The 143,259-nt window shown below is 30.3% G+C and overlaps 1 protein-coding gene across 2 annotated transcripts; it reads left to right on the top strand.

Moving 5' to 3' along the window:
- The first annotated feature begins 38,694 nt into the window (after nucleotides 1-38,694).
- Nucleotides 38,695-142,140, top strand: LOC129988676 (nose resistant to fluoxetine protein 6-like). 2 transcript variants are annotated; one of them, XM_056096947.1, is made up of 15 exons: nucleotides 38,695-39,265; nucleotides 104,979-105,202; nucleotides 114,154-114,268; nucleotides 117,822-117,915; nucleotides 121,476-121,570; nucleotides 122,483-122,653; nucleotides 125,708-125,801; nucleotides 129,143-129,226; nucleotides 129,311-129,476; nucleotides 131,430-131,509; nucleotides 133,257-133,379; nucleotides 133,488-133,608; nucleotides 135,128-135,314; nucleotides 137,292-137,434; nucleotides 140,691-142,140. In XM_056096947.1, exons 1-15 carry the CDS (start codon nucleotides 38,989-38,991, stop codon nucleotides 140,898-140,900), a joined length of 2,184 nt encoding a protein of 727 aa, XP_055952922.1. In that variant the 5' UTR covers nucleotides 38,695-38,988; the 3' UTR covers nucleotides 140,901-142,140. The 2 variants fall into 2 exon arrangements, with proteins under 2 accessions (XP_055952922.1, XP_055952923.1); XM_056096948.1 differs by lacking the exon at nucleotides 38,695-39,265 and adding an exon at nucleotides 44,319-44,433.
- Nucleotides 142,141-143,259: the final 1,119 nt, after the last annotated feature.

Raw genomic sequence — 143,259 nt, 5'->3', positions numbered from 1 at the left:
AATTTGGTTGAAAAATCATGTATTTTCCATTAGCTCAAAATTTCTTTTGAGCTATTGAATTTCTACATAAGCAGAGCCTCTGTCATTCATATTCCAAAAATGCGTTATTCGGATTCAGGAAGAACTGAATCGTAAAGATTCTTCAAAATCTCGATTCAAATTTTTTGACAATTACAATACATCTTTTTTGAATCTAAGAAAATGAAAATAAATAATCAAACTTATCTACTGAATATAGTTGAATTGTTTTATGATAAATAAATATATAAACTGTTCGGTGGTTAATATGCGTTTGTTATTTGTTTCTTCTGATGTCCGATTCGGATGTGCTCAATTTTGAAATGAATCGCATCAACATAGCATCGTTAATTTACAAGTTTTAGGAATAGTAGAACCTTAAAAACAAGAAGCAATTCATGCAATCCGATATTAGCCACTTTCAGACACAAATAATAATAATAACAAAAGATGTTAAACGATAAATTACTTTTCTTTTTCTGTACTTTCTCCTGTTGTATCCAAAAAACATTTTTAGTATCTCATATCCGAAGTATACTGAAAAAAGTATTATAATACTTCTTTCAATATATATATATATATATATATATATATATATATATATCCCATAACTAAACTAAAAATATTTATAATATATGAAATAATTCATCAATATTCTATAAATATATTTGATGGTTTATTTTTATTTTCTTGGTTACGAAAATATATATATATATATATATATATAAATGTCAAAAAATTAGAATTCCAAGATTCTGACGAATCTCTAAATTTCAAACCTTTCTGAGTTCGAAAAAATACATTTTTGGAATGTTATTTGTTAACACTTTAACTCAAAAATGCTTTGAGTTAGAAGAATGAAATTTGAAAATGGTCTTAAAATCAAATTTGTAGATATTTATCAAATTTTGAGCGAAATACATTCAGAAGAAGTGTTTGTGTGAACATGATAGCTATAAAATATAAAGTACTCCGGATAGCATCTAAAATGTAAATCTGAATCAAATTTTGAACTAATCTGTCAAAGGGTTGATCATCTGTCGATCCGTCTTTCACATGCTTTTAAATGCGTCAGCTCAAAAATGCAATGATTTAAATAAATGAAATTCGGCATGTGATCTAATTAATGTATTAAATTTTGGTTTTAACTGGTCCTAAAAAGACGGCCAAAATATATTTTTGATCTTTTGGTATTTATATATTAACCATATACCAGCGATTATTCGCCAAAGATAGCACGCCAGCTTCTATATCAACGGAAGTAGTCTCTTCAAAACTTTCTTGCATATTCTTTAATAAATATTTCCCCACATAAAATTGTGGACCATAAGTAAGGCTGCAAATGCTTTGAATGGATTGGCGAACAATAGTTAAGAAATATTGGTCTTTCATTGAATTTAGCATTTTTTTAATGATTCTATCGGGTGATCCTTAGATCCTTCTCATGTATATGGTTGGAAATATTCAAAAATCGAATTTGTTAAGGCGGTTTTTTTTTAACCTATTTAAATCAAAGTTTTACACGGAATACACTTGTTACAAAATCACTTACCAAATTTCATATATTTTAGTTATTACCTTTTTGAGTTATCACGTTTATATGCTTGTGAAAGCCAGAGACGACCTTCTGCGGAGAGCTGCACTGTGCACTGGGGCTCAATTTTGAGCGGGTCTCAACACGATCAAGAACTAAAATAATGTTCTAAACAATAATGGTGCTGAATAGCAATCTGAACAATAATAGCGTTCACCATACTGAAGAGATACATACCAGTTGGTTTCCCCGTGGTTGGCTAAACGTCATCTGACGCCGTTATTAAGCAACGGTAACATTGCAATGATAGCAGTGGCCCTTACAAAAAGGAAAGGAAAGAAAAAAGAAACAAAAGTTCATTTATGAGCAGGGAAATCCCCGTCAGACAAGATAAGATAGAGCTGCTCAAGATAGAAGTCGCGTATGGCTCTGTGTCCAAATGAACTTGTAATTGTCAGCTACGTTCCCTTTTCCACGTCTAACGTAATATTTTTTTATGTGTGCGTCTGTGTATGTTTGTTTATATGGAGTTGTTCAAACAAAAAGTAAAACGAAGATGAGTAAAACGAGTAACTTCTAACAAAGCATATTGAGCCACTTCTTAACCGGTCATAACCGGAACTGAAAGAAGAGAGGAAGAGGCAACTAGAGTAAGAAACCAATAATAGCAGTCGACGAGTTTGGAAATATACAAAGTTTATAGTATATATTATAATCTAATGCAAGTGTGCAACATATTATAAACGTAAGGTAAGTAGATTTAAGGTAATTTACTTCACCTACTAGGTTAGATTGGTTGCATGTAGTATTTTGGTAATTTATACAACAAAATATTTAATACTATTAGATTTAATCATGTCCATGCCAATAAAATATCTCTCTGGATGTCAAAAAAGAAAATTAGTGGAGAAGAAAAAAGAAGAAAAGCTAAATTTCAAGAAGTCACAAGTAGATCTGTTGTCTCGGCTGCGAAGTAATTCTGGCAATGAAATTGCTTCAATTTCAAAACTTACAATTCAGACATCAACTGGAGAAGGAAGTTCGTGTGAAATTCGTTGAAGAACCGTATGTTTATACAAATATCATAGAATCTTAAAAAAATCGACGAAAATTACCATAACAAAAATGATGAAGTAAATATAAGTGACCAAGGTTTATGGCCAAGTATTATAATTGATAAGTTTAGAATGTTTTGTTTTAAAACCGAACCTATACAACAAAAAAGAATTTTTCTTAAGAATGTTTAAGTTAGATAATTTTTCACTACGTACTACTTCAAAAAGTGCCAACTGATGAAACCCTGCTTCGCAACTGGATACTCTATTCAAAAACGCAAGTTTCGGTATTTTGTTTTTGTTGTATACTCTTTTTCAAAAGAAGAGGAAATGAAAAATCCACATGATTTATAGGTGGCTATAATAATCAGAGAAAGCTGCAAACTGTAATTTAAAATCACTATCGTTTTATTTATCACTTTAATTCGCTTATTGCTTGGTAAGAATTACTAAAGCAATTAAATTTATGTTCGATTATTGATAAAACAAATTGAGTTAATATAAATTAGGAAACTGAAGGCCTTAAATTATTATTTCAAATAATTATAGACGTGATTTTATTTTTAGCCCTCTATTTCGTGGAACCTATGAAATAATAGGAACGCCTGATAACAATTCAATTAAACTTAAAAAATTTCTTTTAATAAATACGACTCTGTGCTAATGTATCATATAAGCAGATTAAAAAATTCGAAAAACAGAATTGTGCATCATTTAGCACATAGATCACATGAACAAATTATTTCTGCGGTTTTAGACAATATAAAAACAGCATTTATTATAATATCCAAATAGATTGTGATTTCCCATAAAGAACAAAGTTCAATCAGTATTCAGTATACATATATTGATACAAACCTGTGATGCGGCTTTCCAGCATAGTGGGTTCCATAGGAGATCCCAGAGCTTGGCGACTTTGGCGCCAAAATAGATTATACCCGAAACATCGAGAATTTTCCCGATCCGTCTAGTAGGAACCGAGTTACGCCTCGAACGTTCCTGATTGGTTGAGAGGCTTCTAGCCCCGCCTCCTGAGACCTATAAAAGGAAGCACCCGCAGCTGCCGGGCTGTGGTGAATTGAGTTGCGAACCAGTGGAGTCGAAGAGTAGTCGGAACCGACGGTAAAGAACTGGCCTTCCAGAGCTAAGCGGAGCAGCGACGGAGTGAAGCTAGTGCTGAACTAAACTGTGTTCTACTGTCTGCAGTAGAATCTGTTGTATGCTGCTGTGTATGCTGCACGTCTCGGCTGAAGATAATCTTCTTCTGTGCTGTATATAGTTGTCGTCTTTGTGCTGTCCTGTGTGTTTTCGTGTAAATAAACGTCGTTGTTTTATTTACTACTGCCACCTGGTGATTGAGCGATCTTCACACCATATAACTTCCACTATCCAAACGAACCCCGGAAATTTCGTAACTATATATATATATATTGAGGAGAAAGGATTAACTATAAATGAATCATTTACAGGGTTTATTAAAACCTTATAAATGATTCATTTATAAGGCTTATAGAAAACCCTATAAATGACTAAATTATAGTTAATGGTGCGACTTGTAATGATGACTGGGGAAGGACTAGCAAAAACTCTAATGAAAAGATTAAGTAAACTTGATTTAGATGATCTGATGTAAGTAACGATAATACAATGGTATCCGAAGCTAAAAGTCTATCATATTCAATACCAGAAATGCCATTTATTTTATGTTCAGTAGTATTGTTCGTAATATTGTCCAATACTATCAATAAACTATTTCAAGCAAAAGCAATTGTTCTTGACTGGGCTTTTAATTTAGTCAGTAAAATTAAAACTGAAATCCAAAATTTAAGAATAAAATTTAACGTATTTTTAGACGAAGTAGAAGTATTAGTGCATGATCTGAATATTTCAGAACCTTTTCCTGATAAACCAATTAGAAAAAAAGAAAAAAAGATTATATTCCGAAATAGCAGAAGATGGAATTATAGAAATCCCGATAGAGGAAATTAGATATTATTTTTAACGATGTAATTTATACTGTTATTGTGCAAATAGAAGATAGATTTAAAATAATTTGATGTTAGAAATAATATTTTCTAATCACAGATATAAAATTTTTAGAAAAACATAAATTAGAAAAAAATGATTAAAAAGCTTTGTAAAGTTTTATAAGAAAGATGTATATGAAAACCTAATCCAGGAAATTAATTTGTTACTGGATTTGATTTTGAATGAAAGGGATGTAAATAACTCTCAAGACATATTGCAACTCATATTAAATAATAATTATAATGAATTGTTTGAAATGTATCAACTATGTTAAAACTTTTCTTTACGTTGCCACTTACTATAGCAAGTGCTGAAAATACTTTCAGCAAATTAAAATTAATAAAGAATAATTTTTTGTGAAACATGTGTGCAGAACACTTAAATGCACTTATTATATTAAACATAAAAAAAAAAAAAATAGAAATTACAAAAAAATTTCTAATTTTTCTGAAGTATTTAATATATAAGAAAAAGCAAAATCACATATTAAAAGAACGTACATTAATAATATGGTTCGTGTTTTTTTTAAGCCACAAAAAATTTATGGCCCTATATGGTTTTTTTGCATCACGCCCCTTTACAGAGAAGGCCGGCTCTGGTGAAAGTGCCGACCGACATATGGTTAACTCTTTGACGGATTTTATTCCAAATTTAGTAGGTAATCCACTTTACATATTAAATCCGTGTAGCAAATCTTATCCATCTAGTTCTCTTCACTTTCTTGTTATAGTGTTAATTTATATTCGGACAGTCGAACGGACAGACTCCTTCTGAATGGATTTCGCTCAAAAATTGATAAAAATCTACAAGTTTGGATTTAAGACCATATATCAAATTTCATTCATCCAGTTAAAAGCACTAATTATTGCATTCACAGACAGATAGACAGACATAATCACAAAAATGTATTTTTCTATCTCTCGGAGATCTGCAATTTGAAGATTCATCAAAATTGCCAAATACGAGAAATAAAAAAAAAACGGTAGAATCACAGAAATATCGATATTTCTTAACTGTTATTGTTCTCCAGTGTTAACCAATCAATACACAAATACCAGTTTCATTTTTCTGAACTATTCTACGAAGCACATAACTCTCATGTGCGGTATTCTGAAAATAAAAACCTGAGTACTCGTGACATTGTCGTGTGTCCCAATACACTTAAGTCCTAGAGCTGCAATTATATATACAGGAATACGAGGAAAACATCTTAGAGAATATGCAAGAAAGTTTCGAAGAAATTACGCTCGCTGGTTTAGAAAGTAAGAATTAAATAATAAAATTTAATTACAGCTAGTTTTTTTTTTTGGGGGGGGGGGAGCTATCCTAGTATGTACTGCAAAGATCAGAATGTCATCTGACGATTAAAAGTTTGAAAACAATCTTAAAATAAATATCTTTCCAAGCTAGGCAATGGTTCTTAGCCCTAGGATGATAACACATGGGGACTGGTTTCGGTTGCCGACCTTATGTTTTGCTTTTTCTCTTTTAATTTTTTTTTTTCTTAATTCTGACGAAGCCTTCATTTAACTGACGTTAAAAAAAATATTTAAACAAACATGACATTTGATTCATGTAAAAGAAGGCATTGATTCCATCCCTTTGTGATTCTGCTCACGCACTGAAAATGTTTAGAAGGTCCATTATCTCCTAAGATAAAATTTCTGCATGATTCACCTTTTAGAACTCAATAAAAAAATTTAATTTATTTTGTTATTGATTGCTAAATGTCACGTTTAAAACTCAAAACATATGAACTTTTGAAAGTTCATTACAAATTTTTCATTGTTTTTAAAAAATTTTGAGCATATTGAATATAAATTATATAATTTGTTTATAAATTATAAAATATACAATTATGGTTCGTTGTACTATTTATTGTACAACTAGCCATCTTCGGCGATCAGCTGGCTTGCTAGGAATATTGATTGTTTTCAAGCATCCGACTTGGTTCTAAAGATGCTTTTTTCTGAAAAAATTGATTAATTTTTTTTTGTGATTTGAAAATAAAGTCCAAGTTTCGTAGATTCTAAATCAGATTTTTTTTTAAATATATGCAAAATAGAACTACGAATACAATAGTTTCATTAATACACTACAAAAATAAAATTGGAAACAGTGGTATTTTTAACCGAAAATGAGTGATTTCATTTATTTTTACCGTAAATTTCTTCAAAATAATATTTGATATGTTTATATTAATTCTCTACTGACTCAGCTGTAGTTTGCTTATTATTGACATTTCTGTTAAAAACGCGAGAAAACTTCATTTGTTTCCAGCGCATTTGGATGAACTAATTTACAAGTACAATATCTAAACGCATTTTTTAAAGAATGAATATTTGACTGTGATTGATTCACTGAAAACATGATATCTCAAGATCAATTGAATAAATTTTCATGAAATTTGGTATGCATGAATCCAAAACCTTTGAGAGTGTGATAGACCGTGGATTTTAAGATATCTTTATTTAGACATGTTTCATCGACATACCCCGGCCATAGATCAAATGGCTATAGAGCGTCAATACACGCACCCACATTTTCCTTTAGTATTGTTACAAATCTGTAATTTTGCTACCCGGCGCGAATAGTGTCATCGTGAGAAAGACCGTTGTAAGATCTGTGCTGAGCGACTACCGCGTCAATGACCTGAGAGCTTGGCGACGAATTTGGCGAGTTTGCCGACTACATGGATCACACTGGAAAGTTCGAGAAGTTTCACGATCCATCCAGTAGGAACCAAGATGCACTCAGATGCGCCCTGATTGGTCTGAAGATTCTAGCTCCGCCTCCCGGAACTATAAAAGACGGGCACTCTGAAGCTGCAGTGAAGTCGTGGAAGTCGGAAGACGTGGAGAGTAGTAGTGAGTCGTGAAGAAGTCGTGGTGGGAACGCTATGGACCTCGACAACATGGATCCAATTGCCAAAAGCGACGAAATAAAGAGATGCAAAGGTGCTATATTTTATGGGAAGAAGAAAGTAACAGAAGTCCGCTACATGATAAGAAAGGACCCCAACAGCCGGGAACTGGCCGCCCTAGAGAAAAACGCCCAACAAGAGCTTAATAAACTCTACGAAAAGCTCCGAATCTTGACAGTAAATCAACATCAAGGACCAAGGAATGACCCGGACCAGCCTGCTCCTAGACCAACCACCAAATCCGTTGTTTCCGCGGACTCATCACCCGAAAAAACTCCACAGAAGAACACAGATGCCACACAACCCGATAAAGATATGAATGTCGACGACTTCATACCAGTTTCCCCAAGGAAAACAGCGAAGAGAACTCTCTCTACAACTAATGAACCTGACATTGAGACTGCGAATAAATACGCCCTCTTGGAAGACGATAAAAAGCAAGAAATCACACACTCTGAAGATCCCAAAAAGTCAAAAATCCCAGCCATCAATCTGAAAATATCCGAAAACTACAGCATTATACTGCAAGAAATCTGCCGACAATTCCCAAGAACCGTCAACACCTTCAGAAATAACTATATCCAAATCTCGCCATATGCCAAAGATGAAAGAGATAAGATTCTCACCCTCCTAGATGAAAAGAATCAAGAATATGTTCTCTGTGAATCTTTTGAAGACCGCCCATTTAAAATCATCATCAAGGGTCTCCCAGTCAACATGGAAAGTAGTGTAATCAATGAAGAACTTAGAGAAAGGAACTTCCACCCATTAAGAATCTCCCAGCTGAGAAATTATCGTGAGAAAACCCTCTACCCAATTTTCATGGTTGAACTAAAAAGGACTGAATCTGTTCAAGATATCTACAACCTGAAATCAATAGCTTTTCTAAAGATCAGAGTTGAAACATACAGAAAAAGAAACAAAGCCACGATGTGCTACAACTGTGCTGGTTTTTATCGTAGTGCAAGAAACTGTAAATGCACCCCCAGATGCATCAAATGCAACGGCAAGCACCCTACAAATAGATGTGACATAAATGAAAAGATAGAAGAACCTGTCTGTATCAACTGCCACCAAGCTGGACACCTCGCCTCTTGGCGTGGATGCAAATCCTACCCAGTGATCAAAATTAATCCGGAGATAAGAAAATCCTACGCAGATGCTGCAAAAAACAAGTTCAGTAATCATCAATCGATCACTCCTGACCCACCCAAACAAGGAAACCCAACCACCCCTGAAAACATGCCTATTCAAGATCTCTTGGATTCACTAAGAGAAATCAAGTCTATGCTGGCGGAATTTCCTGGCCTTCTCAATGCACCGAAAAAGATCAAAGTGGCTAAGACAAAAGAAGAAAAGAAACTCATCTTAATTAATGCTCTGTTAGAATAATCACCCAGCTCTTCTCTCTTGCAGCGTTGTTACTCCTCTCTTAACCTCGCCGTCTGCTGATTGGTCCTGGCAAGTTTCTCCCAGTATCCTGCACCTCATTGGCTCCTGGCTACTAATCTGAACCCCGAAAACCAGTGCTCCCTTCTCCTGGCCTCACTCCTGTGGTGTCATCTTAATAATCTCTCATCATCTACTAGTACCTTGAACTAATAAGAACATTTTTTTTCACTCCAAAGTTTTATTTCTTGTTAGATTTACGGATGGTGGGGCCTGCGGCCCCAATGAGCCGTAATCCCTCTCAACAAGGAGGCAGTGAAGTCGTGTGTAAGACGTGGTGTGTGAGAGTAGTCGGAGTCGCCGACAAGTAAAAGTCTTGGATAGGATTAGACAGCAAGCAAGCTGCTGAACTAGCAATTAAATGTGCAGCGTCATTACGATGTATTGGCGGTATTTGTAGAGAAAATTTTCTTAACAGTATTATTAGGAATTGTTTGATCTGCAGTAGAATAGTGGAATAATAAACAATTCCGCCAATATCATTTTCCTATTTTACTTCCAAATGTTATGATAAATTTGAAATTTCAAAGTTATTTTTTTAATGAATACATACGAATTTAAATAAATAAAAAAATTAAGTAAAATAGCCTCGCAAAATTCCTATTTTAAATCCTTTCCATTCAAAATTCATAATTAAAAAAAAAGTCCTTGATATAATTCGAAGAGAATTATTCATTGGGAAATTTATATAAGCCCAGAAAGTACAGACATTTTATTTCAACTGTTTCTCTGAATTTATGTTTTTTCATATTAAAGAATATATTCCTTTTAGAATGATGATATTATGGTTAATTCGGAGTCATTGCGCAGGACAAAGTCACAAGACAAACTTCAGCCGGCATGTCATCTATCATTTAAAGCCACCTTATGTTATTATGTGGGATAATGCGTGTATTTCTTCATCAAAATGGCATTCCATTGGAGTATATTTGATTTATGTGAGCATGAATAAAAGAGAGTTTATTTTTCACTAGCCGCTTTTGGGGACCAACTGATTCGTTAGGGATATTGGTTGTATTTCATATGAATCTCTTATAGATACTTTCATACTCATGATTCCTTCAAGAGGCATTTTTTCATACAAGCAAGCAGTTTTTCAAGATACAAGCATCAAATTGTCTCAGATATTAAATAGTCTTGCATGCGCTATGTTCATTATGCACATGAATTTCTGCAATGAAAACCAGTTGCTTGACATCATAGCGCTATTAAAAACGTAACTATCTAACTTACACGGCATTATAACTTCACTTATTTATTCATTATGTAAAGTACACATATATCAGAATGGATTCCTTCTTCCTTAAATTTAAACAATGAAATAAAATGATGCGTTTCAATATATGATGAAATAATGGAAACAATTTGAATTTCAGTGACGCAATGTAATCAATTGTTTAAAATGTTTCAGAAAATACTTTTTAAAATTGTCAAAATTCAGACAACATTTGCACGACAACTAAATTAGTATCATTGAAAAGATAGTTAAAAAGATAAAAATTTTCAATTTTAAGATGATGTAAAAATTGTGTACTATTTATTGTAGTAAAAAAGTCTCATAATCCAAATAGTTTCATATTCTTTCCAAAGTATATGTGTGCCAGATTCAGTAGCTGTAGTTCTAGCGGTCTGTCCCGCAGGGTGCCGAAACTAATACACATATTCATCCCTATTATGAGTAGAAAATCTGCCTTCTTTATTAATCTCTGCTAATAATAAAGATGAATATGTGTGTGTTGGTGTTCTACAGTCCAGACTTATTGACCAAGAGCTACCAAATTGTGCGCATATATATTTTGGAGGAGAATGTGCACAATGGAGCAATTTTTTTAAAATTTTAATTAATAAAAATTTTGGTGTTTTCCCTCGATAATTTCTGGAAGTATTATGACCAAAAAATATTTCTTACATTATCTTAAAATTAAAAAAAAAAATGTATTTTCAATCATACGAATTTTTTCGCCTTATATTTTTTTCTACTTTTAATCGATTTTGAAATAATATTTTAAATTTATTTTACAACAATATATTTTATTATTAACAGAAAGCTTCAACAGTTTCTTTCTGCCCTTTAATCTATTTTTGATAATCAAAATATCACACATCAACTACTCCGACCCGCCATAAGCATGAGAAAAATTCTGAATGGCCGGACCGCTGCGACAAGATTGGCAGGAACTGAGATTGAGTTCTAAGGGTCATTAACAGCCATAGTCTTATTAATCCTTCCCGTGTGAGGTAAGTTCCATCATTGTTAGGAGGTAGCTGACCCAACACCATTTCTAAATGCACCACGGTGGCGAGAACCAATCACCAGACCAGAAGCTTCTCATCCTGATATATGAGAAGCCTCCCGATGAATTGATATGAAAATTTGAACTGATTCTTCCTTGTTGAGTAGGCTTTATTAAAAGGGAATCTTTTAATAAAATTTTTGAAATTCTGTTGTATTAACAACTAATATTTGACTTCAGAATTAAGCAACAGAGAAAATATTTTTTAAATGCACTGCTTGTAAGTACTTCTGCTCTCTTCTGTGATATAATTAAGTGTATAAAGATATAGGTAGAAAATAAGGGAAATGCTTAACTTAATAAAGAGAACCGATTAAGATTTCTAAAATAGTATGAAATATACATTTATGAAATCAAGTTAATAATATTTTGTTGAGAGAACCATTAAAATCGAATTACATAAAATATTTAAATAAACTTTTTAGCAACTTTTAATCCTGGGGAACCAATTACCTGGTCATAGAAAAGCAATTAATATTTGATAATTGTGTAAATTTACCTGCATAATCTATAGAACTGTAATCAATGCATCTAAGTTTACGTCAATTTGTAATCCATATTTTGGTGGTTATATAAAATATCTTTCGAAATTTTTAAAAAATTTTTTATTGTAAAGGAAAAATTGTATATTTATATATTGTAAATATATTTTTTGTTATTGTGCAACCCTTAAAATGCAAATTTTTCGCTTTTAAGATAAAAATATACCTTAACTCGCTGGGATATGACGTAAAAAATCTGTGATTTACGTGTGTGCCGAGAAGGATAAAAAAAAAAACAGTTTTTAGGGGAAAATCTTTTGACATTAGTATTGATAGAACATTCTTGAAAATATTTGACCTCCAAAAGTTGATAATGATTTTACGCATCTAAGCAGTTGTTGACAGTTCAGTAAGCATTGACTGTGAATCAAAATTTGACTTAATTCTGTCTGTGACAGAAAATTGATCCGCAGATTGATTTTCCTTTTCACCAGGAATAATCTAAATTGCTATCATGAAAATCCCTGTCATGCCGGATAATCTGAAGTGAATTATAATACAATAAGATTGATTTTGACTGCGCCGCGATCTTGTTTTCGAAAAAGAGCTCCATGCATATTTCACCGACTTGCACGGAACAATATAAAAAAATGATGATATTTTTTTTGCTTTGTTCATTTTTGTTATATAAATGAAGGAAATAATATTTGTATTTAATAATTTCTAGGATACGTACACGTTTTAAGATATGAAGATGACAGACTTATTTAAGTCAGATAGATCATAACATTTCTAACGATTTTCGAATGTATATCTATATACAGGGTGTCCCCAAAAAATGTATACACACTTTAAATAATTGTAAATTTGGGGTTTATTATAATTCAAATAATTTTCAACATGTAAAAGATTCTACAAATATCATTCTATTGTCTTGTTATCGCATGTTTTCAAACTGATGTCCGTTCTGCTCCAGACACTGCTGACAACGCGAAGCGATGGAATAGCACACATGATGGAACCATTCCCTTGGGATATTCGTACATTCATATTCAATGGAGCCCTCAATTGAACAACTGTTGCAGGTTTATGGACGTTCTGAACAGTTCCATCAGCTTCAAACTTATCTCTAATTCGTGTGATGGTAACTCGTGTAGGTGGTTCTTTGTTAAACTCCCTCTTAAATTGTCTTTGCACTTCTACTGCATTTTCATACTTCCAGTAGCATTTTAGAATAAATTTCCTTTCTTCAAATTCAAGTCTGTCTGCCATCACTCGGTTCAATGGGTTCAGTTCGTAAAGAAAGAAGAAATAATTTAGTTATCAGCTGCTAAAATGTGTATACATTTTTTTGGGACACTCTATATATAAGCTAATGAAAGTAGCACAGAAATATTCTTACAACTTATTATCGGGTGGCAACAATAAATTTAAACAAACCACTATAAGAGCGTTTTCGACTACTTTATTGAACGTTTTTACAGCTGCACTACACTGCAACTTAAAATTTTTTATTATCTAATTAACAAAACTGCAAAATATCACTACAAATGCGCGGAAAAGTGTGCGCCATATCACCGAAACATTCGTTATGCCAGGATAAAAAATACTGAAAAAATCAACATGATAAAAATTTGGTATCAAACAGAAAGTTTAACCGAAAGCGAAAAATAAGCTTAACCGTCGTCAACCGCATCCCCAAATTTACTTCGTTATTGATATACTAAATATACTTAACTATATCTTCAAGAGCTACTTGTGCATTGCTCAAGAGATTTGTACATTTGAAAATTGTTAAATATATCATATAAAAACCAGCAATATTATATTTATGGATGTTTTATAGTAAGTATAACACATGTGTTAAGCAAAAGAAGATTTAAACTGAACGGACAATGAATATACGAAGTATAAATTCAACGCACTTTCGTCCGTCTTAAAAGAATTCTGCAGTTTCCTTGTTTCGTCTTAGAGAAACAAATGACTTGAAAACGCACTTTTTGTTTACTTCCTTATGTCATACATCGTTTGCAATGCTCTCTAATTTTATTGCTAACACGGAGTTAATTTATAGGAGTGACGTTTGATCCTATAGATAAATATCACCTAATTTCTTACCTTTTTTTTATCGGGAAAAGTGTCAAAGAATTAATCGGAAACCGTAAACGAGTAACAAAGAAATAATATAATCCTATTGCAGAAAAGAGTTGAAACTTCATTATAAAAGCTAATTTTTTCTATACATTATATTTATGAAATTGAGGAATCTTATTAAAAACTTATCACGTACGATTTCTTAAATTCAACAAAGATTATTCCATTCCTGTATATTTGGAAATTCTATAATACTTTGGGTATTTGGATGTCAGCATTCTTATTTGCTGAATGTCTTGAAGATTGTGCAACACTTTAAAACCAGGAAAAATAACAGTTCAACATTATTGTTTTTCGTACGTCATATTATTTTACTATCTAACATTAAGAAATAAAATTATCACACATCATTTTAATTTTTCTTTTAATTAAGTTTAATTTCGTTTAGTTATATTAACGTCCCCTTTTAAAGCAACAATAGGGCTTTCGTAGTTTTAAACTGCGGTCAGATGGCGAGAGTGACACCTGAGCCCTTCTCCAAACTTCCACACCAGACCAAAGGGAGAACGTTTGACCTGACAGATTTAACGTGCACCAGATCCACTTACACGACGGTTTTTCTTTTAATTGAAATATTTTCTTGAGAAATTCGTAGTTTTATTTGATTTATCTTCATTTATCATCAAACATGTTTTGTAGTTATCAAAAATATGTTTAGACACTTGGGCAAGTGTAAATTCAAGGCAGTGAGAATTAAATTGACTAAGAAGGCAGAATTTTATTTAAAGTGCTTTTCGGCAAAATCATGACTTTGAACCGATTTTGCTGATAGGCGCCTTATGTAAAATTTTGCATTTGATTTTATTTTGATTTTCACTCTCTCTCACGAAATTTTATTAATATTTATTTTACTGCTCATTGTAACTTCTGGTCACCTTCATAATGCTGAACCACTTGCTAAGTAATCAGTGTCATATTATTATTCACGTCATTTATTAAGTCCGGAAGTTAAGAACTTCGAGTTCAAGAACTCCGTGATCCATTCCACAATTCGGCAACGAAAGTTTTCGGTAAATTTTTTCTAAATTTAACGAATGAAATATTTGGTCGTACATCAAGCCAAGCAAAAATTTGATTCGCAAATTCGTATGAAATCTTTAAAAATAAATTCACGTAGAATTTATATAAAATTTGAGCATATTGCACAAACATATATCCATTTGCCTGAAGAAGCAAAGTATAGGTTGTTCTGTTCAGCAAACTGAAATTGTGACATAATAATTCGAAGAAATATATGTGATATGTCTTCCTAACAAGAAAAAGTGCATCGTGTTGCACTTTTCCCAAGTGAAAGTTTTTTTTTTTTTTTTGATGAACTATAAATAAAAAGAATTCAAAAAATATATTTTGAACGAAGATATATTTACAGATATTTTTAAAAATTTCCATTTGATTGCTTCTTACGAATTACTACCGTTCATGCTGAAACCATTTGTCATGAATACATTTCTGTTTCGTACATTTTTTAAGTAAAAGAAGTCGTGTACTTATATCGATTAATTTCTCCTTTCAGTTGAACAAGTCAGACCGTTATGTATTTATAATTTACAAATTGTATGTAAGGTCAAATACTTAATTTTCATTCATTTCTCTCTTTGCATCTACGAGGTTTTCCTTTGCCATATTGCGTATTGAGATAACTGTATATCATGTCCATTGGTCCGCGTGTATGTATGTGATTATATTTACAACCACCTCTGAGTGAATCTTTTTAAATTTTAGTTAGAATTTTAATACATTAAAAATTAAGCTGAAATTTGGTAATTTTCCGCGATATATTTGGAAAATTCCTCTGCTTAAAAAAGGATTTTTGCACCGATTCAAAATTTTAAACGTTTTCTTTTTAATGATATCAATTTAATAATCGTGTGGATTTTACCGGAATATTGGCAGGTTTTTCGCTTAATTTTGAACAATAGATTGCATTGTTGCCTGACTTTTTCATTATTTCATGAAATGTTTAATCACGTGATATTCTCCCAATGTTGACAGCTAAGGAAGATGGATTCTGTTCAATACGTTTTCTGTTCCATACAAAAAATAAAATAGTGAAGTTACAATACCAGGAAATTTGGAAGATAAATGAACCACACATTGGTGTTTTTATAGCATTAAGATGTCACGGGATTTAATTATGAGAAATGTTTATATCACAATAATCAGAACATATGTAAGACTAATAAAATAACTTGGTTTTAATGCCAGACTTTTTAACAGAACCATGAAATTAATGGAACCACGAAATAACGTCCAAGCAATGTAATTGCAATTAATTATAAAAAGTACTCCCAACGAACAGCTGGTCGCCAAAGACGGCTAGTAAAGAATAAAATTACATTTGCTTTAGATTAAAAACAACGAATATGACAATTTGCTACTACATTTGGTTAGAAAAGAAAGTAAAAAAATATATTTACTGTTTGCAGGGTATTGCAGTTTTTTGTAATCCATTAAATTAAGTACTTAATGTTTATTTTTTTCACTGTGTAATTCATTTTGATGATAGTTAACTAAGCACTCATTCTTTTTTACTTTACCGACATTCGGCAACGTCTTTTATTTGGTGTATTAGAAGTCATGAAAAGGTGGAAATTTAATTCTAGAAGTTGATATCTACTAGGAAAGCATGTCGTGCTAGTACCCGGCAAAAACGGCAAAAAATAAACCTAAATAAATTGAAGTAATCTGATATTTATTGATTTATTGAAGTGTAGATAAATAAGCGATGAGAAAGTGACGATAATTACAGATCCATTGCATCAATATTTGACACAAAGAAGCTTTGAAGGAGGAAATGCATCCATTTTCCATTCGAAACAAACCTTATCTGATTTGCAATTTCTTTGTCGGCATTTGAATGCTCATTTTGGAGATTTCAATGCCAGGCACTCACAGTGTCAGAACTTCTTTCCTCGTTGGAATAAAAAAATGCGACGTTTTTTCAGCAGAACCTTCCAAATCTTCTTTTGCGAAGTAAGATTTAATGAAGTACTCAATGAATCGGTTCATTTAAAAAAAACAGCAAAAGAATGGAAAGAAATTGCATCGACTGAAAGACAACCTGGATGAAAAAATTAAGTTTATGTGAGCGTAATTTAAGTTTATGTTATATCTTAGCGTAGTGATCAAGTCTGCGTTTCGGAACCGAAGAGGTGCAAGTCTGAATACCGATTTTACCAGAAATGAGGACCCATTTCATCAGAATCTCTCTAATGGGAATCAGCCCCATTAAAAAGCCCATGACATCGTAGTGTTATTAGAAATGTAATTGTCCACTTCATCTATCGTTTAACTGTCGAAGTACTGCCATTTCACGTTTTTATTCGTCATGTAAACTACACGGATATTAAACAGAATCCTTCTTTCTTACCTTTGAACAATGGAAGAAAGTCACGCGAAAGAATATTTCATGAAACAATGAAAGTGGTTTGAATTTGAGATGCAACAATGAAATCTATTGTGAAAATTAAGCGAGGAATATTTTAAAAAAAAGCGTTTAAAGGTAGAAATGTTTTTTCCAAGTCTTTTAAATTTACGCCATTCTAAAGATTATATATGTTACGGTCAATGTCAATAATCGGTAATTATGAATACTAACCGGTCATTATTAATAATAACCGCTTCTTTTGGTCAAAGTGAGAAATATCGCCAATTATTCACTTTAACCGGTTATTATTAAAATTTTCCGATGAAATTTGGTCAATGTGATTAATCGCTTTCATGGAACAATCCCAATATCTATCTGTTGAAGGAAAAAAAAAGATATTTTGAAGCGTATAAAAAAGAAAACGAAAACGGATAGATTTAATGGTGGATATAGCGGATTATAATTTTTTTTTTTTGGTGGGTGGGGGATCAATTATTGTTATTATTAATAATAACCGATTACTGTGATAAATTCTCATAATTTATTCACTTTAACCGGCTTATTTGGATATTATTAATAATGACCCGTTAGTATTAATAATAACCCATTGACCACTATATATATATAGAAAATTTTCTTTGAAATAGAAGAAAAATTTCGAAATTCCAGTTAATGAAAATTCTTATAAAATTTTTCGAATAATCCCGAGGAGATGCACATTCCCACTCTCCAAATTATATACGCGGCATTTTTATTTGCTGTGGATCAAACAGTCTGGCCTTTTCAGTACCAACATATAAATGTATATTCATCTTTGTTAAGAGTAGAAATATATATGTATTCATGCCGTTCAATGCTCACGATTTTATGCTTCATGCAATAAAATTAGACGTCGTAATCTTAAAAGTAACTGTAAAGACATAGCAAGTAATCTAAAAATATTTCTAATATTCTTTGACTTTTTAAAAATGAATTTTTAAAACATTTAGTAACAAGCATTTATAATATTGCTAAGTATAAAGAAATCAGAAAATATGAAAGAGAGACAGAGAAAGAGAGATGATATAAATCAAGTGTTTCTATGATGTAGATGAAGAAAGAACAAAAAAATGTATAAAATTCCGGACTATTTGATTTTTTTCTTATTAGATCTTTCCTATCACCACCTATATTGTAAATACTCCATTGTATTTTCGAAGATCGGAGAAAAAATATGTATTGTACACATACAAGAGGTATTCAAATGAAAAGATACGAAACGACACTGTGGGTATAAATGAAGACTTTATTCAAAGTATACACCATATATCCCATTGATTAACGAGCCGAAGGATTCTTTGTTCCCAGAATTCCTGTGGCCGTGACGAGACCCAGTCCCTCACAGCGTCCTTGAGTTTGCCACCCAAGTTGAAGCGCTTTCCTTTCAGATGCTTTTTCAGAGGACCAAACACATGAAAATCGCAGGATGACATGCCCGGGCCGTAGGGCGGATGGGCGAGCTGCTTCCACTTGAACTTTGTTAGTTCCGCGCGTGTGACCCTGGAGACGTGTGGACGCTCATTATCATGGAGAAAAACAACACCCTCCATGAGTAGCCCCGGTCTTTTGTCCTTGATGGACCTGCGTATTCTTCGGAATGTCTCCACAACCGTCGAATTTTGCTATGTGAACGCTATATTGTCATCACATGCACTGCCACGTCAATTGGAGACTCTCTCCTGAGACTGCATCCCTAGATGTGTGTGTAGATACGTTCTCCCATAGCGGCATAGGCAAATATGTTAACTGTTACGTTGTTAAGACGTTTCGTACTTTTTATTTTTCGGAACAATAAGCAAGCCCTTGTAATAATAAAGATGCATACAAAGAAGATTTCTTTGGGTTTCACTTAAAAAAAAAAGAATTTACTAACATTAGAAAAAAGTTTTGTTACATCTAACCAGCTGATATCATTCGACCATCAGCAAGCGAATATTAATTAAATTATATCGAAAATCAAAATTCTATAGATTTTAATCATTGGCAAATTTTGGCATTTTACAGTGCTAGACTATACTCAGTCCCTTCCTTTTTGAACCATGTCCACCTCTCGAGTTGGCCATGAGTTTTATTTATTGACGTTTTATTTATTTATTTTAGATTTGATTGTTAAAAACGGCTACAGAATGGTAAAAAGATGTAAATTAACTTTTTGGGGAAATTCAACTTGAAAAAATTATTCATATTTATTTTTCGGAACAATAAACAAGCCCTTGTATTAAGTGAATGATTTTGCATCGAATTACTTTTCATAGTGCAAAGGGTTAATTTAATAATCATGTTAATTTATTTTAGTTAAAATTTTTTAGTAAATTTATGAAGACGTATTAGCTTTTATTTATTTATTATCCATATTTGTACACAGTTTTCTTATGTATATTATTTAAGTAGACATTTAGCTTTTACTTATTCTGTAGAAAATATGTGATTGTAATGATGAGATGGGAACTTGACCAATTATACTTGACAAAGTGTTAATTAATACTATAATATTTTTTAATTCATATAATTTGAATGAAATAAAAATTTCTTTCATATCGCAACTAGGTTCATAAAATGTTCTGAATCTACTTTCTGCAGTCCCACTCAGTCCAGAGATTCTAGACAGAAGTCTAGTCTGCCTAGTCAAGAATCCGCTTCTTGCTTCAGTTCTCTTCTTTAAAAGATTTTGTTTAAACTTATGATTAGCATTTCAAGAAATTGTTTGTTTAATAATTGTTTTATATAATGTCTATAAAGCCTCCATGCTAAACATTATAATATAGCATGCACATTATAAAATGTCAACATTTGTCAGTTAATTTGAAAACTCCGCCATTGATTAAAATATTATTTTAAATGACCTTAAAGAATATCAATCATGTTGCCATAAAAATGAAAATAGCAGCAAAAATTTTAAAAGCGCTTGATATGATATTCTTTGTAAGCAATGAAGTTATTTTCTTTTGTAGTCAGTCTTTTCCGTGTTATGAAATTTTGCGTAATTCAGTACGCTTTGATCTTTCAACAATATCATGAAACAAGGAAGAAAGAATGTATCTACTTTTAAAACTCGTTTCTTAATTAAAGTATCTCGAATCTAATAAATAATCCTAATATATTAAGAATAAAATTTCCGTATTCAATTCTTATACATTAATCATACATTTCGCATAAATTGATTTTTATCAAAAATGATTTATTCTCATTTCTCTAATGATAAAAATTAATATTTTTTAAAGAACTACAAAGAAATTTAATTTACATATCTTCCCCCAATTTTACGATTCTCAAAGCAAACAACATATACAGCGATCGAAAATATTTTCAATTTTGGCTTTTAAAAGAGTTTCATGATCTTTCAGTCCTTTAATCCATTAATGCTTCACATTTTTGTTTTAATAAATATTTTGTACACTGATTTCAAATGGCATCTGATCAACTAGAAAAATATTTTAAAAACTATATAACTCAAAATTTCTTTAATTAAAAAAATTTTAACGTCCCCCCAAAGAAACAATTTTAAAATGCTAAAAAAATTATGAAAATTTAAAAATTGTCGGAATTGCAAGAATACGTAAACTAGAAAATTATTCGCAGCAGATTCGTATAAATTAGTCAATAAATTTATTTATAAATAATTTTCAAAATTTTGATTTTTCTTTTTCACATCTCTTAAATCTTCAAGAATAAAAATACAAGAAGCAAAAGCATAGGAATAGATTAATACAATTCTAAAGTTGAAATGTTTATTTATGTAAAATTAATTGGCATTTTCCGAACGGTCCCTAAAAAAAGACGTCAGGCATTAATGGGTTATGATTAGAACCATGAATATGAATAAGTTAAATAAATATAATCATTAAATTATTATATTGACTTTTTTTAAAGGAATTTTGGAATTGATTTCGCTATGATATGGATTTTGAATACTTTTTATACCTATATCCGATTTAAATAAAATCTATTTTTTAAAAACGTGCTTTTATTGATGTGCTAAAAAGAAACTTTTTTTACTTTAATTATTTTGTACTTTTTGTTTTTAATTTATAATTAAAAACTCATATGAAATCAGGAACAGATTTCTACTCAAATGCATAACAAATGTATAGGTTGAAATTTGACTAAATCAGTCAATCAACAAACAATTTTTGATAATTTTAAAATGGTACTCACTATCAAGAACACTCAATTGTTTAAAGTTTCAGAATTCTAATACACTACAAAAGGAGTGAATAGGTTGTTATAATATAGCTTCTTTATAAACACGAAATAATTTACCTAAAAAAGCGTTGAATCAAATTGTTTTCTTCTTTTTTTCCCCTGAAATATATTGTCAAATTACGAATTGCAGAAAATTACAGTACCTAGAAAAATCTTATTAAATTATTTCTCCCCCCCCCCAAACTACTAATTTCTTTTTAAAGATTAGGCTTTGACTGATTCTCAGTTTTGTTATATATGGTGCAGGTTGATACTGATACTCGATTGTATCTGATCCTTTGGTACCTGATACAGCGGGTAAGCGAGTACTCAGTAAGTATCGGTTCTCGAAATTGCGCCGATACTGGTGGCTGACATATGATTTCAAATTATTTCGCTTCTTCGGAAAATTTATTAATTCGGTGGAATGGAGTTTGATAGTGATTGACGGGAGGTTGAAAAGAGGAAAAGAAAGGCTTTACTAATATAAAAGAAGCCTGGTATACTTTGACGGTATGTACACCATTATATGGGATAAAGAGTTAGGAATGAAATATATATAAGTTTGAAAAATATGTGCATTCCGTTGCCGTGGCAAAACCAATCGGTATCAATGGTATCAAAAATTGGTAACGAATATTTGATACTCTTATTTTGTATCAGTTTTGTGTACCTGATGTAATGTATCAGAGTGATATTGCATGACCCATGCTTACTCAAGCATGGTCATGCAGTAGGAGGAGAACATGAACAGGAGAAGCATCTGTCGCTGATGATAATTTAGAAAATCATATCAGCAAGGAATATATGCTCATTAAACCTCATGAGTGTTTCTTAGATTGTATCCATTAATAATTTTATTATTTTATGATTTAAAGATGGAATTTTTTCACTCACTTCTAGATGGTCAAAAATTTTGAAATTCTTCTGTGCTTGAATATTCCCGATGATATATAGTAATTTAATATTTTCAAAACTTAATTATCAGTCAATTGATTAATATAATAATTTTTAGATTCCATACGCGTTGTGACTCCTCATATAGAATCTCAGAAAAACATTTAGTTCTAGCTTACATAATAATCATAATGATGAACTTTAAATTAAACGTTTTACATTTTACAAATGTTACATAAATATTTTCAAAATCCCGGGTTCGTGTCCCGGTTCGAGTATGGTTGTTTTTCTTCTGTGTTCTATCTATGAGGTGTGAGAATGTGCCCCCCTGTAAACAGGGGTTGTGCAAGCGAATGTGACGCATGAAGTAGCTAAGTCATATTCTTGACCCAAGTTGGCGTTACTTAAAAAACAAGAGATGCTCACTCGGCTTAAATCGCTGATAGATAACTGTCAGCAGGCTTGCAAAATGCCATAAGTCACAACATGTTTTCAAAAATTAAGAAAAGAATCAAGACTAAATGTTAGTTTTTTTTAAAGTTCTACTTTCTATTTATTTATATTTCCATAAATGAAAACAAATAAAATCTCTATCTGTATAACTTTTGTTTTTTTTATTAAATTTAGTCTAAAATTTATATTTTAAATCCGATTTCTCATTTAATTTTGTAGACTCATTTGCAATTATTCTTCATTTTTTTTCAAGAAATCTCTTTTCACAACTCTTTACAAAAATAAATAAATAAATATTTTCTGGCATACGAAATATACATATAGAAATTTCTGTAACTGTAAGGAAATTTGAACTTGAAATTTTCATGACTTACACCTCTTTGTTGTAAATGCATATCAAAATTATAGATTTCTGAGAAAGTTTGGAATAAAATCGCAACTGGGATGTCAATGACTGCAAATGAACACAACTCAAAGATACACTTAGCTAAAAGGAATTAAACTACAGAATGTGCTTTTATCTCCAAAATTAAAAATTTGAGTTAAATTTTAAATCACATCTATCAAATGATAGACTGTCTCTCAGTCTCTTCTTGGGATAAGCTGAGCTCATCAAAAAAAAAAAAAAAAAAAAAAAGCTCATCAAAATTGCAATAAACTAGAAAAATGAAGGAATAAGATCCAAAATATATATTCTCTTTACTTCTTTACCAGAATACATACGTTAGATTGTGCAGAAGTTTGGAGAAAAGGGTGCTAACTCGGGTGTCACTCTCGTCTTTTGACCGCGGCTTGAAATTTACGAGATCTGTCCCAAGAAAGCCTTAATGTTGCTTTAAAACGAAACATTAATGTAACAAAATCAAACTTAAATCCCTCTGGTTTCAATATTAAGTTGAAATAATTTGGTATGGGGCTTCAGGCTGCTAGTGGAAATATTTTTTTTGTGAAAGAGCGTTTAAAAATAGCTTTAAAAATTTGATTTTAATAGATCCAAGCTTGCAAAATCGGTTTAAACGAAAATAATGGTTTTTGAGTTTGTTTGTGTTTTATGGCATAAGCTACTACACACTCATTGCTATTAAAATATTTATATTAATTTATAATAAAATCAAAACATAGAATGTCAACAAAATCTAAATCTTTAAAAATGTAAAAATCTACAGTCATGAAAAAACAAAACAATGACGGCGTAGTATTATATATATTATGGCATAGTATTATATATATTATATATAAAATGTTACGGTAAATGTAATGAACTGGGGATTATGAACAATCTCCGGTAATTATACATAATCATGGGATTATTGACATTTATCGTAACACACATATATTTATTTAAATGATACTATTATTAATATATATCGATATAGCGTACAGTTGAAAAATATTGTTAGGTTAGTTGCTCACGAAATGTGTTGACAGTTTTGAGAAAATAATATTATTTAAAACTAAAAATATACCATACAGAATTTCTGATTTAATCATATTCAGGGAAATAAAAACATAAATTTAAATTTTTTTTTGTTTTTAAATGTAGCTCATTAATAGGCTATTAGAAAAATTCAAACATGTGATCAGGAAGAATGGCGGTTGGATTCGAATCAAAAGTCGCGATTTTGTTATTTATCGCCGCGTGCATCAAGGACACGTGGTCGCGTTCACCCTGCGATGTCATAACATCGACTGGCTGAAGGTAATTTTTCGAATTACCATACACAATTCGATTGCTTACGTAAGTTATATCTATCTATAACTCAGTAATGGCTGGAATTCATTCATACTTTGCATTTTATCGGATCATGTTTAGGGTAAAGATTCAATCTGGGGTAATCATCAATCATCATCCATGATCATTAATCCTTCACTAAGTAAAATAGTGTCTCGAATTTTCTCCACTAGAGTTGAAGGTTTGCGATATATCTTGTTTGAGGCATAATTCAACAGAAATGAGCCAAATAAACGTTGAATGACAAAAACCAACCGAAATGGTCTTCCTAAAACGTTCTCGCATACTCTCTAATAAAGATGTTATCCACCACCCCCTCAAAAATTGGGGACCTTGGGTAAGGCAGCGATTGGCGTATAGCAATTATAAAATATTAATCTTTTGGGATATTTTTTTAATTTATCATTTTTACTGAATCTGTCGTGTGATCCTTGGCGAGTTTTTCGGCGATTAATCCACGGCATATGGTTAATAGTATCGGTAAATCAAATTTTCGTTTTAGATGTATTTTCCCCAACCAAATGAAACAAAAATTTGACACAGAATTACAATTATAATCACAAAATCACACACCAAATTTAATACATTTAAGCTACTGCGTTTTTGAGATATTGCATTTACAAGCTCCTGAAAGTACAGATCGACGGACGTTCAACACCTCGTTGGATCTGGCTCGAAATTGGATACGTGTCTATATTATAGTTGTTAAATCTGTTTACCGAATTTCATCCGTCTAGCTATCTTTGTTTTGTAGTTATCGTGAGACAGATTTTCTCTGAACAGAATTTGCACAAAATTCGATAGAAATCTACGAGTTTATTGTGAAGACTATACCAAATTTCATCAGTCTAGCTCAAAGCGTCTTTGACTTATCTTTATCACAGAGAAAAAGATAGACATATTCAAATAAGGTGTTTTTTGAATCCAGGGAGGTCTAAAACGCGGAGATTCCTCAAAATCTCGAGTTCGACTTTTTTTTGAGAGTTTTAGAAAATATTTAAAATAAATAACAAAATAATGCGTTTGAACACATATAATCCCACGTAGAAAGTTTCATCCCAATTGTAAACTTCAGTGCAGTTAATTATTTTTAACCGAAATTAAAATTTTTTATTATTAATCCTCTTATTTATATTAGCTTTATTGCGTGAATTTATTCAAAATAATATTTTAAAACGCATGAAAGGAAACAAGAATGATTTACAAAAAAGTGCAATAAAAACGGAAAAGTATGAACTGGAGTTCATAATAAAACATCATAAACAAAACAGAAGTAATAGCAATTAAGGGTTAACCTTGTGGTTATGTCACTTCCTATATCACCTAGAAAAAATCGCAGCCTAAGTCAACTTCCAGAATCTGCCGTTTTTTTTGTCTTGCATTTTTTTTTAAATTTCACATCATTTTCTAGGTCTTAATCACGACACTTATTCTTTAAAAGGATGAAAAACCAGTTATTTCTATTATCTATGCAGCATTAAAAATCGAGTGTCTTCATTCAAAAAATTAGTAGTCGACGTACCACATAAAATACCGCATAAACAAGCATATAAAACAGATGAAATTATCGCTATTTTCTTTTTTTTTCTTTAATTTCTAAGGTCACCAATTTGCTCTCTAATGATGAAGTTGATGGGTGTTGGGCTTCTACAAACCAGACCATTTGACTGCGAATCATCAAACTTGTATATATATATATATTTTGGAAGATGGAAGTATGCACCTCGGAATGATTTTAAATTTTTTTATTTGAGTTTGATTAATTAAAATTTAAGCAAGATTTTGACGTTTTTTTCCCAAGTCAACTTTTGTAAATATTATTGCACAAAAATTATTTTCTCGACGTCTTAAAATTTAAAAGCATAGCTTTTTAATAATACTAATGCGCTTTTTTCTTGAATTCTAACAGTTTTTAAAATACATTTTTTTTTGTGTAATTTTTCATATAATATATTTCTTTGTTGCAGAGAAATTCAAACTATTTTCATTGTTTCGTCAGATATCAAATCCCGTCATCTTCTTCCATTGTTAAAAGCAATGGTAGAAAGATCGTTTTTAAAATCTGTGTAGTTTACGTCAGGAAGAAGAAAGTGAAGGTACAGTACTTCGAAAGTTAGAAAATAAATGAATTGGGTAGATACTGGATAGATAGAAGATAAATACTGGACTTGACTCCATTGGAAAGGTTCATTTATGCAATTAATATAACAAATGTAAGGCTAGTCAAATAACTATGTAGCTCTAATGTATATCGCAGTTTGATGCTTAAAAATATATCTTTGAGGAATTGTGAATATTGAAGTTAAAGAAAAAAAAATTGACGAAAATTAAATAAAATCAATATTCCCGACAAACCAGCTTGTAACTAAAAGCGGCTAGTGGATAAATAAGAATTGTAGCCTTATTAACTTTTTAAATAAATTACAACCGAACGTGATCAAGGCAGCAGTTCAAATTATTTTAAAAATAAATAACGAAATTATGGAGTTGATAGCGCATTCTCTAGGAAGATTTCTTTTCTTTTCTTTCTTTTTTTTAATGATTCATGTTCCCAAAAAGATGCGGTATTCGACTGCCAATTAGATAATCTTTCGGAATTACTTACGAATTCATCGCATCTTCCATGATTATTGTAATGACTATTGCAGTCACAGTTAAATACTTGTAACAGTTTGAAATTATTTAATATAATAAGTATGAAAACGTTACCAATTAATTAATGATAAATAATAATTAAAAGTAAACAAAGTCAATAGATTTGAGTTACAAGTATTTCACAAATTCAAAAATACATAAAACAAAATAAAATAAATATAATAAAATAATTGCAGATCTTCAAACCTTTCAACATCTTTTATTAATGTAAAATCGATTGTCGACTCCAGTGACAAATGCTTATCACATGAATCTAATATCTCTCTCTTTAATAACTGTGAAAAAAAATAGACAATAAATTAAACAAAAGGAATAAATAAACTTTAATTTTTAATACCAAAGGATTTTCTTAGTTTTAAAAGAAGAGGGAAAGAACAAGTGATTTCTTGCAATTTTTCGTCTGAGGGCAATCTGCAATATAATGGAGCATAGTTTATGACAGTAGATTATAAGTGAATTTGAACTTTTAATTTTCTTTTGAGAAATGATGACATAAACTTGAAACACATTTTAGCTTGTTTTCTTCAAGAAAATGATTCTACTTTATGATCATGTTTTAAATGAAGTCTTTGACAATGGAGGATTTTTTTTTTCATTCGTTCGATAAAATTATTTGAGCAACAACGGTCATATGTCAAGTATAGAAGGAAATTGAATTATTAGGCAATAAATATATAATGTGATACAGCACGCTTCGAGAATTCTCCTCTGGTATAAAATTTTTTTAACATTTATGAACATTTTTACTGCCTCGTATATGTAGTGTAGAGAAAGTATTAAAAAAGTTGAAAATTTTTAACTCGAGATTTTGACGAATCTCCACATTTCAGTCCTCCCTGATTTCGAAAAACTCATTTTAGGAAAATGTCCGTCTGTCTGTTCGTCAGTAACAAAGACAACTCAAAAACACTTTGAACTACGTGCTTGAAATTTGGTATACGGTCTTTACACCAAATTTATAGACTTAAGTCGATTTGAAGTAAAATCTGTTCAAAGGAAATCTGTCTTTTCAATCAATTTTAAGTAAAATCTGTTCAAAGGAAATCTGTCTTTTCAATCAATTTTAAATAAAATCTGTTCAAAGGAAATCTGTCTTTTCAATCAATTTTAAATAAAATCTGTTCAAAGGAAATCTGTCTTTTCAATCAATTTTAAATAAAATCTGTTCAAAGGAAATCTGTCTTTTCAACTGTTCGAATATAACGCGATAATTACGAAATGAAAGTTATATACGTAAAATTCGGTGCAGAGATTTCATATCTATAGTGTAGACACCTGTCCAATTTTAAGCCAAATTCAACAACGGTTAACTGTATGTCTGTGTGTACTTCAGAAACATGTGAAAGCCATAATTCAAAACGCAGTGACTCAAATATATCAAATTTGGTATGGACTACAAGTGCAATTTTGAGTCAAATTTTTGCTTTCAATTGGTTGAGAACTAAATCGTCTAAAACACGAATTCGATTTTTGGAGAGCATAAACGACATGCCAGGGATTAATCGCCAAATAACTCGCCAAAAATAATTCGATATATTCGGTAAAAATGTTAAATTCACCTCAAAAGTTAACCATTCGTAACAGTTGTAAGCCAATGCCGTGTAAAGCGTTCTCTGGCGTGACAAGTTTATTAGAGTGTATGCGAGAAAGTTTTGGGGAGACAACACCAGCTGGTTTTCTTCTGTTACCTTTACCTCTTCTAAACATAATCTTCATCGAAAGGTATTCAATAGTAGTTGAACAAACGTATAAGCAGCCAGCCTTGCAAAAACTAATTTAACATTTAATCCAACTTGTTACCTAACACAACCAGCAAGATTGTTTTCTCCTTCCATTCTCATCCTTTCCATAATATAACATTTTGTGTACAATTTGTATCAAAAATGAAGAAAAAATGAAATATGCATTGTGTGCAAGTTCATTTCATCAATTTTACATTGAACTGCAATTTGATGGTTAAGATTGCGTATCCAGTTTCACTTATGAAGTTTGTTGCATTTGTGATTTTTCGCATTTATTTATATAAAGACTAACAAAGCAGCAAAAAAATCAATTCTTTGACAGATTTCTTGGAAATTTGACATCTTTTTACATATCTAGAGATAAAATATATCAAATGTCATCTGTTACGCTATAGAAATTTTGAGTCGTCATGTTCATAAATTTGCATTAAAAACAAACTTCTTCATGAAAGATTTCTCCCAAAATTTGGGAAAAAAATTTTCAGATATGATTTTAAGATCACATAATATATTTCTTCAGTTTAACTTGTTATGTTTTTTTATAGTAATCGCATTCATAAACAGATGTACATAAATCCAAAAGTGAATTTTTTTCCACCACTGAAAGGTTTAGATTCATCAGCATATCGATGCCGAATTGTTTGGTGATTACAGTACTTTGTCGTACCTTTGCAATTGAGAAAGCAAAAATGTATGACGCACCTGAAGAAAAAATTGTCTTATAGTAATGGGATTTTGCATCTAGAATTTTCTTTCTCATTTCCATAATGTACAAATTTCACAACCTATGTATAAATAAGGAAAACTAGACATCCGGGCCTATAAGGATGCTGCAAACACAAAGACAGAATGAATTTTTCAAGAATTAAAATCCATTAAGGATTATAGTTTTTGAAATTCTGATTTTTGTTACGAAAATTACAGGTAATAGGAGGAAAAATAAGAAAAAAAAAAGGGGGGGGGGAGGGGGATTTTGACGGCAATCTTCTTATCTTCTGCCTTTTTTGTAGAAATTTTAATGACTGCATTTTCCCTGATCGTTTTGCTTTAACCCTTTAGCTGGAGTTTTAAAATATTCTTTTGCCTTAACCCTTGCAAGTTCACATAATTCTTCCATGATCGAATTCTATTTAAATATATAACGCTGTAATAGTATTGCATGATTCTGCATTGTAATAAATTAAGCTGGACCCAGATGCCTTCAGTTCAGTTATATCATTGTCCCGTTTTAAAAGCAACAGTAGGGTTGTTTTGGGACGAACCTTGTAATTTTGAGCCGCAGTTAGATAATGAGGCGATACCTGGCATCCCCTCTCCAAACTTCTGGGTTGCACGTTAAATCCTCATGCCAAACGTCCTCCCACTGGTGTGGTGTGGCGTGGAGAGGGAGTGCCAGCTCAGGTGTCGTCCTCGTCATCTGACCGCGGTTCAAAATGACGAGGTCCGTCCCAAAATAGCCCTAGTGTTGTTTTACAAAGGGACGTTAATAGAACTAAACTAAACTAAACTCCAAACTTCCGTACCATACCTGGGAGGACGTTGGCCTTGACGGATTTAGCATGCACCAGACCTGCTTACGTGACGTTTCATTGGTGGCAGCGGGTCTTGAACCTGAATACCTCCGATTCCGAAACCAAGACCTTAGAACAGAAGAAAATGGAAAATCTTTCACCACACAAGGGTGGATTTCTTCTCTGCATACTAGACAGCTGCCTAAAGCCGCTAAGCTGAGATGGAGTCACAACTGGCCAATTAAAGAACTTTATTTTTGTAGCTACCAAATAATTAAATTTGTAGAAAATATATATTTTATAAATTATGAAATATTACAATAATATTAACACTTTATTAAACATAAATGACGTCAAATTCTTGTATGTTTCATTATATTCACGTTAATGAAATATATAAGAATTAAAATAATTATAAATACTAAATTCTGTTTCAGTAGCATCACATGTAAAAGTGTATTCCTGACACCGATGGTCTGGAGTCATGCCAGATAAATAAAGCAAATACACATTTACAAAGTTTATAAAACAAAAAATAATCAACTATAAAATGTTGCCATGTTAAAATTGTGTTGAAATTTCAAACTAAATTTACCAGATTGTTAAAAGAAGAGCCTCATAATTTGCTCTGCGCCCAGGGTTGCACATATTCATGATTTAACGAAAAAGTCCAATTTTTATCTGTTATCAAGATTTCTTTTTGAAGACCATTATGATCTCAGAGAACCGACAACGAAGGTCGGAAACAGGAAAAAGAGATTTGTTTTGAACTTATATTGTTTCAGAAAGGAATTTGACGTCACAGCATTTTGGTTTGCGGGAAAAATAACAGCCCGTGCAACACAAAAGTAAATCCCAATGAAGCCGGAGTTTGAATGATGAGGAACTTGTAGATTGTAGATAAATTAGGAATTATTACAACATATATATTGCTACGAAATTTCCGGGGTTCGTTTGGATAGTGGGAGTTATATGGTGTGGAGAACGCTCAATTAGCAGGCGGCAGTAGAAAAAAAAAACAACGACGTTTATTTACACGAAGACAGCAGGACAGCACAAAGAAGACAACTATATACAGCATAGAAGACGATTATCTTCAGCCGAGACGCTCAGCATACAACCAGACTCTACTGCAGACAGTAGCGCACAGCTTAGTTCAGCACTAGCTTGACTCCGTCGCTGCTCCGCTAATCCCTGGAAGACCAGTTCTTCACCGTCGATCCCAATTAATCTCCGATCTGGTTCACGACGACTCCCCGGCAGCTGCAGCTCCTTTTATAGGTCTCAGGAGGTGGGGCTCAACCAATCTGGAACATTCGAGGCGTATCTCGGCTCTTAATGGACGGATCAGGAAAATTCTCGATGTTTCGGGTATAATCTATTTTGGCGCCAAAGCCGCCAAATTCGTCGCCAAGCTCCGGGACCTCCTATGGAACCAACTATGCTGAGAAGCCGCATCACAGATTCGTAACAGTATATATAATATGTTATAATTTCCATCATTTTGCATTATGTTCAACGTTTTTCTATTTATTATTTTCATTTCGAATCAAGTATTCGAAAAATAATAAATCATTGCTAATAGTGATAAATAGGCATATTGCGTTTTTTGACCTGCTCTCTTTGGATAAACTGGGGAAGATTAATGTATGTAGCAACAGATTACTTTTGTCTAGAGATTTGAATCATATTTTCTTTCTAATAGAGCTAAAACGAATGCTGGTAATATACTTAAGTAACAGTGTAGGAAATTTATTATCTACCATAAAAAAGAAAGCGTTTTAAACTAATAAAAATGATTTTTTTCTTTTGTATTTTTGAGTATCTAAGCGAATTTTGCAGTAGTCAAAAATTCCACCCTTACACTCCTCTAAGTTCTAAAAATAATAATAATAATAGTCTTAAAATTATGTCTTGCATGTGTTTATGAAGGCATTGAAGGTTATAAAACAAAATTTGATATGAAATCTTTTTATGAGTATTGCTGATTTTTGCACAGTTTCGAGAGAAATGTGCCAATGAAAAGTATTTTTAAGATCCGTCTAAGTGTATCTGAGCATTATAACCCAAAAATGTAACCAGTTAGATGAAATATGGAGTGTCATTTTATAATCATGGAAGTTGGTTTTAATCCGGTTGTAGATACAATCGATTAATTGGAAAATATGTAAAATTCATGCTAGTTTTTTCCCCGGTCTGCTATGATAGTTAAAGCAAAACGTACCATGTATTAAATATACGAAAAAGCCAAGAGGGGGATTCTCGCTGGATGTATATGTGTGCTTTGATCGTTGAGGAATAAAGTTTGTACTACAGATCATTTTTCAGTTGAGGAACTGTTATTGAACTTTTATAAAATCTGAAAATATTGGAAATCTCTAATTCATGCCATTTAAAACTATCTAAAATATAATCGTCCTCCGCTTTTTGAAATGCTGTACGGAGTTCTCTTGATCTGCGCCACTATCGGTTGCGGAAATCCTAACTTTTATTTTGGCGTAAAGCTATACCGATAGTTTTTTTTCGCAAAGGCTAATGAGCTGAAATGTGCCGTTTTTATTGTTTTATATTTATGCCGACTCATTATATTCTAACTTAATGGAGCAGTTGGTGGTTATTGCTGATATTTTAGCTTTGATTTGAGTGTTCATGAACATTTTGTACAGAGAAGATCATACTGTAAATATATGTTAAACTTAAAGAAAACTTTTAATGTTATTATATAAAGTGTATTGCAATATATATATATGTAAACACATAATTTTTGAAGCAGTTTAATGGTCGAAGAGAGAGAAGACACTTTTGATTTTTTAAACTTCGCTTTATTACATTCCTGGAGGCATAATTTATGTACAAGAAGCGCGGACGAAACATGTCCGTTCACAGTGCGGCACAGCAGCAAAAGAGCGAAAAAAAAGATAGAAAATATTTTCCTCGAGTTATTTATACTGTGAGATTCTGACAGGAATTTCTTTATACGTGTCGATTTAGGATAAAGAAATCCAAGTATCTTTTTAAAATAAAATCGATTAGTTTCACAATTTTTTATCCTTTCACTCGGAGCGTGGAACAGCCAATTTAAGCATTTATACAGAGCTTCTGTTGAATTAATTAAATAAAGAAGGTGGAATTAGATCTGGAAATAAAAAATATTTTAGAAGGAAGTTTATATGAGTTAAATTAAGGTAAAAATTAGGGAATTAATTAGGATTAAATTAAATTTTAATATATATATATATATATATATATATATATATATATATATATATATATATATATATATATATATATATATATATACAGGGTGTTTATAAAGTCCCGGACCCATTTTGATGTTTAATAACTCATAAAATAGTAAAGATAGATTTAAATTAATAACATAAATGGTTAAATAGACTCAAAAAGTTTCATGACCCTTGTCAATGAACTTCCACGTGTGCCCCCTTCGTCGCACGGAGAATATCAAGTCGATAGTCAATTTCACGCCAGGTAGCGGTAAGCATGTCGGCATCCACAGAGCCATTTGCGCACATTATGGCGATTAACAATGCCAGAAACATGAAAGGATGCTTCATCGGAGAACATTATGCTCTTCAGAAAATCAGCAGCATCTTCTATCTTCCTTAGCATATCTGTTGCAAAGGCCATCCTCCTAGGCCTATCGTTCGGGTCCAAAACTTGAACATTTGGAACTTTGTATGCATGCAGTCTTAATTTTTTCTTAATAACCTTGTACACCGTCGAAATTGGCATATCCAATTCTGTTGCCGCTGATCTCACAGATATTCTAGGATTGTGTAAAAATGTCTCTCTGACACGCTCAACATCAAAATCACTTGTGCAAGGACGTCTGGAATGTTTCTTATCTTCGATACTTCCAATTTCTAGAAAATTCTTTTTCCACCGCAAGATGCTGTTTTTGGATGGAGGATCTTTTTGGTAAATTCTCCTGAAATTTCTCTGTGCTTGCACTATCGATTTCATTTCTATGAACCCCCATAAAATCTGTGCTTTCTCTTGTGGTGTATGCATTCTCCTTAATATCCGCTCGAATAAAACATCACATACAAAAGTACTACATAGAACAAACACATCAAAAGTAAACATAACATTGCAATAGTTGCCAAAAACAAAAGAGAGAAAAATGCAATTAATAAGCAGACAATATTTAGAAAAGTACAGATATTTAGACTGGAAAATGAAATTATCTGAAATTAACCACACGCGCAGACGATATTTACAAAAGTAAAAATATTCAAACGTGAAAAGGAAAATATATGAGTTATTCCATCAATAAATGCCATAAGTGTGTTTATATCTTTATTATTTTATGAGTTATTAAACATCAAAATGGGTCCGGGACTTTATAAACACCCTGTATATATAATTTTTACTGCAACTTTGTTAGTTAATCTGTGACTCATAAATCTGCGATATTGTTAACACTGTGCGGGTTTGAGACCTTTTGGTTAGCAGTCCAGTAACTTAACAATTATACCAAAACGATCGTTCGGGTAGAAGAGTTGTTAACTGGATTATATGCGATTCACCACAACACAATAACAGCCCTATAGACTGATATATCTTCTAGATGCAGTAAGAAACAAACCCACAATGCGAGTTAGTCACATCCTATTTCACATTATCCCATAAAATCACTTTCCGTTTCAATAAAGTAGTTCTAGCAAATGTGATTATTTCCTGATGAACATTGAGAACTACGAACACAATTTTAATGGATATCTATCGAGAATGAATTCAATGATTTCTAATTAAGATTGGTGAATGCTATGAAGAAACAAATGGCCACAAGGCAGTGCGGGAAAAAAAGTTTTGGAAGTTCCATCTACGTCCAAGAGGGGATCACTGTTACGTCATAAAACTGATCTCGGTAGGTAAGTCGGGAATTTATTAAAGTTGTTACGAAGATGTGATCAGTTGTGACGTCACTGCATTTTGTGCGTGACGTGTGAGAATGGTCTTTTATCAAAGTCGCTAATGACTTGTTTTTTGTCAAGGTTTTTGACTGGGTCAGTAACATACAATACTATAGTTTAAGGTCATGTTGAAAATTAAAAACAAAATATTTTAAAGATACAAAATTTTAAAAAAATTCATATGGAGTTCTATAGAATAATGTTTTTATTCAAAAAAACAGTTGAAAAATATATCTAGAAGTCATTTTTGGAATTTACTTAATTTTATTTATATAAATGTCACAGTTTTTTTTAAATAAATAAAAATGGAGATAAAAAAAAGCGTATAAGCGAGCTGTATAAGATAAGAAATGATAAGAGCTGTATTTGGGATAATAATTTTTAGATCAAAATAATTCTATTCTATCTATATGAAAAATAAAAATAAGTTTATCAGAATTTTTAAAATATGTGATCAAATCAAACTTTGAAATACAAAACATGTAAATTACTGCAATCTATTAATCAGCGACTTTTATTTTATTTGAAGTTTACAGGTAAGCATAACATTTACAAAACCATTTTGCAATCTTACAATTGACATAAACATTCTAAAATATGAAAAATGGTTGTCCTTTTATAAATTCTATCAATACAAATAAAAGTGAAACGTGTAAATAGTTTGTATGCTACAAAAATTCAAACTATTAATTATATTTTTTTTCTAATTTTATATTCGCAAGTGCTGTAAAAAAGAAGGAAAGGTTTAGATTGATTTATTAAATGGTGAACATTTTATTAACTAGAAATTACATTTTCAGGAAAAAATAAAGATTGACCGTTGTCATTCATATATTATAGAAATTTTACAGATAAATCATTTACTGTTACATGCAAAATTTAATTAAATTTTAAATAATTATTTAAAGGGAAAACTTACGCTCGGCAATTTTCACAGATAATTTGATACAGTTTGTGTTTTTTTTCAAAAGGAGAAAGTTGAAAAATTGTTTGATGTAAGTGATATTCTTATTTTAAGGTTATTAAATATTCAGACGATAAAAGCCTTATAGTTTGAAATATCGCCTAATTTATCTGATTTTTATAAAAGTGTTTTGAATATATTTTCTCAGTTACGTAGTTTGTACTACAATACCGTTAGTAGGATTTTATATGGGATAAAAGTTATTTTTATTTTAAAAGATACTTTTTAATACTTCAGATTTTGCTCAAAAATATTAAAGCATAACTTCCATATTCCCAGCTTGAATAAAGAGCTATTCCGTATCTAAACATCCGGGGTAAAACAACAAAATACTGAAATAATACTAAAGCAGAAGGAAGAGTTTAATGAAAAGTTGATGACACTTAATTAAATAATATTTTCATATATAAAGAACATGAGCATATTTTCATTCCAAGCAACTCTGGATGTATTAGATAATACCAAATAAAAAAATAAATTGATTTTTGATTCCCAACTTTAAGTTTTTATTTGTCATACAAAGTATTTTACTAATCTTTGTGAGCTAATCTACAAAAGGAATATAAAGTTGGGCATCGATAGATATCGTTAAAGGAAAATAATAATTTTAGAGAGGGATATGCATTCTCAAATGATCTCAAATCAACTGATCTCGAATTTCTTTATATTAACCTTCAGTCGGGCGCAATGCGAATCCTAACACGATCGGGCGCAATTCATCTAAGAGATTAATGTACTCAATTAATGCAACTTTTGAATGTATGTTTAAAAAAACATATTAGACAGAACTTTTCACTTACATTTGAGTATATTTAGGCTTTTAGATAACATTTTAATTTTTCTTTGCTGTTTTTATTGATAAATTTGAACAAATCATGAAATTGTTCCAAAACACTTTTTTTTCTCAATAACGTAACTTAAAATTCACATTAACTTCATAAAACAAATTCAAATGATCATGATTCGTGACTTCATCTCACAGATTAGTTGCGCCCAATGGAAGTTTAAAGCATCCTGATGGCTTTAGATATTATGCGGCCTTAAGATATGCATATTACGTGGTCCTCTTTTAATAACCTGGACCGTTTAGTTTCATATTTCAACATATTTTTAACATATTAATGATTTATTTTAGGTTAATACTTTTTATTTCATTAACTTTGTGAAAATTTGTTTGTTATTATTTATCTATTATGTCTCCATATTGTTCAGTATCAACATTTATACACAGTGTTTTTGAAGTATACATTCGGCGTTTATTATTAACTGTGCGAAAATATGGTTTTTTTAATTTTTATATTATGTCGCCAAATAGTCCAGTATCAACCTTTATACAGTGTTTTTGAAACATATATTTGGCGTTTATAAATATTATAAGTAAGCATAGTAAAATATATAAAAACTCGACCAATCATATTTGGCTAAATTCCAATATTACTTCAATATTTTATAATCCGTAATATTTGTATTTTTATAAGCTTATTTATTCAGCATCTAGATAAGTAAAGTTTTTTAATTGATCTGCTTGCAAAAAGCTCCCCTTAAGTTTAGGAGTTCCTAGGCACCTGCTTATTGTGTTTGTCAGAAATCTGATATGGTATAATTAATTAATAACTATAAAATGGTAACAGCAGAAAAGAAATGGTATTTCGCGCGTTGGATTTTATGGTCCTTATCACAAAGTGCAGTTTAATATTCAAGATATCACACAAAATATATGTATACAGATTGATACAATATTTTGGGTTATTTGTATATGATGGCAGGAATTTATTTTGTGTATTTGGTTTAATCCTACGCAGTTTCTTTTTCAATTCCAAGTGAATTTTAGGTAAACAAACACATCAATTTAAAAGGGAATCTGTTTATGTGGAATTCAAAACATTCGTTGTAAGCCAACTACGAAAACAACATATACTAATTCATTATACGAAAGAAGCAACATTATTTAAAAATAACTCAAACTTCTAACCTTCCAGAGATCTACGGAATTCCTTATTACCAATGTCGTTGCATTATTTAACAGTAACTCAAAAATATTTACCTTCCAGAAAGCAATAAAATTTTCAAATAGAAATTTCTCACCCAAATTTGCAAAATTCTGTGATAAAAACACTTTTCCCTTTATCAGCGGGAAAGAAGCCCTGTTGAGAAGGAGAGCGAAAACGAAAACGCGATATCTTTTTCTCCCCTCCCCCTTGACCTTGAAACCGCGAGCCGGTCTCGAACAGGTCTTAACCCTTTGGGTTTCCTCCGTGGCATCCCTACATCAGTCCTCTCACTGACACTGACCGAGCATCACTCTCTCCCAGACGCAAAGAGCTCGCACGTTCTCCAGAACTCGAGAATTTCTTGTTCTCTTTAAGAGGCAGATGCAGAGAGACTCTCTGCTCAGATCTCCAAGAGGATCCTTTATGGAACATTGAATCTTTTCCATTCCCCTTCTACGGTTCTAAGATATCAAGTGAAAGGTTGAGCTTTAGAACGGTGAAGAGTACATTTTGAAGTTCTTTTATTTGGTGCATGGGCTCAGTTGTATTTGTGCCATATCATCTACCATCCAGTTGAAAAAATGGAATCAATTCCTTGGTGTTTATTGATACTGTTGTGCCTCGGCTGGGCCTTGGCTGATCGTGACGATCATATTGAATTGGAAGAACCTATGCATGCCCGGCAGGCCTGGATCCGCGCTGATCAGCGCCTGCGCTCGGCCACAAGTAAGATCATGCGGAAGGCGCTCCCAGCGATCATGAAAGAGGTCTACAAGAAGGATCTGTCGACCAACTGTCTGACCGGCCTGTTACACACGGCGAACGCCTTCAAGCAAAATAAAGCATGGGCATTCAAGAGTAAGTCCTTGTCTCTTTTATTTAAAATTAAACTTATCCAAATTAAGAAAAAAATTGCTTTTTGTTTCATTATGTTCAGTTGTCATCGTGAAGTTACCAGATCTTAATAGATGGTAAAGAAAAAGAAACTTTAAACTATAGTTTTATATTATATAAAACTAAACATTGATTGATCAAACTATCAGAGTTAGATGATAGAAATGTGTGTAATTATTATGGTTAGAAAAAATCTTTGGCATTTTAATGATTATAGGATGTATACATTTTTTAATTTTAATTTCTGCTACATGAGCTACCAAATGATGCATGCAATTCTTAAGAGCTGTGTTTAATTATTTATCATTTATGCATTATTATTTATTTTCCATTTTAATATCTTTCCTCAAATAAAATTCATGGGGAAATTATTGAACCACAATTATTTTGCTTTTTTTATTATCTAATTAGATGACTCTCCGTTTCGGAAATGTGTTGTCTTGCTGATTTAGTGAAAAGTCCATAAAATATTCGAATCTTTTCTGGAACATGTGCAATTTTCGTATTAGATAATTTTGGATTATATTTTGTATAAGATTTGAACTACAAGAAATTTTTGTATTAGATAATTTTTAAAAATTTTAATTTAGCTTATGAACTTTGAAAGCAATAATTCTGTGCTCTATAGGTGCACGAGGATTAAGAATTTAAAATGAATCAGCTGATTTTATTCATCGGTTCTCAAATCACTAAAAATTTCAATTGTATGTTTGACTAAATATTTTTCTGACATTCTCTCTGATACGGTATTCCCTAATATAAGATTATGAATTTTTGTTTCAAAATCAGTGGGAACGTTCAAATATTAATATGTATGTGATAAAGAATCAAATGCAGTATTTTTATATATACTTCACTATCAATATTAAAATCAGTTGAAACAAGATTTAATGAATCCAGTATGTTATTTTATTTTGTATTAAAACTCAGCTTTATATAGTCCTGGCCTAGAGCCTCATTTCAAATATTTTGGTTAAAAAGGATTTGCTGGTTCGTTGGCTGAATTCTGCGCCTTTTGAAACTTTTTCTTTTATTGTTGCACATTTCACAATCCTTAATCCTGCTTCCTAGTCCTAATTTGCCTTGTATTAAATGAAATAATTATTTGTTCATTTAAGGATTACTGAAATTATAAGAGATAGTTCGAAAATAATGTTGCAAATATAAGCTTCAGCTTATTTTCTGTTTTTATTCAAAGAGATGCCTCTAGATTAAAATTTTACAAAATTACAAATTTGGCGAGCAATTTATATTGCAAAAAAGCATGCCACTGTAACCTAGAGAAGTCAAAACATCCATTCTTTGCGCTTTGCCAGAAATAAATTTGATCTCAATGTTTCAAAAATATTGATTTTACTATTTTGAAATTCAATTTGAGGAAACATACGAAGTGCTCTTGAAGTCCAAGTATTATCCTTAAAAATATTTTGCTGATTGAGAATAATCCGATTTAATATATTCAATATAAAATCGGTTCAGTAAAAAAAATTACAGATTTTAACAACGTCTGTTAAAAATAAAATTCATTTTTTTAAAAAATAAATACAACAAATATAACATTGATTCAAAACTTACTTACATTAAAGCTCTTTTTCACAGTCAAAACGAATATTCATGCTTTAACCCTATAAACTCTGTTAAACATTACAATACGGGGAATTTTACATGGAAACCTTCTGTAAAATATTCAATAATTTTTTTTACATAATTTTTACTAGCATTTATTTTAAAATAAAATACTTTTATTTATAATAAATAAGAATAAATGTAAAAAATAGCTTTATTTAAAAAACGTACACCACAACAGCAATCACAACTTGAGTAAAAATCGCAAATTTAGTTCTAATATATCTCTATTCTTTTTCATCGGCTTACTGACAATCACTATTAATTGCAAATAAATGTTTGATACAATTTTCTGCAATTAAAATCTATTAATGAAGATTTTGAATCTGAAAGAATTTGTACGAAAGTTCTGAAATAGAATGAGTCGCAAACGTATTTATGCTAATTATTAGATTCTGCTTTTAATATGTTATAAACTATTCGATCGCGTGGAATCCTTCATTTAAATTCAATGCATTTTCTAAATAGTCTTATTTGATGTTCATTTGAATCGCATTCAATATATGATTTAATATTTTTCCATCATATGAAATTATAAAGGACAATTTCTGTTTCAATCTGATGTACAATTGTTTGGATTACTGGAAATCTGGACATTTTTGAAGATATAGACGGAGCTTTGTGACTTCTAAAGATAACAACATTATTAGTCCGAAAAGTTTTTCTGGAAAATTCTGCGTTTTGTTTGATAGGACCCTTGTATTTAAAAATTCAGAATGATTTGTAGCATGTATCTAAACTGAATAGCAATTACAAAAATTAAAAATATTAACTTTTCGGCAGGATACTGAAAGGAAAGTCATTATAAGACGGATAACAAATTTAAATGTGGCAAATTTTGTAAAATATTTACAAATCTTCTTTATTGTTTTAAATAATCCTCTTTACTTCTAAGCGTGCCTGTCTGCCCTTAGCCACATTTCCTAACTTTCTCGTATAAACCTATACTTATAAATACCAACTATGAATTACTAGAAGATGTGTCCGTCTATTAGAGTTGATATCTTTTTAACTGTATTTCAGAGCTGATTGTCACAGATCAAATACTGAAAGTCGTAGTAAAAAATCTTATGAACATTAGCGGAGTGCATAAGAAATAAAAAAAATATATATATTTTCAAAATACTTTAGGTGTAAATATATAATAACACCGGAAGCTTTATTTCTTTGCAATGGGATCTGCCCTATCCATAATATTTACGAACTCTCAAATTAAAACTAATCAGGAAAATTGGATTGAAACAAATAGTGATCCACTAACAGAAAACGAAACTATGCCTATAGAAAGTGAAAAAAAAATGTTGAACAAAGAATATTAACAGTAACCTTCAACTTAATTTGCGAACATACGAAAGAGAAAACATAAGTAATACTTTTATAAAAAATATGAAATAATAAAAATTGTAGATCTCAATTCATTGATCTTTGTTGTGCATTCATGTTTGGATTTATTTGTTCATCTATAAATCCGTCAAATTAAACATTAAAAAAATCCTTATACTATTTGCTAGTCGCCCTAACAGAGGTTTGGATTCCGCATCTGACAATGACGCAGACGAATAGGGCAGAAAATTTTTAAATGCGTCCAACATTACAGACGACGGTGGATATATATATAGTCTAACTTTGCTGTAGGAACAAACAAGTACAGCGTGCAGTATGAAAGCAGTCACTTTTAAAATTTAAAGTAGACTTAATGTTTAAAAATTATTTGAATTTACTTTACTATTTATTGATAAATTGTTACACTAATGTGAAAAAGTAGACCTAATATAAAATTTATAATTGGTAGTTATGGGAATCAAAATCAATATATATTATTTCCTGAAAAATGTTATATTTCGCATACCTAAATTTATCATCTAAAGATTTAAAAATCTTTTCACCTTAATTATGTTAATTATGTAAAAGAAGATCGTAGCAGATGCCCTTTTGCAACAATTTAGTAAAGTGAATTATTCTTCATTCTTCTACGAAAATAATAGTTTTAACTAGATTCAAATATCAATAGATGATTATTATATAGTCTATTAAAATGCATTTCCTTTTTAAAGGCATCTTATAATATACTTGGAGCATATTCATATGGAATTTCATTAACAAGCCCACCTTGTTAAAGGGATATTACTTTTCAAACGGATCTTACAATTTTAACATTTTTACTTGCCAACAAACGAAGTCATGCCGATGACAGTTGTAGAAATTTATTTTCGATCGGTGAGCATACTTTATTGAGTAGAAGTCATAAAATAATTAAAATTTATTATATCTTCGATCTATCTTAAGCAAAAACAATAGTGCTTTTTATTTTCCTCCACGAATCCACAAATGATTCTTTATTTGTTCAAATTTTAGGGTGATACATAAACAAATATGGCTCAATATGTATCTTAAATGGCCCTTTCCTTCATTTTTATGACAAACTTATAAAGTATTCCTTTCAGTGAAAATTTCCTTTGTTAAATCGGGAACGCTTTATGTGAACTTCAAATGATTTTTTATATATATTTGTAAAGCATAACGCCTGAAAATTTATGCTATTCTTACACTTCTATTCACTTTTATAGGTAAAAATATTAAGTTTGGCTAAGGAGAAATCTTTCGTATGCTAACTTTTATAAAGATGCTTGCTTCCTAGTCTAAAGATTTCCAAGTCTAAGTCATTGTTGAATTGAATTAAAAAATTACTTTTAATCTTTCACCTATGTTACTGTTATTGTGGGTATGCTGTCCAAGTAGTTTCCAGTTTAAGTAAACTTATCACAGAGTTCAGAAAATTTTATTTATTCATTTTTTATTATTATTTTGTCTTTGAGCAATGGCAAAGTAAACTTAGATTTCAACCAGAAGAAACAAAAAAAGCACCTCCAGGCTGGACGAGCTCAGTTCATCGCTCTATCATTAATGGCTTCATGAACTTCAGGAAAGGATTTATGCATTGCGTTAAACTGATAACGTTTTAAACTGTCATACAAGACCGCCACTTCTACGAATCCAGATCTTTCCGGCTAAATGTTTGAAAACAAGCTAAGTTTTATTTCTTTTACGAACTGGTTCTTTTCTCTCAACCGCTTTATTAAATTCATTTTTCATTGAATCACGATTCGTTAATACGACATGAAAAATGATTATAATCTAAGGGAGGTCATAATAAGATATAGAAAGATACAGTCACTAGATAATGCAGGGACATTTTCTTCAGGAATTTCGGAATAACGTTTTGGCAACAGTCGATATTTCTTCCCTCTGAAATAACAATGAGATCACCAGTCGTACAAGAGCAATCGAAACAAAAGGTTACACATGAAAGAAAGACACTCAAAAATTTATGCTTTAAAACCCTACTGGAATCAAGATAGTTATCTTTTTTTCTTTTTCGTAAACAACATCTTTCCTCAAAGTACTTGTAAAAACTCATGTAAATATTGTTTTGGACAATGTGAGATAAAACTGAAGTGAGAACATATCTCAAAGATCTTATCAATACATCAATCAACTCTTGTCTGGTGAGTGTGATTTTATAATTACAATAAAAATTAACTATATCTTTAACCTTTCTATTCCGGAAAGTAATGAGATGTGACATATGAAAATGTAATCTTTTAGTATTTAGAAATCACAGAAATAGTTGTAGATTTGCAATAATTCCTAAAAATTTATTTGAAATGTTTTACCATTATATGATTTTTATAATAATCATTATCTGACAAGAAAGCGAAAACGATGCACCCTGCATAATAACCATAGATGTGCAAAGCGTTAAATACTACGCTAATAGCTTTAACGTCCAACTCATTCCTCTTTTTTTTTTCTTCTTTTTTTTGTTTAATCTAGAATAAGTTATATAAAAGTGTCCAGTTATTCCAACTCAAATGGCGCTATAAATTGTTCGTACTATGACATGTAATTGACTTCAACAGTAGACTTAAATTATTATTTCAATGCTATCATAATTTGCTTCGAATGTTTTGCTGTCGAATTTAGCTTGACAATTTTTCTTAGAATAAGTTTAATATTTTATGACCATTCGATTTAGATACATAATAATTTATAATTGTTAATAGTTTCTGAAGATAGTGAGTGTAATATGATAATTTCATAGCTTTCTTATGTATGGTGTTTACCGAAGTCATAACCAAAAATTACAATTTACGCTTTGTCAAGAGCATCTGTTTGCTCGTGTAAGAATAATTGAAAACGGAATTTATAAGATGAAAAATCTACTTTGGTGTAAGTCAGATCTGAGATATTAAATTTACTGAAAGAGTAGAAACCAGCAAGAATCTCACTTACAATTACAATAACGAACAGACATTTAAAAAATGTAATAAGGAAACTAGCATTTAAATATAGTTAAGTAACAAAAGAACACCTGCATACTAAAAAAAACCCCAAAGGGAGATGGTCTCAACGAAATCTTCTAGCTTCTCATACTGTTGTGGAACAGCAGTAATAGCATAATAGCATGCTATGTTTAGAAATTAATCATTGCGGTCAGTACACAAGGACCAGAAAACCGAATATATATTTTAAACGCCTTTTTTTTCCCCGAACGATTGCAGCCAAAATTTGATATGGAACTGCAGGTGAAGTCCAAGATCACACACTAAATTTTATATGTTCAAGTCATTGCGTTTTTGAGCTCTATTGCATTTATTTACTTTTGAAAGCGCAGTCGACAGATAGTCAAACTTTTGACAGATGTGGTTCAAAATTTGATGAAGACCTTCACTTTAAATACTTGAACTGTGAACTAAATTTTATTTATCCAAGTTGCTTCGTTTTTGAAATAACGCGTTTATTTGCCTTTGGTACATATCTATCAATATAAAAATGGTTCACCAAAATTCAATTAGCCCTATCGTTTTGTAATTATCGTATTAACTTATAAACATACAGCTGGACTGACAAACTTAGTCTGTATGAATTATGCTCAAAATTTGCAAGAAATTTACAAATTTAGTGTAAAGACCATATAGCAAATTTCATAGACAGAAGAACAGATAGATATAATCCCAAAAGTGCATTTTTCCGATCATCAAAAAATACGAATTCGAGATTTCGAAGAATTTCCATGTTTCGGACCCCCTTGAGTGGAAAAAAACACATTTTTAGTATGGTATGTTTCTATCTGTGAACAAGATCAATGTTTTGAGCTAGATGGGTGAAATTTAATGTGATCTTTATAAGTACATAATTCTCGGACAGACCGACAAACTTCACGTGAAAGATCTTCATTCACAGGAAGTTTACCTGTTTGTCCGAATTCAAATAAAGGAAGATAGATAAAATTTTATATACAGTTTTGCCATTTGAAGTAAAGATCCGAATAAAATTGAGTCAAATCTGAAAGAAGGTCGACCGTCTGGCGATTTATAGATTCACATGTATGAACAAAATGAATAAAAAAAAAACGCAATGGCACAGATAAAAAAAAATTTAGTATGAGATTTTATTATTAAGATTGTAATTCCCAACCTAATTTTGGCTTAAGTTAGTGTGTAGAAAGTTCTAAAATGCATACTCATGGCTTTCATGTTTTTGTTCAAAATCCACAATTTTTATGCTAGGGGACGGGTGATTAATTTTATTAGGGGTGTATTCGAAAAATTTCGCATACTACCTTTCGTACTATCTTTTGCGCAATGTTAAATTGTCGCGTTCACATAAATATGTAGATATAGACAGATGGACAACTCTTCAGGGATTTGAAACAAGTCTACAAATCTGAATTTATTACAGATTTATAATTTTGGTGAACTGCATTGCATGTGATTTCGCGCGAAATTTACATTCAAATTTCACTTTTCAAGGTTGCTGCGTTTTTAGTTATCTTTCCACTTATAGGTAGATATTATTTCAAAAATGAGTTACTTTTAAGATTAGGAGAAATGTATAACATCATGATTCTTCAAAATTTGAAGTCGAATTTTTGGACTATTTCGATGTTTTTTCTTGTACACCTCATATGTAAATAAGTAAAAAAAATGAAGTTAAAAAAGTTTTAAAAAAGACACTTATAAAACCACAATTTTATAACAACAACAATAAATGTTGTTATTGGAATCTAAATCTAAAGCTGTAAACAGAAATGAAAAATGGATTTGATCTTTTTCTTTCTAGAAGAAGTAAACAAAAATGTATGACAGGTTAGATAAATATTGTTATTCTTTTTTCTTAAATCAAGATACCTATTTATATCAGATTTTTTTCTCACAATTAATTAATTCCATTCCAAATGATCAAGAAAATTCGACACCCCTCTTTACTGTAAAAAGCATAAACAAGATTTTAAAAAAGTAAAATATCTTGCTGCAAAGGAATCGTTACTGATAGAAGTACAAAAACTTTGTGTAAAAAAAGTCATTTTATTAGTAAACAGAATACAGGTATCTATGCAGGCTTTAGACTTGTTGTTTCACACAACAACAACAACAACAACGCACTTGTAAACAGGTATGAAACTTGTTTTGCTTATCGTGTATATGAACATTCTTAATAGAGAAAAGCAATCGTGACATTATAGAGCCATTTAAAACTTCAATGTCTGGTTAATCTTGTTCTAATTTCACCTTGACTTTTAGGATCATATTAAAGATAATTTCTGATTCTTCATGTAAAGTTTTACAGAAAATTAGCGGAATTCTTTATCCTAGCTTCTAACAATTGAAAGCAGTCACGCGATTAAATATTTGATGAAACAATGAAACTGTTTTGAATTTCATCGAAACAATAAAACCTCTGGTTGAAAATTATGCAAAAAATATTTAAAAAGTCAAAATTTAGAAAAAGTTGCACGACAGCTAAACTGGTATCATTAAAAATTCTATTAGTTCAATTTTAAAATATTGTAATATTGCTTCGATATTTTCAAAAAATTGTATGGAAAAAACATCAAAATCATGCTTAATTTTTAATTAAAATTCTAACGAAAGTTTAAAAAAAGAATATTTTTAAAACATGTTTACAATAACAACTTTTTGTTCAGAGATGTTCTATCCTCGTTCGTGTTTCTGCAATTATCTTCGAAAAGCTGAAAACAGTAATTTCGTCTCAAAAGTTTCCACTTAATCAATCAATCAATCATCCATCAATTAATCTCTAATCGGACAATGTGACGTAATCAAAGTAGTGGACGAATCGAGAAGCGGCATTAGTTGAGTGACATCTCGCTCTTTCCAGGTCTCATTGATCATTTTGTACTGTTACTATTTCTTGTTGCCGATTTGCTGCTTGTGTGTTGATGTTTGCTGCACACTGTTGTGTACATTTCAGCTGCATTTATATATTCGCGTTTTCTTGTTTCTTCATCCAGTATACAGCATCATGTTGCTGTTATGCATTCGCATTTTCTTGTATCTTCATCCAGTATTTAGCTGCATTTTGCCACTGCATATTCACGTTTTGATGCATTTTCACCCAGCATTTCAACTGCATTTTGCTGCTGTGTATTCGCGTTTTCTTGAATTTTTATTCAGTATTCAGCTGCATTTTGATGCTATATATTCGCATTTCCTTGCATCTTCATCCAGCTGCATTTTGCCACTGTGTATTCTTGTTTTTTTATTTAGTATTCAGCTGCATTTTGCTGTTGTGTTTTCGCTTTTTCTTGTATCTTTAACTAGTATTAACCTTTTTGGACTTAAAAACGTCGAGCCTACGGACAGATTTCGGATATTTCCTCATATATAATAAAAGAATGGGTATGTGCATTTCTGTTTATGTGTTGGCTTTGTACAGGGCAAATCGTATAACCTACCGGTATCAAATTTCGCATGGGAGATAATTTCGAAAAATCAAAATGTGCACCTCAGAGCATTTTTTTAAAAAAAATAATTAAACAATAAAAAAGATTTTGAACGAAGAAGAATAACTCTCATATAACAAGGAAAAACTCAAAATACTCTACCTTATTTTCAACAACAGCTTGCATTATTACAATGAAATTCAATTTTTTCCCGTTGTTTAATCAAATATTTAATCATGTGAATATTTTTTTCATTTTTGAAAGCTATGGACGAAAATTCCGGTAGTTATTTGCTTACTTATATGAGAACCTTGGATGAGAAAGAAACCGGATGGTTTAATTTTTTTAAAGGGCTGTGGGAAAGTGTTAGTTTAGAAAGGAAAAAAGCAATTTAAAATTATATCAAATTAGTGCTCAATTCAAAAGTAACACTCAAATTCTGATTGAAATCTCGAATTCTGATTCCACCAAAGAATCACTTTGTGGGAGGACCTATTATCTTGTTACAAACCTCTTTTCATCGTGAGGTAAGAATGTTTCCGGAATGAGGTGCTGAGCTGAGACAGTATCATTTTCGTCGAGCTAAACTAAATTAAAGTCAAACATTTTAGAATGCTACATTTTAATTTTTAATTTTGAAGACTTATAGATTGAGAGTTCTGAGACTATTAATTTATAACGTAAAACGAATTGAAGTTTAGTTATATTAACGTCCCATTTTAAAACATCATTAAGGTTATTATGGGACGGACCTCGTAATCTTGAACCACGTTGAGGATGACACCCGAGTCGGCTACCCCTCTCCAAACTTCCACACCGCACCAGCTTGACGACATTTGGCCCGATGGATTTAACGTGCACCAGACCCGTTTACATGACGGTTCTTCGGTGGAATTGAAACTCGAACCTGAAACCCTCCGGTTCGGAAGACGAGACCTTATCACCAAACCACTGAGGAGGGTAATTAAACTGAAAGTTCTCTTTTTAAGATTTAAATTTGAGCTTATCACTTTTAGTAAGATACAATCATCAGTCATGGGAAACTGGTTGTTGAATGAAAGTTAAGTGACAGGACGACTCAGATTCTCCACAAAGTTCTGATTTCTAGCATTTTGCCCCGAGTTGGAAAAACATTTTAGATTTATCTAAGATTTCAAGAAAATGATTCAGATTGTCTCATTTTCAATTTATTCATACATAAACACATAAAAATTATTGAAAAGCGAAGAATGAAATTTGATTTTAAAAAATTGGCACTTAAAAAATGAACGTCTTGATTTAGTTAATGAATTTCCGTTAGTAAATAATATCCCATAAAAAAAACAATTAACTTTCCCTTTCTGAAGCTGAAATTAGTAAACAAACCTACTCACTGCTCTTAATCGGAAAGAAGATCTCTTCCATTGTGTTCTTCCGGAACACGTGCACTGTTCTCTCCCAATCTCAACATTTTTGTTGGGAAATCCCTTTCGCGACATCATAACTGCTTTTTTTTTATCCTCTTCTTCTTTTTTTTTTCTTCAAATGTATGACAATGACACCACCAGCCCAGCTTCCTCTCGCTTTTGAAGACGGTCACGGTTAGGGTAGATCAAAAGTCATCTCGACCTGTTTCGCGCCGGATAGTGGGCGAAAGATACGTTCCAGTTCATCTTGCTGAAGAGGAGAGAAACATTCGTAGTTACTTTGACAAATGATAGAGTAAAAAAAAAGTGGGTGACGAAAAATGGCGTAGCAAGGAATAACTACCCCACTGTATAACCTGTCTCCAATCTAAGATGTTTGACGAAGAATATATTTTCGCATATATTTTACGTTTTTAAAGTCAGAGGATGAGGCGAAGGGGGGCAGGGGGATAAATATTACAATTCGAGTACCATAACCTGATAAGCTAATAGTAATGCAGTCAATGCAAGGTAAAAGTAGTATGCCATGGGAGCTAATCTTAGGTTTACCAGGCAACATTTTAGTCGTTTTATTTTTTAAATCTAATTTTGACAAGGGGATGAAAATACACCACGCTTTGGCCCTATTTACACTTGCTATGCGACTGTAAAAGACTGAGGTAAACCAGCTCCCCAAAACTTTCGCGCATACTCTTTAATAAAGGTATGATCCCAAAGGACCCTTGTATAGCATTGGCGTACAATAGTTACGAAATATTAAACTCTGATATGATTATAACATTTTTACTTAATTTATAGTTTCATCTTTGGCGAATGTTTTGGCGATTAATGCTTGGCACGTTGTTAATAATATTCGAAAATCGAATTTGTGTTTTAGACTCGTTTTTCTCAACCGATTGGAGCGAAAATTTGACTCGGAACTGAAATTTTAGACACAGAATCACATGCCAAATTCCATATATTTAAGGCATTGTGTTTTTGAGTTATTACGTTCATATGTTTTTGAAAGTATAGACCGACAGACGGTCAACCCCACGATGAATGAGGTTCAGAATGATTCATCATCATTATAACCATATTTGTTGCTTTAACCTCAGCAAATATCTAGTTGAAATAACTTTCTCTGATTCATGTATCTATTTTCGTCGTAAAAAGAGCTGCTCATTATCCTTTGCAGCCTTGCTTTGCAATCGCAGCATAGTAGGGGGTCTAGGCAACCCATCGTTTAATACTATACACGAGTCGGAGTTAAAGCTGCGAAAGGTAAAAGACATCATCACTCAGATGTTTTAACCTTCATCCACGTGTTTATGAATGAACAAGACGAGAATATCCGTATGATTAATTATCTCGCTGACTTTTGTCCTTCAATATGAAATACATACATAGAAAGTATTGAAATCGTTAAAATGTTCGACTTCCAGAACATTTTTATCTTCTTCTGAGAACGAAAAATCTAATTTTTGGAATTATATCTAACTACAACAACGATGTTTCAGAAGTAGAGCTATTTAAATAAATGGATTTTCAAGCATAGCATTAAAGCTAAAATTCGTAGATCTGAAACTTCTGATTTTTTTTTTTTTGTGTGTGTGTGTATTATAGCTGCCTTTAAGAACAATGTTTCAAATTCAGAACTACTAAAATAGATGGCAATTAATTAATTATTAATAGTTTTACGGTAAAATTAAGAAGATATGAAAAATGTCTTGGATAAGATCTATTTGTCAGAGGAAAAAATACTTTTCAAACAATAGTGTATTTAGATTGAAGATATCAATTACTACGAAATAATTATCAGCAAGATGAATTTAAACCTTTTAATTTATAATCATAGTAAAATGTATGTAATTTTAAAAAAAAGTTTTAAATTATATGAAATAATAATTCTAACCAAACGTTAAAAAACAACTTTCAATGTCTGCAGGGTCATTCTAGCGGATTATCTCAGCGAATATGCCGAGAACAACTCAATCCTGAGTTCGTTTTTAATGGGCGCGAATGAACGTGACTTATTCTCTTTTCTTTAAGTAAATTACTTTTTTGTCCTCATTTAATACATTCCGTTTCGCCTTATTATATGTCGTGTTTGTGTATTAAATTCACCCGTAAGTGTAGCTAGCTTCTTTTTTATTTGGATTTTGTTACTTATTGAATTTTTAGTTTGCCGGTTTCGCATCCCTACATAAAAAAAATTCTAATTTTAATTACAATATTTTTATAATTTTTCTTTAATTATAGTATATTAATAAAAAATTCTTAAGATGAATTCCGAAAGCTTAATGGGTCTGGTTTTAGCTCCGAAATTCAACATTATTTCTAATTTTATTTTTAGAATTACAAAATTATTTCTTTTTTAGTATCATTATTCAGCTGTCATTTTAAACAAAGAAAGAGAAAGCTATATTCTTTGGTGGATTGAAAATTTACTTTTTAAGTGCATTTTAAAAACAATCACAAGAAATGCCCTAAGTTTACACATCTAAGGGGATAAAAAAATTAATAGTAGTCAATCAAAGAATACAATTTACTTTCGTTTCTATAGTAATATATTAGTAGCGATTTTGAGAAATAAGTAATTTTTTTAATTTTTTTTTTTTTTACTCTTAAAAATAAAATATCTAAGAAAAAAATATCAAACTTTTAAATTTTTTTCATACGACTTCTTTATATCAACTATTTTTGAAAATTCAAAACTATTTTAAATTGCTTTCGAACTTTCCGGTAACTTTTTTTTAAACTTTTTTTTTCTGCATTGACACATGCAGTCTCTTTTATATTATGAAAGATAATTTTATGCATTGGTAAAATTAATTTAGAAGCTATAAGCAAAATAATTTTACAGCAATTAACGCGATAAAATAAATAATGCTTTATAATTAAGCATCATCTTACTACTGTGTTTTGAACTAGAGATTCGAATCTTCTACTTTTTTTCTCCTCTATTCTGTGTAAATTACGAGGTGTACTCATAATTACTGATGCGCAAACGCGTGTCTTGAAATGAATAAAACAGTCAGCACCCCGTTACTGAAACAAAAGGGACGATTGTTTTTGTGTCAGATGGCATATCTAAATGCCAAAAAACCGAGCATAAATTGTTTTACGGAGCTCTTGCTCATTTTCATTCCTGGTTTGAAATGCCGGATTTACTTTTGTAACCGGAGCACGGGCTCAAGTTGCAACACCCACCTCTTTCTAACAAACAGGAAAACAATGAGTAAAACCAGCGGTGGGAATTAGATAAGGAGACAGATACCCTTTTCATTACCGACGGCAACCCTGAGAAAGTGAAATGTTTATGAAGATGAGCATTATATTAACGCTTCAAAGATTACGTTAGGGAGTACAAAGGCGGTCGCTAACTACTGACCTTTGAACTTTTAACATGGAATGTACTATTGTGAAGACTAACCTGGTGTGTTAATGTCATAGAAGTTACGCTTGATCATTAGGTCCAGGCAGGTGGAACGATGCTTACATATAAAGCGTGCATATGCAGAATTGTATTCAAATATTTGTCTATTATGCATAGATTACGCTGAAGTAGCAAAATAGTTGAATATAAGTATGTTATTTTATTAGTGTCTCAAATTCCGGATTCATGATTCAATTTTTACAGTTTGATGGTATTTTAAAGTATTGTTATGAGACATATTAAGCGCTTCTTCAGTAATTCAGTAATGGATTTTCTTGTATTGTGTTTGAAAATTGATTATATATAGAGCTTCTTCCTTTTTTTTTTTTTTTTCATGTAATCTGTACAAATTTTTTTTTGAAGTTACTGGGAAAAAAAAAGGAAAAGTACAGATAGTCTTAAAATTTCTTCTTAGAAATAGTTCTTCTCTACTTATCGTTTTCAAATCATATATTAATGGACGCAAAGCTGATTTTTTTTCAAATATCATCCTCTTTTCGAAACAATAAGGGGGAGCATTGCGCATAAATTTAAATAATGGTAAGGTAACGAATAAAATATTTGTTGAAAATGGAACCTCATTCTAACAAATTTCCGTTCATAAACAAATGTGACACTATTTAATTCATAGTGAATAGATCTGATGTTCAATTGGTTCACATGCATGGCAGATGTCGGATGGATTTGGTAACGGAAGATTGTCCCTCAATTTTGAAGCTGAAATTCTAGATTTTAATTTCTGATGTATATATATTTAATAGATATATTCTTCTTTTCAGAGGCTTTAATTTTATATTTCTGTTCTATCTTGCTGTTATTTTTTCACCAATGCCGTATAAATATTGTCCTTTAAAAGGGTTAAATTATTCTTTATACTTCTAGATTTTACCATTTATATGGTATAGATAGCCGAATATTTTTCTTGATATTCGTTAGGTAGATGTCTTAAACGCCATGGCACTATTTGTTTCCAATTTCTTAAACTTTAATCTTTATAATTAAATATCTAAAATATGTTAATCTTGCACACATTATTCTATTTCTGTAAAAATTATTTGCAAATTTTTATAATCTAAATGGTTGTATCTTTTAAAAGCTATGATGAAACTAGATACGCAAGCACCAGTAAACCCCCCAATTTCATTTAAACAATAATTCGCAGTTTATAGAAGCAATTCACTTTCTACGTTAAATTCATTTTGTATCAAGCATTTACAATAGTTTACTTTTTAATAGATGCAAATAATAATTAAAAAATAGAAAAAATTGCAACTTTGAGGGGCGAATATCTCTGAAAAATGAGTGGGCGATTTAGGGTCTCGGCTCAATACTGGAGAGGAACATGCGACCCAAACAGAATCTTCGTTAATCTCTACTCTTAGAAGAAATATAACGATAATTAAGAGAATTCGAAACCTTCCTAGCTGCTTTCAAGGAAATTTGCGAAACACACCCAAACGATCTGAGTGATCACTTGGATAATGGAATGTTATACAACATTCAAGCAAAGACGTTAAGCCTCCATAATGTATGCCTGGAAAAGATTCATACACAAGAAGCTTGAGTAAAAGATATTAGACAACCTGAATTTCTGAAACCCCTTCAACTCTCTCATAGACAGTAGTTTGGTTTATTGCCATACTCACTGCATTTCGAAGTAGCCGATGTCTAAAACCCTTTTTTTTTTCGAATTTATACCCTTGCCTTTTTATGTCTTTGTCAATTATATCTATACTTATAAAAGGAAGTGTGTGTGTGTGTGTGTGTGTGTGTGTGTGTGTGTGTGTGTGTGTGTGTGTGTCTATATGATATATTTATGATGTATCATACCTACAGCTATGATATTTGGAGCACAAATAACTGCAATGTACCTTGAAGACTGTATTTTTAAAATTTAACGCAGAAAATTTTTCGTTTAATGCTTTGTATTTTGGATAGATTTTTGTCTGTATTTATCAGCAATATCATTTTTAATATATGAAGAAAATAAAAGGAATGTTCTGATGGGATAAAACCTGTGCACTATCAAAAAGAATATACAGTCACTAATCTAAAAAAATTTTTTTCTTGCGTCTCAAATTCGTTTTGAAAAATTTCATTCTTTCTTCCGAGAAAGGTTTTGAATTGGATCGAAAATTCCTGACTCTGACATTCTGACACCATTATCCTTTTTCAAATGTTTTTACGATTTTAAATATGAATGATTAAAATATCTTTATTCATTTATTTTTATTTAATTTTTTGAAGATTTTTTGCTGATCAGCAGTCACTCTGCCGGGTGAAGTTTTACTTCTTCTCTGATTTGGCAAGCTGCCAAATCAAGGAACCTAGAGTCATAAAAATTAACTATATAGTGATATCTTTTATTTTCAGATCGTGCTCATTTTTAGTTATTGATTTTTGTCGTCTGCAGTTCATCAAACACAGACGGGGGAAAAAAAGCCTAAAATTCAATATTATTATTTTTTATTTTAATTCCATAGTTTTATTTTAAGTTTTTATAGTTTTGATTTCACCGACATTCATCATGTTACGTGCAAAGCTGTATGGTTTCCATTTGTATTCATTACTTATAATAATTCACTTCTCCTTTTCAAACTCTTATTTCACAGAATTATTTATTCAAATATAAATCTATCATGAATTATTTAAACTGTTTAGGAAAAATTCAATTGAAGCCTTTTCGATAAATTTATATCTCCACTTAAATCACAGTTGCCTTGAATTGTAATTACATGAGGAACTTTCAGGAATTCAAAAATCAAAGTCAATGTGACAAGAAGGGATTCTCATAGAAATAATGTTGAAATAATAAATGTATAAAATAATAATAAATTGAATGAGAAGTAGAAGGACAAAATATACATAAAATTGTTCATTTATCACAAGTAAATATAAAATAATATAATTATGGATGTTGAAATATGCAAAAATATTCAATTTTAAAACAGATAAAGCAGTAGTATTTAAACTGTCAGGATTTCAAAATGTCTCCATTGACGATTTTCTTTTTTGATTGCTTGAAAAATATTTCTTGGTACTCAGTGTTGGAAGTTGTTAGAAAGTCATTTTAATCCTTTCAATGTTAAATAAATTTTAATTGCAAAAAAAAAAAAAAAAAAAAAAATGGGAAAAATGTTTCTTCTTTGTTTGCTTATATAACTCCATAAGAAGAACGCTACTTGAATGATGAAAAATGATTTGACAATGTTATTTATGGATTTTTTTTAAAAAAAATATTTTGTTGCTTTCAGGCGATATTTATTAACGATAATACTAATGATTTGATTGCAAACAATAGATTAAAAGCAAAACATATTGCGATCCCGCTGTTAAATCTAATGTAATAAACTTCGATTTAACATACAGATATTAAAAACATTATAATGATTCTAGATTTTCATGTTATTGTAAATTGAGCTAAATGTAATGCAAAAATCTTTTACCGATTTAGCGAAAGTGGAATCAAGTTTTAAAACATTACCACGAATGATGGTTCAAAATACAGCTTCGCATCCGAGTTATTGATTTCACAGCTGGATAGGCAGTTTTTTACATTTTACTTCGCATGTTTCGTAAATATTAAGGTAGAGCTTTGTCTAACTTTTGCATGTTTCATATTTGTTTAAGAATTTTTACATACTTCCTCATGTATAAGAGTTTTGATATTTTATGTACTTATTGGATACTGATGAAAAAAGAATATTTTAATGAATTCAGAGCTCCTAACAATCATTAATATATTAATTTAACTAAATTTATTTCGTAGATGGCGCCATTTGCAAATAAATTTGAGATATATTAATTTTTAGGTACTATGATATTTAAAATTATTAATACTAAAATAAATCAAAGAATAAAAATTAGAAAATAGAAAAATTAGCTTTGAACTTCCTTTTATTATCGTAGTAGAAAATAAGAATTAAGTTTTTATATCGAAATTCCAGCAATATTATAAATACATGTACATAAAATGAAATTATGGAAAAAAATTCTAAAATATATTATAAATGTAAATGCGATTCCAGTTTGTTTACTGTATTTCTATCTGAATCGCAAAATTTTAGTTTTGTTTTTACACTCATAATTCATATAAAAAATAATTAAAAGAAAGAAATTAAGACTATAATAAGAATTAAACTTAGACGTTTTATGCATTTTTGGGACTTGGATGTGCGTATTTTTCAGGATGATAGGGTTCGAATCCTGATATAGATTTGGGAGCTTTTTACAAAAATTTCATAAGAGTTTCGTTTTTGCAAGAAAGAAATCGACTTTTCCCTCTCTTTCTACTCTACCCGAACTTCGAAATGTTGTAGTATCGTTGCTTTTCAATGCCAATAGAATATCTTAACAGCTTTATAGATCTTTATTATCATTTTATATACAAATTTAACTGGAGAATGATTTCAAGGATGTAGTACAATTCTACATCTATGTAGTACAAAATATAACGAAATGTAAGAAAGAACACCTATATTATTAGTAAAAGTCATTATAAAATTTTTAGATATATGTTGGTTTTTGTTTTCAATCCAAATTACTATTCTGTCCTTAACACAATTCATTAGTGGCAAAACAGATTTCAAGAAAATTAGCGATAATTACACAATTTTAGGAAGAATTTGTGAAAGATTAATTTTACATTTCAAATATAATTAACACGTAGAAGAATGCCAAATTTTACATTGTTTTAGTGAGAAAATAGGTTACAATGTTAAACATTCGTTAGAATGTTTCGATATAGTTAGAAATAGCAAAGTGTATCGATATAGTTAGATATATAAAGCAATTCGATATAGTTAGAAATAGCAAAGTGTATCCATATTTTTACGAATTTCTAAGTAGCTGACGGGAAATAAGAGAAATGCTTAATAAAAGGAACATAAAGTCGTAAGGCTTCTAAAGTAGTACGAATTATATATCTATCAAAATTTGATATTAAAAATATTTTGCTGAAGGAGCCATTAAGACCAAGTTACATAAAATATTAATTGAAAATTTTAGCGACCATTAATCTCTGTTAACTAATAAAGATAAATGATGATTAATAATAATCCAGTTGGAATAACCAGCTTGAATATTTATGTATGGTAATTTTGTGCAGAAGAAAATTTTGTCTGTTTATAATGTGGTTGCACATTTCAAGAAAGCCGGCTGATTTGGTATAATGATTTGCTTATTGCGTTTAATTCTCAATTAAAGATTTAAGTGTTTCATATCATTTATAAAGTCACGATGAATATTGTAAGGAATAAAGAATAAAAAAGAAAACCTTTCTTTTTTTTTCTCATTACGGGACGAAGTTAAGCATGGAAAATTTTCATACTGTGAAAATATTCGACAAAGCAGAAGGGAGATCCTTTGGTCTCGTATATAAAACACAAGTGATTTGATGATTTTAGAATACAATGATCGATAAGCTTCGATCATTGTATGCAATGATCGAAGCTTTATATACAGTAATCAATATATAAAGCTTCATTTATGCATCTAGAAATTTCCCCATCTCAACTTTCTTTCCCCTTTTCTAATCAATGTCGATTCGTTCTACTTCAGTGTTTATTCCAACACTGATGGCTTATCTCTATAATGGCAACATCATAGTTATTATATTTCAATGTGTATTCTTGGAAATAAATGTATGGCTTTTGTCAGCAAGATAATAGGCATCACGAATTTTTCATTCGTGTCATTTTGCAGCCCCATTTTAAAAATTGAGCACATGATAACCATACAATTATGGTGATGTGCGTAATTTGAAAATAGATGATAAAAAAATTCCCTGCCTATCTCCTGACGTCACTTGTAACAACGGACATAATTGTCTTTGTCTGTCATCGGTGGAGGAAGTTAAACAGTTTAAAACATTTTTTCTTAATAGAAACCCGTGGTGATCCGGTCTTAAATACGCAAATAAAGTTTCCAGAAAATTCTCTTGGCTCTTTATTTATTTAAAGCTATTAAGCTATTATTTGCGAATAATACGAAGACAAGGAAAATTATTTTTATGTTTTAATTTTAAAAAGCACATGCTCCTTCGTGGAATTTGATGTAAAATGGTAAATAGTTACTGTCTTTTATGCCTTTTTTTAGTACATACTTTTTATTCACGTTGCTTTATATTGTTTTAAAATGAAAGATTGTTTTTGCTATAAAGCATTTGTTAGAGGAAATATTAAAATTACTTTGATATTTTGCATTTTCTTATTTTGTTTTCCTTTTCTAAAATATAATTTTCCATTTTTTAAAAATTTCATCCAAGATTTAATAGACGAAATTTCAAATTGATGGTTTTATAACAATTGCAACACAAATGGATATAGCGCAATACATAATATATAGCATACAGCGGTTTAGGATTTTCGATGATTGTAGTTCGCTAAGGAGTGGTATGCAAGAAGTGAGCGGTTATTACGCCTCCTTTTACCTCGAATAATCTGACTTCATGCAACTGTTAGATGCATACATCTCCTCGTTACATCTATCGTTCTCACACCTTTTTTTGATGAAATAAATGGCTCTTGACATATGTGCAAAGGCGTGGATTGCTTCGAAATCTGACTATGTACAGTAGATACACTGTTGTTGGATCTTAAGTAAACGATATGAGTACAGTTGTTTAATTTGGACATGAAGTCGGAAATTAAAATGACTATTTTTGTGGCTGGAATGTTATATAACAAAGGTTTTCGTAAAAAAAAAATAGTCTATGTAAATTTGATACTTGTCTAAAATAAAGATGTCAAAGCTAAGTACCAAAATTTACCCATCTAGCTCTCTCCGTTTTGTAATTATCGTGTTAACTTATATTCGAACAGCTGGACAGACGGATTTCTTCTGAACAGATTTTACTCAAAATTTCTCAAAAATCTTTAAATTTGGTAAACCAAATTTCATTCGACTAACTCAAATCGTTTTGAGTTATCTCTGTCTTATCCAGGCAGGCATAATGCCAAAAATGTATTTTTCCAACTCAGCAATGTCTGAAACGTGGAAAGTCATTAAAATCTCGAGTTCGATTTTATTTTTACTATTACAATATTTTCTCTGTGCAACGTATAGAAGAAAGTAAAAGCCACCGATGAAATTGTTTCCTTGTCAAGTTATAACAATCAGCGTTAGAATCGATGTAAATGAAAAGAATAAGAAGTGAGCGCAAGCTTTCCTTGGAAGTGCAAAGATAAAAAAAAAGTAATAAAAATAAATTAGGAAATAAAGTTAACTAATTTTACAAGCTATATATTTTTAAATATATTTCGCTTATATATTTTATGGAATTATTTGTAAATATTTATTTTGGATAAAATGTTATTTTCAAGTACTGAACTTACGATACACAATGCCCACGGTAGACAATACTACGAGTTTAAAATGTTACTTGTAGATTTTCTTAAATTCAAAACGCTTTCTTTTGCTTTAGTTTCATATTATTTTTTCATTTAGTTAAAAGAGCCTGAGAATGTGAATTATACTTTCAAACATTTGGCAGACGTCGAGTATGATACTTGATCAGGTGGCATATATTCTGTGTTATGTTAGAGGGAGAATATTCACCACACGAACGGCATACACGGTGCATCTTTGAAGGAATCATGCCTTAAACTTGTCAAACACCGATTCGAATCCGATTTTGTCAATTTTCTTAAAATACAACTGACAGTATTGTAAGACATGAATATCATTTGGTAAGTGATATATTTGACCACTATTAATCTGTTTCTCGTACTGTTTCTATAATAATATCGGTTAAATATAGTGGATTTGTTAAGGAGGGCGTATTTTGTGTGATGTATCTTGTAATGGGCCGTATTATTTCAAAAGATTCCAAAATTATGATTTTGAAAATCACTGTTTAAACTACAGCAGTGATTTATTTAAAATTATTTGACAAAAAGACCCTAAACCAAAATCAATTAAACATATGATTTTTTTTTATTTGTCGATTCCAGCTACATACTTTTACCTGGCCCATTTTCACCTTCTCGTATAGGAAGTATAGAGAAAGTACAGTAACCATCAAAAAATTTCGAATTGATTTTGACGAATCTTTATGTTTTAGATCTCACTGAGTTTAAAAAAAAAAACCCACATATTTTACATTATGTCTGTCTGTCTATTAAGATTACACAAAAACTTTGTAAGCAGACGGACGAAATATGGTATATGGCCTTCACATAAACTTGTAGTTTTCTATAAAAATTTGAACAGAATCTATTCAGAAGAAGTCTGTATGTCCGGTTGTTCGTATAAAAGTTAACAGATAAAAATAAAGAGAGCTAGAAGCTTAAATTTTAGCTCATAGATTTAATATCTATAGTGTAGTCAGACACCTATCGAATTTTGACCCAAATGCAATTAAGAGTTGACCTTCTATCCTTTTGTGCTTTCAGAAATATTTAAAGGCGAAAGCTCTAAAATGCAAAGATTTAAATAAATGAAATTTGATTTTCTGACTGCAATTCCAACTCGGTGTTAAATTTCAGTCTGTTGGGGAAAAAATGAGTCTAAAATATAAAATCGATTTTCGGATATTAATTTTGGGAATACTATTTAAATCATGAGAGACGCAGTGGCCTGGTGGTGAGGTCTCGACTGGTGAGCCGTAGGGTTTCAAGTTCGAGAACCGATTCCACCGAAGAACCGTCGTGTAAGGGGGTCTGTTGCTCGTTAAATTCGTCAGAGCCAAACATCCTCCCACTGGTGGGGTGTGTAGAGAGGGGTGCCAGCTCAGATATCGTCCTCGTCATCTGACCGCGGTTCAAAATTAGGAGTTCCGACCCAAAATAGCCCTAGTTTTACTTTATAACGGGACGTTAATATAACTAAACAAACCATTTAAATCACGTTATATTTGGCCACTCTTAATCTTTCTGTTTATTATACTGCTTCTTTCATAATGCCGATTAAATATATTGAATTTGTTAAGGAAGATGTGATATATCTTGTAATGGGCAATGTTTTTTGAAAGGGCTCAAACTCTGCGATTCAGTTAAAACCACAGTGTTATTATTATAATTTACATTATTATAAATCAAAACGTTGATTTCTTCAAAAAATTTTTAAAAAGAAGATATAAGACCCTAACCTGAAATCGAATGGATAAATATATAATGCCGACTTTCAACCATGAACTTTTTCTACCTGAACCATTTTTGAATGCATTATTTTAGATTATATTAAAGAGAAGAGAAAAAAAAAAAACGGTAGAAGACAAATATATGAATAAATAGATATTCAGAAAGCACCCCTTTTCAGCTAAAAGCGTTTCCAATATTTTCTCAAAATGTAATCTTCATTGGGTCTGATTTTGCATGTCCTTCTATAATAGTTACAAAATGCTTGCTTTTAAGAAAATAATAAAAATAATAATACACAGATGATTGACGAGCATTTGAGATTGATTCAGCAAAATAAAAAAAAAAAAAAAAAAGATAATTAATCAGCAAAAGAAGTAAATCCGGAGATTAATAAAAAGAGACGCTAATTATAAATTCATGAAACTGGTAATGAGAAAAGATGAAAAAGCATAGCTAATCGGGAGGTAGATACGTCGACCTTCAGTCCGACGCGTACTGTTTATACAGATGAGTTGCGAAATCCAGGTGGTAATGCGTAGTTTTTACTTGTCCACATCTTCAACAAATGGCTGATGTGTTCCTTGTTTAATGTGTTCTGGAAATTCCTGTATTCTCTAATTAGCCCTTTGTTTAATGAACCTGATTATTTAGTCACCGTTTACGAGCTTTGAAGAAGGTTGACCTTCCCTTCACCTCTGGGGAAGAAGGACATCGAGGAAAGGATTGCTCCCCCCCTTGTTTCGGAGCTTATGTCTGCACAGGGCAATCAATGTGTTGCAGTACATATGAGCAAGGTTGCGAACGCTTCGTAGCAAAATACCCATTTCATCTCCACAACGTGTAGAAACATGCAGTACATTATTAACAATGTATCGAATGTTCCAACCCTGTATGTTCTAACTTTATTCAAAACAATATCATTTAACCATAAGGAAAAAAAAGTTAAGGTAACTTATGTTTATATTTCGTATTAAAATAGTACCTTCTAGAAAAGATGTTCTTTCTTATTAGATTGGTAAATAATTTTTATTATTGTATATATTCGTTTAGGTAATTTTTAATCAACAAGTACATTCATTATTTATTTTATGATTATTGTTTATAAAAGTCATTAATGAGATGCAATGCTTGTAAACAAGCTTAAATATATTTTAAATGAAGTGATCTGCTGTTTAGATGTTATCTTATCAAACATTAATATAATTAAAATTTATGATAGTAAAAGATAAAGAAATCGTGGGGAAGGCACATAATGTAATAATAATGTAGTTATCGAGTTATGTTCGAAAAGCCACAGACTTCCTCTGAACGGATTATCCTAAAAATTTTATAAAAATCTATGACTTTGGTGTAAAAGCGATATACAAAACTTCATCCGTCAAGTTTAAAGCGTTTTTGACTTATCTTTATCATCGATAAAATGAACAGAAATTTTTCAACAGTGTGTTGAAGCTGCCTAAAATGTGGAGATTCGTCAAAATCTGGAATTTTTTGACGATTACTTTCTCTGTACCTCGTATGTAAGAAAGTAATAAGGAAAATTTATGCAATTTGACTAACCATATACCGCGCGGGTTTTGATATTTACTTAAAAACAATGTTTTTTTAAATTAGTGATGAATAATTTAATAAGTGATTAATATATAATTTTCTGCGTATTACAGTTTTGACTTCAAAAGAGAAAAAATTAGGGAATAATTTTAAATAAATCATTTATATTTTTAATTAACTAATTTGTATTAAAAATTAATTTTTGCCTTTTCAGTCATTCGACCTTTTTCCTTGCACTTTTTGCTTTATGAATTACACAATATTGTCCACAATATATACGCATTTCTGTCCTATTACCAGCTTACTGGATAACACGTGAGGAATCGATGTAAAACATAGATCCTTACCAAATTTTGTTAGATCCTCGTAGATCCTCATCAAATTTTGTTAGATCCTCGTAGATCCTCATCAAATTTTGAATCCATTCTACCCACAAAATGATTGTCGGTCCGAACATGTACACGATGAATTATGAACACAATGATACAATAGTTATGCATCAAATTTGGTTTCAACCAGGAAAAAAGTATCCGAAATGTGTATTCGGATTTCTACTCTACACTTTTTACGCACGAAATGCTCGTGTGAGGGTTGTAAAAAGGAGATCATTGCATAGTGCGCACTTTTTGTGAGAAATAATTACGACACTTTTATTTTGGAGTATGTCAAAAAGTTTTGGAAATAGAATTCTTGCTGCTTTCGCATTGCGATAATTTCCTTCCAAAACAACGAATAATTTTGCTTCTTAGAAATTTCAGAATTCTTTATATTTATGATGAAGTTAAAATTTTGACTCAAGAGTTCGAAAATTTAGAAACCCATTTCTCCTATAAAATTCCAGCCTTTTTATCACCTTCCAGCTAATGATACAGATTTGTAACTCCATTTCATTGAGGATCCGCCATGTATGCGGGTCTGGGGCACATTGAATCTGACGTCGTGGGTCAAATGTCCTCCCACTGGTATAGCGAAAGTGTGGAGAGAGAGATGCCAGTTCAGGTGTCTTCCTCGGCATCTGACCGGAGTTCTAAATACCCAATCCCAAAATAGACCTCTTGTTGCTTCCAAATGGAACGTTAATAAAATTAAATAAAACTCGACTCAACTAATCCAGATAATAGAATTAAAAATCTGAGAAAAATGGAATATATACTTTTTTTTTTTTTTTTGCAAATGGTTTTGATATTTTAATAACCAATTTATTAAAAATAGTAAACTTATAGTTAGTTAAAAATAATACAGAAGAAAAAAGCAATATAAATTTTATTGCTTTTCGATGCCCACTTGAATCAAATGTGTTATTTTCAGATATTAGATGATTTATTATTTTTAGATATATATATATATATAACGAAAGTTAGTTAGAGTGATGTCTTGACTTCAAATCGGATTGAAAGCTGATCTCATTAAAAATCTGTCATATGGTGTACACATTTTACAAGCTAAATATGATTCCGAGAATCAAATGTCCTTCCGTCTATATGCTACGGAATTCGGAGAGTAAGTGTTTTTTAGTCATTTGACCAAGTTACCAGGTTTTTCCCAAAGTAGTCCTCATATTTCTTCAATGTGCTACTTTAGTTTAATTTTTTTATATATTAAAGTATAACTCAATCCACCGAAGGGCTTAAAATGCGTACTAAATTCTCTTCATTTTGCTGTATTAAGATACGCATTTAAAGGGCCTATTTTGTACTCGAAGGTTCAAAGGAGAATACTTCCTCTGGTTTCTCTCTTATTAATCCTTAATGGAAGTCTAAATTTTAAACCCATTAAGTTAAACTGATATCTTCATGATTTTAAATAATAATTAGTTATAAATTGTCCCGAAACGCCGTAATGTTGTCAGAATATTTATTTTTATTTAAAGATATATATTTTTAACTGTATTTTGAAATCTTGCATACATTAAATAGAATTTTAAAATATTCTAAATGTTAATAGGAAAAAAAAAAAGACGTTAAGAATTTTTGAAAAGTAGGCTCACTAAGTTTATGGCTGTCGTTATAGAGGGTAATGGTGCTAACTTTATGATGGAAAGAGGCACACTGTTTTCCTTTCTATTTCGAAAAAAAAAAGTTTTATGTTGTTTCTTTAGGTCTTTGTTCAAGAGAATTTTCCGAAATGATGAGGTAATATTTTTAAGCAGAGTTTAAGGGACATTGAAATGTTTAGAAATGTATTACATAACTTGTGCCTAATATGTTTGCTTTTTGTAATATGACTTCTTTTTTCATTTTTCTCAACTAAATTTTATTCATAGCTTAATGTTGAACGTAAAAGTCCCCCAAACCTAATTTTTTAATAATAATTACTTTTTTTATTATTATTATATCTACGTTCTTGTTATGCATGTCCAAAATTATTGAACTTTTTAAAGGAAGTTGGCAGAATAAGATTTGGAAAGAATAGCAATATTTTCACATCATGTAATGCTGACATGGGTATTGTTTTTATTCTCGGATTCTGAAATTATCAGCTCTTTTACTGAGCAGGAGTTTATTTCGTCAAAAAAAGGGATGAGAGGAAAAATGTAAGAAATAGATGTTTACATTTAGCAGTAAACTCAAATTATTCTCGGAATTAGGAGTCATAATAAACGCTCGTCTCTTTGGGTATCATCCCTTAGTGAAGAAGTACAATCGTCGAAAAGTGCTAGTCTCGGAATCCTGAAACGAACAGTAGGTGATAGTTCGTGTCTAAAAAATAACACGCGGATAACTAGTAAAAATATCTGGAGTCTTGAAGACAGCACTCATTTGAATGTTTGCAGGGAAATCATCCTGGCTTTAATTATTAGTTAGTTATATTTATTATTTTAGTTTTAGATTGAATAACAAATGATTGCATGAAATATGAAATGAAAAAAAAAAGACACTATGAAAGTTATTTTTCTTTTTACTAAATGTGTTTGTTATATTTACATATATTTCTCGATGGTAAAAGCAGAATAAGGAAACATGATTAATATGTATTCATTTTTTATGCATATAATAGAGATATTAGAGAGACAATTTCCAGTTTAATGATCAATTATTGATTAATTGCTTAATTTTCTAGATTTTATTTTATAGAGAAGAGTTTAAGACGATCAGATGAATGCATACAACAATAGTAATCATTTCATATCCAAATGAAGTGTATACCGAAATTAATATGGATAACGAGTATTTTGTTTCTGAAAATTTCAGTTATTATAAATACTTACGATTACAATGAATCGAAACTATATTCTCTTTTGATGTCATTTAAATGTCACTTTCAAGGGAGTCGATTAATTTGATACCACAATCGTATTAAATTGCGAGCGCCAACTTATCGAAATACGTAACTATTTCTCGCACTATATGATATAATACGTTAGCACCGGTCAGCATTTTCTGCCATGCAGTAGTTAGTGTGTTTAATTTCATGCAACTATTCACCTTTGGCAAGCTTGTTTGCTCAGATTATTGACTTTTTAAATGGTTAATATGGGCTAGTTAAGATTACAGCAATTATCTATCTAGCGATGGCTAAGCTTATAGCATTTGTTAAGTTTCCTGTTCAACTCCTATTTCTTTTACATCTTATTTCCTCTGATTTAATAGAATCCCAGCCCTCCCAAACCATTTCTAATACTATCTTCCAGCTCCATTAGTTAGCGAAACACTGAATCAAGCGCAGCGGTATAAACGAACTTATAAATCAGTCTGGAACGTACGTGTAGTGATTTGTTTACATTCCATTGTTGCCATTCAGCAATTAGTAATAAGATCGATTTCTATTCCATGAACGTTTGCGTTTTTGTATATATACATATTTAATTTTAGTAAAAGATTCATTATCTCTAGCCATAGGCGCAGTGGTTGATTTAGGCATTTCAGGGCACTAGGCAATTCCTTTTTTGCCCGTTTGGTAATTCCGCCCTGTTTGAATATCTACAATCCTCTTGATATTTTCTTTCTGCCATGAGAATACATAGATTCCATAGCTTCATTTCAAGCGCCATTTGAAACTGATATAATAGAATAACTGGTTGTCAATTACATGAAGGTCACTTACTTTCGCTAAACTGTTGGCACTTATTTAATGTTTCCTGTAATAGCTGGGAATTCCGGGAAAATATGCATTTTATCTTATGGGAAGGATTCTTTTAGAATCAGTTATATATAAGTTTCGAATGTATGCGCAAGTGGTCCGATCGTCTACACGCGGAAGAATCAGGTTATCCAAGGGTTGCCACTGAGAGGGTAAGTGAACTCGAAATCATGTAACAGCGCGGTGAAGGTCACTGCCGCAGGACCTGCAAGTCGAGAGTCAGAGAGTGAAATAAAAAAAAGTTCTATGTTTTTCGCTGAGATGAATATATAACATCAGCCATCGACCCTTCCTTTCCCGAAAGAGATGGAAAATTTCGAAACAGGATGAAACAAAACTCATCCTGGCATTCCACTCAAGAAATTGTAGTTGAAATTTCAAGATGAGTAGAAACAAATTACGTATTAAAGATTTTCCTCAATGGAAACGTAAATGCTCACTAATTATTTTAGTAATAGCCTTATAAATTTCATTTGTTAAAATTTTTTTTCCTTGACTCGTTATAAAATATCTGGGATAACTGAATTATTGTTTGATTTTGATTAACTGAAACTTCTGTAAATCAAAGTAAAGCATAAAGTTCCATTATCTTTTATCGCAGCAAAAGTGAAAACTAACTAAAGTTAAGAAGTGATCCGAATTAATTGGGACAGTTCCTGTTTACGATTATTTATTTTGGATTGATAAATTGTCCCAGATTTATTACGATTTTGAATAAATTATTTTTTATCAACATGCAATCAGTTAACACCCCGACACAAAAGTTTTGATATTGTTGTTTTTGATGCTGTATTGAAGAAAGACTGAATGAATTAGAACAGGGCTGTACAAATTCATTTTGTTCTTAATACATTTGACAGAGGATTTTAACTAAACAATTTATATTATAATGTAACATAAAAATAAAATTTGCTTTGTCTCAAAGTATAGACGTTATAGCGAATTTTTAATAAAGTCATTCAAAAATATAAAAAAATTAAACTTGTGACGTTACAAAATTTAAGATTTGATAGCAACAGTGAAGATGCCGCGAGCCAAAAAAAAATTCAATCGAATGAAGTGAGTGAAATGTGAATGTTAAAACTTACGAAATTATGAGCATTTTGAACAAGTTAAAAAAGCATGTTTATCGAATTCACAAATGAGGATCACAATAAGAAAATGAGAGCTGAAAGACCATGAATCAAAAGCAAACGCCCTGAGAGAAGAATTCAGAAATTAGCATCCTCGCAGGTAACGAGTTCACTTCAAATTCAGTGTACTTCTTGTATAAAAATATCAAAAGAAACAATTCCCTCGACGTATTTGAGAGATGAATACAGTATTTTATTGTAATACAATGAAACGAAAAACTTGCGGCGGTTTGTTATGAACGAGGATAGAACCTGCGACCTTATGGTTCGCAGCCCAGTAACATGACCACGATACAAAAGTAATTGCTCATGTAGCGTAGCTGTTAACTGGCTTATAAGCTTTCATCACAAACTAAAGCTGAAACCACTACATAAAATTGGAATGAAATTGAAAATATTTTTCGTGTGGGTTAAAATGATCTACAGTGTTATTAAGCGGTGGAAAAAAAATAGAGAATTTGAATGAGCCAGATGGCTGTGTGTGTTACTGGCATGACTTATAACTTTCTATCGTCGGCAGCAAGGTGGGAGCTCATTGATGGCTTGGACTCCATTTTGCTTCAAAGACCAAGTAAGTTTGCGTTTTCTTTATGGTCGTCAAACAGCAAAAAAACTACGTAGAGACATTGGGAAAGAATTTACTACAATTGCGGAGCTTTTAGGAGGCCCGCAATGGGAATTTCAATAACAAAATTCAGTAATGAAATTTCAATAACACATACCACTGGCATCATAAAGAATTGGCTAAAATTGAAAAATGTTAGATATCGAGTGGCAATCGGCAATCCGATCGGAAATCTTTGGGGCATTATGTGATATAAAGTTCATGAAAACAGTAGGCAATACACCTCCAATGAACAGTTTTGAGCTTCGATTGAAATAAATGATTCAGTATCGAACCAATAGTTGTGTAGAACTTGGTTTGTTCAATAAACAATCGTATTTACGAATTAGTTACGAAAAATGGAAATCCAGCAAGATATTAAAAGTATGATTTTTTCTTTGTTTTAACTGTCTTTTATTAGTTTGTCTAAACTTTTCACACACTTCTATTTTTATTTTTGTTTGTTACTTCAAAATATAAATTGAAAAGTTAAAATTTTCTGTAGTTAAATACCAAGGTCAAGAAAATAAATTTCAACTATCTTGTTGTGATTTTTCTAGTATATTTTTTAAAGTTACAAAAACAGTAATGTCTTACCTTTTGAGTGAGGATGTATTATGTAATAATAGGGAATTTTGATTTTTTAAAAAACATCCTATTTTTTTTAAAACTAATACAAAGCATTGCGTGTATACAAAGAGAATTGAAACAAACAGACTCTCAAGGATCTTCACTGTCCATGAAATAGCATATTTATGTAATGATTGCAGAATTAGGAAGTCATAAAATTTTATTTACTTTCTTAAATAATTGTTGAATCGATTATCATCGAAAGCGATATCTCTTTGTAACGTTGAAACCAAAATGCTAATGGAAAAAAAACAGTTTTCAGCCAATTGCATAATTAATTGCTACTGGTTAATTGATTTATGACAATGCAAGCAATGATATCAGTGAAGATGGCGTCTTGAAAATCTTCGCTATAAATCTCACCGAAGTAAACTAATTTATGACTGTTAGTGAAAGGTTTGCGGTTTGTGTTCTGAAAGAGTGTTTTTTCTGTCGTTGGCATTGAAAGAACGCTTTCTTTTGAGAGATTATCTGCATAATTTCTGAGCATTATGCAATTATCTCTGTTGTGTTGAATTCTAAAATAAAGTTTAAAAGGAATTTCAAAGTGGATACGTTTTCTTGAAGAAGGTCGTATAACCCTTCTAGGCAGTAAAAAATGTTTTTGTATGTTAATCTGCCTCAGTCAAAGTCGTTACAAAGAGAGCATTTAGCGTTTTTTTCTGTTTAGATTATTTCTTTTATACAATATAATGACATGTTGTTTACTTATAGTTTTGTGTCTTGAATAATTAGTAATTGGGTGTCTTAGTTTTTATCTGAACAACCTTACTTTATAAATAATTTAAAAGTCATACGAATTGGCTCTTAGGGTTTGTATTTATGACTGAATATGCTAGCATACCTATGCTATTAGACGCCATTACACATCCATATGACCACCGGAAGAAAGAATGTAGTAATTAGTAATGGACAAATAATTTATATTGATAACCAGATATGCAAGAAATAAATGTAAAGACAGATGATTAAGTGTTTAAGCTGATATTATAAACGTTTTTGGAGTCATACGACATGCTTTTGGATTTGTATTTCTGTCTGAATATACTAGCACACTTGTAACCTTGGTCGCTGCCACACACCTATCAGAAATATGACAACCGACAGGAGTAATGTAATAATTAATTCCCAAATAATTTATTTTGATTACTAGATTAGCAAGAAATAAATGTGAAGATAGATATAAAGAATGTTAATATTATAGTAACGAATTTAGGTGTAAACAGAAAAATAGTTTTAGAAACTGTTCGAATAAAGAATAAACTATTTTGTGAAATGGAAATCGCAATGTTATTAGATTAGTAAAGATGTGTTAAGATGAAATTAAATGTGAGGAGTAATTGAAATATAATTTAAATTAGAAACTAATTGAAATTAACTTTAATGAATGAAGTGTGAAAATTCTCATATCTCGATCGTTTGTTTTAATTAGTACTTTGTGATAAGATCAGGAAGCTTCTAGAAAATTTCGGAAACAGATTACCTAACAGAGAAAAGAAAGTCAAATCATGTTTTGAATTTCTCTTCTAATTGTTATTGAATTTTTCTTATTTTAAATGAAACGAAATGAGAAATAAAGAAGAAATTTATCATCGGATTGAGATTTATTTGTATGATGAGAATAATCTTTTTCGCAAATTTATAAAATGAAGTAAATTTCTTATAAAATGCATCAAATTCGTCAAACTGCTTGTTTTTATAAAACTTTTCGTTTTCTTATTCCAAATGAAATGAACGACTGAGACATATAATTATGTACCTCGAAAATAAAGCTGAAAGCGGAAACTTGATTGGGAATGTCTGTTTACTTTACCATACTCACTTAGCAGTGAATTTAATAACATTCAGAGAAATTTATTAATTATGTAATTTTGAATACTGCTTCTTATTTCACATTAAAAATAACTGTAAAAGAATAGAAACAATATATATTTTTGCCAAAAATGGAATAAGCTAAATATATTCCAACATATAAAGAAAACTTTAAAAAAATTCTAAAGAAATGGATTTGAAAAATTAAAATTTACTGATCTTTGTTTTAACAAATTAATAGAGATTATGAATTAAACTATACTAATGTTTGAAAGCGAAGAATAGGGTCATTTAAATATGTGTTTCCGAATTATCTGAAACATTTTTAATGCAAATGAAAAAACAATTGGAATAGCACCAGTTAATCCAGAACGTCTTTAGTATAAGAAGATTTCGAATTTACGGATAACTAGCCGCCTTTGGCGACCAGCCGGTTCGCCAATCTTAATGCTCGTTAATTAATAATAATTAATAATTTAGTATTAATGTATGTATATTAATAATTAAATATTTTATGTAATTCTTACTTTAATAGCTTCTTCATTAAAATATTTTAAAACTCAAATTTTGATAGTCATATAATTCACTCATAATATTATAAAAGCATTCAGTTATAACGTAATGTGTATCTCTCTAATTTTCTGTTAGCTCCCGTATAATTTGTGTTTTAAATCAAAGTGGAAATGATTAATATGCAATTAATAAAATGATATTTTTTTACTGAAACAAAGCATTTTTTATAGTATGATTACTGAAAACAGAGTCATTGAGCATTTAAACCTTATGGGCACTAAAGAATATCTTTCTAAATTTATGTAATATCACAAGAATTTGTCAACAATTTTTCTCAGGTTCATAATGAGCAGATCGATTCATTAACAATGTTTAATTTTAAATACATCAAACATTAAGAAAATAAATAGAATCTTTTAAAATAATCGATCAAAAACAGGTTAAAAAACTACTTAAAAAACGATGTACTTAAAACTGTAAGCATATAAAAAATATATATAACTAACATAAATACAATATAATTACAAAGCATACAACTAACCTAAAAATAATTTAAATCAATTCCGCATCTGTTGAAAATAGTTGTCAACAATCAGAACACAATGCGCATGCATGAATTTTCAACGCCAGTTATGGTAACGCAAATGTATGAATTTTTCTACACCAGTTGGGGTAACGCTATGCAGATTAGAAAATTTTAATTTCCTTTATTCTGTTTTATTTTAATTCAAAATGAATCTGAAAGATCGATTTATTAACAATGTTTAATTTTAAATGCATCAAACATTAAGAAAATAAACAGAATCGTTTGAAATAATCGGTCCAAAAATGTTGAGCCTAGCCTCATTAGCGTGGGAAAAAAACAACTAAAGCCTTACTCATTTGGCGGTGCGGAAAACGAAGACTTTTTTGGCGGGAAAGTTAGTTTTTAATAAGTCAAACGGTCTGGCCTGTAGAGCGCCAACACACACACGCAGACACACACATTGAGCTTTATTATAAGTATAGATTAAACGATTGTTTAACTTGGAAAGTCGTTCAATGCATATTTATTCACTTAAGGACAAGGATTTGTTCATTGCACCAAAAAATAAATATAATTGTTTTAATTTATATTTTCCCGAATTGTTATCCATATCTTCTTACCAAGTTTTGGGTGTTTTTAACTATTAAAATTTAAAAAAAAATAAACAAATAAAATGTAAAAATGATGCACTGTCTTGAATGGTGAGAGAGAGGCGCCATCCGAGTGCAAAGGGTTAAGTGTGATTAACAGTTATTTAAGCTTGTATGAATTGCAAACTCAACGTCCTCGGTTACGTTATAGACATTTATATTGAAGAATCAGTCTCTTTCGAACGCCATTTGCATAATCCTTCGATAAATGGTCCAAATTGCTGGCAGAAGGGTGATTTTGTAGAGAAGATTAAACCTTAAAAATAAATTTTTCACATAATTTATGAAACAATAATTATTGGTTGGAAGCTCCGGTTTACCTTGAGTTTGAAAGTCGATGGTACGCTGCTGCTTTATTCATTGTTACAGAACACATTCTTAAGATAATAGGTAGCTCTCTTCATATTACCAAACAGAAAAGAGTGAGGAATTTTAACAGATTTTGTATTTGCTGAATGAATGGAAAACAAAACTAAATCTAGTATCAAAGTCAGATTGATTTTCCCATTTTCATTTAAAGTATCTGACTAGGTTGTATTGATGCATTTTCCAAAAAAATTTGAAGTTTCTTTTTTTATGATCTGAAAATGAAGTCCAAACTTTGTTGATTCTAAAACAGACTTTGTTTTTTAATATATGTATGATATAAGTAACTATAGATACAGTAGTTTCAGTAATACACAACAAATGAAATCAGAAACAATGGTATTTTTAACCAAAAATGAGTAATTATTTATTTTTTGATCTGAAAAGGAAGTCCAAACTTTGTTGATTCTAAAACAGACTTTGTTTTTTAATATATGTATGATATAAGTAACTATAGATACAGTAGTTTCAGTAATACACAACAAATGAAATCGGAAACAATGGTATTTTTAACCAAAAATCAGTAATTATTTATTTTTATCGTAAAAATTCTCCAAAATATTATTTGATATATTTATATTAATTCTGTACCTACTCAGCCATAATTTGCTCATTTCGAACACTTCTTTAAAAAAAGTGCTAAATTCCGATTTGTTTCCAGCGCATTTGGATGAACTAATTTACAAGTACAATGTCTATATGTATTTTCTGAAGAATGAATATTTCACAGAAAACATGATATTTTAAAATAAATTCAATAACATTTCATGAAATTTGGTATGCATGTATTCAAAACCTTTTGAGGTTGTGATAAACCGCAAATTTTAAGCTAGCTTCATTTCTACATGTTTTACAGACGCTTTAATTTAAAAACATAGACAAATATTTACAAAAAATGATTAACGATAACTTCAAATGCTCCTAAAATTTTTATTTATTAAAATGATTTTTATTTTGTGTTCTATTACATTTTATGTAGCTTGAACTTTTGAACAATAATATCTCCATTATTTTTTTTAACTAACTCTTTTTTTTCCTATTATTGGAAATTTTGCTAAATTTTCATTTAATAACCAGATTTTTTTCAAAAATTAAAATCAATAAGTGAATTTCCTCTTCTAATAGTGATCTATTAAGAATATTTTACCTATTTCGTGCTACAAAAAATGTTTATCTTTTTTTTTAAAATTCGTCTCCTAGTCGGATACCTTAGGTCATAATCCTAAATGTTTTTAGTTTGATTGCACGTGATAGGGGCTGCACGTGCCTTTTGAGTGCACAATTTGGTGGGATTTTTTTTATATATAAATAGAAACAGAAGGTCAAGCATTCTCTTTTTAATTGTACGCCAATCTTGTTTTACTAGTTTTTCAGCTAATATATTTAGATGTAAAGAAACAAACAAAATCAACATTGCTTAATTTTTCATACGTAATTATACATAAAGAATGGAAAATATGTTGACTCTAATGAAAAGAGGCCAGAAACATCAATAAATAAGGAAACTTAAGTAAATTAGACGTTTTCAGATGAGTAAAACGCACATCAAGGTTGTAGTGATTATAAAAGAATCTTCGTTTCCGGATCCGAAAGCTTAGGGTTTTGTAGCAGATTTCGTTACAATAAAAATCTGCCGCAGTGCATAGTAAATTTTCCGTTGAAGTTCTTGAAAGGGGAAAATACCAGTTAAATAGGTGGTTTTACATTAAAAAATCGATTTTTGAAGCAAAAATGAATTTTTAAAATTTCATATTTAAACAGTTTTCTTTACAAAACCATTGGAATTTTGTTTGCATGTTCTTTTTTACGTTTTAACGCTATTTTATATTTTCAAATGCTGTTTTCTCAAATTCTGATCTTTAGTAGATTTTTCTTGCTGAAAACCTAATAAATTAAAATCTAATGAAAATTTCTTTTGTTCAAATTTACTATAATAATTTCTTTTGTTGTTGTTGTTGTTTATAATAGCACTTGCCATGGACAAGCTCGCTGATGAATTCAGCGATTTTAAGCCAAGGGAGCGTCTCTTGTTTTATTTGTGCCAACTAGGGCCAAGAGTACGTCTTAGCTACTCACGCATCACATTCGCTTGCACAACCTCTTTTTACGGGGGGCACATTCACACATCTCGCAGATAGAACAGATGAAGAACAACCATTCTCGAACCGGGACTCGAACCCAGGACGCCCAGATCACGGGGAAGACGCGCTACCCATATGCCAGGACGTCGGCTATAATAATTTCTCAATATGCTTTCGATTCTTGAACTGGAGAATAAGTAATCTATTCATTTAGAAATATTCTATAGTTGTTTTATGCTTCACAATGTGATAAGATGGAACATTTCATGTTCTTTATCAATTCAATATTTTAAGAATGAATAGAAATATAGTTTTTTTTTTTTTTTTTTTTTTTTAGTTCAGAAATTATTTAATGTATTTCTGAAGCAATTTAAGCAAAATTTAAGATTTTTGCTTTATATCTTAATCTATAAAAGCCATTTTACCAACATTTTTTTGCCATTTATATATATATTGTGGTACATTTCGTATAAATGGTATATTTTGTAAAATGTATGTTTGGATGCAGACAATCCATGTATTTGTGTGAACCCGATAACTCAAAAAATCTTTGAGCTAGACGTGTGACATTTAATGTGGGTCTTTATACCAAATTTGTAGATTTCTAATTTTGAACAAATTCCATTCCGAAGAAGTCTGTAAGAGTGCAAGTGGACACGACAACTTCAGAATGCAACGAAGTAGATGGATAAAAATGAGTGTATAGTTTTATCATCTAAGTTGTAGACCTGTATCAAATTTTGAACAGAATCCGTAAGTCGGCCCATACATTCGCATGCATATAAACGAGATATCTCAAAAATGCAATGGCTTATATAAATTAAATTTGTTATAGAATTTTGTTGTTAAAATGGTAGTTCTTTGTCAAATTTTAATTTCTTTCAATCCATCATTTCAATATCTTAAATTCGTATTTGGATTTTCTTATCATACTGTAGGGGATTGATATGAGCGAGGATAGAACCTGAGACCTTGTGGTTTGTAGCCCAGTAACATGACCACAATACAAAAGCAATTGCTCGGGTAGCGTACCTGTTAACTGGCTTATATAAGCTTTCACCGCAATACTATGAAGTACAAAGCGTTCAAATACGAAATTCGAGGAATCGTAGTATTCACAATTTTTATATGAGAGATATGGAATATCATTAATGTTTTTTGCTGAGTATGTAAGAAAGTTTCACGGATACCATTGTATTGTTTTGGTTTGTGTTAACCCTTTAAAGGGACATTTTTTTTCTAGTCATATTATGTTAAAATATTTTCAGGCTTGAAATTAGAATAAGAAAAGGGATTCGTTTAGATTATTAGATAAATTTAATTTGATCAATTAATTAATTTGGTTAATTAATAATTAAGTAACAAATCAAGGCTCATCATTTTGTCTGAGATAAAGAACTGAAGACTTACTGAAAAAATTTGTCAGAACTTTTGCCAACCTACATAATTTCATTCAAAGATTGATATATTTGGTGGGAAGCATACTTCCCACGGCCTTACAAAGGGTTAAAGCACCTAAGTCTTACTTAGGATTGAAGTTTTTGAACAGCATTTTGGGATTCTTTAATGGCGGTTCTTAATTTTTTTCTTAATTCTATTGTTTCTTAATTTTTTTGTGTTTTTTTAAAATTATTATTTTGGATTCAAAAATTATTTATTCTTTATCTTCTTTGCTCGTAATCTTTATTCGCGGTTTGAGTTCAAGACATTTGATCACGTAAATATAAATCACCTTGAAACTTTTTAATACTTCAACAAAGCAATTCATCTCAATTTTTTTAAATGAAAACTTTTTACGTAACTGTTTTAAAAATTACATTAAAATAATGAGAAAACAGGAAAGATTGTACTTAAAAATAACAAGATTTATTATCCTTATCTGGCATATTCACTTTTATTTTAAGCCAAATCATTCTTGGCATATTCTGGCTGATCAATATGACTTCCATTTTTAAACAATAGAGATAAGCGATCATCCGTAGACTTGCATAAATATCGATAAATTGGCATTTACTCAGATTCTTTTTCCCGCCCAGACGTAATGGATCTGTAGTTTTTAATGGAGAGTGAAGACAGTCATAATAAGAATTTATTGTACAATAAAAAGGTTCCAGAGATCATTTTTTTCTTCTCTAATTGCTTTCAATTGGCTTGTAATTTTGTTTAGCACGCCACGGCATCATGTTGGCGATGTATAGTGGATTGCGCCATTTTCTTGACATTGTTTTCCGCATTCGCCTGTTTTCCATGCATTACAATGGGATCATTAAAGATTAAGTGCCATATTACTTACAATGGAGATGGGGTTTACGTAATATTAAAATCATCGTCATGGGAAAATTATGTTTGCAAATTCGGCTTCCCAAAGCCGCCGTTGTGGTTCATAAAATGTCGCTGATGCATGATGGGAATGCAGGAAGATATGTGTTTTCGTTCATAAATTTACGGAATATTTTAAAAAAAGCCATTTTTAAGAAAAAGGGTGAAGGATAAAGTAGAATTAATAGTTAATTGAAAATATATAGAATGTTAGCAAAATTTTAATATTGGATTAATCTGATTCCAAATCTTTATTTTTCTTTTATCTCTTGATTTTTATTTTATTTTTGAATGTCATCTTTCCACATATCTTCGACCAAAGATAATGCTTAAAACTTCGATTAACTAAATAAAAAAAAATAAAAGAATGGAATTAGATATATTTCTATAATTGCGATTGGGTATTACACTTTATTCCATCTTTTATAATAGTATTAATGCTACTATTCGTATTAAAATAATTTCGCATTAGTTTATGATGATGGCTAGCAATGACCAATCGTGATAATCAATTTTCCACACACACACACACACACACACACACACACACACACACACACACACACACACACACACACACACACACACACACACACACACACACACACACACACACACACACACACACACACACACACACACACACACACACACACACACTAACAGTTCTTCGAGCTTGATTTACTGAGATTAGTTTCTTAAAAGTATGTTCATATGAAGAGAAATATAATCTTAAGCTAGATGCATATGTATCTTATTAATTTAACCGCATATAAATTGTTCTTTCCGTTGGTGACTACATAGAAAAATCGACTTTTTGCGAAAAGATGATTTTTTTAAATTTAATATTTGAACAGTTTTCTTTAAAAACCATTGGAATTTTGTTTTTAGGTCCATTTTTTGGGAAGTTACACCGATTTTTATATTTGATTTAGATATGCTTTAATAGTACTTTAAATGCTATTTTCTCAAATTTTAATTTTTTTATAGAATTTTGTGATAAAAAGCCATATAAATTTAAATAAAAAATATTCTTTAAATTTTAATTTGGTATAATAATTTCTCAATATGTTCTGTAGGTATTGAATAATTAATCCATCGCCATTTAGAAATATTCTATAATTGTTTTAATGCTTCACAATAAGAAAAAAATTGAAAATTTCCATCTATTTATCAGTTGAATTCCGATAATTAAAGAATGGATAGAGAAATAGCTTAATTTTTTGTTTTTTTTTAGTTTAGGAGCTAAGTAATATGTTTTTAAACTGTCTGCAAAATTTTAAACTAATTATTTGATAGAAATCTAAAGTTTTTGCTTTAGCCAAATAAAGCCCTTTTTTCGAAATTTTAAAATTTAAAATTTAGTTAATTTTAATTAATTAATATTATTAATATTGTTATATGATTATTAGCTCAATTAATAATATTTTATTTATTCGGTAAATTTTAACTTGTTTTAATTAATGAAAAAATTTAAATTTGGCTGGTATATTTTGGTTTTATAAATGTTTTTTTAAAAATATTTTTTAATGCAAAACTTCAAAAATTGTTTTAGAACGAATAACTATTTTAGAACGTTTTCCAAACAAAATAGCTTCGAATGTAATCTCATATCTTGTTTTGTTTTTGTGATGGATGTTAAATATTTTATAGTTCTAATACGAATTATTGATTCTCTTGTTTCATAGCTACTCTGTAGGCTTTTAGGTTTGTCAACTACTATTTCTCAAATTTACTACCAGATGGCGCTTATTAAATAGAATTAAAACTAATCTATTAATTCACAGTAAATTTTGGTAAATATTGTGCTGTCGTAGGAGTGCACGACTGCATGCCAAAGGTGATTAGTTAATGATAATAGAAGTTGGCTTTTGATGGAAAGTTACTTGCTCTATCATTATATTCATTTAAAGAATCCTAAAAATTTATTATTTATTTATTTATAAGTATTTTGAAAACTTATATATTTTAATAAGATTTAATTTTTAACATGAATTATAGATATTCTGTGCAATCAAATTCTAATTTGAAATAAAAGTTGTTTGAAATAAAAGTCGTGTGATATGCCATATTACGTCATTCGTCAGTGAATTATCGATCATAGATTTTTTATATGCAGTCGCCTTAAAATGTTTTTAACAACAGATATTAAGTTCCAGTTAATTCAAATACTAAATACTTTTAATCATATAATAGAAGTACAGAAAACTTTTTTAATATTTAATTTTTCAAGCTTAGCATTTAAATTTACTTTTAACGCTTGTTATTTTCATTTTGTCATTTAATATTTAATTTAACCTATTAGATAAGTGAATATTTTAACAGGAGTTTTAATATTAGATTATATTCGTCTGAATAAAATTTAAGTTCTATCCATGGGATTTGTGGCGACAACAGCAAAAAAAAAGGGGGGGGAAGAAAAATGCAGGAGTCAATAGAAATCAGGAAGCAGAGAATCTAGAAAATTCGCATTTTAATTTAATGTAAGGCGATGCAAGATTCAAAATGCTTTGAGAAATTTGCCATACTAATTGATTGCTTTCAGGTAATCATAACAAAAGTACAGCAGGAATGAATCTGAACATTGAGCAGCTCAGCGAGAAAATTAGCTTTATCAAATCGTAATTTAAAAAAATATGATATATAGTTTTTCGTATAACGAACAATGACTGTAGATGAAAATATTTATTATGTGAATACATCTATACTAATAATAACGATGAATGTGTACGTGTTTATCTGTAGTTCTCTCTCTCTCTCTCTCTCTCTGTGTGTGTGTGTGTGTGCTGGCATTATAGACCAGATCGTTGGATCAATAACTATCTGACCCATATATATCTTGCATGATAAAAATGTGCATTTCGATGCGTTTGTTTTGAAATTTTGATTCCTTAAAAATCATGCGAAATTTTCAGGTTTTTCCTCGATAACTTTCGAAAATAATATTTAAAAAACTATTTTTACACTGTCTTAAAGTGTAAAGAAATCCTCTTTTTAATTCAAATACCAATTTGATAGTTGTGCATATTTTTCTTGATTTTTGTATTAAAATACATTTTTTGGGGATTAATTTTCAACAATAATTACATTATTGCCCTGAAGCTTAAAGCATTTTCATCGTTTCATTAAATATCTAATAGTGTGATTTTCTACCGTTGTTGAAAGTTGAGGGAAAAAGATTCGTTTTAGTATCTGCGTAGTTTTACACTTTTCTGCTAACTGTTTAAAACCTGATATTTCACATTTATGTTTTGTTGTTTTTCAATCTCTGTTATTTTATATTTAAGTGCATTCGCTATATTAATGTATTTTTTTAGTGATATATTGCGTCTTTAAATTTAAAACCGGATAATTGCTTAGCATTTTGGCACAAGATCTATTACCTAAACTTGCATGAAATATATAATATAGTCAAATTTTCATTTTTTTTCAATAACGGAGGAAGCATTTATCGAGTGCTTTTTCTTGTGATGCTTCTTTAACAATTATGTAATTAGCATTTTGATACGTCTTAAAATTCTTATGAAAAATTGAATAAATATTAAAAATAAGACTTAAGTCATATTTATGAAAGACGTACCCTTTACATGATCAAAGGTGGGTAATTTACATGTTACTAGTAATAAAAACTTCATGTCCTTGATATGAAGGTTATTTGAAGACTCAATTGAAAGCGGTTTAAACCGGGGCCATTGCAACCCCATTTGAAAGCCTAAAAACAACCGTCCATTAAAATTCCGATATTATTTCAATTTATCACAGGATTTTTGGTGTGCCATCTTCATTTGGTATCTTGACAGCGAAGTTAAGGTATCGAACTATCTTCGGAGGTCTTTTGTTTTAAAGAATAATATTTGGAGTAATATTTTTTTACTTTTAAATGACGTTTATGCGTAAAATATATCTTGCAGAAATATTTCACTATTTAATTATTTTTAAATATTTCAGAAAACTGAGCCCCAAATATGATCTTTTTCTAATAATATCAACCAAACACAAAGGACGTTTGGAATGTATAGTCATTGATGTATTGGTTAAAGACTGAAACAAATGTTAGAAATAACTTAAAATTTTCTTACAATTACAAAAATTTTAGCGTAAAATCATATATTTTCGCTGAAGTTTGTTCTTTTTTAAAAGCTTAAAAGGTGCGCGATTTTACAATGGTTTATTTTTGCAACTAAAATTTAGTTTATTTCCTAGATAGTAGTATGAATGAAATATATGTTAACTTTCAGACTAATATTTCCAGTAGTATTTTAGTAATCGTGTTCCCATGAATGAAAATTTTTGGAAAAAATACATTTCAAGACAAATGAGTTTTAAATTTTTGCTTTTAATTTGCAACGAGATGAAAAAAAGGACTTAGCTTTAAAATTTCCTAATGTAATAGGTTTTTTTTTCTTAAATGCAATCCAATTTTTTAGATTTTTAATTTTTGGAACTTTTTCTTTGTTTTTTTTTATTCACTTCATTTAGTATGCATTATGATCTGTTATACATTCAAAATAAGAAATTTCAGTATTCTTTTAATTTTAAAACCATAATGTTTGTTAATGCTCATTAATAATGTGAATGTATATGTTAAGAAGCCTGCAGATACTGTTGTCGTCAATTAATATTTGCCACAAGTAATACCGATAATACAGATTAAAATGCTTTCCAATCTTTTACAACATCAGTGAAAAATCAAGATATTTTAAGAATTCAAATTTGTCTAAATTTGAAACAATGATATCAAAAACAGAGAAATTCATGCAGAAAATATTCCAAAATGATGTAGAGTAAATGATAAAAGAAATGAAATATTAAAAGAGAATTTTAAAATAATCTAAATAAAAAAATGGAAAAAAAGCTTAACGTTGTTTTTAGGCTCCCATTTTCATCCATTAAATTCTATATCAATATATACAGAATTTAAATATTCTTAATTTCACTTAAATTATCGTATCTTGAATAGAAATGTTTCTGAGAATTGCAAAGAAAAAACAAAACAGGCTTTTAGATAAAGTATTAAAATTTAAAGTTTTACGTAAGCAGATAATTTAAATTCTGATGCCAAAGATAGTTTTTTCTCATTCTCAAATTAATTGCGGAACTCAATGGATTAAAATGTCTGTATAGCTTTTGAGCTAAAGTGTGAGCACTTTATGTTGGAATATTTGCTTCTGAGAAACTTCATTATAAAAGATACAATCTGGTAGCCATTACTATGTTAATGATTTTTCGCATATTTGCAGACGTTGTTTTAGTTTTTTCAAAACGATTAAATTAACAAAACTAGAAAGTTATTAAAATTCATTTTTATTTTACTGTATTACTTTAAATTTTTTCTTTTTTTTAGGTTTTATAATATTTTTAAAAATATTTAACTTAAATTTTTTTTTCAAGGGAATTTGTGCTTTAAAATTTTCCGTTGATGTTTGGAATCATAAAATAATCAATTAAACATCTTCATGGAGGATTTCAAGGACTATAAACCAGATATATTCATATGAGAAGATTATAATTAATATTGATGGTGAGAAATTTGTACATTAGTAAGATGAAAAACTTTCTTAAATGTAAAAAATTTAGAATACTTGTCTAGTATTTCAATAAAATACCTTTGAAATCTTAACCATTTTGCCAAAGGAATTTCCTGTTTCAGAAACTTTTCAGGAATGTTTGTTTACTGGTAAAAGTCATCACGCAGTCACATTACCAACAAAAAAGATGTTCTAAATTTGTTATAATATCTTTCATGTAATTAACTTCAGAGCGAAATGAATATTTCAAAATAAACGTTCAGAAAATTGATGGGTGTACCTTATCCAAATCTAGAAATTTCAGATTTGGAAAAATAAAAATACATAAAACTGGCTGTAATTCACGCATTAAAATCTGTTACTAAATTATTATATTAATATGTTCAAAATTTAACAACGTTGGACTGGCCTAGAGCAATAAGAGAGCAGTGAGAGTTTCTGGTGCTTAATTTCTTCTTTGTAAACACAGATATTGAAAATGCAATTAAATAAAGTAAAAACTCTAACTTTTCTGAAAATACAGCAGCATTAAAGTTCATTCGTATAATTTAATGGTAGAGATTCATGGTTGATTGGTCGCATATTCGCATCTTAAATTCACTGAAGTCCAGCATGCATGTGAATTCAATAATAGTGAATTTCGTTTAGAGATCAAATATTACCATGTCATTAAACAAAAGTTTTGATAGTAAGTTGCCTAAACTGTTTCGGCTCAAAATTAGGAGTTAAACTCCTACAATCTTCAAAATCTTTAAAATAAAGCTTTAATCAAACAAATTAAAATATTCATTCTGAAAAAAAAATGATTAACATATTTCTGATGACTAATGTAAAATTATTTTTCTTATAATAGAAACAACATTATTTAATTTTATTTTGAGAAAAATGAAACTAGAATAGAGAATACCAACTAAGCTGTTAAGTATAAAGCAAATTAAACTAAGAAGAGGAATTTGTTGCTAATGAAATTTCTAATAATTTTGATTTCGTTTGCTGAAAGAATGTAGATATTTTGAGAAGAATAATCCATTATATGCCATAGAAACAAAATTTTAAAGAATTGGAATCCTTTGTCATCCATCATGAGGTTAACCAATAGATAGTGAGACGACGTTTTGAGTGCATTACATGTGTTCCATTAACATACGTTAAATTTATTGATCACTTATTCAAGTGTTAATCATTTCTGAAACTAGTTTGATATTTAGAGAATTCTGCATTGCAACAAAAATTATAATATAAGCTTCTTTGTTTCAATTTTCCACCATCTTCTCCTGGTCCATGTATAACAATGCTTTCATCCTCTTTATCAGTAGCCACCATATTCATTCATTGTAATCAAAATTCAATTAAATTCTTTGCATTGAAAGAAGGGGGGGGGGGTAACTCAAGTTTTTTAGAATGTTCTAAATATTAATTTGAAAGCATGCCAGGCTATTGGTATACATAAACGGAAAAAAAAAAGACAAAATACTTTTCTAGTTTTAACATTTTTCAGTATGAAACCATATACTACGTATCAGCAGATCGATACCCTATGGTTTAATGTACTTTTGCAAGTATTTAATAACAGGTCACCATTTTGACATCAAAGCGATTAAGATATTTCATTTGGATATTCATTTGCGATCGGCTGATGGCTGTTGAAAACGATTCGGCAAAGACCTATTACATCAATATAACCTTTCGACCTTGTCTCCCAGGAAGAAAGTATTCCAATTTCGTCCTGGTGACTGTTACGGGTAAGGTGATCATGTGGTTGCCCAAGACATAGAAAAAGACCTTAGCCTGCTGCTTAGCGCGATGCTTCCCTCAACGGCGCCATTGCACGGAGAAATCGCTTTTTTATTTGTTTCTTTCGTCTATTAATTGAATATCTTTAACGGTTTTATACGTTTTTATTTCATTATTAATAGAAATGTCACGGTTAATGGCATCACTTGGAAAATGAGGACGATATCTTTCTCTCACGAAGAGGAAATGATTATTAGCAAATATTAAAAAGCAAAAAGAATATATAATTTGAATAAAAAGAAATAAAGAATAGTTCCTTGAGAAATTAATTCCAATTTAAAAACTATTGGCCAATAAAAAAATTTGTTAAAAATCAAACGTTAAATTCTCCTTGATGTCATTTTTAAAGAAATTCATGCAGGTGAATTATGACAGCTGAAAAAGTCAATAAAAAAAACTAAAAAAATAAAGGAAGAAAATTTCTATAAGAATAAAAGATGACCTTAAGATCTTTGAACGCATTTCTGATGAAATCACTTGGGAATTTCAATGAAGTTTTCATTCAAGCTTTTTCTTCACATACTAATGATCTTTTTCATTGTTCAAACGGCTTTACCACAAGTGGGATCTTTTTTTGTTTTCGATTTTTAGAATAATATTTGAAACTGATATTAGTATTGTTGCAGTGGTATTTGTAATTTCGTTCTGACGGAATTTCTGCAAAACTGACATTTTGCCTTTTAAATAAAGCTGTTACTTTAGTGAAATTTGGATTTCTTTCTTAATAATTTTTATTTTGAATTAGTGAACTGAAAAATATCAGACACAAATGGAAAAATAACAGATTCGAATCTATTAGTTTATGACAATGAATTATACCAATGATTTCGATTTGATAAATTTGTTTTTTATTCATGTGGCTTGATTTCATCAGCTTGTATATTCTTTACATCACCAGTTTACAGGAAAAAAGCTTGTGTAGGAACATTTTCATGTTTTCTAATTTGTTGTCACCAAAAAGCACCCAATGTATTGAAATATGTTAATAATAAATAATGGACTGATAACAATAAATGGATAATAGAAAAGAAACGTACTAAAGATTAACAAATAATAGATAATTCAATTATATATTTATGCTTATTGCAATATAACTGTTTAAATAACATTCACAAATTTATTATTTTAGTGAACGCGGCTTTAAGAAAGAAATTGTTACAAAATTAAGTTCGAAACTAACTTTGAAAATTTATTAAAATTAAGGAAAGAAATTACACAGAAATTAGATTGGCATTACTGAATATCTAATTTCTGTAAATTTAAAGTGTGATTAAAATAGTTTTGCTCAATTATATACTAGGTAGAAAAAACATTCTTTCATTAATATTAATTATTTGAAATTATAATTTAGAATTTTGGGAAATATGAAAATATTTAGCATCTACGACCGAATAAGTAGCTATATGTCATATTTGGTAGTTCAATAGTTTGAGGAACTTTTGTTATTACGCTTGAAAATGACAGTACTTTATAACAATATTCTAACCAATTAACATTATCACGTAGAAAAAATTAAGTCTGAAGATTTTCATTATATTAATACAGCGGAGAAAATTTTTTAACCAGGAATTCTGGTATTGTCACACTTGTGAATGATTTTCTGGTAATTCAAACATAACTGTTTGAGATACATTTTCTTCCTTACATGCTTGAGTATACAAGATTTCAAATGGAATCGAAACAATCTTGAACAATAGAGCATACGATTTTTATTCTCCAGTATTTGAGGTTTATAATTTAAAAATTTCTGAAAAAAAAAATGCCTTTGGATATATGGATAGATATGTAATGACATTTTAAACAGAGCGAATAAATTATTGTTGCATCTAAAATGTATGGAAGTTTATTTTAAAGATGGCAGTGAAATTAATAAACTCAATGTTTTATATTTGTTAACATAATTATATTCCATGTAGTATACTAGATTGAATTTTTCTTGATGAAATGTGGTCCATTTAACACATATTTATTAATACAAAGTTTATAAACTAATTGTTAACTATTTTGTAAAAGAATGTTAAAATTTTTTCCTTTCCTTAAACATAAATTGGTGATACACAAAGTTAAATTAGTGAACAAAAAAAAAAAATATTATTCTGATCCCTCTTTTCTTTTATCTTATTCCCTCTTTTATGTTATTTATGAAGCATTTCATAGTTATATTTAAAATGGTACAAAGTGAGTACAGCTAACTTTTATTTCTTCCATAGTTCTCTAATTTCTGAAGAAGGCCTTCAGGACGAACCGAGTTAGATTTTATTTGAACAGACAGTTGTATAGCATACAGTTGCCACAATAAAACATTTCTTTGCCGTTTTGAGATGCATGGAGTTACTTTTCCTCCATTTTCTGGAATAAATGAGATTTTAATGTTGTTTACATTAACAATGATAGTTTTTCATCCTCTGTTCAGTTTTTTCCTGCATTTTTCATTCATTGTGGTTTAGAAATATAAATGTCTGAGAATGATATAAAAATTAAATGGCAAAATAAACGCCCTTGAAACTTCAATAATTTATTTTGTCAAACTTCCTTCAAAGCTCGTTGTCTCAAGCGCATTTTTAAGAATACGTAATAAGACAATCAGGGATGCTTGAAAAGAAGACATCGGAACAAGCAAAATTTCAACTAATAACATTTAATTTTTAAACATGAATAGAGTGTTTAGAATCTAATTATAAAAATGTAGTCTGTCAAGAGAAACGCAATTCATCTACATATTATTTACATAATGGATAATCGATTTATAAAAGAAAATAATGTTGAATGTTCAAAAACATGTTGGATTTTTAATTTGCAATAAGTCGAACCTTTAAAGTTTTTATTAAATTACTCGGCACAAATACCATTTTATATCATCTTATAATTTATAAAATTTGTTTAAAAAGGAACCCTTTTTATTTCAATGCTGCAATCTCTTTAATTTTATCAAATTTTTGGAATTGGTCTATTCAAATAGAATTTCTCATTAATCCATTTTAATTAAAAATAATTTTAAACATAATTTGTAACAATATGTGTATTTTTATTATTGGTATAAAATTCAGATCAATTTTAAAGTTTTATCAAATATTTTATGCGCATGCATCTTCTTTTTGGAGCTAAAGATAGGATAAAAATTCTTTTTGGATAGTTTTTAATTCCAAACCTGAATTTTCAACTCAGCTTTTATTAATATAGTAATGTTTTTAGGCTGAAAATTGTGTTTTGTGAAAATCGTTACCTGATACAATTAAATCAAATATAAATGAATGAAGCCCAAAACATTATCATGCTTCAGAATCGAAGTTTGAATCTTCTTTTATTCATTCCCTTTATATAATAATTTGTACACACACCTGTACATTTTCACATGAACATCTATACCTTACCGATATATCGATTTGAGGGATGGATCACCTAATTCTTGAGCTCGAAGATTTTAACCTCTGAGTAGAATAGATGATAAAATATTGACATGGTATTGAAATTACTTAATGGTTGTGCATTTAGAAGGTGATTAACAACTGAACTTAACAGTAGTAATAAAATATTAATAACATTTTGAGAAAAAAAAAAGGCAGAATTTTATGTAGAGTGTTTTCGGCAATATCAGTCCAGAATCATGTGGTCGTAAATTTTACACAAGGATGAAGCTACGAGATCTTTTAACCAGTTAACTGCTTTTGACGAATATACTCGTCATGGAAAAAGTATCACATTTTGCGTTATGACGAGTTTATTCGTCAGGAGTAATAAGTAGTGACAATTTGCAGTTTGAACTACAATTTTAGTAAAAACTCAAACATATTCGTAAATTTCAAGATGATTAAAATATTTTGATGCCAAGTCGAAATCAAAGGAACAAATAAAAGATTATTATGCTTAGTACAATGCTTTACTCATTACCATTCTCTAACAGCCAATTAAAATAATAAATTTATTTTTTTTGTTTCTTTTCGTTCATATGCAAAAAATCTGTTAGTTATGTTATAAATGTGATTATTGAAATAAAAAAAATAAGTCATTTCATTACAACATACTTTCTTATTGCATGTACTCTGTGTTTGACGAGTATACTCGTTTTCGGTAAACTTTTGTGACACATTTTAGATACGCCTTTTCCGAAGAGGTCGAAACTTGGTCAACGTTCTTCGGAAGCTTGGGATCATATGGTTCATTTTTTTAAATAGCGATGTTGACGCTTCTGTCCAATACATCAAAGAATCTTCTTGACACTAATTTTTACAAACTTCACTTATCTGACCAGATCGAAAAAAGTAAGATATTATAGCACTTACCTCCATAACTTTCGAAAGCACATTGATTGCATCGCCGATATTATATAGCACTTACCTCCAAATTAAGTAAGATATAGCACTTCATAGAATAACACGAAAATCCTAATCTTGACACTTCATTTATGCAACTCTTTTATTGCAGCAGGATTACGGACTTTGCGAATGTCATTATTTTTGACAAATCACGAAATGTTTCCAATTTGCTGAACCGCCACATTTTGCAATCTTTCTGGTGTTGTGATGTGGAGTTTTGATGCGATCGCTCAGATACGTGTGCATAAGAGATGAGACGCCGGAGTATGGTTATGCAAATTAAGAGCTCGTTTTTTCGAGAGAGTTTAGATTTGTCATTGAGAATAGGATAAAGATTGGCTTTTGCTCTCTTATAGCTATTCTTGATTTTATTGATATATTTATTCAAGGTTAAGTGCGATCTATAGTGATGCCAAGGTAGACTGTATCATTGCTGCATGATATTTCAGGATAAATTATGGTGGTGTGGAAATATAATCATTTGACGATTTATCTGTAAAGTTATCCCCCCCATTGATATTTCCACTTTCAAATAATTTTATTTACATTTATTCTTTGTTTCGTTTGTTTTGTTTTCATATATTTCAATTGGGCACTTAATACAATTGTCTTTATTTCGGTTCTTAAGCATTGTTGAAGAATAGAAGGCGTTATCGAAGTGATTCAGAAAATGACTCAAATCTCCTTTTTCTATTGCGATATACATTTTTATGATTCTCTTTCAATGGATATCAAGTTGTGCTTTTGTATGCGATTATAAACAACATGCAGTAAAAAAATAGTAATTTTTTTTGCCCTAGTTCGTTTTATCAAAATGTACACATTTGTGCTACATTTACAAACAGAATGTATTGTTATCGTAAACAAATTCTAAATTGAGATTTTTTTAGATTCTATTTCGTACCTCCCTTTGAGGCAAAAATGTAAATCCGATTATTCAAAAAACGATAAATGAAATTATACATATGAGTTATTTTTTAAAAAAAAGTAAAATCTTAGTTCTGTACTCAATTTTGATTGCAATCGACGGAGAAAAAGACATACAAAATGCATACTTTGTTCTTCACTTTATTATGAAGCTCCAAATGATCATATAAGGGACTCTGAAAATAAAAAATCTGAGCACTTTACGTTCATTATTTTGCTCTTGGTCCTCAATTTTTTTTCAATGCGGGGTGAGGGACTAACAATTTTCTGTCATATTCCCTAATTAATTGCATTTTCATGCATATTCCGTAATAAATACTTTTTATTAAGGAATTTGTTTTCTTAAACACACTTTTATTAGTTTATTAGGGAATTTTCAGTCACTTTTATTAGTGTATTTTGGAAGTTTTAGTAACCCTTTTGTTAGGCAATTTGGGCAAATATTATATTTTTATTAAATTTATTAAGTTTTTATTAATTTTATTTGTTAGACAAATATTTTTAATAAATGCCCTTTTATTAAATTATTAGGGAATTTTTAGTAACAGTTTAATTAGAGTATTAGAGAATTTTCAGGAACACATTTATTAAAGTATCAGGGAATTTTCAGTGACACTTTTATTAGGATACATGCGACAGAATTTCGGGTAGATCATTTTCGTTTGTTGTTGATGAATTCAAAACTGGTAGTTATTAATCACAGCAACTTGAATAAAGATATGTGTGACATCTCTTGGACGGTCCGACATGTATTTATGTGGACGAAGTTAATCTTGATTGCTATTTGAGGAACGAGGTCGAAAAGCTGTTCACTGCAGGTGGGCGAGTTCTTCTGAGTTACGCATCGAAAAGAGAGAGAAAAAAAATATCCTCACTCTTTGGTGTAATATGCTAATGAGAACAAGAGGCAAAACAGCTTCGAAGGCTGTGCGAATTGATGGAAGTAATCTGTTTCATTCTAATGAATTATCAGACGCAAACAGAATCTTAATTTCCATGTTCACGAAGAATTTGTATTGTCAGAGACGACAGGTAGTTATTTTTACTTTTTCTTTTAGGAGATATGGAGAAGGTACTGTAATCTTCAAAAAAAAAAAAAAAAAAAAAAATTGAATTCGATATTTTAACGAATGTTTATGTTTTAGAATTCTTTGAGCTTGAAAAACACATTTAAAAAAATATCAGTCTGTCTGTCTGACAGAGATAATAAAAAAAAATTTAGCTAAACGGATGAAATTTGAAACATGCTCTTTACACCAAATTTGTAGATTTTTATTAAATTTTGAACAAAAATCTTTTCAGATGAAGTCTGTCTCGCTGTTCGAATGTAATCTAACATGATAACTATAAATGAAGAGAGCTTGATGGATAAAATTTGGCGAGAAAGTTAAGCATCAATAATGTAGACACCACTTAAATAGTGAGCCGAATCCAGTCAAGGGTTGTCCACCTGTTAGTTTGTACTTTTAGAAACATGCAAATGCGATAACTCAAAAAACGCACTGACTTAAATATATTTAATTTGGTAGGTGATTTAGTGATTACAAGTGTAATTACGTGTTAAGTTTTTTTTTTTATTTCAATTTGAACACGTCTAAAGCACAAATTCGATTTTCGGATTCTATTGACCACATGCCAAGCAGTAATGGCCAAAAAACTCGCTATTGATCACAAAAAAGGTTGAGTAAAGATATTAAATTCATGTCATTGTACACCAATACAATGCAAAGCGTTCTCTTTCTTCTCTTTTTTTTATATGTAAATATGCGAGAAATTTTTGAGAAGACTACTTCCGCTGGTTGTAAAATGGATACAGCTGGTATTGTAAAACTCTTATTTCATACTGATCAGTGGCTCCATTTAACTTTTAAGTGCTGCTGGAGATATCAGTGTGCCTAGTTGTTACATTATTAAATACTGGGGTTATACTAATATTTCAATAAATATAAAATGTCTGATTGCTATATATTTCATTTCATTCTTTTTGTTATTGGAGTATTTATAAGCTTCGATTATCTGCTGAAATAATATTGTATTTAAACATGGATTCAGCACGGTCGTGAGTCATGACATATAAATAAATTATTTAAATCTGTAGATTAATACAAGGTTATTAAAATAAAATAGGAATCTAAAATAAATCATTATCCTATTTGCTAAGTTAAAAATATATTGAAACGTGAAACTAAATAGGATAGTTCAAAATAACAATCCACATATGTCTTTCTTAGGCTCGCAAAAGGCCTTCTCTCCTGTAACTAGTCGCCTTCAGCAAACAACATTTTCATTTATATTATTCAATTCAGAATTCCTTAATTTATTTATTACTATTTAAATTTATATATATATATGCTCGCGAAAGAACGGTTTATGAATTTCATTCAAATTGTATTTCATATATACAATTTTCAAGGAAAAACCATTTATTTGCTTAGTTTATAAACAAACAAAACCTAACCCAAAAGTAATATTTTTAAAGTTTCAAAGAGGTGTAAAGTATAGATTCATCAAAACATTGAGATTGAAGCATCACTTTGATGAATATTTTTTGAGTATTACATTGATTTCTCTTCGTATATTTTGTCTATGAGAAAATAAAACATTATACTCTAAAAAAAATAAAGTTCTATTTATGTAACAAATGAAAAATAAATAAAAAGTGATAGTAAAAATGATATAACAGAAAGTTCCCTCCCTTGAACTAGAAAAAGTAAATAAATATTTAAGGAGTTTGTGGACCTTTGGTGTATTTACCAACATCGGTTTTCCCCTGATCCTTTTCAACGTCATTCTAGACATTAACAAGAACACCGAATTCCTAAATAAAACTAAAAACATTATAACAGAAGAAGCAAACCTTATTTTGTGAATGATAAGTACTGTTGTTTTAAACGTGATAACATTTTGAGTGGACCTCCTCCTCCCCTTTGACGTCAACCTCGGACGAAATGAATTCACTTCATCTACCTCGTGCTTCTCCCCGTCGAGTCGCTATTCCGTCTGACGTTGCTTCTGTTTGTTGACGCTGGGCTTTCGAAATTTACGCATTCCCGCTAATCGGCCGTAAACACGAAACTCGAATGACGTCAGTAGGGTCTTCTGGAAGATCCAACACTTGCTTCCCGCCATTGGTGGAATTCGAATGACTTGCTGACGAAACTGAATCTAGCAGAGCTGAATACTATTCGACTCGAGGTTTTGCAATCTTAAATGAACTGATATACGATGTTAACAGCAACAATCTTTTTGTTTCTGTTTGTATTTTTTTATGAATTTGTAACCACGGTGCTCTAAAATATTCATAAAATTCGAACCGAAACCTGTTTTGTGAACGTTTATTTGAGAAGTAACAAAGTTTTATATTAATCAAAAACTTCGAGCATGAAATTTTGACATATCTCCACCTTTCAAAACTCGCTGAAAAATAAATATTCGGAATTATATGTGCCTGTATGTGAACTCGCTAACTCAAAGACATTTGAACTTTGATATATGAAATTTTGTATGTGTTCTTTACACCACATTTCCTTCAAATATAGAGCGTGTGGAGGTTTGGTATAAGCGAGGATAGAACCTAGGACCTAGTGGTTCGCAGCCCAGTAACATGACCATGATACAAAAGCAATTGCTTGTGCAGCGTAGTTGTTAATTGGCTATAAGCTTTCACCACAAACGTAATCCATTCAAAGGAAATATGTCAGTTTACATGAATACAAATGAGCATTATAAAAATGAAATGTGGGAAAAAAAAAACTAGACGGATAAAAAGTTTTTTCAAAGATTTAGCATTTAAATTGTATATCCATTTCGAATTTTGTAGAAAATCCAATAAGGACCTGGCCATCTCTATATCTGCACTTTCATATGCAGGTAAATGGGATCGTATACAACTTTAAAACGCAACGATTTAAATAAATGAAATTTGATACGTGATATAGTATCAAAATTGCAGTTCTTTATCAGAATTTCTTATTTCAATCGGTTAATAGAAAAAAGGCGTCCAAAATATAGATTCGTTTTCTTCACTATAATATGTAGAAAAAAACTCTCATGTCGATAAATAGAAGTAGGAATATTCAGGGTGTTCACGAGTTTTCCAAGTTCCACCATTTTATACGGGGTGAGGGAGAGCACCAATTTTATTGCAGGGTATGTGAGTAAATTTCGAGGAGATAACTTCTGCTGATTTGTATAATTAATGTTTCAGTTCGTCAACGGTGAATATTCAAATATTCGTATGGTACGTTTCTTTCAATCAACCTTCCACGCATACACTCAATAAAGACGAATTTGTGGTTTAGACGCGTTTTCCCGAACAGATTTAAATTAAAATTTGACCCAGAATTTAATTTGTTACCAAATTATATATCAAATTTGATAAATTTAAGTCATTGCGGATTTTTTTTTTTTTAGCTATCGGATTTTTTTTTCTTCTGAAAATACAAACTGATAGATGTTCAATCACTGTTGATTTGAAACAAAATTTAGTAGATATCTATAAAACAGATGTTAAATTTGTGTATTGAATTATATCCATTTCTCTCTCTTCTTTCGTAGTTGTATCGTTTTAACTTATATTCAAACAGTCGCACAGACAGACTTTTTCTGACTAGATTTTGCTCAAACTCTGATTGAAATATACAAATTTTAATTATGCAGCTGTTACAGTACCTGTGTTATCTGTGTGCCAGGTTACTGTGTTAAATAATGCGTCAGTTTTAGAAAGAGGACAATTTTAGTTATATCATATGACATAAATATCATTGATACATTTAAAAAAAGACAACAAATACATTTTTAATTAAAAGGAAGATAAAAATTATATGACAGTTTTCATGAATCGATTTATTAAAAATTCTTTTCAACATATCATGTATAAGAAACTGCATCTTCGGCCATAGATTTACTCTGTACTGATAATAAAGTTAACCTAGACGACTTGCATGATGTGCGAAATGGCGCTTTATATGATAGACTTTAGATCTAAAGTTATAAAGTTAGAGCAGATGTGCTTTTAAAGATACAAATTTGCCTCTCTCTCTCTCTCTCTCTCTCTCTCTCTCTATATATATATATATATATATATATATATATATATATATATATATATATATTGATATTGAGTCGCGAAAGAATTTTTTTACCTAATTTTAATTAGTTTTTAATATATTTTAAAACAATTTTTCATGGTTGTTTTAAGCTAAAATAATTTTCATTGCAGCTACGAATATTCATCTTGTATTTTCCTTCCATTGTTAATAAACGGGCATTATTTTTTCTTATTTAATAGGTCTCCATATATATTCAATGAATTTTCTTTACAGCATATTTTAAATATTTTTAAAAAAAAATTATTGATATTATTTAAGTTTTAATTTCAAAATCAAGGATGAAATTTTTTAAAGTTATTCAAATTTTAGGAAAGATAACATAAATAATAGAGACACAAATCTCAATGAATATAACTGTATTACCGACGAATCCATTTCGACTATGTCACGTATAAACGATTTTAACGGAATTTTTCGTGTCTCATAATCCCGGCCAACCAAGTTGATTGCCGAAGGCGAATAGTAAGAAATAAATACTAGACACAATTCATATTTGAAACTAATTTCAGCTCGAAAAGAAGAAATATAAAAACAGACTTTTCGAAACGGGTTATAATGGAACAGTTTCATTCCATTCATTGATGCTCATCGATATAAATAATAATATTTATTATTATGCATGCCGACGTCTTGGCATATGGGTAGCGCATCTTCCCCGAGATCTGGGCGTCCCGGGTTCTAGTCCCGGTCTGAGCATGGTTGTTCTATCTGTGAGGTGTGTGAATGTGCCCCCCCCCCCTGTAAAAAGGGGTTGTGAATGCGACGCATAAAATAGCTAAATCGCACTCTTGGTCCTAGATGGCGTTACTGAAAAAACTAGATACTTACTTGGCTTAATCCCCGACAGATCTGTCATCGGGCTTGTAAAGTGCCATAAGTAACAACAACAACAACACAGTTATGCATTATTCACAACTATTTACTATAATTAATAGCACTAAGGGATTTCCGATTAAAGAGCTAGCTGCCTGGGATTGCAAGACTATTTTGACAAGATTATTTATTGCAAGATTATTATTTCTTTGATTAGAACGCGTGGATCTTTCTATTGATGGTGCATGTGCTTTTTATTCTTATTATGTAATATTATGGTGTCTATTCAGGTGGTGCGTAATTCATGTGGTTGACTGTTAGATTCTGCAATTAGGAAATTTCAAAATTTCATTTATTTTTAAACATTTAGATTTTCCAAAGAAAAGAAGAATTCAGTTTCATTTAGTTCGACTACTTTGCTTGCTTTGAAAAAAAGATTTAAATAACCATATCTTACATCATTAATGGACAAAGGGGCAATTTTGGAGTTACTTTAAGTTATTCTCCCTTCCTCTGGGCATTCGAGGCTTTCATTTGAATGGGACAAAGATGAAGAAATTAAATAGAGGTTTAATAGTTTTTTCTTTAGCAACAGTAAAATACTCAACTTTGTCATTTAAATAGTTAGAAAAAAGGAGTGTCACAAAATACTTTATTTATTGTAAGAAAATATATCGTAATATTTATCATTCTATGGTTATTGTATTAAATTTCTTGGTATAGATTATTGATTTCTTGTATTTGAAGAAGCGTCTTAGATAGCTTTATGTTCCTAAGTTCACATTTGATATGAAGCACTATCCATTAAAAAGTAAAGATTAATTTTTAATTCTAATTCTCTATACTGTATATATAATATCATTCATAATATATGCATGTTAAAAGTGAGCTAAAATTCTAAAAAAAAAATTACAATATGTCTAAAATAGTAGAATTTAGAAAATAACCAAAATTTTGGATTTTAAAATTTAACTTATAATCAAGTTAAATGGGCTTGAGCCTTCGTAACAGTTAATTACATTTTATAATAATTATTTTACCATATATTTAATGAAGAAACTATTATGCAACAAAAGTAAATAAGAGCATAAATATTAATTATTTTTATTAAAATCTATTTTTTATGTTTCTTTTCACTGTCTTACGGCAATATTCAAATATCTTATTTTTAACGTTATATTTTTTCAAAATTTAGTTTGTATTCTTAAACAGTTGAATAAAATTTTGTAAATTATTCAAAAAATGTTTTTCTTTATTATTAATATCGCTATTCATAATTATTTAATATTAGATTAAGTATGTGGTATGGGTGGATAGCATACAAAAGAAAATTGCATTTTTGTATGATCCGATCGCAAGAAGAAAATTGTTTGCTTTTATTTACGTAAAATTACGTTGGTAACCTCATTATACATAAAAACGATTTTCCTTGCAATTTAAGTCAAGAATTAACAAGGAATTTACTGTAAGGTTATATTGCTTCTAATTCCAATTTAATTTAAATAATGAACACGTAAATAGAAAAAAAATTTATTTATTTCTGGACCAAAATATCTAATTATTACTGAGATATAAAAAAAACCCACTATATTTCTCTTAAAATGTGAATTGAAAGAAATTCGAATGTTTAATATGAGAATATTTTGGCAAGACATTCAGAATGCAAGATTTTCAGATGTCCCGAGTCCAAAAATGATATTAAAAAAATATGCTAATGACTCATTTTTGTAGCTGTTTCTTCTTAATAACCTGAAGATGCTTTGAGGCAGACTGATGAAATTTGGTAGGGGTCTTTACGTCAAATTTTTAGAATTTTATTATACTTCAGAGTAATTTCATCTATCTGTTCGAGTTCCAAAATAACCCCATTAGATACCAAACCCGAAGAGCTAGATCGGTGAAATGTGGTACTCAATTTTAACATCTAAATTATGGATCTATATCAAATTTTGAATCAAATCCATCAAGGAACTTGAATGTCTATCGGTCTGTATATTCGCATATATGTAAGCGTAAAGGTATCGATAAATGATATTTGTTATGCGATTTTGTTATTTAAATTGTAATTTTATATAAATTTTGGTTACAATTTACTTTAGAATAAGGCCGCCAAAATGCATATACGGTTGTGGTTACTATATTGTAAGACACAAAATGACATATAAGAGACTTCGAAAATAAAAATCTGACATACAAGGTCCGCTTTTTTTATGTGGGGGAGGACAAATAACATTTATTTAGGTTCATGCAAAAAAGTTTCGGATAAATTACACCAGTTTAATTTATGATTGAAGTTTCTTTAACATGTTAAAACCAGCATCCCTTAAGAATTGAGGGTTCCCCGCTATTTTCTCTCAAGTTATTTATTTTCTTGTTGACAACCTCTTAACTGATAAAACATCTGGATTGTTTGGATAGATAATTTATATGAGAAGTTTTTCGAATCATTGTTTAGAAATGTTTGTCATTGAGGAAAACATAAAAGGATAAAATGTTCAAAATTTGAACATTAGTCTGTTACAGAGTAGGAGATAATTATCAGGGAAATTATCTTTTTTTTTTCGGATCTTAAGGTCACTGTAGTAGCCCTGCTCCCAAAAATAGGTTTCGAAATGCTAAGTTGTTTATTACATGAATTGATAATTAGACATCTTTTCGCACTGATCGGAGATCTTTTAAGAGAAAACTGTAAATATGCCGTAGCAAGGGCATTCTGAAACAAATATGGAATGTTTCTCGTTTTGAAAATATGTCGAATGACTCGAAGTAGGTCGGATAATAATAATTTCCCTTCACCTCCGATATCGCTATGACTCGAAAAAAAAAGAGGGTTAATTGGAGAATTTGTGGTTGCTAGGGGCAACCAAATTTCTAGCATTGTATGCAGTTATAAAAAACAGTTTGTTTTTTAAAAGAAATGATTAACAAATTTGGCTTGATATCGATGGTTAAAAATTTGTAATATCAGTAGGACCTTGAACTGGATATTAAGTGTTAATTTAATAACTGTTTTTATTTAGAGTGTAAAATTAGTACAACAAATGAAATTGGATTAGGAAATTTTATTTTGTAAATGAGAAAATCTGCATAGGCCATTTTTTTTAAACAAGCACTTTTCAGTCTATGGTTCGCTTATCCGCAGTGCATGAGAAATGGTTTCAAAGGTTACGTGGGGAAAAAAATTGCTGCACATTCATAAATACATTCATTCTGGACAAATGTTTCTCAATCTGCGGTACGCGTATTCTCAGAGATACGTGAAATGGTCTCAAAGGTATATGGTAAAAAAAGAAGTTGATGTACATCCATTCTAGACCAGCTCCTCTCAATCTGTGGTACGAGTATCCTCAGAGGTTCTTAAAATGGTCAGAAAAAGTACGTGAGAGGGAGGATGATGGGGCACGTTCATAGACAGCCTGAACATAAGAGCGAAAAAGGTTGTTGTAACAACAGCATTTTCGATTCAAATTAAAATTCCTTATAGAAAATCAATTAAATTCAATCCAAAAACAATGTTGACTTAGAAAGATTGCATGCTTCATTTTCGGTACATAAGTATTTTATCTGCGAAATCAGTACCTGTCGAGAGGAATAGAACCACTGGCTGACACATGACAATAATAAATATATTTCAATAATAATTTCATACTAGTAGTTAATAATTGATATTGAAATCGAATCATTATATATACGTATAAGGCAATTTAAAATTATTTCCTGTAAGAAGGATAATCCCAAGGTTAATCTCGGATTTGAAATTAATTTGTCCAATTCATGGTCTCAGTGCTACCAATCACACTGTAAATATAGTAGCCGTATGAGTGTTAAAACTTTATAAACTATAAAATTTCTTAGTAGATATAGTACATACATTGTATTAGAATTTTATACCATCAATATATAAATTCCCAACAAGTCGAAGGATAGATGACCATAGGTCAAATGGAACGTAAATAAAAGAAAGATGAAAAGCTGCTCTTGACACATCTACATATTTTGTCTCCATTGAAAAATTGATTTATCACTAATCATTAGAATCGTATGTACACTATGCATATTTAAATTTAATCATTAGTGTATTCATACATAAAAACATCAATTGAATGTATTCGTGCACAAAATCAAATTATTAATATAGTTAGTTTTCTAAAGGCAGTCCGCTTTCTATATTTACGCGTTCTTAGCTTTAGAAAAGTTCAGTAACATTATTATCACCTTATACTGAAGATCGTAACATGCTTAAGTTAATAGAAAATGCTCGAGTGAATATATTGTAGGAATCATATAATGCACAATTTGAATAATAAGTGCATTAATTAAAATATCTAACACGGTTTTGGTATAGGTGAGAATGGCTGGCACCTGCAAAATGGCATCATTTTCCTCTCCTTATTCATATTTCACTTTAAAAAGTGGCATAAACGCACCAGGGCTTCTGATGAGTGGTTTTCGTGGCATCTGTACCCTCTTTCCCCCAAGTCCCTGGCAATGGCTGAGATCTCCTTTAGAGACTGATGAACAGTTTTACTTATATAATATTTCTCTTACTGTTAGTATGATGTGAAAGCTTGGAGAAGCTTTGCTAACTCAAATGCACTTCTTGTCACTTATCCATGGGTTAAAGTAATGAGTTTCATCAAAAAATAGTCTCAGTATTGCATTAGAAATGAGATATGAATATAACTAACCTAAACCTTATCTCACACATTGACATGTTCAAATGAGTTAAACTTAATTCCCAACATTTCTTTCCTCCCTTTTTTTTTCTTCTTTAACTGGAATAAAAATAAAACGGTATGATAACTCCATCAACCACTTTCATAGGAATTTTGCCGAGGGAAATCCTCTAGTTGTGCTATCTACAGGCCCCAAATTAATTAACTCCTAGCACACTATGTGCAAAATTTGCTGTTTCTGTTTACCAGATACTAGGGCAATCTGATTTTAAAACATTGACTACCGTGTGTCTCACCTATGGCTCACACCCACTATCTAATTGTACCGAACCATCTATCTAATTAGATTATTCTTTCATCACTATAATTAAGAGCTAACAAGGAAGGGGGTATCTAATTAGATGATCCGATTATCAGGCAAGATTCGTGCCTATAAATGTATCAAGTAAGAGCAGAGTTGAAAGGTAATTGATGCCTCTAAATTAAGAAAAATCTGTGTTCTTTATCATTGCGCACAAATTTATTCATAAATATAAATAAATTCCGCTTAAAAAACAAACGAATTTTTACATAAAACTATTTAAAACGCACATAAAAAAATAAGATTTTTACAATAATCTTCATCAGCTTAAATTTTATGCATCAAAACTGTTTAATAATATTTAAAAATAAATAAATATATACATATCAATATTAGTTGCGATTTTGTATATAATATATATTATTCCTGAATTCTTTTTTCGTTTTATCATTATCTTCCTCAAGCTATAGTCAGTCGAGTGCATGCTTTTATGAACTTCAATTAAGATAAAATTTAATCTCATGGGAAACCAGCCTCTTGTTACTGTGCCCTTAGGTTGTCACGAAGAATGGCATAATGGCAAAACTGGCTCTGTGTGCAAGAATTCATTTTCGGGGAAATTTAACTTAAGTATATTTATAAGATGAATTTTGAAATTAAATGTACAGCTGCATATTTATTTACATCGAAAGTAAGTATATAATTGCGTATATTAATTTTTCTAAGTAATAAACAAGTCCTTGTAATTAGTGAATAATTATACATCGAATTACTTTTCCGCTTGTAAAAGGTTAAATTCACAAAAATGTAGTTTTTATTATAGATAAAAAAACTTTCTTTTTAGCAGTAAAATATATTTAGACACTTTGTCTATGCATCCACGCAGGCACAAACACATACACACATATACATATACTAATTAAAAATATAAAAACACCATTTAAACCTGTATACGAGAGGGAAATAAAAGCAAGACAATGTGAAGCATAAAGAATTTAAATGAGTTAAATTCCGAATATTTCCATGGAATAATTCAAATATTAGGAAAGCACCGATTTCGGGAATCATGAAATGTAAAAGCATGGATTTCGTGTCTTTGAACTTAATAATATGTGTACTGAACTATCCGTGCCTTGTATATTAAGAGCTTTGTTGAAAATTAATAGTGTTTTTGTTTTTGAAATCGGTGTAATAAAGAGTATGGGCCTTTGCATTATCTGTAAATACAAGCATCCGTATCTGTTTAGCAAACTTCTGTGTAAAAACACGATTATTTTGTCTTTCTCGAATTCATTAATATAATTTAAAACCTTTTCCATAAATTTTTATCGATAAACAATTGGCAGGTAAACAAAGCATCAGAACCATCAGCAATAATTGATGAGGAGATACAGAGCAATCGGAAGACGTTGGAATCCTTAATCGATTTTTCAAGGACTGCTTTGAATAAAATCGTTATCATATCTCCTTTTCATGAGTGTTTTTGAAAGGAAAAATAGAAACGGGATTTATTTCATTTACTAGGACAGAAAAATAACAAAACAAAAGAAATCCTTGTTTGACGTGATGTTCTGACATGTAGTAAATGGTACCTCCTCTTTTGCACATGTAGAAGTTAGATTAATAGATTTAGATTTGTTTTCAAGGATGTTTGTCTTGAAAAATAAACTGTTGAAAGAACATAAGAATCTTCCTATTGCAAGGTATAACATTTTATTATGAGAAGGATAACGTCCTGCCGGAAATTTAAAGGCTCTCCGAGTTTGTCTTTAACTATAAGAGGACTGAACTCGAAATATTTTCATTCTATATAATCCTGGTAAAGCACATTTACACCATGAACTCGGATTGATTTTTACAAATGGCTATTTCGTTAAAAAAGAATTGAAAATTACGAAAATAAATATTAATAAAGTATGAATATGAATCTCAAAAATTGGTAATTTTTACACAACTAATCAAAAGGTATTGGGATGTTACATAAATAATAATTCTAAATTTGAACAGAAAAATAAAAATTGAATAAAATATTTGATATAGAGCAATTTAAATTGGTATGAAATATCCAAAATTCTATGTGACTGAGATCTCTGAATTACTATAAAACTATGCTTTAACCCATTAACTGCCATGATCAACATTGTGAAATTTTGGAATTTTACATACATTACTCGGCTCAAAAATTGCTTCCTGTAATTTAGTTTTATTCTATATATTTCAATCAATCGTGTGTAGCAGAAAATATGTATTCTATGCTTCGATTCTTTACAACAAGGGAACAAATTTGAAAGGAACAGAGTAATATTTGAAGCATTAAATTTTGAGTTTTGTTATTATATTAAAATGAAATATTGTACATAAATATGTAATTTGGAGGCTGTAGTAACGAGCTGTTATTTACTCATTTTGTTTCTTATTGAAATGGTACATAATATTTTCAAAACAAAACATAATATGAATATAATTACACTATTTCACAACTTTTTGCGCATGAATAAATAAATTATCCGGCCAAAAATTTCAAAAAAGGCAGTTAGTGGGTTAATGCTATTGACTTTCTTGATGTAAAAGTTGGATAAAATGGTAATTAACTACAAGCCACTTCATCTGAATTCTATTTTTTCTGCCTATCGAAATCATTTCTAATGCTTGTTCTTTTTTCTATCTTGCAGTGCTGGACGCTTCCGGCCGTCTTCCAGAGGGATTCCTGCAGGGTACCCTATCGTCACTGGGCAATTACCAAGAATGCGTCGAGATACGCGTCAACGAGAGCCGGACCAACATGAAGGGGCAGTATTGCACAGTCGTCATGACGCCGCCACTGCCAGACTGGAAGCCCTTCACTTCCATGCACATCACCGTTCCAGAGTTGTTCAATGTCTCAGCCCCAGACTCGGTGAGTTACCTGTTCTCGCTGACCTTTAAGGTGATTGAGAAACGGAACATCGGATGGATGGATTGTATTTCCGCACGATGATTTGATAATTTCCACTGCTTTTCTCCGAGTGATTGGCGATATTGACTCTGATTAGTTATCTCATATTTTTTTACACATTTGGTGTATATATAATGCTGTTGTTAAAAGTCTAAATATAATTTTCCACAGTTTGCCCTAGCAGATCATATGCCATGATTATACCAAGCATTCACTTGTCCTACATTTAATTTGTTATTGCTTATAATGGGAAAGTTATAACCATTTTTATAAGAAAAATTAGGTTTTATTGTCCCAGCTAATAAATCGATAACACCAAGAACATTCGCCCATAATTCTAATAAGAATTTCCGCTTTTTCGACATGTAATTTATCCATAAAGCCTGGAAAATATATAATAAGCTATTTTTGCATCAAAACTATATATAATTCAAGAATGTGTTTTACGCAAATTAATTACTCTTATGATTATTTCTTCAAAATGTAAAAAGTATTATTAGATAATTTGCACAAAGCACAAATAAATTTGTCACAATATTTTTGGACAAAATGATATAAAGAGACTTAATTGAATAAGATGTAAGGGCAAAAATATTACAATTTTCATGTCATATTACAAGCAAGTAGTGAAACAAATATGAATCTTTTCGTCACCATTCTAATCCATTTTCAAAACGTATTCTATGTGAAAATTTAAACGATGACTCAATATTTATAGTAGTTTATATATTACAGCATACTTTAAACAGTGGTTATCAGATCTTTTCAGATGCATATGATTATTTATCACCATCATATTTATCTGAAAAACTCTTGTTCAGTCAAGCTGATTTAGTACGCGTTTGTAACAAATGTTAAAGAATGATTTTGCCTCGTCCAAAATTGCAACGAAACTACGAAAGTATTCAGTAGTGAAAATAAATTGTGATGAAAAGGTTTATCCTGGTAAGAATAATCACAATGAAATGGAATTAAATAAAAGTCTGATTAAAATTATGTTTGGCAAAACTTGTATTTCGATCCATGTATTCCTGCTAACACTGCTATCAAATATTGTTTTGAAAGAAAAGAAAAATTTGAAATTTCTCTGATATTTAAGCATATCAGCTTCGATCTAACTGATAATAAAAATGGCACGAAAAAAAGATTATGTCAAAAGTTGTGCTTCAATCAATATATTTAATCTAACTTTGCCATTGTACAACGATAAATGTTGCTAAAGGAGTAAAAAAATTACTTACTTTTACTTTAATTCGACTATTTTGATTAGCATGAAATGCTGTTTAAACATTTATAACTACTCTACTTGAATTTATGCTTAAATGTTGTTTCCTTTCAATTTAAATTTTAGTTGTTTATTTTGAATAAATTTTTTTCTTTTAATTTATTTTAAAATTAAAATGAACTAGTTTAATCTATTGTATGTAACTGCGCAATTATTTAGTTTCCACAATAATGATGTTCGTCTCACTATCCATTAAACAGTGTAAAATCATAAAATGAAGATGAGATTTTACTGCGTAGAAAGGAATTCATGCCAACTTCTGAATTACGTAAGCGCCGTATTGAAAAGAGAATCGAAACCTTGCAAAAAACATTAATTACTTATTATTCAATAGATACTATTAACCCTTTACCCTCCGAATAGTAATAAGCTGCATAATTGTACATATGCGTATAAGAATCTCTTTTAATGCATGTGCAATTCAAAAATATTGTAGTTATAAGTTTGTTATATTTCCTAAAAATTGTGTGATTTGTTGTTATTAAACAGCCATTAGGATAACTATTATCTAACAAGTATGTGAAAACCACGCAATCTTTAGAATGCGAATTAGATTCGACATAGGAGTGCAAAGAGTTCAGTATTTAACGCGTCAGAAATTGAAGCAATTAAAAATCTCATAGTTGGGTATTTTCTTTATGGAAAAGTAATCTTTCAACATTCAAATCATGAGATTTTTAGAAGATAGCGTCTTATATTCTTGCGTTTTTTACTTCACTATTGTAAACTAGTAATCAATTTTTCTGTAAACTGTATTTATTGTAAATTTTTATCAAGTATGTATTTGTAGAAGCACAAATATATACACACTTCTCTTCGTTCTATTGACATTTCAGTTGGCTGGAACGAAGAAAACCACCCAAACGACTCAAACATAGGAAGTTTTTTTTTTTTCGATTATTATTCTAAAATCGACTGAAACATAAAAAAATCATTTCCTGAAAATTGTCCTAAGACCAGTTCCGATGTAGAAAATCGCCAATGCTTTCTTCCTTGTTGGATAAGATCTGTTTTATAAAGATTCACTTGCTGGATAATCGACGATCAATACGTTAAAAAAACTTATCAAAATGCTCGGCATTTTGCGTTCTTATGCCAGAAAATTATATTAAAACATTCTGACTAATTATTACCATTCTTTCAATCTTCAGAAGCAGAAAGCATCTGTTTTGATCAACATCATATTAAGCAATAAAGAATAATTTTATTCTCCAATTAATGTTTAGAAATTTCAAATGCCATAAATATTTGTATGATCTATATTTTTAACTTGAGAGTTATGACTTCGAAGATGTATTTTGCATTCAGTAAAAAAAAAATTAACCATGGTCTAGTTATCAAGGGAAGACATTTCGTGATTCAGGCTTATAATTCTCTAAATCGAACTTAAATGTTTGGATTTCGAACTACATGCAAGCTAGTATCACACGAAAAGTGATAGATACTTTCTTCGCAAAATTGCAGGAACTACCGATTTGTTTTTAATTTTAAAGATGTTCATTCTTTTTCTAAAAAAAAATAATTTTACAATGTTCTGTTTTTTCTTTGAAAAAAAAAATTTTGTTTCAAAACTTTAAATTCCAGTTATTTTTGGGAATTAAAAAAAATAGAGACTTTAAGGATTTTATTTTTTATCAGTGCTATAACATTAATAAAATCTTCGCAATTTTCGATCGACATTCAGTTTTAAATAAAAACTACCCCCAAAAAAATATTTTTCTGGTTGATTTTTTTTAATGAAATAATGGCTCGAATTCCGAAAATTTCTCAGAATCATCCCTTTTTCAGATAATTCACACAGAAAAAATAAAGAGGTAGATATAGAACTTTAAAAAAATTTTCATAGAAGATTTGTTTTTCTAATGATTTCTGCATGTAAAATATAACTGTTTCAAAAAGAAACTGCAGCTCATATGCGATTATGTCCATAGCAACTTCATTTTTATGTCTTTACGAATCGAACATGAAAATTTAAATATAATACTATCTTATTTAACATTCTGAACAACATTTATATGATTTTGTCTTGAAACAAATACAGAAATAATAGTTATATGATCATTAGTTTTCTTATAATAGAGATGTAGATCTCAGAAATGTGATGCTTAGAAAATCATTACCCATCAGAAAAGTGTAGCTACTTTAGTATAAAGCAATAGTACTTTCTTAACTTTTTTAAATCACTTAAATGCTTGAAGTGGCAAGAAATTCACAGGGGCCAAGATAGTCCACTACAACTCACAGCGTCCATAAAGTATCCGATACCTTACAACAATCTTAAGAAGATTTATATTTTCTAAATGAATTCGACCTAAAAACTGAATACTGTGCTCTGGCAAGCAATCTCAATTGACGAACATCATTTTTACTAACAAGTGCCTGCTGACGTGTGTAGCACGTCATTGATGATTCTGTGATAAAAGGATCTCGACATGCATGGCGCGTATTTCCAATTCAAGTGATAAAAATTACAGAAAAACTACTCAGGAATTAAATATTGTTTTTAATTTAAACACTCTGCTGAGAGCACGAAAATTTTAAATAACTCGTAATTACAATTTTAGCTTTATTCCTCAAGGATTTGATTTCATGCAAGACAACATCATTTAAATCCGGAAAAAACCCATACCAACCCCGTGTTACATCCCATGCCTCACACAAATGAAAAATATTAGGAAAATTCTTCCTGGTATGTTAACAGACAGTGAAATTTCCAGAAGCATGTGACAGATCTCCAAACGATTTGTAATAGGAAGGAAAGGAATCCTGTCTTCTTTGCGCTGACAGAGTTACGATCGACAATTCCGAATGTTGTTAAAACCAAATGGAGAAGCGAGATGGAAATTGATGATAATAACGAGCGATATTATCGAGATACTTAACCTAGAGAACTTCCTCTGGTTTCGCGCCATTGTCATTTTTGTTATTTTTCCTCCGCTGCTTCTTTTGTTTTTTTATCTTTCCAAAGGTTATCTTGGATGCAAAATCCATCCGCTCTAAATCCTATCTTGATATCGGTAAATCTGTTGATAGGATGATCGGAAGGTCATAACTGCATAATCCTCGTGTCTTCATGTAGGTCAAGATCACTGGCATCGTCTGAACTGTTTTTATAACCAATCAAGGTTCCCCAAACTTCCTGATTTAAAAAAAAGGCATTTTTCATATGAATCGCTTTACCAAAACTGATCCGACGTCTCTTTATCGTAAAGATCTCCCCTAATGTAAAAAGTTAAAGCACATTTAATGTATTTAATGATTTTTAATGTTTTACAATTTAATATGTAATGTTTCTTTTCTGGACTAATATGCGTTTACTCTAGAGGGTCCTTTGTTGTTTGCAAGTGTCCAATGTCATCAAATGTCGTTTGTTCATTCGTGCTAGGTGGGGTTGCTTTTCGGCTGCCCATCAAGTTTCCCGCATGGCCTCTGGCTATGTCGGGATATTGCTTGCATCTCTTTATCGTAAAATAAATTATTCTTCTTTTGTTGATCTGCCGGTGTGAATAATCAGATCATTGTAATCGTCGCAGAATAAATACAACCTTGAGATTCTGATGGATCTACACGTTTTACAACTTCATAAATACAGAAAACCTATTTTTACTCTCTCGCATACGAAGTAGTATATACAGAGAAAGCATTGTAATTACCAAAAAATCGCCTCGAGATGTTGAATCTCCACGTTTCATGTCTTACCGAGTTCGAGAAACACAATTTTGGAATATGTATATCAATAAACCTGTGTATCTTTGAGCATTGTAAATCAAAAACTTTTCGAGCTAGAAAGATGAAATGTGAAATATGGCTTTAACTTTAAATTTGTAGATTTTTTATCAAATTTTAAACGAAATCCATTCGTAGGAATTTGTTTTGTCCGGCTGTCCAAGTTCGGGAACGATAATTAAAAGCGTTAAAGATAAACGATAATTGAAAACGTTAGATTGATATAATTTGGTACGTGGATTTAACATTAAATATGTTCATGCATATTAAATTTTGAACAAACAAAGTTCTACGAAGTGTTGTCCATTTGTATTTTTATATGTGTGTAAAGCAATAATTCTAAAACTTATTTTTTAAAAATAAATGTGGTATGTGATCTTTAAATTAACATTGCAATTAAATTTAAATTCTAAAATTAAAATTCCAAATTTTAACTTTAATTGGCCGGAAAAATGTTTCAAATACATATTCGGCCTTTTGTTATTTATGTATTGAGCGTTTGCAAGCGATTAATCACGGGAAAAATAAAACACCGCCAAGTATCGCATATTATATAAATTCCAAATGATCCATAAATTCGAAAAAAATGTGTTTTTATCAAACGTTAGAATTAATCAAATTTCGGGATCAAATTTTTTGACAATTAAATCACTTTCTCCTTATATACTTTGTATAGAAGAAATTAACCGAATTGAGTTTAAAATAAATGACTACAAATGTATGAAACTAATGTAATGTATAAATGTACAAATGTATGAAACGTTTTTATGAAATAAAAACGTTTTTTTGCTTCTTTTTCGTAAATTGAGCAGAGTGATAATTCTCAAAACTAATAACTTAGTGCAATACTTGCCAATCAAATTTACTTTTTTTCATTCAATATACTTTCTTGTTCAGCCAGTCAATTTTTAACGTTTTGTTTTGCACTTCATGCGAATAGATCGTTAAGCGAGGTTTGTTGTATTAAGTTCAAAATTCGACACAGATCTATTCTTTTCATGCTAAAATTGTGACCTGAGTATTATCAGTTCACCTTTTTATGTTTTGGAGTTATCGCATTCAATTCACTTGGAAAGGCAGCTAGGAAACTTTGCCTGGATATATTATGTTCAAAATTTTATTTAAAAAAATCTACAAAGCTTGTGGAAAGACCACCATCCTTCAAGTTCAAAGTTTGTTTGATTTATCTGTTCACAGGAAAACAGACATAACTCCAAAGATCTGTTTTTTAAATTCACGGAAAGGAAAATCGTGAAGATTTGCCAAGGTCTCTTCTAATTTTATGACTACTACAATAATTTCTTGTAAATGAATAATTTTATATTTCATTTGCGAGAAAGAAAAAAATAGAAAATAATAAAAACCCATAATTTATTTTAAAAATAGTTTTTAATAAATTTATTTTGGATTTTTTTAAAATTGTTTATTTTCACATGATACAAAATGCACTTAAACTTTTCCTTAATTTTCAATCGTAGTTTTTTTTCTTAAATACTTATCTGGAATCGAAATAGATGAATTCTAACTACGACATTAAATAAGATGCAATAGGCACGTTATTAATATCTAGCAATTCATAAACACTGCTTTTGTATTATGAAACTGTTTGAGTAATTATGTTTAAATATGAATGTGCTTTTTGAATCTTAGTATCAAGCACTTTAGAATAAATTCTTTTCATGCAAAAAAAGGGAAAAGAAACGATTTGAAGAGATGCTGGGCATTTTTTGTACTTTTGGTCAATGATATTTTTTTAAAAAGCTAATTACTTCGGAAAGTAATCGCTTATTATTGTTCGATATATCTTTTAAGGTGAAATCCTTAAAATACTTTGGCATTGTTTGTTTATACTGTTTATTTGAAACTGCATTCCTTGATCACTGGAGCGGAACAAGTAACATCTGGAGAACAATAAAAAAAAGAGGAAAATAAAGCACATAATTGCAGTAGTTTATTCAATTACTTAAATGTTGGATTCGACAGTTTTTTTGTAAGAGCCCGTAAATTATTTTTAATTTAATTTTTATTTTTCAGCCTAAAGTTATTTAATGTTACCTGAAATAAACTAATTGCAATTTTTATATTTTTAAATATTAGGAAAATAAAAAATGAGAATAATTTTTTTTTGGAAAATAATTGTTTTTATTATTTATTCATCGACTAAAACGATTGAAAACATCTAGTTCAATTTATATCAAAACTCATCAGAAAAACTCTAAGGGAAAATGATTAAGAAAACATAATTAAGAAAATGAATTCTCTAAGAAATTGTCTCTAAGAAATGAATGAAATTATGAGAATTTATACAGTACATTTTATCCTACATTGTATATATGAAATACTTCATTTTACCTATTTTAACAACTTTTGAACAATCCAATAATTATTCAAAATTATTTTTTATTATTTTTAATTTGAGAAGAGGAAGTTTTAAAGAAAATAATAATCAAACAAATCATATCTTCAATCAATTATTTAAAATAGGTGAAAATTAATATTTATCTTTTCTGCCTTTCTTACTGTCATCTACTTACACGTCAAATGGTCTTGGGGCAAGACAGCGTACGACGCAAGTGCTGCGATTTTTATTTTCAGGGTCCCACATTTTGTGCTCCATAATGCAAAAAAAAAAAAAAAAAAAAGCCTGCAATCTTATTATTAAGATTGTATTACAAATTTAGTTTGCACAAATCTGCATATTTTCTGATAATCAAATGCATTCGCGAATGTGCATACTGACAGATAGTCAACTTTTTGACGGATTTAGTTCAAAATTTAACAAAGATATACACTTTAGAGGCTAAATGTGCTATAATTAGATACAAATTCATCCAATTTTTTTTCACAATAAACATAGTTTTTTTTTTATTAAGTTCCCCAATTGGACGTTTCGAAATATATATATTTTTTCCTATCGAAAGATGCCACGATTGGAAAAATTTTAAGAGTTTGCATTCAGCCCACGAAACAAGTTTCGTTTCTTCTAAATTCATGTCAAATATTTTCGAGCTGCCATCTGCAGGAGATAAAACCAACAAATAAATGATCTCTTTATTTCATCAAAAGAAAAGAACTAAAGAAAACTGTATTAAAATTCTTTAATTTGATAAATTTAAAAACAAACATACGAAACCCTGCTTAAAATTTTAATGTATTTTTTTCTGTACTAGTTTCAAAACATTTTGATATTACATTATTAAAAAAATTATATTAAAAAATTTAAACTCGTGTATTTTATAAGTTGATTCTGATATATATTTATTGCGTAACATTATTTTTTAAAATGCTCCTGTGTTTTTCGATTTTACAGAAATTTAAAAGCTATAATACATCATAAGCATTACCGAAAAAACATTTAAAAAAACTGAATTCGAAAACAATGTGTGCCAATTCATTAACGTTTAGAAAATAAAGAATTTTTTTGAAATATGGTAGTTTAATTACATGCTTAACATTACTACAAAAAAAAATGGCGCAAACTCAAAAAAATTCAAACTTATACTTGACACTTTCTAACTTGCGTTTCATGGGGAAAATTAATATGTGCGTTTTTTAATTAATTTGTATTCCGTACTGACTGCAATTTTGTTGTTTCTAATCTCATAATACAGAAACGATTATCACGTGTACCACCATGTCCTTGATTTCGGTATAAAACACGTGTTTTGGATGCACTTATTCTAATAAGAATTATTACCATAAAGTTTGCAATTATTGGCAATTCTGTGAAATATCTATTAACTTCCTGCTTCTAAATGGGTAATATCCACTGCTTTGCAAAGTTATGATATGCGGCAATAACAGTAGAAAAAAATCTTTCAACGATTTTATTCTATTAAATTGTCACCAGTCCGCACAATGGCAACTGTTCTTACGTGCTTTTTTTAAATGATGATTGCAGGTGATCACGTACCTGATGGGGATGCTTCACAACCTGCACGTGACATCGGCCAAGATCGCTATCTGCACCCCCTCCCTCTGTTCTCGAGAAGACATCAACAAGCTCACGCAAATCAGTGAGTGGTTCTGATTTTTTTTTTTTTTTTTTTTGCTCTTTCTGGATTTCCTGCTGCTCGTGGCGTAAAACTGAGCCTGTTGAGAGGCATTAGTTACTATCAGCTAGTTAGTCATTTCAGAGTTCAGCGAACAGATAATTAAGAATGACAAGTGAAATAAAATTGTCATCATTATCACAGTTTTTCGTAAGGCTTCAAGATATATTGCGGTTACATTTCTTTTTATTTTTTACTGTAACAATGTTTCATTTTTCTACCGATAAAATGTAGAAATGGTAAAAGATATTCAAAGAAAATTAATCATATATATATAAATTTTTTATTTATTAATATAAATCATCATTTTTCTTGTATATATCGAGCTTTCTTTTAATAGAAATTTGTCTAATCAAAAAGTGTTATTCTTTGGATGATTAATTTATAATGACTAGAATTTGGTTCCTTTCTAAGGAAATATTATGCGAAATTTAATTATGACCATTACAAGATAAGTAAATGTTAATAATATTAATTTTAATTTCGACCATTTTTCAAATGCCAAAAAGACATTAGATATAAATTTTCACATATAACAAAGTCAAAATAAGAGCGTTTGCATAAATTAGCATATTAATAAATTAATTGCGTTGGCAACCGGAGCTCAAATTGTTCAGCTCAACATTCTACTTGTGGGTTGGCAACAGCAGCTAAAAATCCAGTACATAAGGCAAAATTTTGTTTGCATTGAGACCAGTGCAAATAAAATTCGTTTGCCACAGATCAGAAGTTTAAATTTTTGAATTCTATTAATCGCAAGAAATATAAATTTCTGGTTTAAGTTTTTTTTTTTTTTTTGCCCATTAGAGTTCTCAGAGCAAGAAGTATAGGGCAATTGAACACCTTACCAAAAATAACGTTCGATATTAAGAATACAAAACTATTGAAGATGAAAGTTGCCCCAAATATGGATAAGACGATATTTCAAACAGTATTATTTCAGCAAAAACAGTTAAGTATAGGAAATCGGGTTATCAGAAGAAATGCCGAACAAGTTTATAATTCTCTGATATCATACTGTACGATACAATTACACAAACTTCATATTACTTCTCAAGATTCTGTATTTGAAATCAGATCAATCTATATGTTTAACTGTATGTTCATATTTATTGCGTCCAAACAAATTAATTCTCACTTACAGAGATGAAATGTAAAAGTGACTCAATGAATCTTGAAGCCCGAATTTTAAAATTTCATGAAAAAAAAATTTTAGTTAATATTTTTTTCATTTATAGGTGATTATTTGCACGTATTTGCTTGTATATTATTTCTAATGGAGCAGGGAAATCAGTACTTCAACAGAACAAAAGAGAGAGAGAGAGCTAGAAAAATTTGTTTTGAATTTTTGATGTAGTTTACTAAATGTTAAGAAATTATTTAAATGAAGAATTTAAAAAATAAAATTTCTGCAATCAACATTCTAAATCTTTTATCATTTTCATTTTTTTTGTTGGTTTACGAAAAAATTGAAATTACATTACATTAAACGAAAATTTCTAATTTAAAAGAAGAACAATTCCAATATTCTTTTTCACTGACTTTTAATTATTTTTTTTGTTGTCAACTCAAAGATTTTTTTTATTTATTTTTTGCTGATCCATGATAGAAAAGCGAATTCTTTGGGAAACATCTCCGCTGATTTGGCAAACAACCAATTAAATAATCAGTAATCATGATAATTATTTTTATTACATTTAAATTGAATAGCATGGTTTGCAAGAAATTTTCTATATTCATCTTTTTTTAAAACTTTTTTTTTTTTACCAAAAATTAAGTAGAAAACAAAAATATTCTATTTAGAAGCTTATCAAATGATTTTTTTTAATTATTTCTTCAACTTTCAGAAATATATTATCTAATTACTGAGCTAAAAAATAAGTTATATTTCCATCCAGTTTTTAAATTTTGCGATTCGATTGATAAATAACATTAATTTATCGTATTACAAGAATTAAAACATTGTAGAATAGTAAAACTTTTAAAATGAACATATTACTTAGTTTTTGCACAAAGAATAAGCAAACTATTCCTTCTTTATTGGAAAACACGTGATCATTCTTCTTATTTCACTGCAAAACATTACTGTTTCTTTTATTCGTAATGCAGAACATATTGAGAAATTCTGATACCAAATTTAAACAAAAATGTTTTTATTTATATTAAAAATTTCAATTTTCTGCATGAAGACTTTAAAAAATAGAATATGAAAAACAGCATTTAAGGATATAAATAGCAGTTAAATGTAAATTATACAACTAAAAAAGTAAATGTAATTTCACAAAGAAAAATGAATTAAAAATGTGTAATAAAGAAAATCACTAAGGATTTAAGAACATTGACTAAAACTATTCAACATTTTCTCCAAAAGTAGAACATTTAAACACAGATACCTACCTTAATAAAGCTTTTAATAGAATGACAAGGCAAGTTTGGTATTGAACAAACTTTTTATTTTCCATGTCTATTGCTTAACATTCTTCTCGTTCAAATATTGCATTTAAATGACATTCTGGACAACAAAATTTGTGGCTCCTCCTCATTGAATTTGTTGCAATTCATTAAACGAATTACTCTTTAGTAGATAATTCGATAATATATTTTTTTCTTATGGTATCCTAATAGGACCATCAAAGTCATTATGATGAAATAGCGAGTTTAATTTAAACCTAATTAATTTCCTAACTTTTTTGTCTTAAAATAGTCCATGTTAACTACTACCCAAAATTTTCTCACATTTTTCTTGAATCAATTTTCACTTTTTATTCAATTATTTCTAACACGTGCTTAAGAAAATTACTGATTTCATGGTTCCCACGCCGAGAACGAAGGGACAAAAAATTATTAACAACTGCCCATCTTTTTAAAAGATACCTAAAATTCCCTTGCCTGAACCGACACGTGGCAAAAAAACCCTATTGGAGTCTCATAGTAAAATCTCTCAAGGGACAAATTTCGCTTGTTTTTCCTTTTGTGCCACGATATAAGCTAACACACTGTCTAATCGCTTCTCCCTTGTACATAATATGCCTCCAATACAAAAGAAATGAAAATTAAAATTTCTAAAGTTTCTTCTTTTCTGCCATGCATCTGCAAAATTATGTATATAAATATGGAAACTTTTTTGTTTTTAATATCAAAATGCTTCTTTCTATATCACCATACTTCTACCAGTTTTTGTTCATCCATATGAAAGTTTGTATATTTTATACGCTGAGCGAATGAGTTCACAAAGAATGTTTCCATTTATTTCAAATTCATGTTATTTTCATGCTTTCTCGAAATTTGGAAAAGAAAGAAAATCTTTCCACTATTTTATGAGTTACTTTCATCTTATTATTTTAATAGAAAAATATTTGGGTCAACTTTCCGTTTTTCAAAATTCCATTACCAGTGTTATATGTTTTGATCAATGATCAGAAACGTAGGATGCACATGAATAAGATGAATTACCCCTTAAAATGTGAAACTGTAACTCAGCACACTAAGTGAAAAAATTTTTTTTTTTCTTCCACAGTTCCAGAGAAGCTTGGACTTGACTGGAAGTTTGAAGTGAGTCACTGTGAGACGCAAGAACCTCTGCACTTGACTCAGTCACAGCTCATTGTCATGTAAGTCACATAATTTTCCAGTTTATTTGCAAATAATGTTCCAATAAAGTAAGTTTTTTCAGATATATATCAATGTGTATGTATATCTAAGAAAATATACTAATTGTTCATTGAAGTTGAAGTCAAAGGCATCCAATTCGATATATATTCCCCGAATCTCCTATCATAGAATGATTGGTATAAAAAGAGTTTCGTATTAGTTAATATTCATCATTGGGTTTAACTTGAGAGCAGGGTCCTATCGACAAGAATGTGTAAATTTCTCTAATTTTTTATATTGTTTAATATAATATTAAATTTAGTGAGTCTACATTTGGAAAAAATCATAACCGATGGCTATCATTATGTGTGCTTAAGTCTCACCAATCATTTTCTGAAGCAGAACTTGTTGCTCTAAAGGTATTTAATGTTCATTTCATTTGCATTTGATTTATAATTAATGAGAAATATAATGATTCATAACGTCATTCATCAAAATCCTATTATTCTATTAGCTTTCAAATACGTTATTCATTGTGATATAAATAAAGATTAATAAATTCAATAAAATAGAATACATATTTTATTTCTAAACATTTATTTTTTGAAAAAGCAATTTTGTTTTCGTCAGTAGGAACTCACGCATTTTAACATAAATTTCAGTATCATATATAATGAGGAAATTTTTTAGAAAGGTTTATTTCTTATAATAACTATTATTTTCTTTTAATAACTATTAATTAATTAACTTTACTAAAATGACTATTTCATTAAATTGTGATGGAAATTGTAATAAATACGACAGAGGAAATAATTTTGAATCGAGGGCATAAAATGTCAATTGCATTTTGTCAAAGTATTTTTTTTAAAATATTTCCTTTATATTTATTTTTAAAATTGCAATGCTGCAGAATCTTGCGCTGCGATTAATCATTAAATCTAATCCAAACAGAGATTCAAAATTTTTCTTTCATTTCCTTTATTTCTATATCCAATGATTCCAATTTTGTATTAGTAATTCGTTTATAATAGCAATACAAAATAAGAAAACAGTGAAAAGTAAAAGTTAAAGTGTTAAGTTGAATTTGTTTAAAAAGTTTATAAAATAAATGATTTGTTTTAAATAAAATAAATCAATTTTATTGATAAGTTTGGAGATTTACGATTCTCTCATTCTTTCAGAAGAGTTATAAGAAAAAAAAGGCTTATATCAAAGGAAAATATCAGTTAAGCCCAAATTAAGGAAACCCAAGTCAAACCTAATCAAAGGAAACTATTTTCCTTAATATTATGATAAATGGATACGAATGTAAGACTTAGAGATATGAAAATAACACGATTTTGATTCTTTTTATAATTTTAGTCATTTGAAAAATGAAATGAAAAACAATTTTTAAATAAAGCCAAAATTAAAGTATTTTTTTAAATGTAAATGCAAAGATTGTATATGAGTGATTTAGAGAAAGATATATTTTTAGTCATTATTATTTTTCTTTGTTTCTTGCCAACTTTTTTTCATGTTATTATTAATGGTTCCACTCGTTTATAACAACCTTTAATAATGGCTAACCTATAATAATATTCAAGACTGTATTAGTAGGGTCGTGAAGATTCATGCCATTTAATGAATTCTCGTCTGACAGAAATGTTCTCAGTTTAAAGCAAAAATGTGTTTTTTATGTCCTTCACTTTTGACCCTACTTTGAATAATAAAACTGGATATCAAGAGTTAAGGATTCCCCATACAAAAGTGGTGCTGTAATTTTATGACTAAAAGAAATGTCCCGTCTTAAGAAAGGAATCACTTTTATCCTTTGGATAGTCTTTTTTTTTAAATTATTCTAAGTAGAAAAAAATGAAGAAATAAACAAAAAAACAAAAACAATAAAAAAACCTTTAAAAAGCGGTATACCGTCGAAAATATTTCCCAGGCATGCGAAATACCATTTTGATGAATGCGGCAATAAGGAAAATTCAGGTGCTCATGGTCAACTGCGACGTTCGAAATCTCCCACCTGTGGATCACGGGTAAAAAATATGGGCATGTTAATGGGCTTATTTTGGTAGGGATAGGGTTCTTCATTTGACGGAACATTCCATCTTGCAAAAAGCTGCGAAATTCTGCTGTTTTGTATATCTGGGTTCTGTGTGTCACTCAAATTTTACTGCTTTTTTATTCACATTTCTTGCTAATGTTGATCATTAAAAATGTATGAGCTGAGATGTTCAACTTCTGACGCAATCGAATAATATTTACAAAATTATGTTGCCAACGACAAATGTCTTTTGAATGATAAGAAATATTTCTAAAAAAAATGACCTTCTCCATCTTTATTCATTAAAAGTTGTTACACAATTAAAGAGAATTATTTCTCTAAACCAGTTTTTTTTAATAATTTAAAAACGATTTGTCAGCGTAGAACACATAAAATTATCTGTGGCTTTGTTAAATGTCATTATCGATCATACATATTTACTGGTAGTCACCCGATATTTTTCAGCCAAGATATTACATTACCAGATATTACCAAGATTAATACATTCCACTTGCGATATAGCTCATTACTTCTACTTTAATACTTCATTCAATGAATTTTTTTGTAAATAAATAAAATGGTTTTAATTTTAAGCGGCAGAATTTTTGAATTGCCTTTTTATAGAGATTATAGAGATAATTTTATTACTATATATTTAATTGATTAGAAGGCACGTCTTAAGATTAATGTTCGTTCATCAAAGTTGAAATTTTTGTACGACTTATTAATAAATTCATGTAATTGTAATTATTTTTTATTGCAACTCTAAAAGTCGTTTATTAACGTATCTTGCATCCATCCAATATGGCGGACTTGTTTAGAAATTTTACAAGATTATCATAATTTTTGCAAGAAACCTGATGTAAATCTTATCAATTGAAACTATCGTAATACTTTAAAATGTAAACATTTTAAAGGTAAATGGATATTTTTAAAATATGTGATTACAAAAAATATAAGCTTCGATATCGCGAGAATTTTGGTAGTTTTTATTTATTAATAAATTTAACGAAAAAGATTTAAAAAGACTAATTTTTACTAATGATGCTGCAACTAAAAGGTAAAACTTTTTAATTATTTTATGCTTTTTAAGTCTTTAACTTATAATTCATTGCTGTAAATATTATAGAATCTCATAAACAAATTTTCCTCAAATTCACTAAAAGATAGTACCACTCGGGTGGATTTAAAATTAAATTAAATTAATCAAATATCTGATGATTAAGTTTTGAAAATTAATGAATATCGAAAAACTACATTTCCACCGTGAATACATAGTTGAGCAAAATTTCATAATTCTAATGCATTAAAAAGCGAATTAAACATTTGTGATAAAATTCTTACTTCACGAACATAACTTACTTCACGAACAAGTTTCTTAAAAAAATGTGCAAATTTTTTCATTTTACTCGACTGTGTATTGTATTATTTTATATTTATATTTGATTTGTATTCATACTTGATGAACTGAATTTAATTCCCTGCTTTTCTCTTCATTATTTTGCCAAATATTAAAAAATTCTCATCATGACGGTTTCCTTGTAGGTGCTTGATGGGAGTGTTGGTGTTTGCCGTTCTCTTGGGGACGGCGGTGGACATGCTGTGTCCCGCAGGCGACACTGATCACACCACTGTCAAAGGTAAGGTCGCCATTTCTTCATTTTGAATTCCTTTTAATATTTGTACAAAGCTCAGTGCTATTAAATTTGTTTTAGTAAAATCAGTGAAAAAATTTAAAGAATATTCGAACCTCTATTGCAAAATATGGTAACATGAGGATGTTTTAGACTTGTTTCGGCTGTGTTATATATATAATATAATTTGAGAAAGAGGAGAATTAAATTTCTTATTACTGAAGAAAGAAAGATAATTCAAATTATTGATTTACCACAATTAATAACTATTTAATCGAAAGTATTTCTATAATTCATTATCATTGAAATCATGGGTTAAAATGGGATTTCTAAACACTTACTTTTGATTACCTTAACATATGTATATGACTATTTGTTTTAAACTTCTCGTGAGCTGTATTCTTTTTCCAAATTTCCCTCCTTATAACTCCAATTTTTATGCTTATTATAAGAGGAAAGAGTGGAAGGGTAATTCGTGTAACTTCCGGAGTTAAAAGAAATCTAATTTTGACTGTTGGAGAGCTGAAAAGAATTTTAAGGTTAAAGTTTAAGGTGAGAATTATCTATATGATTACCTATTTTATGAAGAAGATTCCAAAATGAAATGAATGAAAAATAAAACATTAATGTACTAAAAAAAATAATGTACTGAAATATGAAACCACATTGATCAGTTATTTTTTACAAGGAGGGTTTTATAATGTGCATTGCCTAGGGTCACATATGCCTAAATCCACTTGTGGAATGGAATTACACATGATCGCAAACCGGATGAGATTATATAACTTAGTAGATATAACTATAAAAGTGATGTAATTCAGACAAAAGGGGTCTAGTATGTAGAATTATTGGCTAGTATCTGCATAATTTATTCGATAAATGTCATTTTTATAAAATCAAAAGTTTTTTCCTCTGTAGCTACCCTCATCCAAGGTATGAAAGCATTCTCTTTCCCGGCCAATGCCCGCAGATTGTCGGAGTACACGTGCCCGAACGAGCCCCTGAGCTTTGCTTACGGACTCATGTTCATCGTCTTTTATTGGGTTTCCATCTCTAACACCTTCATGTACGTCAACTACGATGTCACCTGTAAGTATTTTCAGATCCCTGACATTATTATGTCTTTTTTCGTTTTTATTTAATTTGCCATTGTCTGTAAAGATGCAATTTAACAATTGGTTTTTCGTCAAAATTCGCCAATATTTCGCCAAATTCTTGATGAGCTAGAATTTTGAAATTTTGAACACTTATGTGCTTTTTTTAAAGTTATCGTGTTCATAGACAAATAGACAGACACAATTCCAAAAAATGTGTATTTGGAACTCAAGGAACCCTAAATTATGGATACCTACTTCCATCTTGAGGTCAAATCTTTTGCCAATTACAGTGCTTTTTCTATGTTTACTTTATGTACCAGAAACTAATATTTAACATTTATGCAACAATGGATATTTTTGCATAAAGTAAGCTTATGTAAAAATCTAAAGAATTAGGATATTCTGCGGCCAAGAACTTCAAGGTTATGGAATGATGCCTTCGATGTGAACGCTTTTCCTGCATATTTTCTGGCTTTTAAAGCATTCCAAGGACGGTTTTTTTTAAACTGCGCTTCAAAAATCCGTCAGGCACCGCCCACTCCTGATGTAACCTCGCATCCGATCGAGAATAATTGATCGGGGTCGCGAGATGCATAAGGCAGTTGGTAATTAATGGGGGTCAGCTCGCCAAACGATTAATTATTCCACCCCTAGAAACGGGAGGAAAGCGTGTTGAGTGCCGAAAGCATTTATTTTGCCCGCTTCACATATAAAGAACAGTTACTTGTGAATATATTTTAAGTATCGTTGGATGACTTCAGAAGGACCCATAATTTTATTTCAGCAGTGAACGACGTAATTTCGACACTGTAATCTGGCAACAAGAATTCACCTTTCCTCAACATTCCGCTGAATTTGGAATAGCATTAATTTGAGTAGATGGATAGATTATATCTTGAAGCATAAAAATTAAGGCACTTTGCATTAGATATCAAATTAGTTTTAAAACTATTAAATGCTAAAATATAAAAAAAATGAAAAAATATTTAAAAAATATAGGAAAGAAACATTTTATAGACATTCTTATAGATTGATTATTTTGCCATGTTCATCACATATTACTTTCAGGAGATATTAATGTAACAATATACCTTCTCTCTGCCAGGAATCCGAATGACCCGATAATTATTTATTCTATTTATATAGCTGCGAATTATATTATTAATATAGCTACGAATAATAATTTCGGACTTTGTGACTGACATATATGAGGCCTATTATAAGTGGCACATACCATAATCTATCAGAGAGGAGAGGCGCTTTTATATATTTTTAAATGTAAGTTTGCAGATGAGTGGTCGACAAGAAGATAAATTGGGAATTTAATTTCGATTTATCTTTCCACTGGAGCATGATGTATGCATGTGGACTAAGGAGGAATACGTCTGTTCGCACCAGCACACAAGAGCGAAAATGCCAGAAGTTTTTTTCTAAGAGATTATTATGCATGTGTCACGTGTCTATTCAAGAATCTTGTGCATATTTGGAAGGAATGCCGTGTGGATGAGATTTTTATTCGTTCGTTTGCAGCATTAGAAGTATAGAATCGTCAATTTTTCCAGAGCGAGTGTTAGAAATGAAAAAGGAGGGATTTAGATCAGGAAGTAAAGGAAATGTTTTCGAATAAATTATTATCTTAAATAAAAAGATAATTAGGAATATCTTTTATTAAACTTAATCAAGATTATTTAGGATTTAAATTAGATTAAGAGGCATTATTATATATATCTGTTTTATGCTTCCTAAATCGACGCTAAAGGAGACGATCATATTGGCTCTATGCTGGGCACGGCCCTAGAAAACTTTCTTGAAAATTTCGGAATTGCTAATTGAATATTTTTGACGCTATTTTTATTTTTTAGATAATATTTAGGTTGAAGGGGTTTTCAATGTTTCATATGACAAACCTCATGGTTGAGTTTTAAAAAACTATGAATATAAGTATAATTTCAAGAAAATTAATTTTTAGTCTCTTTCAATTCATCACATACTTGAGAAGCTGACGTATAGCAGATAATGCCATAGGACTCGACTCCATTAGGGAAGTTCAATTATACAATAAATAGAGCAAATATACAGTTATAAAAATAATGTCTTTAATAGTTATCACAATTCGATGATTAAAAATACTTTATTGAAAATACATAAAAAGAAAATTATTATGCAAGATATTTAATTGAAATCAAATGCAAATAATATTCATGAGGGATCCACTAATTGCTAGAAGAGGTTAATTAAAAATAACCATAGGATCCGATTGCGATTTTATAAGAATAAAACCTGACGCATCGAAAGTAGTCAAAACGAAATATGCTTTGCCTCGCATTAATTATAATCTTATGTATGCTGGTATGTATTATTATCTATAATTTTTTATATTTATGTTTTACTATAACACAAAAGCTTTATCTGCGTATTAACTAATGATATAAATAGAAAAAGTCTTCCTTTTTCCTTTCTCATACACGAAGTATAGAGGAAATATTGTTATCGTCAAAAAATTCGAACTCGAGATTTTGACGAATCTCCACGTTTTAGACCTCCCTGAGGTCGAATAACATATTTTTGGCTCTATGTCTGTCTGTTCTTTGGCCTGTCGATCTGTGACAGCCATCTTGGAGATTAATTAGTTATCATTCAGAAAGTCATTTTTTGTTTTTCAAAATAGCATAAGAATAGTTTTTGTGCTCAAAAATTCTAAAACATTTTAAAATTTCAATTTATTTCAATCAATTAAAAATTCTAATGGAAATTTTTAAAGCATCTTTCGTAATGAGCAGTTATGATCCAAAAAAATAAGCATGTGCTTAATATAACAATTTTTAATCTAATGGTCTACCATATAGAGATACAATCTACGATTTCTTCATGATGGAAATATGATGATGTTACTTATAGATAGTAGGAGAGCCTATAAACATTTTCAAGTTAAAATACAGTCTTGTGGTTTTAGATTTACTTAAAAGCGACAAGATTTTTTCAAATTGAAGTGCTTAGTAACTGTTGAAGAGTTTTTACGAATGACGTTTCTATTTCTCTTTCGCAGCAAATTTCCTGGAAGCCTTTAAAGTGACTCAAGCAATGTTTTACGAGATCGTACTCAACCGAGTGCTTCCTCTGCAAGTTCTCTTCTTCATTAGGTGCGTATCTACTTTTTCACTTATTCATTTCTTTCAAAATAAGAAATAAGATATTTATTGATAATAGCAAATATTTATTTCAGTTATCCGAAAGATAAATGAACTGCAATCCTCGCAGGTCTGTCGGAAACAAAATTGTACATCTTAAAAATCTCAAAATTGAGTGACTGATCTATCTATTAATTATTATTAAGTAATTATCTATGAATAATAGATAATTATTTATTATCTTTAGTTATAATAATGACGAATGTATACATTAATGATGTCTAGATTTGTTCAGTCATTTCTATTTTTGCTAATAATAAAAGAGTGTGTTTGCAGTGATACTCTATAGGCCAGACTGTTTGATTTGGAGCTCCAAACTTGACACATAAATACTTTAGAGGGTGAAAATATGCACGTTGGCGCGATTTTTTTTTGGAAATTTTTAATTAAAATTTAAATTGATTAAAATTAAGCGAACTTTTGGAATTCATTTTGCTATGACTTCTGAAAATATTATTACATGAAAATAAATTTATACCGTTTCAAAATTTTAAAATTAGTATCATTAAAAATCTTTTTAATGATACTAATTTAATAGTCGTGATAATTTTTTTTTCTGAAAATTATTATTTAACAATTATTTGACAATTATTTAAATATTTTTTGTCAAATAATTTTTTTTTGTCAAATTCTTTTACTTGTCAAATTCTTTATACCATTAAATGTTGAATAAAATTTCGAAGCGTTTTAAAGAAAGTTAAAAAAGAAAAGAAAGAAAATTAAGACGTGTCAATAATTAATGAAAACATTTTGTAATATTATAACCATAGATCATGCAGCTTTGAACGATAATTAAAAATTAAATTATTATTAAAGTATATTTAAATGTATTTTTTTCTTACAATAGATTATTCTGATGTCCTGAAATTCAATCCGCTTTTCTGAATTTTGAATCTCATGATTTATTTCCATTTTTGAAAGTTAAAGAAGAAGGATTGTATCTGTGAAATTTACGAGACAAATAAAAAAGTGAAATAATAATATTGCAAAATTTAGAAGATAGACGAATTGGATATTTATGTTTTTAAAATTCACGTGCACAATAAATAAAATTTAGTAAAATAATCAAAATAACGTGGTGTTAATGATTGGCAATTTTGTGAATTTATAGGCATTGAATTATGTTCGCATGATTTATCTGAAATCAAATATAATCAATACATCGCGAGTTATCTGGTCGCCAAAGACAGCTAGTAGTAAATAAAAATCTACATTTTTCAACCTATGACATTTCTGTATACTCCGCTTCGTCATATAGAAAAGAAAATCAAATGCATACGTTGGATCTCACATCCCAAGACCGAATGCATCCAAATTTCAACAGAAATCAAGTTTTTATAACAAACAAATTTTATTTTCCTACCTTATTGTGTAAACGGAGTAACAGATATATTTGATTTTAAATTCAAAGCATGTCTGTGATTCTAGTGACAAAATCGTCCAGCTCTTTGCATTTATGAATAATCAAATTCATATAGAAAGTTACACTCTTCCATCTAAAATTGATCAGAAATCTAAATTTCATTGTCACGACCGATTAACAAATTTCATCTCTCTCTGGTTATTTTAAATTATCGAGTCCACAGACAGATCAGTTGCAAAAGTTTATTTTTCGGATTAAAGCAAATCTAAATTATGAACAATAATCGAAATTCAGTACTGAATCTTGGAACGATTCCGGCAATTTCTCTTGCATGTGCGAAAAATTGTAATTGTTTTTTTTTAAATCTCACTATATAATAGGAATTTATTAAATAAAAAAATCGCATCCTATACTTCAAGATTAAAATGCTTTTTTGGGAATTTAAATTAAAAAAATACCATTCATTTAACAAATTATAATCAATTAAAACTACTAAGTGAATAAAAAAATCAGTAAAGTTTTATTTAAATTATGAAAAATTGTATTGATAGACTTCTTTTCTTAGGTTCTTTGGATTGAAATTTCAAACCCAACCCAAACTAACCCTAACCGCATTTGTTTCTCTACATCGTTCAATTATAAAGACGTAATGAGCAACTAAAAGCTGAATGTTTGATGTGACTTTCAATGTGTTGCTATACAATGGGATAAAAGTAAATGCTAGACATAATAGGTTAGATTGTCAACGTTATGGAAATTGCTGACTGGACGATTAATGACGGTCTGGAGGGAAAAAGTGTGCGAGTCAGCGCATCTCTGCATCGTAATATCATTATGGCAGCATTCATTTTAGTTATTTTTTCATAAAAACGGCAAAGTATATGAAATTAGACTTAAGGGGAGATGCGATATCTAGATGATGTGCTGAAGTATTAACTAGTGATATGTGCTGAAATATTAACTATAATTATATAATCGATTTGAAAAATGTGAAATTCATTTCTGAATTTATCCGCAGATTTAAGCAGTTTTTGCAAATTTAAGCAAATAAAAGAAATAGAGCAATAAAATAAGTGTTCAGTCAAAAAATAATTATTCCATTTAGAAATAAAAAAAAGTTTTGGCAATCGAAGAGTATTTTATTGAAACAAAAAAAATTTCTGAAAGTTTCAGATTTGCTCAGTTAATTTTTTTTTATTTATTTAATGCTTTACAAAAAATATCTGAAACTGTTTATTCAATAAAATATGAAATGTTCTCTTTAGAAATGTAAATTATGTATGAAATAAGACTATTTAAATAGAATTCCATCAAACATGAAAGACTTTTTTATCTTTTTTTTCTTACATTCAGTATCTTAATAATATTTTAGAAGTCCTTTTTTCATTACTGCTAAACATCATTCTTTTTATCTTCTCTGTCCCCTATTTTCAGTATTTTCAATTAATCTCTACAATAAACATTGACAAATAAATTGTTTGATAAAAGCGTTTGGTATTTATGTCCTATAGAGACAGCAAAGAAAGTTGTTTCTGAAAATAATGCTGCTGAATATGTATTTTTAAAATAATATAATGATGATAGTTACTTGGATTTATAAATCTAACTCTTCTCTCACAAAAGTGATAGAAATCCTGTTATATAACCGTACGATTTTTCTTACGGCTTGAAAATCTAACAAGTTTACTCAATGGTTTCTGTGTTGTTTCATAATGAGATTTTAATCTTCAAAATCAAGACTCAAATGATACCTGAATCTTTAACTAGTTTGGGATAACTGTGAGAATTAGTTTCTCTTTTTAAGAAAAGGAATGAATCTTGCTCAGTAAATCAGAAGCGAAGGCGCAGCTAAAATCATAATGGCTAATAAATCTAATCGAAGTTTGTGAGAATTTGTCAACATTATGATTTTTTTTTTTATTTGTCACAGTGGCCTGATGACGACGTATAGATGGTTGAAATCCCCCGAGCAGAACTTGAATGTGTGTAAATTTTTATTGAAACGATATTGGAGGTACGTTTTGGAATCAGTTATATTACAGATCATCCTTTCATCATTAAAGTTGTCATTGGTATATAAACTCTATATTGCTTGCAGATTCACTCCAGCATATGCTTTCGCCATTGCTCTCATGATCATCACGCCCACCTGGGGATCAGGGCCGTCTTGGTATTCCCACCTCACACCCGTGTACAACAACTGTAAGGATCGATGGTGGTACAATCTGCTGTATATCAACAATTATATGGATTCCGACAAAGTGGTAAGGGGTAGAATCTTTTGTGCATCAACAATTATATAAATTCTGACAAAGTGGCAAGTGGTTGAAGTGGATCATAGTGCAGAATGATGTGATACATTTCTATATTTTGTAGAAAGCGGTCCATTTATTAATATCAGACGAGATACTTCATACCTCAAAAGAAAGTTCATTTATAATTCAAATATGACCATCTTTGAAAAAAATATTCACTAAGCACAATAATAAATAGCGAATCAGAATTCTAACAGAAATTTCATGTGAGATCACTTTCAAGTTTTAGTGATGCATGGAAAACAATTTGAATCTGAATTCTAAATATTCTCTATACAGTTATAAAAAAAAATAACTCACTTGAAATTTTTCTTTTCTGTAATTCGTGACAATCCGGAATAAATTCTACAAAAGGTGTTTAATTTCACCTATTTTTTAGTTTTTGATTACAGATTTCATAAAACCATTCAATCAGCTTTATAAAAACAACAACAAGGGTATCCAGTATTAATTTTGAATAAAACATCTGACTAAATGTATTTAAAGAACCCATGGTGGTGAAGTTTTAATTCGTTAGGAATGTAACGGATGCTAGTTTGCAAGACAGTTAACGAGAACTCTGTTCAATTGTGCCCTCTTTTCTGATCATAAATTGAAAAAAATGAATGTTTGGTTTTGTTACGCGTCGAATGTCAGTCCAATATTTAATGACTGGAAAATCAGGTGCGTAATGGCGGACTACCAAGGTAAATGTACAGATGCCCAATGTGGTAGTTGTAAAAAGCTACCATAGAAGCAAATCCGAGTAAGATAACAGAACTATTACACATATATATATATATATCCCGGAGGCCATTTGCTTCTGCTGTGTTCGCTGCTAATACAGTCTTGGTAATCAGTGAACACAGTTAACCTTTCTATGCCACTTTCAGTATCAAAGAACATTATGTTTTCATCAAGAGCATACTTTAAAAAGACTCCTTTTAAGGTGTAATTGTAGCCATTTGGATATAGATTTAGAGATAGGCATACACTTCCTGCCAGAAAATTACTCTAAATGATACCAATAATTATATTTAATTTTGTTTAGGTCAATAAATATCATGTTCAAAAAAGTATTCTAATCATTTAATATTTTAAATTAATTAGAAAACCTTACAATTCTGGAGTTAAAACTGGCCGCTCTATAAGCTTGTAATATTATTATTTTAGATAATTTTATTGAATGGCTCTAGAGAAATCTATCAATTTAAGAACGACGTTTTCTGAAGGCGACCTTGATTGACCTTAAATAATTAAATGGGAAGTTTCATCACTCTGTCAATTTCGATCACAGAAAAGGGAAACTTTAAAAAAAAATATTTGGGGCCAAGAAAAGGTTTCTAAATATAATTAATAAAATTCTGTATAAAAATTCAGATGTAATTTTTTAGAAATACATTTATTGACTCACACAACATAAAATATAATTTTTTATATACTTTAGAACATTTTTCCCTGTAAAAGTATGCGTCTATAGTTAATAGTTTATAAATAAGCTATTGAGCCCTGATTAGTGTAGATTCGTATATATAATAAGAGTAGTATATTGAAATTGATTACTGGGTATTAAAAAAAGGCAATTTGAAAATTGCTATTATTGTATCTTTCTCTTAACGAAATGGGTTTTGTTGAGCACAAACATACATCTAAAAAATTACATGAATGAATGTGATGTCCTTTTGATTCATTTAAATTCTCATTTAACATTATTAGTGACTCGCATAAACTGATACAATGTTTTTTTCATCACTGAATTTAGCATTCGGTCTGACAATAAATCATCACTAAAAGTTTTGTTGTCTACTGGAAGTTAAATATACTAAAAATAAGGATATATTAGATTAGATATGATATCTAATGATTCAGAGGAAGAATATTATCGTAAATTTCTTTAATTTGTTCATTTCTTTCTCGTTTTAGTGCCTCGACCACACGTGGATGTTTGCTGTGGATGCTCAGCTGCACGTGCTTGCCGTCTTCATCCTCATCCCTCTTAAACTGTGAGTATATTTTGGTTAATTAATTTAATTTTGATTTTTGTTAATATTTTCACGAAGAAAAAAAATATAGCGTGGAAACTAATTTAGTTGTGATTAATGCGGCATATTATTATTCACAAAAGCAAACTTAGAAAAAATACAGAAAACAATTTTAGTTCGCATAATCTTTTCTTAAAATTTTACATTGAATTGCAAAAGGGAAGCTTCTTCAGATTTTCAACTCATTACTTATGTAAAAATGTTAACAACAACTAAAAAAAAAATTCCGCAAACTCTTTTTATTGGCTCAAAAATTTTTACACTCGATGTGCATATATACACGTGAGTTCTAAATATTTCAAATTTTTAAAAATAATAACAGCTATGCTTCGTTTAACGAGTATCTCTCATAACAATTGGTTTCCATGCCGAATTTCAAAGTGTAAAATTTAAAAAAAAATGACTTTCTTGACGAGCAATGTTTTGCAGAACAAGTGGCGATGAGATATCGCCACATCCCATACTAGATGGTACCAGTCTGTGTTGAGAGCTTGGTTTAAAATAATCCTTATATCCACATGGAAGTAATTTGGGCCAGATAATGTTTTCGAATGCCATTCCGAAGGGTTTAAGTAAATTCTATGAAGCCTTTGACGACGAAATTTTGTCGACGGCATCGGATAGCAAAGACATCGATGAGCTGTGGAAGAATAAATCTATAATTAATGGAGAGCTTATGGCGCTACATTCTGTATCATAGCAAAAATTTGGGAATAAGATTTGGTCTCATGAGAAGAAGATAACAACCTTCCGGTGAAACAAGAGAGATGCTGAAAGCATGGGAAGTTATTGCATCGTATATTGAGAAGCATTAATTAGGCAGCAGCTATATGCGTTACAAATTCATTCAACAATAATGTTGTCTCATTTCGCCAAATTTTGAAGCGTAGCCAAAGATAAATGTTTTTAGACAATATAGCATTGTAGGTTTCAGTATTTGTTTTGGAATGGAACGGATTATCCAGTTTTACTTGGTTTATTACGGAAAAAAATATTTCGCTTTAGAATAATATTCGGGATCGAATTAAGCGTATTAAGATAAATTCTATTTTAATATTAAGATAAATTAAATGAAAAATTACTTTTCATATTTTTAACATTATTCGAATGATAAAAGGAGAATTACCAATACCTGAAAAGCTGTTTACTCATTTATGATCATTGTGAAATCGGAGTATTTTTTGTACCTGTAACTGGATAGAGAGTTAAAAATCCAAATAAAATTATGTACGCTTTCATTTCTAATTTTTTCTTTAAAAAGAATAGGTGCAGAATCTAGTTCTTATTAGGAAATAAGTGTATTTAAGCCATGAAATATAGCATAAATAAAACGCAGTAGTAGAATATTCATATTTGTTCCTTTTTGTGCTACTGAAAATATATGCTACAACACTTGAATTTGGTTTAGTTAAATTTTAGTGTAAACTTCTTTTTGTTTTTAAGCATTCTTTAAATAGATACCTTTATTATTTAAAATTGTATCCGAAAATGACACAAAACTTAGACAATTGCTGTTTTATTGAATTTCTATGCCATAAACGTTCTTTGGCAGAGATTTCTAAAAAGAAAAGTATGTAAAAACGATCCATTTAGACGGTGAATAATAAAACATTTTTATATAAAGATAAATATAATATTTTTATATCCTGTAACATACTTAAGGGAAATTGACAGATAAAGGATACGAAAACTCCTATATATTTTTCAGGCGTCCCAAGATAGGCCTTATGGTTAATTTGGTTCTGGCGGTGGCCAGCTTGGTAGCAGTGGCCCTCACTAACGTCTACTATGACTTGCCACCTCTTGAAGCCCTTGCATTTCTGCATATCAAGTAAGTCAGCCTATCGTTGGTTTCTTTGAATTTACCGCAATTTATATTTTTGTTTTTAAACTATATAGTTTTTTAATACCGTTTGGCCTTTTCTTTTATTATCCGCAGAGACAGACATTTCTATGCCGAGCACACGTATCAACGCGTCTATGCTCATGTATCCTTATACTGTTCCGGAGTTTTCGTGGCCTACTTTGCACATCTTTATCCAAATCTGAAGATATCTAAGGTGAGTAGAGTCACCAGTTCTTCTTCCTATATTGAAATTTTTCACAATACCTCGATGGTTTTCCTTAAAAATGATATTCTGACTAACCAGCGAGATTGGTTCCACCAAAACTTTCTTTCTTTTTTTTTTCTTTCTCTAATACAGATTTTTTTTCCATAGACCGCCTTACATGGCACTGGCGTACAATAGTTACGAAATATTTACCTTTGGTCGCGAGTTTAGTGTTTTAATTGAATCTATCGTGTCATCTTTGGAGAGTGTTTTAGAGATTAATCGTGGCAAATGGTTAATAGAATCCGAAAATCGAGTTTGTTTTTAAATGCATTTTCCCCATCCGATTGATTCTTAAATTTGAAACTGAACTATAATTGTAGCCTCAAGATCACATACCAAGTTTGATATATTTAAGTCATTATGTTTTTGAGTTATCTTGGTTACATGTTTGTGAAAAAACAAGCAGACAGACGGTCAATACCTTCTTTAATTTGACTGAAAAGCTGATAGGTATATAATATAAAATATGTAATGATATTTTAAAACTTTATTTAATCCTAATTAATTTTCTAAACTTTTAGCCTAATTCAGCACGTATCAAAGTCATTCTAAAATATTCTCTTATTTCCTGATCCTATTCCAATTTTTAATTAATTCAACTGAAGCTTTGTAAAAAATGATGCGCCATCTAGCTCCACGTGTCTCTGTTGCCCTTGTCAAAGGTCAACACGTGTATTTAATCGACACGTGGCGGACGTGTTTTGTCCGCACCTTCTTGTAAATACATTATGCCTTTCCGGGAGGGACTAAACGAATTTAAAAATCCAAAGTGTCTTCAATGTCTTCAAACCTGCCATCTGCTTTTAAGAATTACACACATACACACACACAATGTATGCGTATGTGTACCAAATTTCATTTATCTAGTTTTTCGTTTTGTAGTTATTATGTTAACTTATATTCAAACTGAAGGGCGGACAGTCTTCCTCTGAATATATTGTATTCAAAATTTGATTGAAATCTGCAAATTCGAAGTAGACCATGTACTAAATGTCATGCCTCTGACTTAAAGTGCTATTAAATTTTGAAGCTGTGCACAGGCACAGCTTCAAAAACGTGGTTTTCGCACTCGGAGTGGTGTGGAATAAGGAGATTATTCAAAATCTCAAGACTCGAAAGTTTTTGACGATTACAATAATTTCTCTTTATATACTTCCTGCATGAGAAAGTAAAGATAGGGGTGTGTGAAATATGTGCCATTAATCATGTCGCTTTAAAATTAATCTTTATACAAAAGAATTCTGTATTTTGGTAGAATGAGGTAATTAAAAAGGTAAATTACTAAAAAAAAACTACGTCTTTCGAAATAGAATGGGTTGATTAAAACATTTATATCCTTTGCACAATCTGAATAATCTGCACAACTGTCAGTTATCGACAATTGTAATTTACCATGCGAATTACTTCCCTGATGGATGTAAATATTTTTAAATTGAATTTAAAGAGTATTTTTATTTTCTTGCAGAAGATGAACTGGGCTTTGTGGTTGTTTACTCTGGCCGGTTGCAGCGCCGCTCTGTGCTCCGTACACGCCTGGCGACAGGGTGTCATGCCTAGTCCTTTGGTGGCTGCCATCTATATCACCCTCAGTAAGGTGGCCCTAGCAGTGTTCCTCGCGTGGGTGTCAATCGCCTGCATCACAGGACACGCATGTGAGTCATCCTTCCTGTCTATCTTTTTAAATGCATTTCTTTATATATAAAAGAAAAGGGCACTGTTTTAGAAAGCTTAGAAAATGTTCTTAAATAACTCTGTTGACTTAAATGAGCAACATCTATTTATCCAAACTTAATTTTTTGTAATCCCATTTTCAACCCAGAAAAGCTAGTGCAATCATAAAACTAAAAGGGCAATCAATTAAAAATAAAAGTTAATGTAATTGAAAATAGTTACTTAGCGAAGTTAATTTTGTTGTCAAATGTCGAAAAATCCAAAGGCAAGAAGATTTTACGAAGTACAATCTCTTTGTCCTGCGCTTCTACAGAAAGGGTGTATTAGGTGCACAGCAAATGTTTCAGTTAGGAGAATTTAGAATTTGACATCACTTTCGAGAATCATATTCGAAACTCCTTTGTATGTGACCTTGGTGAGATTTTAGACAAAAGTGCTGAGCCTTCTTATGAAACCATTCATTTTTGTACTCATGTCTACTGCTAGACCGCTCCAATGTGCGTGTCATCACACGACTCAGGATTCTCCCCAGATGATTTCTCGAAGAAATCTAATATAGAGTCCATGGTGCCATATGCCACTCTTTGATGATCAAGGGGACACAAACAGGTTCTGATTGCACCACGCCAATCTGAAAGGCTCCGGCCAGTGCATCACGACATTGCACTACCCGAGGGATTACTTCGCTATATTTGATTTCAAGGTTGATGCGCCTGAATTCAATTTTATTGAATTCAAACCCACCAGACTTGGGATATTCACATTGGGCCAGTCACATACCAGTACATATGTGCTTTCAGGGCAGGGACTTTTAGATTTCTTTTTTTTTTTACATTATGTGAGGCACTTAGTTAGGAATGCGATCAAGTAAGGCGTACAAACCCTGGAGGTAAATAAGAATTTATCCAAATAAAAAATTAAAAAGCCAAAGATAAAATTTTGTACTAAATTGAAACTAATTCCTAATTTGGACACTTACAAGAAGAAGAAAAGTACGTGGCAGTTAATTTTCGAAAACATTTCATGAAAAACAGGGGGTGGAGACCAGGACAACAACAACCAAATTTTAACAAAAATAGGATACACTAATATCCCGGCAGGTGAAAGTTCTAGGAACCCCAGCAGGAATTCTTCTTCATAGCCAAGGTCATAATCACCAAGATTAATTGAACCTAGTACTTTACTGTGTAAATTACAAGATCTAGTATCCTAAATACATTTGGATAATAGAGATGCTGCAAGTTACTTGCTTTCCTATTGAAAAGAAATGTAGATCAAAACTTAATTGAGCAAGGAAAAGTTTTAGTAATAGTATATGTTTAGTCGTATGTAAAAGTTCTAATTATATGTAATGTTAGTAATATGTTTAATTTATGTAAAGTCAGGTAAAGTCAGGTAAGACAAGTTAAAATTAAAACATCTTTATATATTTACCCTACAAATTTATTATTTTTTGAAAGATATGGAAAATATTTATCAAAATTGTGAGAAAATTAAAAACAAAGCAAGTTAACGAAAAGTTAAAATTTAAATAGTAAATGTAATCACTCAAACATTTATTCTTTAAATTTTATTAATCATAAATGATTAATTTTTTTGAATTCTTAAAAATCCATTAGCAGGCCTAAAAAACACCTTTGGAGGGCGATCTGATGGATGACTTTCTTCCTTTCCATGCAGCATAAATTTTAAAAATAACTTTAATATTTATATATATAATAAAACGAGGCAGTATTATGTTAAATCAGTTTGAGTATGAAAGTACAAATTAGAAAAATAAAATTTGTTTCCTCTTATTTCAAAGAAATTCGAATCTGATATGCCGATCTCAATAGTATTAATTATGAATTTTTTTAGCGTTGAAATAATTGCACAATTTATCTGAAGTCTTATCTTGATAAAATGAACAAATTTATATACTTCCGGTTTGATCATATATATATTTTCTTTTCGAATAGCCGGCCTCCGAGACGTGCTGTCGTGGCGTCCGTTCGCCTTTACTGGACGGCTTTTCTTTATTGCCTACATCATGCATGTACCCATCATAAATATGGTTATGAGCTACAAGAGGGAGCACTTCTTCATCACAGATCTCGAACTCGTGAGTACATTCTGCCTCTCTTTTCAAACTCGATTTTACAAATTTCTACAATGAATAAACATAATTCGTGTTCATATTGAACTGTTCTTTAGAAACGTAAGCTTAAAAATTATGTGTTAATTAGACTGTACCATAAATGTTTTTATGATTTTTATCTTGTTCTTATTTTGAGCTGTTCTTAAATCATTTTTATTAAAATGACTGCCGCTTTTAGATACATAGTAAATTTATTCAAACATGAATTTTAAAAATTATAGCCACTGCCTTAATAAGTTATTTACAGATTGTGCTCCGCTTTCATTTGATAGAATTTGACAAATTAATTTTCCAGTTTTAATCACTGAAACATGAGGTTGCCAAGGTTGGCTCTTGCGCCACTAAAACTAAACCACTAAAACACACACACGACCCGTAATTGATTGGGATCCGTAATGTTGCTGCCCACACATTATATCTATGTAGCGATTTTTCTACTTATATTAAGATGTTGTTCTATGTAACTTCAGTGAGTTTTGCTCTATATAGCCATTTTGGATTACTATAAACAGCTACTTCGACAAAGGCTGAAAACATGTAGATAAATCTCAATGACAGATCACCGCAACAACATATGTGGGAACTAAAGTTGGAACAGAGAATATAAGAGCCATCACCGGACACGGTGCAGCCTTTCTTATAGGATGCACGACCCGTAATTGATCGCAGTTTAGCCAAGGTTGGCTCTTGCGCCACTAAAACACACACACGACCCGTAATTGGTTGGGATCCGTAATGTTGCTGCCCACACATTATTTCTATACTCACCAGGATGCATACCATTAACTAACCATAACTAACCATTATATCAGATACTTCTCATAACCATGATTGAGTATCTACCCCTACGGTGGAGCACTCATATCCTAAAACCAGTTATTATTGGAAAAATAAAGAATAACACCAAAATTTTGCCTTAAGTATTCATAGCTTGCTTGGTCAATTTATACTGTCAATGCTTACCTATAAAATTGATTTTGGGAAACAAATTAACATTTAATTCATAGCAGTAAGTTGTTATCTGAAGGTCTGTTACGCCTCTTAACTGTTTTATTTTCTCTTCTACATAATTAGAGGACTTCTTCTGTTTTGGAGAATATATTGCAATTTTTTTTAATTATGGATCATTTGAGGTTGATTTGAATCGAACTTTTTATTCCAACCACAATGTTCATTAACTGCTTAGTTTTGAACTTTTAAATTCTCAATAATTCGATGTATGCAAAATAAACAAGTATAGCAATTAAAGGGCTAAGCAATATGCAGTTTATTGGTGAAATGCTCGAGCAGAAGGACATATTAGTTTTTCGAGCTGTTAGGTGACATTTAATATTTGTTTAGAATCTAGTCTTGGGCAAACATCTGATCACAAAGTAAAGGTAGGAACTCGTATCTTGATCCCTATTTCGGAGTATTACAACAAAATAATCTGAACGAAGCAATCTGTTAGACAAGCATAGCGAGATGTGAATAATTCGTTATATTTCTGAAATTAATTTAAAATTAGCATTTACTAAAACAATAAAAGACAAAATACCTTTGGACTTTCTTTTATTTAAACATTTTCCATAAACGGGACTGAATTTTGTTGATACCACGCTGTGTATCGTGTGTGATCGTGGGTTTGTGGGTATTAACCTTAGATTTCAAAAACTCGAATGAAAAAAAAATTCAGCGTTTTTCCTTTCTTTTGTCTCTCGCAAGCAAGCATTATTTAAGCATCTTTATAGAAAACCTCAAATATTTGATATATACTAACTGTAACCTCTTAGCACCCAGGGGATAACTACCTTTGTCGCTATATTCCACCGTGTTTACAATCATGTTAAAAAATTCAGCGATATTAAGATGGGGAATAACGGCACCAAGAAATGACTCATGCAGTAATTGAAATGTTTCTCAGGTAGAACATAGAACTGGTCATATTTTCTATGAAATGGCGAAATTCAATTGCCAAATCTTCATTCTTTTTAAAATATTGATCAACTATGAAAACATACTGTTCTTTCTGTAGCATTACATTTTCAATGATCACGAACTGTCAGTTTGAATATATGATACACATTCTCTTTCCAAGAACACCACCGGCGAACTCTAAGCTTAATCTGAACTTGCTTCAACCCTGATCAAATATAAAAGAGGACCCCGTTAGACAAAAGGATCTTGAAACCATAGGAAATCTCTCCCAGGAGAACCTGACAGTTGTTTACTCCGACGGTTCTTCAGATAAATCCCTCAACAGAGGTGGATCAGGCATCCTCTTTATTCTTCCTCGTGGTGAAAAATTCAATCTTAAAATTAACACAGCTTTGATCGCCTCCAACTTCACCAGCGAACTTTTGGCAGTCAAAGAATCCCTAACTTTTTACCTGACTAATTCTCAAGCTATGAAACTTGCTGAGAGCTGGTTGTTTTCTCAGACTCTAAATCGGTTTTAGAGGCCATCGGAAACGGAGACACAAACATTATCTCTATTGTAAATGACTTACTCGATCAAATGTACTGCAAGAAGAAATCTTATGTACTGCAGTGGATACCGAACATGTAAACATCAAGGGTAATGAGTGTGCGGATGCTTTGGCCAAATAGGCATGAAACCTTGTTCCACCAGTACGTTTGCAGAAGCGGACGCTGTGGCCAGATGAACCCTTTAATCACTGACTTTGATTTTCCTAGAAATGTAACAACTACACTGGTTAGATTAAAAATAAATCACTAAAAGGGAATGAAGGTCCTTCCTGATGGGACAAGAATTGTAGAACCAAAGCCGGCGGCAGTAGCCCTCCAGACTTTTGACAGTATCTGACACTTTCTTTCCTCATTTTCTGCCTTTTCATAGACATGACGACAACAACATGAACTGTCAGCTGTGACGCAGTCTTTCTTTATGAGAATACTTTATGGCCCAAAATTAAAATTGGTGTGAATTTTGGAATACTCTAACTTTTCCCCCATCAATGGCAATTCTAATTACCGCACCGAAGGAAGTACGCTCTAGTTAAATCTTTGCTAATACTTCAGATAGCAAGCACATTATGTTATATGATATTTCCAATTATTATTTAACATTAAACGATATAATTCTATGTTTTACGATATCCATCTGCTTATTATTCTCCAATGATTTTCTGGAATGCTTAGAATATTTTTTAGAAATTTTTCGAATAAATGCGACTGTTTAAAGTTTCAACCTAACGAGTCTTTAATTTTTTTTTTACAGTTCTACGTGGTCCTGAATCATGTATCAGGTACTTTAATCATTTCTTACATCCTTCACATCTTCTTCGAGGCTCCGTTCCTGTCTCTGACGAGTGTGATCCGGCGGCGCTGCAAGGTGAAGACACTCACCAACAACCAGGGAGAGAAACCCATTAAGTTCATGGACAAGGCGGCTGCTTGGAAGGACAACTCTGAGAAAAGTCACTGTTGAACGTCTCTCTCTCATCACACACCCACGACCGCACGCGGCACGATGAAATAGCAGAACACGCATTTATTACCTTGCCACATCTTTTGTACAAAACATAAACTACCTCAAAACAAGCTCACAAATCTTTTGCATGCTAGCATGCATGATTTTGATCAGCGTTGCTCATTCATGGGTCCAAGAACCTCGACCGGCAGATTGCCAAAGAATGGTTTCATTCATTCGGCAGGGTAGAAAGATAAAGAATAAAAAAAAAGAAATAAAATTTTAATCTGTATTTTCTATTTGCAAATAAGCAAAATTGGTTTGCCATATAAGTATTTTTATGATTACTAAAATGATTTATTTAACAAATGGCTGCACGTCTACGTAGTCAAGCTTCGTCATGGCTGGCGATATTCTTAATTTTTTTTTTTTTTAACTTTATGCAACTTCATGAAAATGTTATTTATGTGTATGTTAACATGTTTTAACATACACAAAGAGCAATAACAGCACTTATCATATAATAAATTTAATTTCTTTGCGTGTTAATTTTAAGAACAACAATAAACAGGCAATAAAATAATAATTACCTAAAATCAAAGACAAGGCGACGAAATTAGAAGCCAAATGATTTTTTTTTTTTTTTACGTTCATCAGTCTAATATTACACAGAGTGTGATATTAGACAATTTTCGACGGTAGCATCACATGCGTTCTGTGAGCGGCCACTAAAGAGTTAATTTTATTACATTTAGGTTATTCTATGGACAAATTATTATTCGCTTTTATTGTTTTTATAAAACTGATTAATCAGTCTTAGTCGTTATTAGAGCTCTAAAACTCTGATAAGTTCAACCACGCGGCTTTATTTTGGAGCCAATAATCGTTTATCGGAGATTAAGCTCTATCATGTATAATGCATAATCTGCAATTCCATCTTTGTATTTAGAAAAAAAAACATTTTAAACGTCTTGAGCACAAATAAGTTTTTTTAAAGAATAGATCAATTTTATTTTAATGTATAAAAAGTTGTACACATTTCTCTGGTTCGTTGAACGAACCTTTTTTATCTAGAGGATTTCTGTTGCCGCCTCGGAGTTTGTGCTGAATTTGTGTTCTGCGTTTCAGTTCAATGCGTGACTGTGTGTACTTTTAAAGCCGGACTTTGTAAATGTACATTCCTGTTGCTCATCAGTATTTCATAATATTTTTGTATCAATATTGTTTTTATTTTCAATAAAGAAGTTGTCTTTTGATATTTGTTGATTTTTTTACTTTTTCCTCAGCTAGTAAAAATCAGTATTAGCAGCACAAAAAGACATGAAAAAAAGATTAATTATCTTCCTTAAAAACATGGCGCCATTAATAATGTGAAACGTAAAAAAATATACTAAATTTAAGTTTTTAAATTTAATTTCTATTTATATCTACAAATTGATCAGTATAAATAAGCATAAGAACTCGATAGCAATGTCTGCTATATTACAGTTGATTTATAATGAATTTAAAAAATAATGTAGTTTCTTAGTAGAAATTGAAAATTATTCGCTCTTTCGGTTTTTATCAAGCCTGGCAATTTTATTTTGTATTAAAGCTACATTAGTTGCAATTTTGCTGCGTAATTAGAAATTAATGACATAATGTCTTAGACCCTTTAACGGCAGAAAATATATCAAGAAATGTATTGATCATTTCAGGATAACCAGATATCACTTTTCGAAGATTATACTTCGCTAAGGGATGTTGCTCAGAAAAATGAGCAGTTATTGCACTTCCTACTGCCGCGAATAATCTGAGTCCACCCTATTTTTAGAAGCAAACATCTCTTACTTTCATTTTTCCTCTCACCTATTTTTTGACGAAATAAACGTCTTCTGACGCATGTGCAAAAACGCGGAAGGTTTTCAGACCAGAGAATGACTGTAAAAACGTGCAAAAACATGCGACTATCAGAAGCATAATCCACATACAATGTTATAAAGGAACTCGTTACATTACGTAAATTAAAGAACTTTTCGTAGCTGAATAACAAATATTCTCACTATACTATAATTATTTCTTAGCTGTTGCCTGATGATGGCTATAACCGCCATCATGAATCTATAGGCTAAAGCCTAAGATGACCATTTGACTCAAAACTGCAGACATCTTCATTTTGACTCTATAGGCGACAGCCGATGATGACCATTTGATAGACATTTTTATTTTGACTCGTGTCATGTGAATACTGCATAATTATCAACATATGTCACTTCGTCCAAACCGCGGATAGCAAAAAACACAAGATCATTCATATTGAAGGGGACAAAATTAATTCACATGAATGCTGTAATTTATTTTGATGAATGAAAATAAATTACAGATCTACCATGAAACT

Source organism: Argiope bruennichi, chromosome 10 (genome assembly GCF_947563725.1).
Source record: "Argiope bruennichi chromosome 10, qqArgBrue1.1, whole genome shotgun sequence".
Lineage (NCBI taxonomy): Eukaryota > Metazoa > Arthropoda > Arachnida > Araneae > Araneidae > Argiope > Argiope bruennichi.
This window is presented reverse-complemented; position numbering and strand designations above follow the sequence as displayed.

Coding starts and splice junctions, on each gene's coding strand:
- LOC129988676 (XM_056096947.1), top strand. CDS start 38,989: ATGGAATCAATTCCTTGGTGTTTATTGATACTGTTGTGCCTCGGCTGG. Junction 122,654..125,707: donor CGTCAACTACGATGTCACCT/GTAAGTATTTTC, acceptor TCTCTTTCGCAG/CAAATTTCCTGGAAGCCTTT. Junction 133,609..135,127: donor CAAATCTGAAGATATCTAAG/GTGAGTAGAGTC, acceptor ATTTTCTTGCAG/AAGATGAACTGGGCTTTGTG.